Raw genomic sequence first — 130,467 nt, forward strand, 5'->3', positions numbered from 1 at the left:
ACCTTTCAGTCGCAGTGTACGGTGGAAAATATGTTTGGGGAAAATGGGTGTTGACCAGTAGTGACGAGAAAGCATCTTTGTACAGTGAGTAAAGCTTCCTAAGAAAAAGGTCATAACATTCCCACTATACAACTTATACAAATGTATAAACTACAAGAATACCGTAGAATAAAAAAACAAATACTGTATTGAGCAGGTCAAATTAAGTTGTAGTGGATCCAAACCCATTTTAAACAATATTCACCAATATGCCATACAACACTGTGTACAGAGCTATAAATATTCTGCTGTGCTTAATCCTTCAGGTGGCTGCAATCGGTGATGTTCCATATTGCTTCACTAAAGTCGCTGAGAGATTGACTGGTCATATAATTACATAACACTTGTGGAAAGATTTGTATAGCATGGTCCCACGGATGTTTAATATGTTATTTTGATCAAAATATGTTCCTCCTGCTTGTCGGCCAGCTAAAAACAAAAGCGCAATAAACTATCGCAAATAAAAATGGGCACAATATTACTAATAAAAGTTGATTTCAAACATGGAAAGTGAAAGTTTAACATTATCGACAACTGCTCAAGCAACAACTCCTGTAACCTCAAGAGGAAAAAAAGAGCACAAACATAAGCACGCCACTGGTCAGGGAGAGACAAACAAACCAAAAGCAAACATGGTTGGTGGAATGAGGGGAAACAAAATGGTTATTCATACATGCAGTCACTACTAGAATATAGACCAGGGGTCGGCAACCTTTAACACTCAAAGAGCCATTTCGACCTGGTTTCCACGGAAAAGAAAACGTTGGGAGCCGCAAACACTTTTTGACACCTGAAATGAAGATGTTATTTTCACGACTATAAGGCGCACTTAAAAGTCTAAAATTACAATGCGGCGCGCCTTAAGTGTGCACCAAGTTCCAATATTTGTGAATGTTATGTGACTTTGTTGAGCGTTGCGTTTGACTGACTGGGAGCATTTGCTGCCAACACGTTGGTTATATGGAGAAAAGGCGGACGTGAGTGAGGACACCATGCGGATGTTAGAGGGAGAAGGGTGCGCGTGACCGGGGACGCTAAAGGCACGCCCCCTGTTCGATAGCTTCTTATTGACTGTAATAGGTGGTGTCGGCCAGAACACAAGGAGCGAAGATGTGATTTCGGCAGTTTATTCCTTTTCAATCTAAAATACACCAACACTGCGACAACAACACGTCCTCAAACAATGTGTGGTACAGACATAACCGGAGCGCAACAAGGAAGTATGCGTCCCTCTGCAAGTATTGCACTTGTCGCGAGAGTTAGGCACAATGATGCAACTCTACTAATAACACAAATACAAAGAACATAATATGAAAAAAACCTCCGGAACCTTTCTAACACCCCCAGTAGGTATATAGTGCCCGTATATGCATTCATTGTGCATAACAACATTGAAAATGGCACCCACGAAGAGACACGCCTACGAAGCACAGTTCAAACTGCAAGCTATCAGCTACGCGCAGGAACATGGAAATTGAGCAGCCGCGAGGGAATTTAGGAACAACGAATCCATGGTTCGCAAGTTGAGGAAGCAGGAAAAGATGGCCATCTTCCGCTCCTACTGTAGTACAAAGATTGCCAACAAACACGTCCAGGCCAACCACGTCACCAACATGGACGTGGTGCCGCTCACTTTCGACATACCGGTGAACCATACTGTGGAGAAGAAGGAGACCAGCACGGTAGTGACACGCACAACGGGGCACTAGAAGTCGGCTTTTATTGTTGTGCTTGGTTGCCATGGTAATGGACAGAAACTGCCACCTATGGTGATTTTTAAGCGAAATACGTTGCCCAAAGAAAAGTTTCCAGCCGGAGTCATCATCAAGGCCAATCAAAGGGGCTGGATGGACGAGGAGAAAATGAGAGAGTGGCTGACTGAGGTGTACTCAAAGAGACCGGATGTTTTTTTCCACACGTCACCGTCCCTGTTAATCTGTGACTCCATGCGCACCCATCTCACAGCCGCTGTGAACAACCAAGTGAAGCAAATGAACTCCGAGCTTGCCATTATTACCGGAGGCTCAACAAAAGAAATCCAACCACTGGACATTGTTGTAAATAGGGCGCTCAAAGTTAAGTTGCGAGCGGCGTGGAAGCGATGGATGACGGACGTCGAACACAGCTTCACAAAGACTGGGAGGCAGCGCCGAGGCAAGTTGCGCCACAATTTGTGAATGGAAAGTGTCTGCTTGCACTGTTGTGCGAGCGTCCGGAAAAGCCGGCATCGTTTCTGAGGAGCCACACGGCAACGAGACTGACTCAGACAATGACGAAAGCGAACCTGGCGTGTTTAATGGAAAGCTTACCCAGCTGTTCATTTCGGATATCGAAGATGAGGACTACCTACCAAATACATTCGGTCGATAATTTGACACTTGAATTGATTAAAAGAGTACAAAAACCAAGCAGGAGTGGTGATCAACGAATTTAACGAAGCATCTCATCGATTCATATTAAACAAACAAACCAACGTAATCCAGCAAAGTTTACTATTTTCACTCACTAATGTCTGAACAAAAAGAAAGGAAAAGAAAAACACTACACGGTAAATAGGGTCGGTCATTACGCCACACGTCTTCCGTGGACAGAGGATACATCAATTGTGCCGCACACACCTCTGTGCCTGTGTGGGTTTTCACCGAGTACTCCGGTTTCCTCCCATATTCCAAAAACATGCATGGTAAATTGATTGGACACTCTAAATTGCCCCTCGGTGCAATTGTGAGTGCGGATGTTTGTCTCTGTGTGCCCTGCGATTGGCTGGCAACCAATTCAGGGTGTCCCCCGCCTACTGCCCGACGACTGCTGGGATAGGCTTCAGCACTCCCTGCGACCCTTGTGAGGAGAAGAGCTATAGATAATGGATGGGTGTATGTATTGTATTGTATTGTATTTTTGCGAACAGTGTGAATCAGTAGATTACACCAACAAGTGTAGGCCTTCGCACCATGAGAGAGGGAGGTCTGCATCAATGTGGGAGTTAACTCATTAAGGCCTAAAGCGCATGGCTCAACAGCTCCCCAAAACCTAAGGTCGTGTTTGGAATTACTCTTGAAAACCTGAAGTTTTCCCAGAAATTCAACACCTACAAAATAGTTAACATCTCAGCCCCTGTAGCAGACAGAAACATAATTCCAAAGGAATTTGAGATCTTAGACATGTGGCTTTCACACAGGCCAGAGTTTATTCATCTTTACTGTTTCAATCGAAGACGTACTACTTTTAATTTTAAAAAATCGAGTGGTAATAACCATCCTCCTTTCTGTTACAAAGACGACAATATTGTCATTGTCTACAAACATATATCTTAACCATATATCACGTTCGACTGGTTCAAAGTCCACAATCGCGTCATCTATATCACTGTCTTTAATCATTTCAGAGCTCCCGCGAACACAGAGTCCGCCATTATGACTCGAAACCATCCCGGAACATCCTCCACGGGCTTATGACGACGTCAAGTGTATATTCTGATACGTTTCATCGGTTCAGAGACAGAGAATTAAATAATAAATGACTGACAGACTTACCAACTGACGATTATAATTTGGTTCGGTTTGAAAAATGACGAACTGACGAATGACGGACGGTTACCCAGGCCGCTGACAGGTGACGAAAGATGGACCGGCAAAATGTAATAAAATGCCCACCTCTGGAAATAAATCTGACATCCACCAAATATGTCTGTCGAGCTCAATATGTGACTGTCTGTGCCCTTATCAAATTCACCAAAATTGCGGCAGACCAGAGGTCTACCCAGCGGCGGCACTTAGACCTAGTTGAGCAGGCACTCTGCCAAACTGGCAAACATGTGCAGCAAGCCTTGCCCTGTCATGAAAATCATGATCTGCCGGCATTTCCACAGTCTACAAAAATTGACCCATCATCTTTTGTTATCTGTGCAACATTATTGAGGAAAAATGCATGTATTTGATGAGAAAACCAGATACGACTACATTGAGAATCTGCCTCTGTACACGTTGCACATTTTGGAATGAAACATTTGCTTTTGTGCAGATCTAAAATGTCTGTCTTTCGATTATATTTTTTTTCGAGCAGCAGTTTGCTTTGGGTTTGGTACTACACAAAGTAACAATGTGAGGGCAAATACATTTTTGGCTTTTTAGTATACAGTGTATCAGATATAAGTTTGATTGCTGTTGGGACTTGATTCCTCATGTGGATCAAGGCAGTCATCACTTGCCGCCGGTGATTTTGACAATGAGAGGACTCAGAGAGGACCTTGAGGAGGAAGAGGAGGTGTTGATACACGCTACTTCAGTGTTAAGTAGCAGCCCACCTTGACGAGAAATGCTCTCACACTCGTCACACACGGCCGACATCATCTTCTGCATGGGGGGGATCTCGCAGTTTATCTGTATAAAGGCACTTTGCACACGCCAATCTTATGCACGGACTCCAGTGAGTCAATTTCAGCTTCCGCAGTGTCAAGCCCTGTGTGTGTCTCGACCGCCCTGATTTTAAAGTGAATTAGGGGAGCTGCTTCAATTGGCCGGGAGTCAGTTGCGTCCCATTCTGCAATGGCACACAACAACGCAAACGCCCTCTTCCACCTGTGAGAGTCTAGGAAAATATCCAAAGAACAAAAACTCAACCCATGCGCACAGTTAGCGCATGAAAATAGGGCCCTAAATGTTTGCTCGTGAGGGACTCTGTTTGATCTGTTCAACTTTTAAGTTGTTTTTTGAAAGCAAATATTCTTTGGACCAGTGTTTTCCAACCTTGAGAGAACCAAGGCGCCTATTTCACATGAGCTAATTCTCACTGAATACCGCCAAACAAAAAGTTGATATCAAAATGACCGTGTTGCAATTTATTAACGAAATGACTTAGTGTAAAATGGGAGCGTGTTTGGTTGAATACAAAGCTATTATTCCGTTTTATGACTGGCAACATGTGGATACACAGGTGAATTGTACTTTCTGCCAACTAGTGGAAGAGGCTTTCATTTTTCTCCTGTCACTATTTATCTGGCATTGATAGATAAAAAGATTCCTTTTATACAATTTTCAGACTACTTAAGTTAAATAGGATAATCAATCATCTCTCATGAATCATGGAAACACAATAATGTGCCATTGAGTTAATGATCTTAGACTGGACAAATCAAAATGTTGCCCAAGTGTTATCCCCTATCCCCTGAACATCTATCTCACTAAAATGATCTTTTTTTTTCTGTGATCTTGTTATGAAAATGAGTCAAAATAGATCCAAATAGGCAAGTAAAATACGCCACTAATCTTGTTAACATCCTTTCGTGAGTCAAACCCGATCAAACATGGTAATTGTAGGATAGTCCCTTGCTTAAACGTGTACTTGCCTCATATCAAATATGCAGTACAGCAGATAATAACCACAGTATGCATCATTTTTTATGACACTATCCACATTTACTGTGCTGATGCTTTACAACCTGCACAAAGGTGCAGAAACCAGACCCCACACTATCAGGTGTCATGGGTCTCCATACAACCTGTGTGTGCTATGTCGTCACTTTGCTGGACACGAAAGGATCACTTTGGCGACCGTGCACATCATAACACCTCATCTAAATATACAGTATATGCATGTTGAGGGTTTGTAATCTTATTATCTTTATTTTAGATTTTTTTCTACCCTTATCTTTCCTTAAAATAGTTGTTCTTATTGTTATTGTTTAAAACAACATACTGTATCTGATGTGTTACGCTCACTGAAGTCATGGCAGTGTACTCTGTGTAATTTAAGTGATGCAGTTGCCAGCACTCAGTTCCTCTGATGCCAGTTTACCAGTGTAGAATGTTGAACTTGCTGAGGGTCTGTAATTGCAATGTTAATGGAGTTCAATCAAAGAAATTTGTTCATGTGCCTAAGGGTTAACAACAGGCGAATAACGCTTCGATGACTAACAGTTTTAATGAGCCTGTAAAGGTTAGTCTCAAGATTATGTTGAAAGATGTCGACATATTACACAGTCTTTTGCTTCTCCCCAAGAAGAGTGTCCTAAAGCCATTATCAACACAAGCAAAAATGTTTTAACTAAAGCCAGAGCCTTATTATAACTCGATACAAACATTGAAGAACAGGCCTTCAGGCCCAAGTCAGATCCATAGGAACAAGTCCATCAGAAAGAAAAAAAAATGCATGGCCTGCGTTTGCACTGAGGCTACTGTCATTATAGTCATCTTCCACATCTGCCCATGTAGTGAAATGCTCACTTTTAATTTCACTCTAGAGTACACAGAAAACTGCCCAAAGATATAAATCGTATTGCTCCCATTCCAAAACAGACACGTTCAGACCTAAGCGTATACAAACAATTAATGCAAAAACAGTCTGGGGTCGTGCCTCATCGTTACACCTTTACTGTGACCTACATGATTAAAGCTTTCAAAAGGGAGAAGGACATACATAGTTTTGTATACATTTAATAGCTACCACTTTAGAGCCTTACTTTAATTTATAAAGACATCTGAATTTGGGGTTTTCCAGACCATATTGTCTGAATGGAAGAAACTCAAACTATTTAATGCTTTGTTTATTTCATTGTGATATACTGTTGGTATGTTTGAATTAGAAAGGAGATGCAATAGTAATCAGCCATGGCCATGTATTGCAAAAAGAACAGGGGGAGGAGCCAATGCATTTTTTCAATAGAGGTGTGTGGATTTTTTTCCCCTTTCAACAGATTGAAATATATGCCCATGGAATCCAAAATAACACGAGTGGGCACTGTAATATTTATCTTACTTTGATTACCTTGTCTGTGCACCCACGCACAAGAAAAGGGAGATTTGGAGAGAGAGCGAGAGACAGGGGGGGGGGGAGCGCGCGCGCGAGAGAGACGGATACAGAGAGCGAGACAGAAAAAAAGAAAGAGAGAGAGAGGGAGAGAGAGAGAGAGAGAGAGAGAGAGACAGAGACAGAGACAGAGAGAGAGAGGGAGAGAGAGACAGAGATAGACAGAGAGAGACAGAGAGAGAGATGGGTCATGCAAATATGAGTCAAATGTTGAAACCCCAGCGGTTAGGCTGAGCTTTAGGCGCGGCTGGAGGACCGCTGACAATAGGCACGTCGCAAAAATGCCTTTTAACAGTCAGCTAAAAGCGGTCTTACCTGACTGCAAAGGAATTGTCCGTGCATCACCAGCAACAGTCAATCAGTATGCTCAATTAAAAAGAGCACTAGGCAGAGAAAATGACTTACCGTACGTATCGGGAATCTCTCCTGCATTTGCCGAGGCAAGGCGTGTGTTTGACGGCGGTCCTCGTGCGCGCGCGTGTCCTGTCTCCCCAATGAAGAGGTCAATGAGCGTGCGGGAGCCCGCCCAACCTTCCCGAACCAGCAGCTGGGCAAGGACCGAGTGAGCAGTAAGACTGAGCGAAGGAGAAAGAAGACGAGCGTTATCTGTTCAGCACCGCGCGGCTTCGAACAGCTCCCCAAATGACGTCACTGCCTAGCCACGACGCCACGCCTACTACCACACTGAGAGCCCAGAAAGAGATCTTGAACCATGACCAAAACTGACGCTGAGAAGAAATTATATGGCTATCATGCAATAATAACACATAAAAAATAATAGAATGTATAACGATTACATCTAACATTTGTCATATGAAATGTAAATCTAAATCATCCACATTGCTAATAATCCAAGTTGTCAAGCAAATGTAATAGTCTGGGACCAAACCAAACAAAAGAAGCATTTTGAGTCTGTGTAGTTCTTTCACAGAAACAGAAAGTCAATAGCACAAATAAATTGCTCGCACTGTATTTATGACCCTGTTTGTGTGCCAAAGCATTAACTATTGATATTGCTGGTGTAGTTTGACAAATAGGCTAGGCTCACACCGCAGGCAAATGTAACCCAGATCGGATTTTTTTTGCCCATATGCGACCTGTATCTGATTTTTTTCAGTCCGAACGGCTCAATTCCGATTTTTTCAAATGCGACAAGGGTCGCTTTCATATGTGGTCCTAGATCAGATACGTATCCGATCTTTTCCAATGCGTTCGAGGTCTGAATGGCCAGGTCGCATATATCCAACATTGACGTCATCCGGGGCACAAAATGTGCTCCGCGCAGGCAGAGGGAAACTGCTAGCAGAAAGAGATCGAATCTGCAAAGTTATTTTGAGTAACGCTATTGACTTTATATTTTACTTTAATTTAATTCCACTTGAAACACGAAGCATAAAGTGGACATTTATGGCGATCGTAGTAATTCAGCCACAGCACAGATCGATTCATTTTTTACGCACGGGTATGACGTGATGTCATCAATAGTGAAGTCTCCATGAAATGAGATATTAAAGCGTCGCCTCGTGATTTTCCCCCAAATACTGTATTTCTACCTCCTACCTAATCGCCTCACTGTATAAATGCCCTGACACGCTGGACCACATTTACTTCCGCAAACACAATGTCGGGAGTGACGTCGTCTCTCCTTCTGTGCATGCGGGTCACTTTGACGACGCATGTGTTCATACAGCAGACAAGGCCATGGTCGCATTTATAATGTAATATGAACGTTTACACAAAAAAATCGGATTTTTTCCAAACTTCCGAATTGAGCATTAAGACCTGCGGTGTGACCCTAGCCAATAGTTACACAACCTTGTAGTTATGCTCATAATATTAGAACTTCATTATCATCAAATGTTTTGGGGTTATCTTATTTTGTAAAATTCACAATTTATTCCCGAAGTAGTCTACAGTATGTTTTTTATGACCACAATACTGACAGAGGTTGCTACCGTTGGCTCAAAAATATGTACTAGTGAGAAAAAGATAAATATACTTGTATTTGATGACTGTTATGACTGACTGGTTGTTTACGTGATGTGATGTTGCTCTGCAGTTGCTATGGTCCTTTTATGCTTTGTCCTTTATGATGTCAAATAGGCCTGAAGTCTTACAGTTTAAAAGTTTTGAGTTAGACAGTGACACACTGTCAGTACGTCAAACCTTCTCCGATTGAGGATGCAAACTCCCTTCCAGGCATGATCTCTGTTGTTACTTTGTATTTTTGTTGATAAAGACTCTTTACTCTTCAACCTCCCTGTTATATCTGCGTATGGGACCAAATCCCGATCCACATGTGACAGATGACATTAAAATGTGCAAGAATGTTTGTGTTTTGCTCATTTCAATGTGTATCAATATGTAATTCACTTTCAAATACAGTGGAGAGAAAAGAACGTTTGATGCCTTCCACATGGCAGATTGTTGGCTGCATGGCTCAAAGGTGACGCCAATTGGCTGGAAGAAATAATATGGTTGACTTCCTTTTAGTGAGGCATGCCGTGTCAATTTGGTCTTAAAAGTTAAAGTTCATAATATGGTTCATTGCCCTGTGGTTCAGTGTGTCACAATAATTTTTTGTTTTAACTTAGTCTGGTATATAAGGTATATATTGTATGGAACTTTGAGTTGTATTGTGTGATTAGTACTGTGGCTGAATAATGAATACTCATAATATTGAAGGGCTCACACTACAACACAGTGAACTATGTGACCTGCGCATACGCACGCACACACACACACACACACACACACACACTTCTTATAGCACTGTGCTTACCCACTGCTCCTTGTCCTGCTGGGGAACATTTTTGTCCCAGTTTTGGTCAACCACAAAGGCGTGTATAGAAGGAAAACATGCTCTGCCTCTTATTTTCTCTCATCTGGCACTGAAGAAAAAGGTCGACTAGCCATTTTTGATGTAGCGACTTAACCACTGCATCTTCTTTGCCAGCAATGCTCTCTCTCCTGTTGGTTTTTGCTTAGGAGGGGCGCAGGGATAGAAATATGATAACTTTATGTAAAAGCAATTCAAGGACAATGCATCTTCAAGTGAAAAAGAGTGCAAAATAAACACAAACACAAAAACACAAAAATGAGTAAGAAACTTGAGACAAAAAAGGTTCATATAAATGGCTGAACGCAGAAATTTTCTAGTCCCTTGTATAAATTCCTTCATGCAGATGCATGTATTGCTCTCCTTTTTGAAACGTTTCACATACAAACAGCAACAATGTCAACAACAGAACACTTTATAGTGAAACCAAGTTTCATGAATAACCTTGTTCATTAGTAAATCAGATTGAGTAAAATTTTCAGATTCCTTTTTTAGCTCATGAACAGTGACAGCATCCGTGTGTCTTGCATTGTATTTCACATACTTGGACTACATATATATATATATATATATATATATATATATATATACATATATATATATATACATATATATATACATATATATATACATATATATATATATGTATATATATATATATATATATATATATATATATATATATATATATATATATATATATTTTTTTTTTTTTAATATATAAAAATATATATATATATTTGCTCTGAATTTATCATGTGAGGATAAAGATTTAGGGCGGCACGGTAGTCGACTGGTTAGCACGTCCGCCTCACAGTTCAGAGGTCGTGGGTTCGATCCCGGCTCCGGCCTCCCTGTGTGGAGTTTGCATGTTCTCCCCGTGCCTGCGTGGGTTTTCTCCGGGTACTCCGGTTTCCTCCCACATTCCAAAAACATGCATGGTAAGTTGATTGGATACTCTAAATTGCCCCTAGGTGTGATTGTGAGTGCGGATGTTTGTCTCTGTGTGCCCTGCGATTGGCTGGCAACCAATTCAGGGTGTCCCCCGCCTACTGCCCAAAGACAGCTGGGATAGGCTCCAGCACGCCCCGCGACACTTGTGAGGATAAGCGGTACAGATAATGGATGGATGGATGGATAAGGATTTGGACCCATTCGCAGATGGAAGTTGAAGAGTAAAATGTATTTAAGAAAAATGTAAGGGAACAACAGAGATCAGGACTGGAAGAGAGTTTGCATCCTCACTCCAAGAACGTTTGACCTACTGACAATGTGTCACTGTCTAACTCAAAGTTTTAAACTAAGACTTTAGGCCTGTATGACATAATAAAGGACAAAGCATAAAAGGACCATAGTAACTGCAGAGCAACTGATACATCATGTAAACAACCAGTCATAACAGTATCCCCCCCCCCTCAAGGGGCACCACCTGGTGCCAAGAATCTAAAACAACAACAGAAATAAGATCACAAAGAAAAAAAAAGAAAAAAAAAGAAGAGAAAATGATTAGAAAACATGAAACTAAAGTCGACCCGGGTCACTGATGGTGTAGTGGTACACACGTCTGAGTTGTGTGCGGGCAGCGTGGGATTGGTTCCCGCTCAGTGACGGTGTCTGTGTGTGTGCCCTGCGACTGGCTGGCGACCAGTTGGGGGTGTAGTCTGAGTTTCGCCCATTGTCAGCTGGGATAGGCTCCAGCACCTCCCTGCGACCCTGTACATGATAAGCGGTTTGGAAGATGACACATGACACATGAAACTAAAGTCTAAATCAAAACCAAAATCAAGAACAGATCGGAAAGGCCAGACAAGTTCCCTGGCGGAACCAGTCCGGTGGGCGTCCAGAAGGCCAGACGAGAGGGTCTTGGCAGGACCAGTCCGGTGGGCGACCCAGAGGCCAGACAAGAGGGTCGTGGCTGGGACAATCTAGTGGCCCTCTCGAAGGCCAGACACGAGGTTCTTGGCGGGGCCAGTCCGGTGGGCGTCCAGGAGGCCAGATGAGAGGGTCGTGGCAGGAACAATCCGGTGGGCGATCCGCAGGCCAGACGAGAGGGTCATAGCAGGGACAATCTAGTGGCCCTCCTGAAGGCCAGACAAGAGGTTCTTGGTGGGGCCAGTCCGGTGGGCGTCCAGGAGGCCAGACGAGAAGGTCTTGGCTGGACAAGTCTGGTGGGCGACCCGGAGGCCAGACGAGAGGGTCTTGGCGCTGCGTACAGGGGGCCACACAGGGGATGAAGGCAGCCTCAGGCCTTGCGCCGGTGTAGCAGAATCCAAGAGCAGCCGCAGAGGTTGGGCCACCAGAGCCGAGTCAGAGGGCAGCCGAAAGTCTTGTGCCGTCGTAGCAGAATTCAAGGGCAGTCTAAGGCCTTGCGCCATCGCTGCAGAATCCAAGGGCAGCCGCAGAAGTTGCGCCACCGGAACAGAGTCAAAGGGCAGCTGAATGCCTTGCGCCGCTGCAGCAGAAATCAGAGAGCAGCCAAAGGCCTTGCGCCGTCGTACCAGAATTCAAGGGCAGCCGCAGAAGTTGCGCCGCCGGAACAGCGTCAGAGTCTGGTGGTGCTGAGGAGCTAGGTTGGGGCCTGCATTTGCCGAGATGCCGGGAAGAGGGCCTGGCACTGCACAGGAACCGACATGGGAGCCTGTAGTTACCAAGGTGCCGGAAAAAGGGCTTGGCAGTGCAGAGGAGCCGGCATGAGAGCCTGTAGTTGCCGAGGTGCCGGAAAGAGGGCATGGCACTGCTGAGGCACCGGGTGCAGAGGAGCCGGCATGGGAGCCTGTAGTTGCCAGGGTGCCAGGAAGGGGGCCTGTCACTGCTGAGGCATCGGGACGGGGGCCCGCATTTGCTGAGGTGCCGAAGGGGCCCTGCCTCATCAGCCTGCCACCATATAGGTTGGGACGTACACGAGACACGAGGGATTGGGAGTACTGATAGTGAGGAATGTAAACTAGAAGAAACGGGATGAACGGGACTAGGTGAAGAGGTACGCAGTGAACGAGGTGTTGATATAGGTGGGGAGTGTAGTGGGATGGGTAAAGGTTCGTAATGATGTGACTTGGAAAAAGCTGAGGAGGAACCAGAAACTCTACTCGAACGTCTACGTTGGCCACCCCGCGGGGGTCCTGTGTAAATGACTAACCGGGCACCCAAACTAGGGTCTGAAGGGAAGGGTTCAGTGGTGGACACTAAGGAATCATCATCAGAAAAACGTGACAAAAATTGAGGGCTTGAATAGTGACTTGGGAAGGGACTCTGTAAACCAAAATCAGTGTCAAAATCTGAATCGGAAACTAAGGGATCATCATCGTACTAAAACTGAGGAGGGCTTGAAAAAGCAGGAAGCCCAAAATCAATGTCAGAATCAGGATCAAAAAGGAGAGTAACCAAATCATGGCCATCTTCACAGTCAGAAAAATCTGAGTCTAAAAACAAAACATCGGCTGTTAAACTAGAAGGGGACTGTAGAGAATTGGGACAAGTAGGTGGCAAAGATAAGAGAGACATGGAAGAAAAGACAGAGCTTAAACGAAGGGTTTGGGGGTGGTCAGCAGGCTGAGGGTGGTTGGAGGCAGACCGGGACTTGCGACGGCTTGAGCGACCCATCGTGACAGAGCGACACGAGAGGTTCCCAGTGAAAAGGCAAAGCAGCACCCGGTGAGACAATCACTACTTGATTGGAGGTGGAGGGATGTTTCGGAGAAGGTGGTGACGTCTTCGGCTTGAGGGATTGTGTCTGGGTCTGCTGGGTCCATGACTGGTCAGTAACGTTCTGTCATGTGAGGATCGGGATTTGGACCCATTCGCAGATATGACACGGAAGTTGAAGAGTAAAAAGTATTTATCAAGAAAAATACAAAGTAACAACAGAGATCAGGACTGGAAGAGAGTTCGCATCCTCACTCCAAGAAGGTTTGACGTACAGACGATGTGTCACTGTCTAACTCAAAGTTTTAAACTGTAAGACTTTAGGCCTATATAACATAATAAAGGACCAAGCATAAAAGGACCATAGCAACTGCAGAGCAACTGATACATCACGTAAACAACCAGTCATAACAGAATTAGCCCTCAGTATCACTCCCAAGAAAGTGAAAAAGTGAGTGATAGCGACTTTTATGTCTGAACATATATTGTTCAGAAATAATTATGAAAAGAGACGCTAAACATGAGACTGGCATTGAATTTATTAATCTTCCCACTGTAAATATAGAAATGCACACGGAATTAATTAATATGTGTTGTTTTGTAAAACTGCACTTTAGTTGCTTTTAGATTTAACTTCTACACAAGTAATCAGAGTCAGTGTCTAACATGCGGCACGCATGACACATTTGCGCACAACACCCACATTCACACGCACGCAAACACACACACAAACTAAATTAAAGTTAGGTTTGTGAAATGCAATAGTACCTAGTTAACAGTGATGAATGAATGCACTTTTAAAATGTACCGTGCTGAACGTGGTCACAGCTGCACAGCCGTGCACTATACAAGTTAACAGTAAAACGATCCCATACACTCTCTGAACCACAAAAACACACACACTTGCACGCATGCATGTACGCACATTCGTAAGTACACACACACACACCCACACACACGGTTTTCCCACCCACATCCACCCAGTCATTTTCAGCAGAGAAGGGTGGACTGTTTCCAGGTTTCCCTCAGAATAACCTTTCTGAAGTAATTATACCTTGTGACTCCAAGACGCCTTGTCATTACAAGGCCTCATTTAGCAGTGAAGATGACTCCACCCTTTGCATTCGCTCTCCCACTTGTCTTCTGTCCATTTCTGCTTTGCTTTGTTTCATTTATTTTCATCATTTCCAAAACCTTGGCACTTTCTTAAACATGAGGATGGTGTTTGTGCTGGTGTTGAACTACACGTGAGAATAGGCAGCACAGGATGATGATGTGTAAGATTACTCTGTTGGGAGTGAAAAAGATGAAGGAGATAGCACCACCCTCTAATTTACCAAACATTTTCATGATTATATATAATATTGTTTTTTAATTAATTAAAAATGCAAAAACAAGATCTGTTCGAAAACTTTCAATTCAAATTGACTTTCTCTTGGCAAGCTTCATCTCGTTTGTACCGATCTGTTCAGTGGGCATGTCCTTTGCATACTTTATGAAGTGGTGTGTTTTCCACTTTGCACTCCAGTAGTGGTCATCTAAGGGAACAATAGCGGCCTTAGAGTCTACACCGCTGTGGGAATCTAATGCTCAGTGAGGTAGTGGCCTAATACAAATAGAACAGTCGATGGTGAGCAATCTATAGCATTATAGCTGGCTTAAAAAGCCATTACTTTCTCTTCCTCATCCAAACGATACATGCAGTGCAGCCAAGGTAATGCATAACATAGCAATGAAATGGGGTGCATTTGTGTACAGGTAAATGTTCAGTCAGCCCTTCTCAAATTAAAGGTGTGGGACCCAAAACGGTTTGGAGTATCAGTTGTTTCTATTGAGTAGTTTTATTGATTCAGAGAAAACAGTCTTGTTTGAAGTTAATGTTTGTTCCTAACTGCTACAAACTACATTTGAAGCTATAATGGCTGCACAAATATTTTCACACTATATTTGAAGTGTTTTGTGGGTTGAAGCCAGGCCAGTTCTTCCTCCACACTAAAGTACCATCATACATGCATCACGTGTAACCATAGTGCCCTGCTTACGCGGTCTAACGATGAACCTAAAGACCTATAGTGATCATTTGTCTATGTGATGCAGGCATACGGACAGTTTACATCTCGAGGCATGTTGTTAATGCTGCTGGGGGAGGGGTGATGGGAAGGTTTTCTTGAGTGGATTAACATTACTCAGTTAACATTGTAATGTGCTGCCAGAAATCCAAAGGTGGCCTACTATCTACAGGGACTCTGTGCAGTGAGTCTCTCTTTGCTAAATCACATACCAACTGTGTCCTACCTACTGTCTTCTCTCACAAAAATGAAACTTTCTGTCCCTGCATGATATATGGGATGATATATTATATAAAGTGGTGGAATGGACAGAACCCAGGTCAAGACTTCTTTATGAAGGCATTATTATTGTTATTATATATTATTATTAATATTATTATCCATCCATTATCTATACCGCTTATCCTCACAAGGGTGGCGGGGAGTGCCGGAGCCTATCCCAGCTGTCTTCAGGGGACACCCTGAATTGGTTGCCAGCCAATCGCAGGGCACACAGAGACAAACAGACATCCGCACTCACAATCACACTTAGGGGCAATTTAGAGTGTCTAATCAACCTACCAAGCATGTTTTTGGAATGTGGGAGGAAACCGGAGTACCCGGAGAAAACCCACGCAGGCACGAGGAGAACATGCAAACTCCACACAGGGAGGCCGGAGCCGGGATCGAACCCACGACCTCTGAACTGTGAGACGGACGTGCTAACCACTCAACCACCGTGCCGCCTATTATTATTATTATTATTATTATTATTATTATTATTATTATTATTGTTGTTGTTGTTGTTGTTGTTGTTGTTGTTGTTGTTGTTGTTGTTGTTGTTGTTGTTGTTGTCAAATGCAGCCCTGCAGTGGCAAAAACACGTACAAAGTGTTGGCCGGTCTCAAGCTCAGGTAAATACAGAGGGTTGCGGTTAGGAAGGGCATTGGGTTTAAAACTTTGTCAAACAAGTACAAGCGTTGTATTTATCAATGTTCAACAAGGGTGATTTACATGTGCATTGCTACTAAGTTTGTTATGCAGCCAAGTTTACCACCGCAAGGTGGAGGCATTACCTTTAACAGCTGCAATGTACATAGATTAGGACATGTGCTCAAAAGAGTTCAAGTGTTTTCTCACTTAAAATCTCTGGCTGCTGACATTATACAGCTACAAAAAACTCATATTTGACACATTAGACAAACAAAGAGGAAGTCAACCCTGAAATGCTCTTTACAAGAATAAGATCTATGCTGCCCCACTATAAACTGGATATTCTGATTAATATTGTGTTCGTGGAATACAAATGAAGCAGCAAAATCCACCTGTTTTTATCCATCTCAGGGGATGACCATTTTGTCACTAGCAGTCAACCGGAATTGACATCACAGTTACTCAGAATTGGACGGAAATATGCCGTATCAAACCAGCTGTGTATATTGGTTTGCTGGTATGCTTATATTTTGAAGGCCGTGAAGAAGGGGAAATGTGCAAAATAAATATGGCCGGCCGGAAGGGTACGGCAAAAAAGGGTCAAGTTCCCAGCTCTGAAAAATAAGAATATTGAAAATGTGTTTTTCACATAACACCGACGATATGCTGCTAACAATATACATTTTTAATTCAGAGCCACATTTATCGATGTTATCATTTACTTGAATAATTTATTTTGATTACATATTATCAAAGCTACCATCATCTCAAACAGTTTACTTTGCTTGATAAATATTCTTATGTAATTATATTTTCAGAAATGTAGACAGTCATGTCCAGGATGGTCTCTTTGGTGACGGTCGCAACTCTGACTTGGTGGACGATGTGGAGATTGAAACAGAGCCACGAGAAAATGACAACATAGAAATTAAAATACTTGACAAAATCATGAGTACTAAACTGCATAAGTATACAACACATCCTAGTATAATAGACATCAATTATTTCACCGAGTATATTATTTGTAGGCATAACATTCATTATTCAATATCATTGGATGCTATGAACAGCCAATATTTTTTGTGTGTGGAATTGTATTTGTGTACATCAGTTTCAATCAGTTGAAATCTGATTTCTGACACCACACATGAATAATTTACACATTGTTTGCTACATTTTCTAGGGATGTAACGATTCATCTAAAATCAATGTAAACTGCATAAAATATGCGTCGATGTAAAAAAACCCCAAAAGAAATTAGAATCAATTCGCAACACCATGTTAACAATAGCCGCTCTCAGAATATTTGGCACAAATGTTTCTCTCAAAAATGCCTCATCACCCGCTGGAGAAAAAAATGAATGGTGACGAAGAAGGGTGAAATATGTTTACGAATCCGGTATTTCCTTTAGTATTTATAGGTAGTTTCATAGTACTAGTGCAACTCAGCATAGTGTATTGTTTTTTGGTTCCATTTCAAAATGCACTAAACATTCAGCAATAAAATATTTACGGCCACAATTCAATTTCAATTACTGGCCCTCCACTGAAAACAAGTCAGGAATGCTGGTACAATCTGCACAGTTTAGTACAAGTTGAATGTACTATCATCTTGTCTTTATTATTTTGTACAATACCTTAAAGAGTTCTTGCTGTAAGCTACTGATAGTCATATAAGAGCAGCTGCTTGCTGGTGCGATTATGCCGCAATTTACATTGATCCGATTAGTCAACTAATCGCAACTCCTGTTGCTGAATAGTCGACTAGCAAAATAACACTTGACACTTGATACTGGGTTGGAGTAAATCATTACATCCATAACATTTACAGTAGCTCTATTAAAATAATTTCAGGAGAAAATTTGAAGGGATATGCTGGTAGGTAGGTAGCATACAGGTAGGTATGCTGATGATACTGCAGTGAACTTCGGGGGTGGTTTACAAAGTGCTGCAGCTGGGCTGATTTGCTCAGAATGAAGAAACTACAAAAGAAAAAGAGATACTAGTTAATAGGATTCAGATGGTTTTATATCATGCAACCACAAAATAAAATTGAGTAAATTCAACTCAATTTTTTCAGTGTACTGACAAACTATAATCTGATGCATATAAAACACGCAGTGACATTTCATATATTTTTCTAGGAATACACAATCACAAGTTTGCTCCATGGGGCGGATTCATAATTTGCTCTTATTATGCATACTAGATGTTATATAGAGACTCAACTGTTCTACAACTAGGTACCAATAATGGCTGCTCGTGGTTTGGATATGTCAGAGTTACCGAGGAGACGTAGAGTGAACTCCCAGTCAGCCGTTTTAATGTTAAGTCACCGGCATTAAAGCCAACTTTGATGAACCTGACATCTGTGCAAATAATTATTAATATCTCAAGATATTACACTACCAACTCATAAAAATATACACAGCACACACTATCTCAGTGTCTACAAACATGGTATACTGTACTTATGAATATGTAATATTTGTACCAAAAAACATGTAAGATAAACCTCACTTGTGTCACATTTCAGTTTAAACTAGTTCGCAGTATAACAAAATAGCCCTCTGTGATGTGTCTTCACTATACAAGAAATTATGCGCAACATTTTTTCTTTTGCATTAAACATTACTTGTTTTTTTTAGTTCTGTGAGAATACTTAAATTAATTAATCAATACAAATGGAGCGACCAATTTAGCAAGAGCTATTAACAGGAGCCATACAATAAATTTTTGTCGACGTGCTAAATTGTGGGTACATAGACAGATACGTTGAAAACAGAGCTGCACTAGCTAAGTACTAATGCTAATAGTGAAATGCATCATTAGATTGCAATCTAAAGCCTGAGTCCAAAGCTATTATTTGGGACAGAACGACTTTATAAAATACATATTAATAAATTGAATATACACCTTGCTGACCTTACCTGCTGTGAAGATGTGTCTCCTGAGCCGCAGGAAGCGCCGTCCGATCTGCTCTCGTTCGCCATCTTTGTTTTCTTATCCACGCATGCGCGGGGAGAGGAATCGCGGATCGATTAGCTCCCTTTGGGACCAGTTTGTAGCCTGTGTGATGTCATCCTAATTTGCAGGTTGTGCAGATTCGTCCTCTCACAAAGCACAAAGTGATTCGTATACTCAGCTGGTAATTTGTGCGTAGTGAAGATTCATAATCGTAGAAGCGAGAGTTGTATTCACAAAACAATGGCACTTCAGAGTTTTTGTTCGTACTCACAAGAAAAGAAGTCAAACCCTCACAATTTTGATTCGTACCTACAAGAAAAAAATTCAAACCCTCACAATTTTGATTCGTACTCTCAAGAAAAGACGTCAAACCCTCACAATTTTCATTTGTACACACAAATTATTACTATTACGGATACGAATCGTTAATCACGCATATGCCTTTTTGACTGCGATCTTACTCCATACATGTAGTGCTTCTTTCAGGCTTTTTGGTACAACAATGTGCCATACATAGTAGCAATTTCCATTAAATATGTGAAAAAGCCACACAGAAATCAGTGTATTCAAGTTAGGTGCGCCAAGTGAGTGGTTAACGTAAAATGGTCGCCAGTAGCTTCACTTCTCACGACGGCGAATAAGGGCAATCTCTGGGAGTTTGTGTGAATGCTCAGTCATATGGAAAATTAGAGGGAACATTGGTGGTACGCAGCGTGACAAGAAGCCCAATAAGCGTAAATCAAGGTAGTGGAACCCAATTTGTTCATGAATCAGGTTGTTCGGGAACACTTTGCATTGTGAAATCATTTTTCCCCAACTCTTTTCATACTTACAATTCATCCTGGAACAACTGGCTGAAAGATGAGATTAGAGGATTTCCAAATGCTACAAATTCACAGTATGTCCTTAGAGAACACCCTCGCCGATTTTCCATTCAAAGAAACATCAAATCAGCATAACCACACACAGAGTAAAGGGTAACTCATTACATTCTGATCTAAGCCAGACGATTGCTGCTTGGATTTCTTTAACTCTGCAGGCAGTTGCTCTGTCATTACATTATGAGAGCAGAGCTTTCCATCTGAGTGACAACCAGCCAGAAAAAAAAAAAAAAGACAGAAAATTAAAGGTGGCTCACATTGCCTCCAAGTATACTTTTCCGGTTATGGGGGGCTTGTTATTAGAGGACAAGTGCTGCGTTGAAATCTAACGCGTCCCGTTTATTTAACCAGCCTTGCAGCGCACTCTGGTGGCAAAACAGTTACAGCCTACTTCTTCCCCAAAGAACCTCGAAGTGGCCCATGCTTCTCTGGTACAGTTTGCAGGATGATGTCACCCTAACTGCCTACACCAACTTCACAGCACAACACTGATTCTATGGGTGGCATGAACAATGTACGCCGGCCAGTCATCAAGGAGTTGGGCAAAGCGCCTATGTCTTGGCACATAGGAAGAGGTGCATGGAGAGCATGCCCAAAGTTCAAAACAAAAGCACATTATATTGAGGCAATGGGAAGAAAAAAAACCCCACAAAAGCCACACAAGAGGACATCAGATAGTAGGGCCAAAGAAAGAGGAAGAGATGCCCAGTTTCCAAAGACAGAAAAGTCAGCAGCTGGTGTTCCCAGTACGCCGGGCTTGTGTGCAAGGTGCACAAACACTTAGTGATCATTTGTGAGACATGAAAAATGTCGTTGTCAATTCGTGTTCTAAAAAATGTCGTTGTCAATTCGTGTTCTAAGATAAGATAAGATATGATAAGAATGCCTTTATTGATCCCACAGTGGGGAAATTTTCATTGTTACAGCAGCAAAGATATAGGTCACACAGGGAAGGCGGCATAATGTAGCCATTAATGTATAACATTCACGGCAAACATTCGGGATCAAACCTATGTAAATATAAGCAGTAACATGTGTATATACACATGTATATACACACCAACATACATCTACATAAAAAGTATGAGGAACACTCATTTTGGCCTGTACATAGTACAGAGGAAAAATACTCTAAGTAAGTGACAGTGCTGCAGTGCTGTAGTGAAATGTAAGGAACAGCATTGGATAAAAATAAAACTAGACTACCAGTAGTGGGGAATGTTGAGTATTTCACGGTATTACAGTAGTGGGGAATATTGGGTATTGCACGATATGAGCTCAGGTGCAGGACTGCACAATTGCACTAATGTCCGCCAGTTTGTAGAGACTACACAATGTTCTTGTTAAAGAGTCTGACAGCAGCAGGCAAGAAGGAACGGCGGAATCTCTCCTTTGCACAGCGAGGGTGTAACAGTCTGTCACTGAAGGTGCTGAAGGTGTAGCGATGTGTTCTGTCGTATTTTATTTTGTTTGGTCACATTTGACCAGTTTACAGTTGTTAAACTACAGATACAGTTCCATCCAGTAGCCATGATATCTGTTGTATGTGTGACAAAATAACAAATAATCATGTTGCAAATATCAAATACGTAAATGTTTGGGCCCGCTCATTGCTAAAGCAATTATTTGAAACAAATTACTGTTGTACTATTAAGTCATTTAATTTGAAATCACACTTGGAAGAATCGGTCATTCAACTCATATTCATCAAACGCAATATACATCAGAATGCCGAATACCGAAATGCAAAGAGTATTTGTCTGTAGGCAGGGCTTGGTTTTAGCCACATCCCCAGAAATGTCACCAGTAAGAGACATTACCTTCATGTTCATCACTGGCCACATGGCGAGTAATTAGTTGACAGCATTATTAAGTTATGTGCCCTCCAAAGTCTGAAAATCAGCATGTGGTTTTTCGGACCGTCACTACCGAACACCTCATTTCGGCAATAAAATGAGCACTTTTGATTTTAATGCTAAATGTACTGTTTTCTTTCTCCGCACACATGCTCAAAACTGTCTGTGGTAGCCACGTTGTGCCTAGCATTGTTGGGTATTGTCAACAACTATCATAAAACGTCACTACCGAAACGGTCACTACCGAAACCGAAACGTTTCATTAGTGACATAATGGTTTCGGTAGTGACAATATGATGTTTATTTTTGAATAAAGTACATTTTAAATAATATAATACATAGATACATATGTTATACATGGATCCTTCTGATTTTAACAATATTATATTCCATATTTTATCAAAATTTGAAGGGAATAATAAACCCGACCCGGTCACTACCGAAATATACAGAAAGGTTTCCGTTGTGACATAATGGTTTCGGTAGTGACAATATGATGTTTATTTTTGAATAAAGTAAGTTTTAAATTATATAGTACATAGATACATATGTCATACATAGATCTCTCTGATTTTAACAATATTCTATTTCATATTTTATCTTAATTTGAAGGGAAAAACACCAAAATGCCAAAAAGCCTAGCAGAGACGGAGTACAGGCGAAGGGTTAGAATGACCCAGTGAAATCCAAAGAATATTTAATAAAGGAAAGAGAAAGAACTAAAAGATGGAAGGAAGAAGGAAAGCTGAAGTCTACCAATGAATTGTCCAGCAGAGAGCAAAGGAAAGTCAGAAGAGCATGGAGGAAAAGACAAGACCACCGGATGTCTCTCAAGAAACAGAGGGAGAGGGAACATACATACAGGGAAATGTATGTTACAAAAATGTTTGTCATTCCAATTAAATTTTCATTTGGAAGGTGAAACCACAGTTTTTCAATGATGAAGAGCCCTGTGATGGACAGGTGACCGGTCCAGCGTGTACCCTGCTTCTGCTATAAGTCAGCTGCGATCAACTCCAACCCACTCCGACCCTGAGTACAGCACAAAGCACGAGAAAATGGAAAAAATAATGTTTCATTAGTTATAATACAGGCGGCACGGTGGCTGACTGGTTAGCACGTCCGCCTCACAGTTCAGAGGTCCTGGGTTTGATCCTGGCTCCGGCCTCCCTGTGTGGAGTTTGCATGTTCTCCCCGTGCCTGCGTGGGTTTTCTCCGGGTACTCCGGTTTCCTCCCACATTCCAAAAACATGCATGGCAGTTTAATTGAACACTCTATATTGCCCCTAGGTGTGATTGTGAGTGCGAATGGTTGTTTGTATCTGTGTGCCCTGCGATTGGCTGGCAACCAATTCAGGTTGTCTTCGGCCTACTGCCCGAAGACAGCTGGGATAGGCTCCAGCACTCCCCGCGACCCTTGTGAGGATAAGCGGTATAGATAATGGATGGATGGATAGTTATAATACACGTTAAAAGTTAAAATATAGCAAAAGTAGTTACGTGATTACAATGCTACCCTCACACAAAGTATTACTGCAACAGCAGCAACAATATGGTCGCTACCGAAATGTTGCAGTCACTACCGAAAAAAACTGATGTTTTAACAAAAATAAAAACTATTGAATAATCAACCAACAACTTTTGATAATAATTGTTTAAGAGTATGTTTGTTTTAATTAATGATGACTTTTGAAGTCAATATGATCAACTTTCTACATTTTACAATGAAAAATAGGATATACATTTTGATTTATTTAGGAAAAAAGTCATATTAAATTCTGTTAAAAATTCATTTTTATTTGTTTTGATGTCAAAAGCATATATATTAATTTATAAAAATACTCTGTAGAGGGGGAATGGAAAAAAAATATGAATCGGCTAGTAGAATTATTTTTATTCTTCTGTAATTGTGTGTTTCGGTAGTGACACATTTTAGGGACAGGCAAGATATTAGGGAAAAGCTAGAAAATGCTATTTGAAAATTGACTGTACTTTTACTATATTTGTGCCCCTTAGATATGGTGCAACATGAATACAATAGAAAAAAAAAAATATATATATATATATATATGTATAGGCTAATACAAAATCATCACTTATTTTTTTGCTATGGTGCCGGTGTTAACAACACAAAGACAATCGGTTTTCTTGTTTTGTACTCTCAACTAAATCATTATATGGTAACAAACATAGACTATAATTCAACCATTTTATATTACCTACAACTGACCATTGAACATTGAACATTCTCTTACTTTCTCACCACGCCGTTGACTCCCGAAGGAAAATCCTGTTCCTTCGGGAGTCCATAAGTCAAAACAGCAATCTTCCAACTACAAGATGGCATTGTATTTCATTTGAGTAACACCAAATCTTTTATCTGCTTGTGGGCATCACATATGTTTAAAGCAGTCCAAAAAACAGTTTGTCATATTGTCGTTGGGTGAAGTTCAATCAAATCAAGTCCACACGTTGAAAGCAAAAAAACGGAGAGAAGTTTGCTAAAATAGGCACACAAAAAAACCAACAACAACAGAAGGTTAAAAAACAACTCAGATTGGAAACTTTTTGGAAGCTTTATTGTTTTTAATGTAATTTTGGAACAAGTGTTCTCTGACATGAGTGCCTACTATACATATATTCAAGCCTCTTTAAACATTGAAAAATCACTTTCAAAATTAGTAACAAAGCACATCACTTTATAGTTGAATATCACCTTGCCAGGAATTTTACAGGCTTCTTTCAAAACATGTTATTCATTAAAATGGAAGTCAGCCCCCCAAAATTATTTGTAATAATATGTTTTGCCTTCACTAGTCTAAACATGGCATTCTGATTAATGCTGCGTTTGTGAAATATAAGTTAAGCAGTAAAATCCACCTGTTTTTAGCCACCTCAGGGAGCGGCCATTCTGTCACTTCTGTCGACTGAAAATGACATCACAACTGCTCAGGGAACAGGTAGCGACTAAACACAGCTCACCTGTTTTTATTGAAGCTGAGCCATGATTGGTTGTTATCCAAGCCCTGAGCAACTGTGATGCCATTTTCAGTCAACAGCAAGTGACAAAAATGGCCGCCCCAGAGATGGACAAAAATGGTTGGATTTCACTGCTCAACTCATATTCCACAAATACAATATCAATCAGAATGCCATATGTAGACTAGTGGGGCTGCATAGAACATATTCTTGTCAAGAAAATTTTAGGGTTGACTTCTCCTTAAGATGCAGCGGCAATTCATCAACGATATATTCTGGAGAAGATACTTTAACAATACAGTAGGTCTATGACGATCCTAATACATGATATTTCGAGGTTCTGAACCAATGGTGCACGATGTCAAAATAATTCATCACACGGTACATCAAAGAAAAGGCAGTTCACCAAGGTACTTATTATTTTTCATTTAAATGTTTAGAGATATGGTCTAGAACAGAAGTGGTGTGTATACAAATATTAACTGTAATTATGAGTTTCTTACTACATTAGCTACGGTATGGTCTGAGATTCGAGATACGACAGAGTACTCTGTAAGACTGCATATAGTTTAGAGCCAGCCCTCTGATGGCAACCATCACGCCAAATATGTGTTGGATGTGTGTTGCATATTGTTGTAGTACTGTTTTAGCTTTGCATTCAATTTAAAAGTGGGCTTGGTAGGCAAGAAGATACCCATCGTTAAACATGTAGAGCTGCCTGTTGACTGGGTTGTAACTCAGACTGGCAACTCCCTTTCCGATCTTCTCTATCCGTAGTGCGAGTGTGTTGTCCTCTTTACCTGTTGCTGTATCAAAGGCGTAGAACACCTCTTCCTGGTGATCATCCAGAAAGCGAGTAGCATACAACACACCGCAGCTCATGAAAGCATTGCTTACCGCCTTCTTGAACTGCCTGGTTTCCCATGTCTGTGTGATGTTGAGTGTTTCAGCTTCACTATCCCAAGAAAGTTTGCTCACCATGATATTACCATGACTAGCTGCGGTGGCATAGATGGCCCACAGCCCTGTCTCATCTACCTCCACGTCCACATCACTATTGGCCCGGCAGTCAAAGTAACAATAAGGGAATCTTCTATAATCTTTCCCAATTCCCGGAAGTTCCACCCTTGTGACAGCCTTCTTATTCAGATCATAGCGACAGATATGTTCAGAGTTATAGCAGTGATAGTACAGAGCCTCTCCATACAGGACAGCACTGGGGCCTTCGACAGTATTAGGATGGGTGTTGGATGGAGCTACGGTCAAATCTTTGTGGTTAGCAGAGGCCATGAAGTCTTCGTAAGATTGGTAGGTCCTCAAGATATTGCCTGAGAAGTGGCCGTGGAGCAAAGGCTGAATCCAGAAGATGTTTTTCTGGTCTTCGCTGCCTTCAAGAGATTGTGTCCCCCATGAGCCAGAGATTATGTTTTTACCATATGGACTAACTTTAGTTATGACCGGTTCACTGATGTTGGTCATCAGGCCCTTAAGGCAGTACCTTTGCTGACCTGGAAACAATCAAGGAGAAAAAAAAATCCTTTTGGAAACTGTTTCAAGTTAGACAGCAAGGATCATTTGTATCCATAACATCACTATGAACATGAACTTCAAACGTGACAAATACCTTTGAAATCTTTGGGAATTGACAAGCATGACTCAACGCTGTTTTTCAGGTAGCGGAGTCTCTCTTTTACAGTCTTCATGTTGAATGAGTTTGCCATATGCATCGTGTCAACATCTTTTCGCAGTTTGTGGACCTATAGTGACACAAAGCTTCAGTCATGTTGTGTACAGTACTACACACAAAAGGTTCGATTTATTCGGCGTTCGCTCTATGGTTACATTACGGGATGAACCTAAAAGGCACAATAACCCTTTCAGGTCAATTTAATTAGACTTTCTCCAAACTTTGGAATTCCACATGTCCAACTGGTCGATGTTCAAGTTTTTTTTTGCTCCGCACAACTTACTGTTCTCTAATAAAGATTCACAACTGGTGTTTGCCCATTTCTGTGCCTTTCTGTGAGTCTTCCAGTCTCTCTGTATCAACCTGCTGATGAGACGCTGACACGCTAAGCGCAGTGGCCACCTCCCTCTGAACACATTCTATTTGAACGCTCACAATGGTGGTATGCTCCTACGCAATTGTGAAATGTCAGCTTGGACTCATGATGTCAAAATGTGAACAGTACGATGAAGCAGACTGTTTAAATACCAATTCTAATCGAACCAGGCAATGTATTGGTTGATTCATGTGTCAAACACCAGCTTTGAATTTAGTCATTGACTTCCTTGTTGCAGAACTGCAAGCTGTGCAAAATGATTGAACTGTTGAACAATTGGACATGTGCATGCAGGAGATTAGAGACAGTCAAACTAAGTTCTCCTGTAAAGGTTATGGAGCATAGTAGCCTCATCCGGAAATTTCACCCCAACGCCAATTATAGTTTACTCTTTGTGTGTCTGTATGCTCTTGAGCTTCCGACTTTTCGATTCCATTTTCTAACATTAGGTTTACTTTCTTTTTAAATGATTAAATTAGTATTTGTGATTGCTTGCTAAAAGGTCTGACATACCTCCTTTGAGAGTTTTACTGATTCAGCACTGTTCAGGGACATTGCATTAATGTCAGTCTCCAGCTTACTGAGTTCTTCACCCAACTGACGCAGGGATAAGGCAGAATAGACGCCCCTATAACTTAGGTACTGGTAAGGCTCCAGCCGCCCTGTTATGTTTTCGACCACTGCATAGAAGTCAGGAAGACGCTTTTTTGACAGATGCACCTAATGGAAATGAAAACAGATTGCAGGCTGCAGATCAAGTGACTTGTTGAAAACCAAATCAAGTATTGTAAACATTCCCAAAACTACCAGTCAACATGAACAATGCAAATGTGCTTCAAATAAAGGTAGAGCATCTGACAGATTAGAACTGGTTTAGCGTTACCTGTTGTTCTAGCCCATTAAGGGAATCCTCACAAGATTGTACTTGTTGCAGTGTGGCCTCATAAGTCTTTGCAGGGAATAACCACATGTTGGTGTTCACCTCACATGCACATGAGCCATTTTTCATCTGGCCCGACACGTACTGGACCTGGCAGTTACCCTCCTATCAAACACAAAGTCAGCAATGTCAGACAAAAGGCTGGCTCTATACATACTGGTAAATAAAATAGTAGAAATTGCAAGAAATGAGCACTATAACACTGGTTAAGTCACGATTGAATATCAAAACAGTCCCGGTCTCATTGGTTGAAATGCCCCCAGGCACTGGGAGACGTTCTCAGGTAACATTTTTGCATCTGTGTTTCTTGTGATTGTTTAACAGTCACTGGTTAGGGCCTGCATTCATGCAGCACCTTTTTCATTCAAGGTCCATACTATGAACTCATTTTAATGTACAATAGTATTATCATGGGTGTTGTATATCCAATTCCTGTATCATTTCAGAACCTGAAATGCTATAATTATGTTCCCATAAAATTACATTTATTGACTCATGCCTTTGTGAAGTTTACATGTTCTACCAGTGATCTTTAGCAAAACCCAGTACTAAAGTCATTAAATAACACAACTTTATGTTTGGTAAATTGAAGCCCATTTACACTAATGAAAAATAAATGTATTTGATTAACAATATAATACATGTCAACTCTTGTGTCAAAGAGTTCCCAGAATAATATTGAAAAATAGATTTTAAAAATTGTACAATAAACATGAGTGCAGATCCTTTAGCTACGCAGCATGAAACAGACGTTACTCACTGTGGATGCCAGTAGGAGTAGCAAGAACAGCATGTTGAGAACTCAAGTAATGAAGAGTATACTGACACTGAGAAGAGCTTGTACAAGGACTGTAGTACAGTACACTTCCGCCCACATCTCTTGTGTGCGCTTAATAACAAATGTGATCACTGGTATAGTTTGCGCAACTCACTTCTTGTTCCCACTAAGTCAGCACTCAAGGAGATGGATGTGAAACCTCAAAAAGGGAAACGTACCTAATTTCACGATAGTTGTGCAACAAATAGGCCTAAACTTCCTAATTTTTAATTTTGGGGAATAACAAAATTCCCATGGTGGGAGAGAGTAGATAGCCTTTTCTCGCAAAGAGTGGTAAATGAAGGCGACAGATCAAAGTCAGATCAAATTCATGCTGAAGCTTGTCTCTGGGCAAGATTCACCTTGAACTGGTCACCAGACAATCACGGGGTACAACCAGATTAACAACCATTCGCACACACTTTCACACCTACAGACAATTTAGAGGAGAGTCATCATAAAAGTAAATATCCATACATACATTCTCTATGCTGCTTATTATGTTGAGGGCTGCAGGGAGCTGGACCCATTCCAGCTGACTTTGAGTGAAAGGCAGAATATAACCTGCACTGGTGGCCATGCAGACAATCAAAGAGCAGGAAAAAAGACTGTTTGGCTGAGGGAATAATTACATCATTACGATCTGTAATAACTAATATTCCTTTGACTGATGAGGTTAAGAAGTGCATGGAATGAATGGATGGATGGATGGATGGATGGACGGACGGACGGACGGACGGATGGATGAATGGATAGATGGATGCATGGATGGATGGATGGATAAATATTTCTTTGGGTCAAGTCAGATCCGATCCATTCCAATCCATCATATTTAGAGCATCCTTGTTACTATCATTATTTACTTGAATATATTTATTGGTGGCTGAAGACAAAAGCAGCAGAATGAATTCTGAAGTGAGGGTCACTGGTAGTGTAATGGTACACACATGCCCGCAGTTGTGTGCGGGCAGCATGATCGATTCCCGCTCAGTGGCGGTGTCTGTGTGTGCCCTGCGACTGGCTGGCGACCAGTTCGGGGTGTAGTCTGCCTTCGCCCGTTGACGGCTGGGATAGGCTCCAGCACCTCCCCACGACCCTGTATAGGATAAGCGGTTTGGAAGATGACACATGACACATGAATTCTGAAGTGTTTCAGGTAATATCATCCTCTCATATTCAGCCAAATGCTTCAAACCTCATTGGACAGCGCTTCACAATGCAGATGGACAATGACGCAAAGCATACTGCGAAAGCAACCAAAATGTTTTCAAAGTGGAAGTCAACCCAAACATATTTTTTTCAATATGTTCCCAGCAGGCCCACTAGTTGAAACACGGCATTCTGATTAATTTTGCGTTTGTGAAATATAAGTTGAGCAGCAAAATTCACTCATTTTTAGCCATCTATGGGGGCCGTGATTGGTCATTGTGAGCAGTTGTGATGTCATTTTCAGTCGACAGAAGACAAAATGGCCGCACCCGGAGACGACTAAAAACGAGTGCATTTTGCTACTTAACTTTTATTCCATCCATCCATCCATTATCTATACCGCTTATCCTCACAAGGGTCGCGGGGCATGCTGGAGCCTATCCCAGCTGTCTTCGGGCAGTAGGCGGGGGACACCCCGAATTGGTTGCCAGCCAATCGGAGGGCACACAGAGACAAACATCCGCACTCACAATCATACCTAGGGGCAATTTAGAGTGTCCAATCAATTTACCATGCATGTTTTTGGAATGTGGGAGGAAACCGGAGTTCCCTGAGAAAACCCACACAGGCACGGGGAGAACATGCAAACTCCACACAGGGAGGCCGGAGCCGGGATCGAACCCACGACCTCTGAACTGTGAGGCGGACGTGCTACCCAGTCGACCACCGTGCCGTTGCTGGGAACATATTCTTGGGAAAAATATGTTTGGGTTGACTTCCGCTTTAAAGTAAAAGAAGTGGGATGTTGTGCAAAGAACAAACAGGAACTTAAGACAGCTGTAGCAGAGGCCTAGCAGAGCACCACTAGAGACAAAAATCGGCATCTGGTGATGTCCATGGGTTTGACACTCCAGACTGTCCTTCATTATGAAGGATTTGAAACAATTGTTAAGTATTAAAAGGTGACAATATGATTTATGATTATGTTAATTTGCCCAATTACTTTTGGTCCATTAAAACGGTGGAGGCACCTATAAAATGTGTTGGAATTTCTACACCGTTCACCTGATTTGGATGTAGATCCCCTCAAATTAAAGCTCAGTCTGCACTTAAGTCCAACCTTGATTGTTTCATTTCAAATCCATTGCTGTGTTGTAGGGCGGCATGGTGGTCGACGGGTTAGCACGTCCGCCGCACAATGCAGAGGTTGTGGGTTTGAATCCAGTCCTGGCCTTCCTGTGTGAAGTTTGCATGTTCTCCCCGTGCCAGTGTGGGTTTTCTCCGGGCACTCTGGTTTCCTCCTACATTCCAAAAACATGCATGGTAGGCAGTGTTGGGCAAGTTACTTCCAAAATGTAATATATTACATATTACTAGTTACTTGCATGTGAAAGTAATACGTTTCTTTACAATATTACTCTATTTATAGAGTAATGCGTTACTCAAGTTTAAGTTACTTTTAAGTTACTTTTAAAAAAATCGGGGATTCATTTATTCAATAATGATTTCAAGAGCATAAAAGGAAAATGCAAAAATTTGCTGCCATACTCTAGCTGGTAAAGTTAACTTATGAGCATATTTAACTATATAGTGTGGTCTATAATATTAAACGTTTCGACTCTATGGTGTGGTGGGACATCACTACCTTTGATCAATATTTGTATCAATAAGATTTATTTTTTAAATATAAATATTGGAACTGATATATTGTCCTGTAAATAAATAATCACAGACTGTAAACCACAGTGGCAGCATGGCTCAGTGGTAGTGGTTCTTTCCCAACCGTCAGGTTGTGGGTTCAATCCCCGGCCATTGTGACCATGTTGAAGTATCCTTGAGGAAGATACTGAACCCCCAGTTGCTCCCGATGCTGCGTCATCAGGAGGTAGATGAGGTTCAGTGTGAAGCGCTTTGAGTACCAAACGTAGAAAAGCGCTATACAAGTGACAGTCCATTTGACATTTACACACAAATAACAGTGATGCATAACATATAATCCATAATTGGTCTAACAAGATAGATAGATAGATAGATAGATAGATAGATAGATAGATAGATAGATAGATAGATAGATAGATAGATAGATAGATAGATAGATAGATAGATAGATAGATAGATAGAAACACAGACAGGGCATGTGTAATAAAAGCAAAAATATGTATTGAAGTCAAAACTGACCTGACTAAATGTTTTTTCCTTTTTCATTATTATTTTTTCTATTTATAATAATCGAAAGTTCAGTTAGTTCTAATTTTCTTTTACTACATGGAGACAAAGTTTCGACGTGATTTGAAAAAAAAAAGGTGAATAAGAAACGAGCGCATCAGGCTCTAATAATGTAGTTTTAGTTTGTCCAATTGATGGTGCCGTAGCGTGACGTCATTTGTCACTGGCAGATGATTTGCATTTTGATTGTTTAACAGCCATTCAGAATCACTACGTTTTACATATGGCAATTGATGGCACTAAGTACATTAAGTCATATCCAAAAAGGACAGTGACTTATTTTTTTTGCTGTTTATTCGCTTCGTTTTACTTAGGTTTGTTCTTGCTTGTATTCTGTGTCTATGATTTGCATTTTATTTTATGAAACCGTGACAGTGATTATTGTCACAAACAATAACTTCTCAGCCCTCTTGGGTATTGTCAATGGTATAAAGACAATCGAATTGCATGGCAGAGAATTGACTCGCGCACTCACGTTGTCACAGCTCCAAGTGCGACAGGAACTTTTTATTTAAGTATTGCTGGAAGTAATAGCTTATGATCTAGTGATGTTAAAAACAGACCTGCTTGTAAAATGTAAAATACAGATGTCAACATATGTATTATAGTCACGAAATTTCTAACGCGTTACCCGACTCAGTAACTGTAATGATATTACAAAAAAAAAAATCGGAGTAACAAGTTACATTGCGTCGTTACTGCCTAAATGTAATATATTACTGTACTGCGTTACTTTTGTAACGCGTTACCCCCAACACTGATGGTAGGTTAATTGAACACTCTAAATTGCCCCTAGGTGTGATTGTGAGTGTGGATGTTTGTTTGTCTCTGTGTGCCCTGCGATTGGCGATTGTGAGGATAAGCGGATTGGATCATGGATGGATGGATGGATGGATTTTGTGTTGAACAGAGCTGGAATGCTGAAAATTGTGTCAACATCCAAACATTTATGGATTGACTGGATGATCATAAATCAAAGGTCTTTCTTCAGTTCGTAGTGTAAGGTTAGGGCCCTTGTCATGTGTCGTTATCCAATCTGCTCCACTTGATCGATACAGAACCTCCTTATTACTGGTAATCCTCTCCATGATTTCCCTGCTATCAAGGCCGCCTTTACCTACTCATAGGCCCGGTGCTAACCATCAAATATAGGCCCCCTCCCCAGCCCTAACTGAAATGCTCAACTCATTTTTTAACATTGACAAACAGATCAGCATGCATATTTATGAATGTCATCAATTTTAACAAATAGAACAGTTGACAAATCAAAGCTTTTACACACACTATATATTTTGTATGAACCAATAGTGCATTTTTCCAATCTCTTCTATGAATACAAATATATTTTAATTGTATTTCACTGGGCGGCACGGTGGTCGACTGGTTAGCACGTCCGCCTCACAGTTCAGAGGTCGTGGGTTCGATCCCGGCTCTGGGCTCTCTGTGTGGACTTTGCATGTTCTCCCTGTGCCTCCGTGGGTTTTCTCCGGGTGCTCCGGTTTCCTCCCACATTCCAAAAACATGCATAGAAAGTTGATTGGACACTCTAAATTGCCCCTAGGTGTGAGTGTGGATGTTTGTTTGTCTCTCTGTGCCATGCGATTGGCTGGCGACCAATTCAGGGTGTCCCCCGCCTACTGCCCGAAGACAGCTGGGATAGGCTCCAGCACGCCCGCGACCCTTGTGAGGAGAAGCGGTATAGATAATGGATGGAAGGATGGATAGTATTGCACTGATATAACATACAACTCTACTCAACCAAATTATCACACATAGTGCATGCACTCTTCCGCCTACAATACTTGCTAAGATCAAAATAGTATGTCTAAAGTACAACAATATACAGAGCGCCGGACATTGCCGTCACGTGTCCCACAATGCCCTGCACCAAATGCAAACAATGCCATCTTGGCAGGGTTGAAAACTTGAACATCATTTGAGGAAATGCCACATTTTGACAATGGTAGACAATACAGGGAGCAAAATAAATGGCGAGTGTTCCAGGCTTCCAAAAGAAGAACCAATTAAGTAATTGCGCAGGTGTTCAGGTGGACAACACACCAGGGTTGACGTGAGTGAGAGCGCCATCCGGTGCGCCCGCATGAACTCCTCGTCCGCCCATGGCGATGGAAACAGGATACCACACGAGCCTGTGGCAGGTATTCTGCACTGCGTTTCTCACGCTCTTTGTGGTGGAGCGTGTGTTCGCACGCGGTTGTGCATGGCTTGTCGGCTGGCCGCTCGCCGCCACAACCCGCCAGCCAGCCCAGCCCTGGCCTTCTAACATTCTGAGCCTTTGTATGATCGCAAGGACTCACTAGTGTCATGCTCTCGTGAGACTGCTGCATGCTCGTGATAATTGAAAAGGCACTCCTGGTCCATCTGTGATATCCACCCTTGCCAGCTTGAATATTATATCTCATTTGTCCTTTACATCAAAGTGAGATGTGAATTCACTTGGACAGAATTCTGACTGATGAACAGCCTTTGCTGCGTAAACAAATGCACGCGGGGATCAGTCACGTGATGTCCAGAGTCTATCGTATGAGTGTGTGACTGGTCCGTGCATGCCGCAATGAAATAATTGACTAATTAATAAACAAAAAGCAGAATAAGGTGGAATTTCATGTCCTCCGATAAGAACTTTAGCATTAAGCTATTGGCCCCGTAGCGCTGGCTTTTTCTGGAACTTTTGCAGCGGAGAAGTGAGTGACAGAAAGTTCAACAAGTGGTAGAATAATGTGAACCTGTTAACACTTTTAAGATATGGCACTGCACAACCCTGTGGGTTGACGAATTGGGATTTTTTTTTCCAATTATGATTATTTTTTTAAATTATGATAGACCCTTGAGTACCGTAGGAAAGTAATTATTAAGTGAGTCAAGAGTCAAGAGATAAATATAAACCTAAAAAGCCTGTCCCAGATATTTTCAATACTATCCATCCATCCATCCATTATCTATACCGCTTCTCCTCACAAGGGTTGTGTGCTGGAGCCTATCCCAGCTGTCTTCGGGCAGTAGGCGGCGGACACCCTGAATTGGTTGCCAGCCAATCGCAGGGCACACAGAGACAAACATCCACACTCCCAATCACACCTAGGGGCAATTTAGAGAGTCCAATCAACTTACCATGCATGTTTTTTGAATGTGGGAGGAAACCGGAGTACCTGGAGAAAACCCACGCAGGCACGGGGAGAAAATTCAAACTCCACACAGGGAGGCCAGAGCCGGGATCGAACCCACGACCTCTGAACTGTGAGGCGGACGTGCTAACCAGTCGAACACCGTGCCGGGGAGGGGGCCTATATTTGATGGTTAGCACCGGGCCTATGAGTAGGTAAAGACGGCCTTGATAGCAGGGAAATCATGGAGTGGATTACCAGTAATAAGGAGGTTCTGTATCGATCAAGTGGAGCAGATTGGATAACGACACATGACAAGGGCCCTAACCTTACACTACGAACTGAAGAAAGACCTTTGATTTATGATCAGCCAGTCAATCCATAAATGTTTGGATGTTGACACAATTTTCAGCATTCCATTTCTGTTCAACACAAAATCCATCCATCCATCCATCCATTATACATGAGTTGTAATAGTATTTTAGCAATATTCTTTACTTTCCAAGTGAATGACACTGATGGTTGATGCCTTATGTGAAACATTTTCTTTTTTTGTTGATAATGCATACTTTGATTTCATCTGTTATCTAGACATCCAAAACAATCCCACAATTTCTTGAACTGAAACCAGAGGAGGAAGTGAACATTTACAGAAAGTGTTCCAATATGATGCAATGAAACATCAACATGCAAAAATGCACACATGCAGAATCCGCATGCAATGATAAGAAGTCGGTGGTGGTTTTCATTCTCCTGTCAGCCATCATGAAGCGTCACACGCTCATTCTCCTGTGTTCTCTGTTCAACTTCACACAACAGGTGAGATGTATTCTTCTAAAGTACAATGCCTAGTGAAAATTCTAAAATCATATTTCACATTTTTAAAAACATATTTTTGTAAATTGTCTGTTTTGTCAGCTGTCTCCAAAAGATGATTGTGTGTGTGAGCTGACTAACAAAGAGAAGACGTTCCCTCATGAGACTCTCAACTCAGTGAACGACAATGCATCGAAATGCTCTCACACTGTCACCCCACAGAAGGTAACAAGCCACAAGTTATCTATACTGAAGACTGTAATGTGATATCAGTATTTATTTGTTCTTTGCAGGCTCGGGAACTTGAAAGTCTGCTGCTTGGTTTGAAGCTCCGTGTGCCCCAACTACTAAAAGATGTGTCAATACTGGAGAAGGAGGATGACGGCGAGCTATATGGAGCCGTTAGCCTCCAAGTGATAGAGAATGAACTCACTGAGATCAAGAATATGGTGGACAGGCTCAACAGAACCACCCAGGGATACCAGCACTTAACAACTGACTCTGGCAGACAGGTAAGTTTAAGTTTATGCCAAATTTAAGTAAAATCAGTTAAGGTATCGAAAAAAAGACAAATTCTTACTGTGCCCATAGACTTTTTGAAGCTCATTTGACACAACATACAGTAGGCGACAATTAACAGTAGTTAATGTGATGTCCACGATGAGCTTGGAATGTCTGACTTGCAATATCTGCCCGACCTTGACCGTTCCTAATAAAATAAACAGCGCATGGAATTCCTAATATCTACCTTCCCACTTTGTTGCTGTATGTTAGTGATCCATTCCTACAACCTGAAAAAAAGGGGAGGTTGATCATTGCATGTTTTCTACTGTCCTATCATTCCTTTCACATTTCAATTGAACGTTTCTTCATTCTGGATTAATCATTCAAACCATTGTTGTTGTTGTTTCAATTGTTGTTGCTTTGTCTTAGCTGATGCACTTGAGAACAGAGTTGCAGAATTTGGAGCAATATGACACCCTTCAGGTAGAAAAAAAACGTAAAGACAACCAGCGCCTGAAAAGAGCCCTGGACGAGTGCAAGAATGATAATGAAAACAATGCACAGCCCACACATGATCCAGACAGTATGCAGACCTCAGGCAAGATTGATCTTCAACTGTCTCTAGAAGGCATAGCCACAAGAAAACAGCAATCATTTTACTCCTCTTGATTCCTATTCAGTTGATAATGTTCTATTGCATATGGTTGGTTATTGTTAATAAATTTAATCCCTGCATCAACTTCCCTTTTTTCTGTAGATGTCTGTCCCCAGGGCAAGTTTGTGAACATTTCTGGGCCTAGTTTCTACTCAGCAGGAGAATCTACTCTTAACCACAAGTATGGAGGCTGGGGCCGTGACCCGAAACCTGAGTTGGGGAAAGAGAAGTGGTATTGGCGGTTGATACTAAACGTCAACAACATATATGCCAACCATATCACTTTCTACTCCAGTCTGAGCTCTTTGGCCGTAGGGATGAAGATACCAGGTACACAGCACCACTCCATCATCTAGAATTCTAAGGCATGTCTTTTGAAAATGCATCCAATCATATATACTTATCGTTTTTCTGTACCACTTCTGTTTCAATGTCATAAGGAAGCGGAACCGCAAACCAACTGACTTGTGAAAGGCAGGGTACACCGTCGGTCAACTGGACCAATATGAATAATGATGATGATGATGATAATAATAACAATAATAATAATAATAATAATAATAATAATAATAATAATAATAATAATAATATTCTTTCTTTGAGGAGCAATTTTACAAATCAATGACTTCATTTCACGACCACATTAAAAAATTTGATGAGCATTTTTTCTTTGGTAATCCCAGGGACCTAAAGCAAGGGTTTCCTTAAACAATAAACCTACGACAATATAATGGAATGGGGCAGTGCAATGTAGGACTGCACCTATCAAATATTTACGTATATGATTATACTGCTGAAAATTCAATAAAATAATCATGTAGTCGGGTAAAAGATATTTTTACTTAATGCATCTCACTTTATAACAAATAACCCAATGGTTCCCTTTTTTTGAAATCCTTTTTTATACAATCAACAGATTTTATTTATAAATCCACACCGCGCATAGCAGCAAACTGTCTGAGATATAATATTCAAGCTGGCAAACTGCCTTAGTGAGGATTAAGATGGAAGTTTATATGAGCCAGTGATCATATACTGTAGAATTAAGGCATCCTTGTCTCATTACAGACAATTTCTTCATCCATCCTGCCAATCCAACCACCAACACCATTCAGGGACCAAATGTTGTTGTATATGGCCAGGCCTTGTACTACAATTGCTACAACACTGCCCGACTTTGTCGGTTCAACATAGCATCCAAAACCGTTTCCGCCCTAGAGTTACCCAAAGACACCAGGTTACATTTTCTTTTTTCTTGTTATATTATACAACAGGGGTCACCAAACTTTTTGAAACTGAGAGATACATCTTGGGTGCTGATGAATGTGAAGGGCTACCAGTTTGATATCCACATCTGTAAATTATTACCGATTAACAATATTCATGTATGTGAAGACACTGATAATATGCGTATCTTACGCATGTAACGTGTGATTCTTATCTTCAATATCCTCAAACCATGCGTACGCACAAATAATGAAGGATGCACATCTGAAACAATGTCTAAAAACCACATCTTTTACCCAAGATACCTAACGTATTGAAACTACAGTCATTGTATAAACACTAATAATAGTTTTAACAGTAATAACTTACTGCTTACTGTACAAATGTCTGTACATTGAACAGTTTGTACAATGTCTGTGTGTCCGGGGACAGTCTAAAATTGTAGAAAAGCTTGGACTATTTTTAGAACAAGCCCACAGGCTACTCATGTGTGAGATTGGAGGCTATCTGGTGCCTACGGGCACCACGTTGGTGACCCCTGTTATACACTATATATTTAACAGTATGTTTAAGACAACAAACCTGTTAACAAAAAAATATAACCTTTTTTCTACAGGGTTAACTCAAAGGGGAATTTTTGCCATGTAAGTGAATGCTACATATACACTGACTTTGACCTTGCAACAGATGAGTTGGGTGTGTGGCTCATTTACAGCACAGTCGAACACTTTGGTAACCTGGTGTTGTCCAAAGTGGAAGAAGGAATTATGCCTACGCTCAACCAAACGTGGCACACCTCTGTCTATAAGCAGGCGGTCACCAATACCTTCATGGCCTGTGGTATCCTCTATGCTACACGTTATGTAAATAAGGACATAGAAGAGATCTTCTACGCATTTGATACCGCAACCGGAGTGGAGAAGTTCAACCTTGGCATCTTCATCAACAAGATGTGTCCTAACATTTACTTCCTAAATTACAGCCCAGTGGACCGCATGCTGCATGCATACTGTGATGCCTACATGGTCTCCTATAATGTTTTGTTTGAATAAATACTGTAAGTACTACAAGCATAAACCAAATAACCTGATAATAAAGTTTCTTATTCTTTTCATTGCTTGTTCCATTGTGGGGGATAGTTTTTGGCAGAGGTTATCCCACTCCTACACACACACACGAACCCCCCCCACCCCCAAAACACACACACACACACATCAGCTGTTCTGATAAAACTGACGACACTGAATCATAATGCAATCACATAACGACACATAGGTTTTCAAATAGGCAGCTCTTCCTGGAAAGGAGGGGCTGACACTGCCGGAGTTAGGCCCAGCGCTGCTGTTTCTACTCAACCAAGATTTTTGTATTTCATATTTGTTATATTAAATACTCAAAGACACATTTACACATTTCATTTGAACACAATATCATATGTAAACATAACAAGAACAGGGGTGTAGAAATTCTACTGTAAGATTTTTTCCCCGACGGAACAAAGGGCCTCTCCCTTGGTAGCCTCGTCTCGGAATTCCTTATAATAGTCCACATAACTGGCCATCAATTCATTTTCAATAGCTCTTATTCTGTTCAGTGTTGCAGGGAAGTGGAGCCAACCTCAGCTGACTTCAAGTGAATGCTGGACTAGACCCTGGTGGCCATGCAGTCAATTGCAGGGCACAATTACAGACAAGCAACCATGCAAACTCACATTCATGCACAAAAAGCAGGCTACTAATCACAAAAACATTTGCTGTCACATATCCTTTCACTTTTTGTGCATCCAACACTTCCTTGAACAATAAGAATTGTTTTGTTTTGCTCCAGGAAGTTTGATGCTGCTTAATGCTTGCTTCGTTTCCCCAATACACTCTACACATTCATTTATTCCTCACCGTGCTTGAGAGCATAGACTAGATTGCTTTGCCTGGTTTTTGGGGTGTTCCAGCCTTTGCCCCAGGGTGTTGCGAGGTTTGAAGTGTATTGGAAATTTGAGCAAGTTGGAAATCCTTTGTTGTTTTTAAGATAGAACTGAAATACTGTTTATGGAAAGACAATATCATTGTTTCTTTCACTGTGTTCTTTCTCATCCACCAGTCTGGTACTGATACATACGGAAAGACATTATTGTTTCTGTCACTCTTTTCTTTCTCATCCTCTATGCTTTTGTCCCTCCTGGAACTAGAAGCACTTTCCACAATGGACCAGTTGGGGTCATCTCGGGTTTAGAGGTCTTCCCTTAGGTGCCTATGCTCTTCTTTGCATTGTGGGCTAATTGGAGGTCTTCAGGACTGTGTTTTAGTGTCGTAGTTATGCTCATTCTGTCTTCCACTGTGTGGTGTGGGAATACAGTACATTATTGGTCATTGAGTGTAGGTTTTGCCTAAACTTCAACAAACATGGCTCTGTCCTAATAAAGTGTCTTTCTGTGTCCTTTTTGTAAAGGTTGGCAACAATGGGAGAGACAAATGATCGCACAGCTCAGGAATTTTCCGACACTCTCAGTTTTTTCCAAAAAACGTCCTGCCTCGATCAAGTATGTTGAGGTCGTGTGGCCGAGCTGCCTAGGGCGCAGGCTCTAGGCTTCAGTCTCTCTTGAGGCGTGGGTTCAAATCCCCCTAACATTTTTATGCCAGTTGAGGTAATACACTCACTTTTGTTGTCTTGATACTCCAATTCATTCTGTCCTGTCAATGTTCCTCCTTTCATGTCGACATCTTTGTCCTTCACCCACTGAACTTGAGAAACAAATTCCAAGTTACTTGAATCTGCATCTCCCAGGCCATCTACTACCACATTGGTGTGACTATTCCCCCCTGGCCAGAGCCCAAACCCTCCAAGGTCCAAGGCCTTCCTTTCTTCTTTTGAGAACACACACCCTACTGTGATGTCGGACTTTCACAAGAGCCAAGGCTGTCACACCCTTCCCCATTTGTCCGTATTTACATTTCACTCAGTGAGTCTTACCTACATTCTGTATGTTAATCTTCTGTCTCCCACGTTACTGCTCCACCCTTTTGATCACACTGTATAAAAGACAGATCTTTTACATTGCTCAGGCTCAACTCACCTACGTGAACACATTCCCTGAGGGTGGGTCCACCAGTTGTCGTTCTTGCTTTATTAAACTTATATCCCCACAGCAGACGCATTATTGGATTATTATTGCTGCAAAATTTCTTGCCATCATGGTGGATACATACACAGTCTATCAGATCTGGGCATTCTGTCTATGTGATGGACCGGTCTGTCTATCCGTCAATGACGGACGCCCGTTTTGCTGACAGTTGACGAATGACGGGAACATTTTTTAAATAGACGGACTAAGCATAGTCGGAATCCCATGTATTTAATTCGTCTTTCGTCTGTAGTCCGTCTATAGTCTATGTTTCGCGGCAAGCCTTAACACCAGTGAGTTGTTGTTGCATGGGGGACAGATTTGAGTGATGGACCAGGCTGTTAACAGGCTTCCATGGTGCAGTGAGTCTCTCTTTCTGTTCAAATTCAATGAGCGCTCCGCTTGTCTGACTGGAATCTGGAAATGTTGTTGTGGACCTTCGATGAGCCGCTTGTCTGACTGGGAGCACTTCACGCCTCAATTACTCAATGACATGTGTCCCATATTCGTTTTATTTCATCGATGACAACGCTGTGCGTGTGTGACAGTTGTTTTTGTTTTATTTAATTTTTTTGTCACGTCTGCTCGTGCGGGACCTGCGTGTGACGTAAAGATTACGTAATCGACGCCGATTGGCTGTCGCCAGCAAAGGATGGGTCAGGACCACATGCCTCGATTGAATATGCAGGACGGAAACCGGGGATGAAGGGACGATGCCCAGCTCTGGTATTTTGCAGCGCTGGGCACTTGATACATTTTTGCCAGCCTGTCCTCTGTCCTCTGTCCTCCGTCCGTGACCTGGGTTTCCTTCCGGCCTCGTCCCCTCATCCTTATTCATAAAAATGATCGGCTCTCGACCCCATCTTTTCAAAGCTGTTCCGTCCTTACGTAAGCCCCCCCGAAAAAAAAAGCATCCTTGCATGACGCGCTGCAGGAGATATGCTAACCGCGGAGGTTTAGTTAAAGCTCATTCCCTGGCTAATTTACTATTCAAATCCGCTGTGGACACGGTTCAAACGCACTACTGGTAGTTACCCAACTGCGCGTACTTACTTCCATTGCAAGCCCTGGCAGGAACGAACGCTGTGCACCACACATGTTCAGTCTGCACGGAGGAGAGTGTCGGCCACTTGATTGCGATTTTGAAACCTTTTTTTGTTAGCTTTGCCACCTGCCGTCTTCTACCAAGCAAAAGCTCTCCCTCTCTGATGTGCGCGAATGAAGCGGCTGCGGCATTCAGGTTTCAAATTTCCCGCGGTCAAACGCCAGCTCTCCTTCTTCTTTGCCTCATTCTTCTTCTCCTTCCTTTTCGTCTCCCCTCCATGCAGACCGAACGTGCCCAGCGTTCCTGCAGGGGCTCCCAATGCAAGTGTAACATATGATTTAGTTGCAAATTTTTATTTTCATTTATGTATATTAATTTTGGTATTCCATATATTGTTTTTTGATTTATATTTTTTCTGACGTGGTGCAATATTGTGTTGTGAGTATATATTTATTTTTATCCTGCTTAAGTATTTGTTCCTGTCCTCCTGTCGGTTGTTTTAGTAGGGAAGACGCCAGAAGAAGTGCATGAACTTAACCTTGAATTGTAACTCGCCAGACCACGGCCTCCGGAAAAGGTAGAACAACTTTTGAGGGTTACAAACAAGGAAGTGCGCGCAGTTGGGTAACCAGTGGCACGTTTGAAGCGTTCGGAGGCAATTATTGTCGTTTGCCCATTTCAGGCTTCTTTATACTCCCACGGCTGACATCCCAAGCACGTCACTGCAGCATTACTGCGCGCAGTTTGCCTTTATACTTGTACACAAGCCACACATGTTGTTTTGAAAATGTGTTAAAGTTTGATTCCAAGTCAGGGGGCATGGCTACGGCTACTGGCGAGACACTGCAGGGCGGAATTTACCCAGCCTTTTATGGCCAATTCCGGTCTGCGTTTTTACTGTCGAGCAACGATCAAAAAGACAGCGACAACAATGGATCTCCTGCCTGTACCAACAAAGAGACCTAGGTGACTAGACGATGTATTTAATTGTATTGCGAAAACGATCTGGAAGGTGGCGGCAAAGGTGGTACATGCTTGTGTAACTTCTTTCTACACACATACACCCACGCCACTGCCAAACTAGTTTGCCTCGCAGAAGCAACAAGCTACGTGGTGGATCCCTTCCTGCGCGGCAACAAATAAATTGCCGGGCCGAGTCTGGGGAAATTGTAAGTCATCGCAGCATGTGACATAACAGACCGAACACGAGAAAGAATGCGCGCAGCGTCGTATATGCAGCAAGAATTTTGACATGTGTGCGGCATGTGTTACAAACCTGTCACCAACATGTCTCACGGCAAAATGCATCAGTCACGTGATGCAATGTGGCAGTTGTCGCCGCCGCCCTTGCTTAGTCCGCCCCTTATTTTCACACGTGTCACTCCGCCCCAAAAATGGGCGTCCGTCCAGGATGGAAGGAGGGACAGTTCCCCCCCCCGGGATGAACTGCCCATCTCTGGTATTTTCCCTGTTTTCATCAAAACGATCAGCTAGTAACACGCCAGTAATACCGGTGTGTCTATGGTGTCAATGTGTAGATGACTTGAAGCAACTTTCGAAGCGCACCCCACATAGGGAGAGGATTAGTTTTGCATGACTGTGCGACCATAGTCGAAACGAGCTGTTTGGACAGTTTTCACAAACCATTGTCGAAATGTTTTGTAGGTTTCGAGTCCATAAGCCCAATTAGCAATTTACAAAACAACTACTTACTCAATGTGTGTTCGTTTTATCTTTCAAGAAGGTATCCAATGTAAATAAAGACTCACACAAGTCGATTGAATTTTCTCATCAGTTTATCTTTACCATCTCTGAAGTTCAGGAATGAATACAATAATCAGATCTGGGCAGCTTTTCCATCCTCGCGAATGCTCTCACCCGAGACGGGCGAGGAAAGAAAAGGGGCACGGTCTAACATGCAGCCCTCACATTTATACACTCTTCGAAACCTAAACATAATGTGGGCTGGTCTCCTCCCTGGCTGGCCCTGCCTATGGGGCTGATCTTCAGCAGCTATTCCTGTGCTCAGATCAGGGCACGCTGGATTCTGGGACTTTGAAAGGATTATGCGATATGTAATTCCCATTTTGATTTTTGGTTAACCTGTTGGCTAATATAAAGCCATTCATATAGATTTAGATCCTTCACCATCCCACACCTAGTTACGTTACGTTACCTAACTGATCCCAAACCAGTGTTTGAATCGCTAGCTAAACTGAAAATCTGGCTTACCTCTCTGTGGCTTTTGTAATAATGATGAATGAAGTAGGACGCTGTCGTCGTTGTGTCTTCATTCCGTGCAAAAAATATAATTATATCCATCGTGAGGCCAACACTAGGAAAAAAGCTGATCTAAGACGTCGGAGATCACCACCTTACACTAAATGATCGAGATGACCGAAGCATGCATAGACTCCCATAAACCTCTAAAACTTCCTTAAGGCTTCATAATAATAATATTATTATTATTGTAATAATAATAATTATTATTATTATTGCTGGATGATACATCTCCAAGGAGCAAGTGAACGAGGCATCTTCTCACCATGTGTTAGCATCATGCATGATTCACCCTCCCTACAACCACAGACGTCTTTGCTGTCAGTGGTTTCGAGAATGGCATTAATGTTCAGATTGGGGGCCCTCTAGTGGCCACGGGGCCATAAGCAGCTACTTAGTCTTATAGGCTGGGCGGGCCCTGAATATACTCACCATGTCTTCTCTGGATGTGTCCAAACCGTTCAACTCTGCAAAGAGCGTACGTGACGTCTGAGTACAGTATGTGGCAAGACTTGAAAATTGCAGTACACAGATGTTCTCCATCCAATCTGACTGATATTGAGCTTTTTTTTTTTTTTTTTGCAAAGAAGAATGTGAAAAAAATTTCAGTGTCGAGATGTGCAAAGCTTTCAGAGCACGGGTCACCAAGTCCGGTATCGTTTAGATACAGTACAGATAATTTGAAACGGGTGTGTTGCAGCGGGGAGAGATGGAAAACATGCAGGATAGGTGCCCTTGAGGACCAGACTTGGTGACCACTGTTTTAGAAAAATACCCCCAAAGTGAGCTGAATACAAATGCACACCACAATGTTCATATTTTTATTTTCCCCAAATTTGGAAAACTATGAATACAGTATAATTTCTCTTTCACTTCCACTTTGTATTGATCAATCTTATAAAATCTCACTAAAAAGCATTGAAATTCGTCAATAAATGTAAAAATGTGGGAAAAAAATCTAAGCGTGTGGATACCTTTTCAGGAACGGTATACATTTTATGGTTGATGATGATGATTTAATGATGGTGATAATAATTGAGCTGCTGCTGGGAAAAAGCAGAAAATGACTCGCTGTCTTGGAGGGGCCCATAGTACCTTGGAGGATATTACCCCTCCAACTCCCAAGGCACAAGGCTGCAAAGCGTTGGGCGTCAGACTGAAAATGTTGCGGCTTTTACGCATCTTCATACAATTGATGTGATTGCGAGAACAATGAGAGAACACCTACTGACCCTCCCAGCTGCTCATGAAGGGCTCACAAGTGACAGTTGTTATTATGCTCGACACACGCTTGCACAAACAGAGATATCTAGGGCTTAAAGCAGAGTCTTGGTTATTTATCACAAATAATGTCTATCCATGCCAGTGTCGTATGGGGACAGACAGAACAAATAAATGCTTTTCGACTAAATGGCAGACATTAGCACTATGTTCAACTAACAGGCCAAACAAGTACATTTGTGAGTAAATTGAGACAAAATTATCATTATGAGCTATTGTTATATTTCTACATATCGTCGCTGTCCTCTGAAAAACACATGTTCATTTTTAGAAATATTCTTGTTTTCGCGTTACAGACATCGCATTAACATGAACATTTTTTAAAATTCCAAAGTTGGATATACGTGTTTTTCACAGGCCAGGGACAATATATTTTTGGTGATGATTTTGTTTGGTGGTGCTGTGAGATTTTGCTAATGTGAAACTTGGGCCTTAACTTAATAAAGGTTAGGAAACAATGTTTGAGTGTGCCCTACAAACAGCAGCTGTTACCACTATTCTATAACACGGGTCCCAACATTGATTACATTCAGAGGTCACTGCTTATTTAGGCCATCCGAAATGGTAAAACAATTGCATAAAGCCAGTGAATTCCAACTTTACGGCGCTACCGGGTTGTTTGGAGAAGACAAAGAAAAGAAAAAAAAGACATGATCCAAGAGTTGTAGCACATCTCTGCTAAACTTCACACCAGACTAGTAGGAGTTTGATTTAGTACTGTATTTTCTTATCAATGCATCGAAACTAAAGTATTAACATTGATTTCAGTATGAGTGTAGTTAAAAGTTCTGCACATTAAACAGAACCAACAGATGTGAAATCAGTCCAGTTCAAGAGATCAGAAGATGTCAATTAATAATTTGGTAACTATTGAAAATTTTATTTTGGCAATGCAAATCATTATTATCATTAACTTCATATTAGCACGGAATGTGCATACTGACCAATGAAATATGTGGCTCAGAAAAACCTCATTGAATACAGGTTGTAAAAAGAAATTACAATTGGATTGCATTCGACACTGCAAATGCTGACATTAGGTCTTTATTTAGAACGTGTTACTTATTTAGTACATGGGACAGTGACAGCTTATGTTGAATATATATTTGTATCTAACATATTTCAACTTAACATCACACATGACAGCCAAGCAGGTAAGAATCTGTCTACTGTTGTGATTGCTCATAGGGAAGACAATATGAAACAATGCAAACAAGAAAAAAAAATACTTATTGCTCAAGTGAAATTAATCTTAATGACAGCAAGAAGAATAACTATTAATACACATGAACAAATCACTTTACTAAAATAAGGTTTCAACTTGTTAATGGCGTTTAATAACACGAAGGCAAGAAGAACAGAAATTTCACCATAACCTAACATCACTGTTTGGTGCTAGTAACCTGTTCTACAAATTAAAATATATATATTTATAAATATATATATATCTACAAGTGCAAGGAGGGCCAAGATCTAAACTCATTCAGTGCCAAAGCACAAGTCACCTACACTACTTTTGTAGAGGGGAAATCATAAAGTCATTAATGTTGGCTCAAGTGGAGGTACAAAGTATAGTGCAGAAATTCTGGGTGGATAAGGTTTAGGGTGACAGACAATACTGTACAGCACTTCAAAAAAGGGACAAAATACATTCAGGAGAACACCATACCCCTGTAACCCTCCGCCCCCTGGACAGTTTGTGTTGAAAGTTGTCTTTTATACACTCCACATACGCACCACTCCATGCAAATGATTGAGGCGCTTGTTTTCCATGATATTTCCTAAACTCCTATATTTCATGTTAATGAGTATTTTGAACTTTACATGAATTGTACGGTTTAAAATGTAACCTTCCGTGACAATTTACTCTCCAGTATCAACAAAATCACATTCTCTTTTCTGTCTGTGTCAGTCCCTTGGAGCTCAGAAAAAAAACACATCTAGTGGCAGACATTTTTATAAAAGTGACTTCAGCTGATAGCCCTTTAGGGTGCAACCAGGTTCACCTGTGAGAATCGGGGCACCTTTTTTAGGGAATGGGAGGTTGTTGATGTTTTTTTCTTTTAAGGTGGCTGGGGGTTGCCCTACATTCTGAGCTTGGTGCCCAAATGGCTCCAAAACAGCCCCGCTTCTCACAGGCCATCTCAGAGATGTGCACACCTCAGCAATTGAATGCTATGCCTGACCTGAACAAAGGATTTTTGTAACAGGAGACATTGGTGACTATGGTGCATTGACGCTGTACATGAATAATCCAATACGCATGGGACCCATTGCGGTCCAGTATAAGAGCAAGCAACAGCACACGACTTCCCTACTCTAAAGCTCTAAGTACATACGTACATACTATACTGATGAGTTTATGGTTACATAGCACATCAAAACAAATACTGACTTTCCACTCAAGTGATGAACTAATCCAATGTGTGTGACTATTTATGCATCTGGTCATACAGTAGTTCCCTTTCAACACCGAGCTCATTTTGTTTATGTTTTCATGTACTGTACATACTGTACTTCTCTATTTACATTTCAGTGAGTTTATGTGTATATTTGTGGAGGTGTGTGTGTGTGTGTGTGTGTGTGTGTAACTTTGGTACATATAAGAAGAGGGGCTAGTTGTGGTAAGGAAAGTAAGTTTATATTATTTTATGGTGGGTTTTTTTGGTGATGACCCAGCAAAACGAGGGAGACAAGCCCGGTGCTGCCTCAGTCCAACTGGTCATGCTTGGTATTGATCAGAATGGCGATTGTCATAGTGGAGACCACAAAAAGTGCACTACAATCAGAACTACAACCATGCAGTGGAGTGACAGACTGATGATAATAGTTACAACCATGGCGCGTAACCACTCTAATACTAGACTACCCATATAATGAAGCACTCTAGGTTTACACATCACATGCATATACATGTTACAAAACACATTTCTACACCATATTACTGTTGTGGATTGTCTTAGACTTATAAATGGCACACATCTTAAAGCTGCTCTCAGTAACAGCGTAAATAAATTGAATTTGGAATCAATATTTGTTGAAGGTGTGATCACAATGCATACATTTCAGTAGTTCACAAATCATACAATGTCATTCATTTCACTTGAAATCAAGCAATATGTGTTTGTGTTGAATGTTGTGTATGAGTATACTTGGGCCACTTCCTTGTAAAATTGATCATTATAAAGACTTCAGTAAAAATGATTAGTTGGGTTCAGCCTGTGATGTTATTACACATGCTAGGGGTTTCACAAATTCGATTTGTCAAAACTAATGTAACGAAAGTCAGGTCGACATCAACTTGTAATTGGTGAAATCACTGATACAGTATCTAGTCAGTATAGCACTATAATTTAAAAAATAATCACAGGAGGATGGAATGATTTGCAATAATCTATATTCACTGACATTGTACAGCTCATATACCGAATTTACACAAAACATACACGTTAGAACACAAGCGCATTGACACAGACTGGGTGAAGGCTCGCCGCTGTGACATGATGGCTTTTCCAGCCAGAGAAAAAAAAAATCTCTTGCTTGAGGTGTTTGCCGCTGGGATAGCCAGGCAACAATGATCCAGGTCCATGATCTGGGTCTACCACAGCAGCGCATTTTGCTTGGTGGGAATTTATAGTGCTTCTCCAACACAGCCAAGACCTCAATGAGGATAATTATGGACATCTTTGTGGATGGTGGAATAATTCCCCATTCTCCATCTACTTTGATAATATGGGCCAAAAAGTTGTTCAAAATCTTGCTGGAGCCTGGATTTTCCCCCTTTTTTCCCCTCACTTACCAATGCTGCACATTCAGTAACAGCAGACATATATCCATCCATTATCGATACCGCTTATCCTCACAAGGGTCGCGGGGCGTGCTGGAGCCTATCCCAGCTGTCTTCGGGCAGTAGGCGGGGGACACCCTGAATTGGTTGCCAGCCAATCGCAGGGCACACAGAGACAAACATCCGCACTCACAATTACACCTAGACCTAGGGGCAATTTAGAGAGTCCAATCAACTTACCATGCATGTTTTTGGAATGTGGGAGAAAACCGGAGTCCCGGAGAAAAGCCACGCAGGCACGGGGAGAACATGCAAACTCCACACAGGGAGGCCGGAGCCGGTATCGAACCCACGACATCTGAACTGTGAGGCGGACGTGCTAACCAGTCGACCACCGTGCCTAACAGCAGACAATTTAAACCAATTACGGTGACCCTTATCTTTTCATTCAGCACACTCATCTGATGCTGTAAGAGGCTCTGCTTCCTCCTCAAGCCATGAACGTGATTATCAACTAGTCAACATCATGGTCCAAAGGTCATTGTGGAATAAAATTGACAAGTCAACTAGTCGACTAGTCTATACTAACCCTAAGACACACGACTTAAGTGGATCTTCAAAGCAGTGCCGTGTGTATGTCATTTAGCTATCATGCTAACAAGCTAACAATTAAGCACAGTCTAAGCATTACTTGGACAATAAAGTTAGCCGTGTTCTGCTTTCTGTCAAATTCTGGACATCCTGTGGCTCCCATGTAAAGTGCTGATACAAAACACATTTCAGCACCCCTTACATGTTCCTTGACTTCATCACATTGTCCTTTTCATATCATTACTTAAGCAGCTCTTTATTGAATATTGCTACAGAAATGGTTTATGTGTTTTTGTGTACTTTGTATGTGCTGGAGGGAGGGGGGTTAACGGGGCTCAAGCCAATAAGAGGAGACTTAGCAAACACAACTATGAGATAGTAAAGAGTACAAGTTCAAGTGCTGGGCAACAAGAGCGAGTTTGTGGGGAGTATTACAAAGGTGATGTTGGGAATCGTAATAGGTTATAAAGTTGCCTTCAGAAGTTTCAAAACACTCGGTCATGGGCGTAAATATCAGATTTATTTGGGGCTTTTAATGACTGATTGGATCTATCCTGTCAAGGAAATTTAAAAACAAGACTGAGCGCACATATTGTAATTTATTTATGACTTTTTCTGAGCCACACAGATCAAAATTATAAATATAGACTGAAATAATGTACTAAAAGTACATAAACTCACTAATCTTGGTGAAATATCCCTTTCCGATTTGTACCTTGAATAGACGCTTTTTATAGCTAACCACAATCTTCTGTGATATCTGTCACTACGTATACGTGGACAAAATGTCGTTAATCTGATCAGAGTTTGGATTCAAATAATGATCAGATGCACAGTTTTCATGGACACAAAAAAATAATGATCCGATTAGGACTTGCGTGTTCATGCGTTACACTTTCGATTGGTACAACATATTTTGACATGTGTATATTGACCAAATATACCGGAAATAGTAATACAAGAAGACATGGCGGCTTCCCTATATAAAAAACATCGCGCCATCGATTTCTACTTTAAACTTTAGTGTTATTTCACATATTTTTCCCGTTTGCACTGTTAGGTCGAGTTAAAACTTCCCAATGGAGCTGCAATATATCCAGTTCAGTTTTGCGCCCACCACTTCTTTTGCACGCTCTGCTTCTACTAGCTTCCGGGAAGAACAGAAACGTGTTTAGTGATGTCACAGACATGCGCGGTAAAAACATTTGTTTCCAAATTTCGGAATAAGTGTTGTCATGTGCGCCGATCGGATTATCAGTCAATATAAACCATCCCTCTAGTTTGGAATAAAATTTTGATTAGGATGGTCTTAAATATTCCGAATGGGGACTATGTTCTTAAAACTCGTTGAAGAATTCCTCCACCGTGGATAAAGGAAAGTTCAGATCAGTCAAGAAAGGTATAAAATGAATGTGACATTCATGCCCATGATGAATGTATGTATACTTCTGACTGTAACTGCACATTAACTGTTAGGAGGATAGAAGATAGCAGATCTCCAGGATGAAGACAGAGAGAGCGATCATGGCTATTTACTTCATTTACTTCAAAGTAATACCCTAATACAGTCTCCTTTACTGTGACCCCCTATGGCTTCTCTCTCTGTCCCTCCACCCCTTCCTCCCCTCTTTTTCTGACACCTCAACAGGAAACTTCCATACTGTGGGTGACTGTACCGACTCCCTCGGTGCTGTCGGAGTGGGTGCAGGCGCGAGAGCGAGACCCGTCCATGGAGCTGGCGCTGGTCAGGGAGGCCGTCCTGGAGCGAGCCAGGCGAGTCATACTGGCTGAGGGCACTGGGAGGAGAAGCAGATGGGGGAAAGAAAAGAACATAAACTTGCGCTCATGTACGGCACATTACTGAAATGAGGGGAGGTCATGCTTTTAGGGGAATTTTAAGATGTCCCCTTTTTGCTGCGGATGAACAAACAAGAGCCTGGATTTGGTCAATGTAGCTGTTGGTGTTGTTGGTCTACTCACAAATGCATTATGAGCAGCATGCAATTGAGGAGCTTGGGGGTTACTTTCGGATCATGTGGAACTTATTGCTGAAAAGTGTGAGCACTGCCCTTTTCGGAATGTTTAATGTTGATGAAGGGATACTTCAGTTTACTATCTCATTACCATGCAGACCGTTGGTGTCATTTTTGTCACATGCCACATTGCCGTTGTACTGTAGTTTCCCTCAAAGGGTTACTATGACTGTGAAAACCACAGAAATTTACAACTGCCTTATCATATTCTTACATATGCAAGACAGATTGATTGAGGAAAATCACCTGTTTAACCCTAGAACACTAAGGTTAAAATTAACAACACCATCACTAGCGTCGGGTACATTTAAGCCGATATAATATCCTGGATAAAATACATTTCATCAATTTATGTAAAAGTAGAACACAGTATGCCAAATCGGAAGTTGTCTTCTTTAATTTCTCAATACAAAATGTCACACAAAAAAAATTGTGTGGGTGAAAATCACCCAACGTTAGTGTTCTTGGGTTAAATATTGTTCAATTACCAACAGGGGCTTGGTAACAAAAACATGTTTGCAATATGTCAATGTTATCAAAAGTGAAGACAATTAGAAATTTTGGTGCAAATTTTAGAAAGAACCATGATGGTTCTATGTGGGTGGGTGCATTATGGAATATCAATTGCAGAGTGTAAACTGAATTTCCCCTTGAGGGAGTAAATTTTGTATAATAAATTTAGTTAAATTAAAAATTAGGCGCACAAAATTTGCTTTAGCGGGCCACATAACTTGATGCGGCAGGCTAAATCTCGCACTTGGGCCTTGACTTTGCCATTTTTGAGAAGACTTGTGAACTATATGAATAGAAATATATAAGAAGATGAATAATAATATTGAAATTGCAGTTCTTTGTGTTGGTCTTTTAAAATATTAGCATTTGTCATGAATGCAATCAGCACGGCCTTGCCGAAGCTAGATAAAGGCCATGCAAGGAGCAGTTTTGGAAATGGCATGATGAGGGGAGGGAAACAAAGGAATGTATATTTTTCCATCGAAGGAAAAAATATTCAGAGATGGGGAGCCTTGAGGTCTTGCAAATGCCGGAAATGACGCAAAAAAAGAGAGAACATGTTCGGAATATCTCAAAACACTGTATTTAAAACAAAATTAAAGAAATGTTTTGAAAAGAGCATCATTCAGGGCAGCAGTAAGAGGTCAGAGGTGAATGTGGAGGAGGAAGTACCTGGCCCTCCACTCAACCTCCGATCCTTCACATAAGCGACTGAGAGAACAGGGCAAGGGAGACAGAGGCCAACATTAATACAACTTGTGTCTGTCTAAACAAAACCTGGCCTCAAATACTGATTACTGCTGCTAAAGTGCATTTTTACAAACATATAAAAGACAGGTATAAAGATAAAATCCCTCCCACAATAGTTACTTGAGTTCAGGATACTTACTGTAGCCCATTCCTTGAAGGAAATACTTGAACGCTTCAGTGAGCTTCCCAGGCTTTAAAAACAAGACAGCCACATGAAACTTTAGTATTTTTTAAATGGGTCATTTTCTGTGATAAGAGTTAACATGTTACCTGCGTAAGCTGTGGTAGTCCACCAGAGTCAGCCATCTGTCACAAGAAAAAGAAAAAGCCTTGAACCAAGTTCTTTGTAACTGAAAACCCCATCTTTGGACTTTTTAATGGCTTCATACTTGAAGTTAATTTCGCTTGACAGATAGATACTGTTGAAAAGATGGACTTTTATGTACCGGTGGTTTTTCTTTAAAAAGTTGCTCGACGGCTCAATGGAGAAATCCAAAATAATTTGCGCACGTTGCAAAACCTAATTCAAATATCATATGAGTTGTAGGTTTTTGATGCATCGTTCAACAGTTGTATTCTACAGGAAAAGAATCATATTCAAAGATGCTATTAGAATAGCCTTTGAATCGAAATTTACTACTTTAAATTTTGTTCCACATTAGTTACAAGATTTTACTCAATTAAATATCTGTTCCAAGCTTCGTAAAAAAAAATTTAGTTAATCGCGACCAATGCAACATTTAGTTAGTTTTTTTTTTTCAAAATTGCTTAACAACACTAATATATATAAATATAGATCTTTTTTTTATTTTAAGATCTCTGTGCTTCTCGGTACCAAGATGCCAGGTCACAGATCGGCAACATATTTATTATTAAAACCTTCTGATCCTATAGTGCTAAAGCACCATGAAAGATTTTTAAGATGATCCAGTATTTGAAGTTGATAAATTAGGTATTGTGAGGTCATAACTGACAATGTTGCGTCAACAAACAAGAAGCAGTGACAACTAAAGGATTCTGAAGCTGTGTGTGATTACTACAACTGGGTCATATAAAATGCTTGGATGATAAATCTAAACCTGTTTTTTATTCTTCTGTTATTTGACTTTCCTTATAGATAGAGTGAAATCCTAATTTCTTGAAAAAGTATATTAATATTTTTGTAACAGTAAACAAAAACTGATGCCTATCGTGATCATTACAGTTTAATATACACATTTCATTACATTACATTACAGTACAGTACATTACTATTCAGATTACCATTCTGCATGCAAACACTGTGGTTACCTTTAGGAAGGTGGTGTTGGTTGGGTCAAGCTTGGAGTTGCACTCAACCTTGAGAGCAAGTTCAACAGAATAAGCAAGCTCATTAACAAGAAAAGTTTGACGCCATTGCGATTGAACTGTAACTTTGAAAAAAAAAGACTTTATTAACAGTAAAGGGTCCATTTTAAAAGGGTTTATGAGTGACCCAGATACTGCAGTGTGCTGCAGTGATGACTCATTCCAGTGGGCTGACAACACACACACAAACACACACACACACACACACGCACGCACGCACGCACGCCCACACACACGCAAACACTTAGAAAGGCAGCAGACACCTACTCACAGAAATGGACAAACAGACATGAAAATAAGAGGGTGGTGTATGCTTGTGGTTTACTTGGGTTGTCTGACTGATCTGCTTTGTGTGGGAAATTAAGTCATAAAATACATTTATATACAATGTACACACATAAATTGCACAGGACAAAAATAGTGCCCCATATTAGACCAACCATTTGAAAGCGGAAGTCACTCAAAAATGTTCTTTATAATACTATGTTCTATGTCTAAACACAGCATTCTGATTAATATTGTGTTTGTGAAATCTGAATTAAGCAACAGAATCCACCCGTTTCTATCCATCTCTAGGAGAAGCCATTTTTTTGCTCATGGCTCATGTAACGACCAATCACGGCTCACCTGTTTTCTGAGTTTGGTCATGTGACATTCGCAAGCTGATCCTTGATTGTTGTTACACTGAAAAAAGATTGGAGTTATATTTGCCTAGTTACCTTAGCTATCTGGTAATTTTTTTTTCACTCAGAAATTCTAAGTTCATTTTTACAGAGAGTGTTTTTGAGTAAATTTTACTTTCATAGTATTAGCTTATTTAAAAAAAAGTCACTCAAGGGTTGAGGAACTAAGATTCTGGGTGAGTTATTAGTTATTTCTGAGTGAAAAAATCTTTTTTTTTCTGTGGACCTGAGCCCTATCAACTGTGATGTCCTTTTCAGTCGACAGCAAGAGGTAAAATGGCCGCCCCTACAGATGGATATAAACAGGTGGACTTTGCTGCTGAATTCATATTCCAAAAACCCAATATTAATCACAATGCTTTGTTTCATCTAATGGGTCTTTATTGCAAGTCTTCCCCTTTGATCTGATTACTGAAACTTTTTTAAAATCACAATTTATTTCACAATTTAGTGATAAAAAATATCTTAATACAGTATATTGATGACATCAATAATCCTAATCAATCTACAGTAAATATGATGACAGCACATTATGCCATCATATTTATCTTTATTTTTAATTCCAATTATTGTCAAAAACAATCACTTCTCAGCCCTCTTGGGTATTGTCAATGGTATAAAGGCAATCGAATTGCATGGCAGAGATTTGACTCGCACACACATGTTGTCGCGAAGCACCAAGTGCGACAGGAACTTTTTATTCAAGTATTGCTGGAAGTAATAGCTTATGATCAAGTAATGTTAAAAACAGACCTACTTGTTAAATGTAAAATACAAATGTCAACATATGTATTATAGTCCCGAAATTTGTAACGCGTTACCCGACTCAGTAACTGCAATAATATTACCAAAAAAAATCGCAGTAACAAGTAACATTACGTCGTTACTGCCTAAATGTAATATATTACTGTACTGCGTTACTTTTGTAACGCGTTACCCCCAACACTGGAAATCACAATGTTCCATCGCTGGTGAGCAATGGTTCGAACAGGCCTGGGGGCTACTCATGTGGTTCAATATTCATCACAACTCTAAATATTCACGATAACCTTTTGTGGTTTCACAATAATGCATAAGGATAGCATGAGACAATACAAACATATTAATACTTGATGATGTGCTGTGGTATTGTTATTTTTGTTTTGTCAGACTTTTGGTTGATTAACAAAATCATTTGTATTTTCTGCAACCAGAGAATAAACAATGATCATTTTCAATTCAATAATGTAAAAAGGTGACATAGATGGACTCACCACTCCTTCCTCAGCAGGGGCATTGTCTCCTACAACCAACATAACCGGACACCTAAAACAAACCCGAAAGCATTTTACAGAGTGAATGTGTATACTGATTATTTCTAGTATAATAATGTTATAAACGTCAAAACTGATAAATGGGACTGTCTCCCCAATGTTTCTACTCCCTAAAGAGGAAGTCAACCCAAACGTTTTTTTTTTCAAGACTATGTTCCCAGCAGGCCCACTAGTTGAAACAAGTCATTCTGATAAATATTGCGTTTGTGGAATAAGAGTTAATCCACCCGTTTTTTAGCCATCCCTGGGGGTGGCCATTTTGTCACTTCTGTCAACTGAAAATTACATCACAAATGCTCAGGGCTCAGGTAACGATCAATCATGGCTGACCTATTTTCTGAAGCTGAGCCGTGATTGGTTGTTACTTGAGCCCGGAGCAGTTGTCATGTCATTGTCAGTCAACAGCAGTGACAAAATGGCCGCCCCCTGAGATGGCTAAAAAGGGGTGTTTTTTTTCTGCTTAACTCATATTCCACAAACACAATATTAATCAGAATGGCGTGTTTCAACTAGTGGGCCTGCTTGGAAGATATTCTTGTAAAAAATATAAATGTGTTTTGGTTGATTTTTCCTTTAATGACTGAATTAAGAACTTCTCGGGCTGAAATTTCCATCCACTGATTCCATACCAAATTCAGCCGTCACTTCATTGTGTATTGTGCATGACAGACGGGTGTGTCGGACTTACTTCAGGGTTTTGGCATTCAGCACAGTCCCGCTGCGGTTCATCTCCAAGTCCCTCCGACTAGAAAGGACAATATTAGTCGACTATTATGCTGCTTGACAGCTGTCCGTGGATATGCTCAGTTTTCCAGGAAAATGTATCAATACATCTTGAGATGCAATGATTCTACCTGTTGTACATGTTCCAGAAAAGCTGCAGGTTGAACTGGTTAATAGTGTTGTTGATCTGTTGCCGATAGCTCTGCACCAGCTCTGTGTTGTTCATCAGCTCCTCCTGTACACAAATAAAAGCTTCATGTCTTTCTGGCTATTACGTAACGGCTGGTGCTACAAGGACTGGTCAACATACCTGACTGAAAAGATGTGGCAGTACAGTATCTGGCAGGGTACTTGTCAGTCCTGACAGCTGGAGGAAGGACAGAGATTGCATATTGCATAGTACATACAGTACAGTATGCTGTGAAATATTCCAAAGCCATGTGGGCACAAATCTAAATGAGTGACAGAAAACACTCAGTCAGGTACCTTTGTGGCAGCCCAGTCAATCCATCCTTTGCCATTGGGGTCAATGTTGAGCAGAACCAAACCCTCCACAAGGTCAGGGAAGATCAGCTAAATACAGAAACAGTTTTTGGTTTCACAGGTCGGCCCCTTTCAGGAAATTCCGTGAATATATAGAATAGGTGAATTGGACTCACAGCAAACTTGGCCAGGATGTACGATCCAGCTCCAACTCCAATCCCAACGATACTCTTGAATCTAAAACAGTTCAATGAGTGTGATGTTTTTTCAAGACACAATAAATGGAATACTTTGATGATAGTGCCATTGCTGAATTTCTTCTTTGTCAATATATTGTTAACTAAATTAATAGCAGCACATCCCGAATTTGAAGGTTTTGCCTCTCCAAGTTCTAGTGCATCCAAGATTAAAATTGAAGCAAAACTGTTCACAGTCTTGTAATGTAAAGGAATAAGAATGCTTCATGATTGTAGTGTGGTAGATTGTGTTGTTGTATTGTAGAATTTTCACATTTTCACTTCATTGTTTATATTACTGGCAACTTTCACTTTTACTCCCATATACTTCCCACACGAAATGCATACTTTACATACATACTTAATTTCACTCTGATACATTTTCCCCAATCATCTCCGTTACTCGTAGCAAAATAAAAGTCTAATATATTTCTCATTGATGTACTGAAGGTTCTGAATCTATATGAATGGCTTTATATTAGCCAACAGGTTAACCAAAAACCAAATTGGGAATTACACATCGCATAATTAATTCAAAGTCTCAGAGTCAGATCTGATCTGATGCCCTGATCTGAGCACAGGACCAGCTGATGAAGATCAGCCCCATAGGCAGGGCCAGCCAGGGAGGAGACCAGCCCACATTATGTTTAGATTTTGAAGAGTGTATAAATGTGAGGGCTGCATGTTAGACCGCGCCCCTTTTCTGCCCTCGCCCGTCTCGGGTGAGAGAATTCGCGAGGATGGAAAAACTGCCCAGATCTGATCATTGTATGATTCCTGAACTTCAGAGATGGTAAAGAAAACTGACAAGAAAATTTAATTAATTTGTGTGAGTCTTTATTTATATTGGACACCTTCTTGAAAGATAAAACAAACACGCATTGAGTAAGTAGTTGTTTTGTAAATTGGTAATTGGGCTTATGGACTCCAGACCTACAAAACATTCCAACAGTACTGTCAGGACCACAGAGAACAATGAGGAAGAATATCCTAGCCTGTACTAATGTGGTAGGGGGAGGTCATGAAAATGTAATGCATAATGCATATACAATTGTGCTCATAGATTTACATTGTTAGAATTTGTGAAATAGTGACACTTTTGGGAACCAGCTCATTACACTGGTCAACAGCAATTTTTAATCAGAGAAGGCCTTATATGTCCCTAAAAGTATGTTTAGCGCTGATTTCAAAAAATGGCTTTACTTGCCCGCGCCAATACTGGATACTTGATATGTACAAAACTGAGTCTGTTTGCTTCCCCAAAATCTACATGAATGGATTTCAATATTACACATTTAAATAAGTCATAAGAAAAAAAATAACAATATCTGTTTTATAACAATATCTGTTTTCTGTCATTTGTGTCAATTAAAACATTGAAAGAATACTACTTTATGCTTTGAATTAAATTTGGAGACTAGAGTGAATTTCAAATAAGTACTCCTGACTCGTGTTCATGTGTGTGGGTGCGTATAACTCAAAGGCATTTTAATTAACAGATTTCCTGCTGTGCAGCACAGAAATAGAATATATCATCTTTGCCAGCAAAACAAGGACACAATGTCCCAGTAAATGGCAAGACTGGCTCAATAAAAGCATGGTGTGTATCAGTGAAATGTAAAATGCACCAACCCAAAATGCTGCACCACAGTGGACAGCATGCTCGCCAACTGGTCCATTGTGGGATACTGGTACCTGCGGAAGGAAAGAATGCATGTACAGTACTACATCCTGACGTCAGCGACGGCGCTTGAAAAGTGTTGCATTCGTGACTCATCTATCAAACCAACAGCCTAAATCCAAATGGATTGTTTTGTCTTTATTAAATAAAGTAGGTCAAGTCCATTGACTGCATTTGTACAAATCTGCTTTTGTGTACCCTTGTGGCAACTGTGACGCTCCAATCTGCTGCCCCGGAGCGTCGACGTGGCAAACCACAAAGTGCTTGGTGATCTCCTGCATGTCCTCATTATTGAAGAAAGAATTGAAGCATAGTTTGTCTGCGGGAGCGAGGAAAGGGAAAAAGAAGACGGGCGTGTCATCCCATTTAATATGTACCACACGTTTCAATTCTGATTCTGAGACCTGGTTAACTACTTGTTTTGGGTTTGGAAATATAAGTGAGCGTCATGCTTATTAGTAGTAGGCTGGTTTCACAACAATCAGTTTCAGATTTTATTTATTTATTTATTTATTTACAGATTGTGGCAAAAAAACAACTCTTTCATTGTTTATCAGTGATTCTGAAAGTGTGGTACCAGTATCACTTGTGGTTCGCAGGCTCCCACTAGTGGTACGTGAAAGAATCCTGGCTAAGTACATCCTTAAAAACTCCTTTGCATTTAATCTCTCAGCACTTTTTACTTTTAAACATTCATTTGGCACAATTGTTATTTGACTTTTATGTGCAATACATTTTAAAAGTGAAGTCAGGTCAAAAATGTTCGCGAAAAGAATGTGTTCTATGCAGGCCCTCTAGTCGAAACACGGCATTCTGATAAATATTGCGTTCGTGGAATTTGAGTTAACAAGCAAAATCCACCCGTTTTTACCCATTTCTGGGGGCGGCCATTTTGTCAATTCCGTCAATTGAAAATAACATCACAGTTGCTCAGGGCTCAGGTAACGACCAATCATGGCTCACCTGTTTTCTGAAGCTGAGCCATGATTGGTGGTTACCTGAGCACCGAGCTACTGTGACAAAATGGCCCCCCCCTGAGATGGCTAAAAACGGGCGGATTTTCCTGCCTAACTCATATTCCACAAACGCAATCTTAATCAGAATTCCGTGTTTAGACTAGCGAAGATGCAAAGAACATATAACTATGAAGAATTTTGGAGGGTTGACTTCCACTTTAATGTTATCATTATTATGTTTTTGATTTTGTTTTTTTTACTATGCTTAGGTGCCGCACTAATACAAATGCGTAAATGATACAGTGGCTGACAATAATATTAAATACACGTCTTAGAAATAAAACCTCTGTTTTTCTTTTTTTTTGATGAACACTTTAGGCTACTATGCTACTTAACTTTCATGTCAGTAAATAAGGTGGTACTTGGAGATGTGAGTATTTGGTTACAAACCACTGGTTTGTGAGAAAATAAGCTCCCATTCAAATGTAAATATCTCTTGAATATTTTCAGCCAGATCAAAAACAAAATTGTGAACTATTTCCATGTATAATAAATGTCAGCCCTCCATGTGCCCTCCTCTCTACTGACTTTGATTGGCCTACTTTGAGCCTGTATGCATGTCAGACTCGGTGAAACCATGCAGCAACATTGTGCCTTCCTTAGGCTTGAAGTGAGCAGTGTTAATTAACTGGTTTAATGAGCCTGACATCTGGGTTCCGGACAGAAAATAGAGGAGGAACACTGTGGCTCTCTTTTGACTCCAAGTATATGTCACTTTGTCCAATTCCATGATGTAGCCAACAACATCGATTGCTGCATAAGGACATACTGTAGGTGAGAAAATGTTCTCGTTGAATTATCCATCTGCAGTTTACAGTCTGCACTCTCACTGATTCCATGACCTACTTTCTCCTTCTCTCAGTTTGATTCTCTCTCTTTTACTCATCTTCCTCTCTTCTCTGCAGTCCTACAACCACACACAAATGCATCTATGGATTAATTTTGCAGTTGTGCTCTGTGACCTCATTTCTGTTCCCTGAGTCAAATGAAATGTTCTCTTTTTTCCGTTCACATCCTGTTTTGTTTTTCTTTTTCCTCCTTTTTACTGGTTGTGAACAATAATCATCTTAACTGTTCTGCTGCATATATTGATTAGCTATATATATATTTTATGTATTATAAACTCCCCTGATTCAAAGGACTAGATTGATATTTTTTTTATATTTTGGGTTATTTTTCATGCCAAATTTAGCATTACCTTTAGAAACAAGAGCACAAAGGCAGATTTTAGAGTGATGCGCACCGCTTCCACTACAGCACGCTATTCTCAACCCCCCAACCTCTCTCGATAAAGCATCTGCATTGCCGCTGGCTCCGCCCTGCCTCCCTCCACAGGACATAGATGTTTTTCTGACCTACTTTTCATCACTGTTTTTCCCACTGACCTGTTCATTTGCCTCCTCGACATTTTTCTTGTCAATCCCATCCCTGCTCCGGTTTTCTTATTTTGTCATATCTCAGCACCTGTCTTTACTGACTTTTGTCACATTATATGTCGCTGTCTCTGAAATTACTCACATTGCTGCGACCTTGAACATTTACATTAACAGTGTGGAAGCCAATTCTCAACTCACTGTCAAATTCTGCTTTTAGTGCTGAAGAACATTATCAGATGCAAATCATTTGTTGACATGACAAATATATGATAATATTTAGGTCCTCACCACTAGTATGGATATTACCCCATGGCTACAATCTATGACTACAATTTACACTGACCCTAATTCAAATATGAAGAATATGTATATGTAATTCGGAAAATGTAATCCATGGGTAATATTGACTTTCTACAGAAAACAAAACAAAACGGGTTTTTTCACCTTTAAAAATAAATGTGTTGTTTGTCCTGTTTACAATTGTGTTCCTAATTGTCTTCATAGCTGTCACACCGGTGATCCGCATTTCTCACTTTGTACGTGTTTGTGCATGTGCATGCATGTGTGTGTGTGTGTGTGTGTGTGTGTGTGTGTCCACAGCCGTCGATGTAGCCAATTATCATGAGAAGTAACACCTTGATAAAAGAAATAAAATAAGAAATAAAAAAATGTCATATCTGTCAAGGAAGAAATACACGCTACTCACGGTTCAGTCCCACATCATGATAGGTGAGGATAGCAGGCTTGTTCCCTTTGGGTGCCCCGCGGATAACCACATGCAGCATACCATAAGGGGTCTCAACATCATGTTCCTGTGAAGAAAAACACTTTTGTTCACCTGGTTGCTCACCTGACTCCTCTGCAAACAAACAATTCCGCTCATGCAGAATATGAAGGCATTAATTTCATTTCAGGTGGTTTTTTTCTTTCTTTTTTTTTTAATTTTTTAAAACATTTTTTATATATATTAATGGAAGCCAGTAAGCATATTATTCATCGTATATGAGTCTGTTCTGTGCGTATTAATGATTTTTTTCTCGCATTTAATAAATAACAAATGTTCTGCAATAGTTCATGGGTGCATAGACCTGACCCACATTTTGTCAGTCAGTCACAGCCAGCAACATTTAAATGGAGGTGAAGATACATGTTTACATAATCACACAAAGAAAGAACACGTATGCAGAACATGTTGACCAGTTGAGGTATTTAACGGTGGAGAAAGCTCGACTGATGGTCTGATGGCACATAGGGCTTCAATCTCAATGGGTGGTCACAATTTCTCCTCTCTTCCCATCACTATGTCACACTCCACCAAGAAAACATCTCTGCACCCACCTCTTGTAGATCGACACCTCAATGTAGCATCTCAAATGCTGCGTGCCCACAATTTCAATTCAACATGATAAACACGGAGTTATTGACATGATGTCCAAATGACTCACTATGATGCAGCTGAATGATGAAAAACACTGCATAATCACCCACTACTTCGTCGTCAAATAGTGTTGCAGTCATACAGCCATGCGATAGGACCTAATTCAGTAAGATTAACTTGTAATTATTTCAGGATTAACACACGGTCGAATCAGTGTTTATTTGAGGCACTTACTGCATCAGACTTGTTAGAAGGATTGGATTGCAAATGGTAAAAACAGTATTAAGTGCTGCTAACATGATGACCTTCAGATGTCGAGAAGCCAGAATCATCGGACATGGCTCCTATGTCGCAGTAGAAAATCATTTTCTGCATGGATTTCTTGGAATTATCTATTTTTCCACATACTCAATGTGTAATTCCCCCCAAAAGCTAAAATATGATCATATTCATACTTTCATTTTATTTAGCAGACAGCAAGCCAATTTTTGCACATTTAATGTCAAGGTTAACAAAGAGGATTACCGGTAATGCTTTCTTTCAACAGTCACGTACACCCACGCGCAAGTACATGTACACATAGACATATGTACACACGTTTATCCGCAGTGGAAAAGAGCATCCGTGGTGGCATACTTAAGTGTGTCAGTAGGCTAAATCAACAGAATGACCCATCATTTCCTCTGACACTGCAGTTTCAGCTTTGCGTGTAAACAAAGTGTAAAGCAAGATTATACTGTACATAGCAGCCAGAATATGCCACTTCTTTTGTTATTAGTTTTGCAACTACTCCCATGTGCACATTTTAGCCCCCCAAAATCCGCATTATATTATTTTTATTTTCATCAAATACAAATTTACAAAGATAAATTCCAATGGCATGCAACTGACAAATGCAGCATATCACAAGCTACTTCACTCATACTGTATCATACGCATCACTCGCCGCAGCATACAGGCTGCCCGCAGTCTAGTCCACTCACCCCGTCCCAGCATTCAGGCATGATTCCACAGTAAATGTTCTCTCAGTGGCTAAAGAAAAGGAGCAAGATGCAGGCAGGCAGATGAGCAGCCAAGCCTCTCGTGTTTTAAGGGACTAGGTTCTGCTCAGCACCCGCTGAAGAACGAAAAGGCTGGATGATAGATGATGCACACTGCTGCAGTGTCTTTGTCTGCTTGGGAGCTACCCGCACCCAGACTTTTAAGCGGATGCCCTCCCCCTCGCCTCGCATTCGTCTCACGCGCTATAGGCAACAATAACGTGGGGGTGGTGTATGCAGGCGAGGATTGGCTCAGAACTATGCCTCTCCATCATACAATTAGATACAATGTTTTGGCAGTCTTTTACGCATCCTCTCTCATCAGCACCACAGCTACATATCAGCTTCAAGGCTATGTGCCAGTGTTTGGTTCAGCATTGTGGAGCAACGCTGTGAGTCTATGTGGGAGTCACAATGACACAATGCAGTCATCTAGACAAATGAACTGCAGGAAATAGAAAGTTGTTACTGGAATAATCGGTGCATTCACTAGATAATTCAGATAGCAAAAAGCTATGCAAATGCACCAAAATAGCTGCATTGTATGTTGATTTCACATGAAAAAAAACAACTGTATCAAAAATTGGTAGTACTAAACAACCACCCAGGTTGAGAGATGTGGTGAGGGGAGACATGAGGGCAGTTTGAAGGGATGGGAAAAGAAGAAATACTAGCTATTTGCCAGATTGAACTCAACAGCTAAATAGCATGAAATAAGTTTACCATTGGGTAATGACATTAAAAATACAAAAGTACAACCTTTGGTTATACTGTAATGTATGATGTACAGTAGGTGAAGGAAATGACAATAGGACAGCTAAAAGGTTTACTTAGCTTTTCACAATTATTAAGTGTCATAAAGATGTGAAGAAAAAACAGATGTTGAAATTACAGATGTCAAAAGTAATTCATTAATTAAATAATTGATTACACTGGGGAACACAATTTTTGCTGAGTTAGGTCTGAAAGCTATTTTAGTTTTTTAATTTTTTTTTTTACAAATTTTAGCCAAAGCTGATCTCAGATTTCCTCTATCTTGTCAAGTTTTTGAGCTATAGGATTTCAGTTTTCTTAAACAATACTAAACAATTGTGTATGTACATCATTAAAACACTAAGATGGAATAGTTACAAGCTTTGAAAACAATGGTTTTCACATGGTTACATGGGAAAGAGAAAAGTCAGCGCTAATCCTCTTAATTCGTACTATGCTAGCTTTCTTTTTACAGATGTTGATACTACTGACTTATTGGGGTAAAGGGTGGGGGGGCTTTCATTGACAACAATAAATGCGAATCCTTTTTTTTTTTTTTAACAATACTGAATGACTATTTATCCTTCGCAATGTGGTTAGCAGCCAAGTATGACATTCTCAAGGCATTTACATTTGGTGACAAATTAGTTGAAGGCTTCAATGACTCATTGGAGAAAAACTCGACACATATTGTTCAGAACAGGCCTGGTACGTGGTAATCATCCGTCACGATAAATTCACATTTATCATTCACATTTCAAGTAAGTCTCCTGCTATTGTCCGTGAAATGCACCTTTCTTTTTCTTCTTGGGCATAGGCTTTTGTGTTGAATCCTCACTGGGTCACCGGATCACTTTTTACAATAAAATATTGTTCATCTTTGGATAATAAATAAACCGGAACTGTGTTTTTGTTTTGTTTTATCTTTCATTTGTGCGGCCCGCAGCGGCCCAGTCTAAAGTGGCCCATGACCCTGTGGTTGGGGAGTGGGGACAACCGCTTTAGGGGTGCATTACTGCTTCTTATGGTGATGGTTTTACATAGCCCCCATGCTTCTACCGAGCACCATGGACCTCTTTGGATACAGCTAATCCTCACACCTCAATTTCAAGAACATTTTGGGAGTTTTAGGCCTAGTTTAACTTGTCAGCTGCCTCAGTAATGTTGGCATGAACATATTTTATTGTTTGATTCACCTGCTTCATGTGCTGTGCTCGGCTGAGGGTTGGAGCTGGAGTAACTGTAGCACATCAAAGACAGGGCACTTCTTAACTTCTATGCCAGGTATCCGCAGGTGCGTAATCAATTTAGTCGCACAACCTGGTTTGCACAATGCAATCTTATTGCAAGGGTTACGCTGTGCCAACGTGTCATTTAGTTCTAACAAAATTAAGCCACTTTTTCAATTGCTGCAGTCCACGCTGCACTTTGTGCGGGTTATCCGTTGGTAAATGGTGTCTTTTTTTTTTTGGGTTGGCAGACTAGGCATCAAAACTAGGAACCCAAGTTTTTCAATTTCTTCAATAGGAAGAATTTTTGTCCCATTTCCAATTGATTCTCGAGGCTCGATGGTCAACCCCTAGCCTTCATGCACGCCTGGAAAGATTATTCCAGGATCATCCTCAGCTCCATCATCACAGAACATTTTGATGTCCTCCATGTCTTCAAAATAGATCCCCTTGATTACTCCCTTTGAGCTTGGGAAAGAGGAAATGTACTGGCGGAGGCTCATTACATTGTGAGCGGGCACGTTGTCATGGTGAGGCAGCCTCACCACTCAAGGAACCTTTCTGGCATGCCTCATATATACAAATATATATTGTGTATTACATTAAAGATTAATAAATATGTTCAGAATTTCATATGTAGAGTACCTGTAGCTAACACATATGGCGAGTCTTGTCTTGTGAATGTAAGAGTGCAGTCAGTCAACAGCCTGAGTAATTATAACGTTTTCTTCGATCTCTAAGTTGAAAAAAAAAAAAACAAAAGGGTATGAAAACATTGTTTCAAAGAGAGAATGTAACAAAGTGCTTTAAAATGCATGTGCATGTTTAAAGCAGTCATTCTTAGCTTTACCATTCTCTCTATTTTTCATCCCTACGACCCACACTGTAGTCCCCAAGGAAACCAGAAGGATTGAAATGGCAAAATATATTTCATATGACGTTCAACAGATGGCAGGACCACAAAAGATTAAGAGATCAAGACAACAATAGCAGCATACCTTCCAATCGCCTACTGGCATCAGCTGTTCACAGTTCTCCTGCAGAGAGAAAGACAGAGAAAGAGGAAGGGAAGACACTAATTAATGGTGGAACATGGTTTTCTTTAAAACGTATATTAAATACGTATTCACAATCATGGCTCTTGGGTCATAACAAGCGGTGCACGCTTATGTCGAACCACTTGATCACTTTCATGTTTGAAGTATTAATGGATAGTTATAGTTTTGTTTTCAAACTATGAAAAGCAAACATCCATTCTGGCTTCAATAATGCTGGTCAGTTTTCACCTCTCAAATGTTTTTAAGGTATGACATTGAAGATTCATCTGAAAAGTGAGGGTGTGCTGGATTTTAACACGGGTAGTAAAAATAACATATAGTCATTTGGTAACAGTGCAGGGGGCGTCCTTCACAGCCCAAAAAACAATTAAATATTAAAAAGGAACAACAACAACAAAGTTGGCTTCAAAATTCAAGTAAAAAAATCCCAAATTTGGAAAATGCCAAAAGTATGCATCTTGATGACAAATGAACTTAATAAGTAATATAGTTATAGTTAGTTATGGAGAAATTAGTTTCTGTTCTGATTCTAATGTACTGACAAGAACATTTTATTAGCAATAAGTAATTTTTATTTATTTTTTTGTTTGGCCCAAATAGTTACAGTACATATTGTAACATGTTTTTGAGCACAGGTATTTTATTTTCCCTGCAACCTCATGAAGCTTACTGGAGTAAAGAAATGACTCTCCTTCAGTTAAGATAAGGTCCAGCTCCACAAACTTGAAAAATCCATATAGATATTCGGTGGCTGGAGAGATTGTAATACTATTAGAATTAGAATAACAACAAAGCAGCGTTTAGACCAGCAGGTGGCACTCTTCTCTATATTATCCACCCTCCAACGATAGCGAGAGTACTGTATGCTTGCTTCAGAGAATGAAATTATTTTATTCATGCACCTTACCTACTCTTAGGCCAACTATTTTACCACAGCCAAATGTGGCTGCACTTGACAAAATTGCGGACAAAAAGGTGTTTGATGGGAGAAGAATGAGCCTCATTCAGCAACAGTTACAGATATTTACTAGAATCCTGTAAATATACAAACACTTACTGGCATAGTTGCACACATTTGAGTGTGACAATATGAATTGTTGTTTATTTTTTTAATTTATAACCATATTTTTCCCAGCTAATAATGAAAAGATCAATGGTTGTTAAGCCCATTTTAAAGAGGGCTCCTCTATATTCTGAAGAGCCTCTATTGATTTATTGAAAAATAAACCCTACACGGACAAGCCCTGGATTCGACCACACGACCACTATCACAACAGGTTTGGAATTGAGTACACTAAGTTTGTAGGAAGTGTAGGCAGTATAGCGAGTTAAGGGTGGCTGTAGTGGCGCTATTTTCAATATTGAAACACCCTATACCAATACTGGCCATGTCAAAAGTCCAGCCGGGAACCAATTACAGCACATGTTCAAATTTCTACCAGTCCGTAGCCTCTGACATCAACTTAATAATGGTTAAGTTTAAGTTGTTAAGTTGTTGACCACAGTAGAAAATACATACATACAGAAATACTATTTTTTATCACCAGAAGATGGCAGCAAACCTGTGGCCGCGCTGGTTCGGAAATACAGTACTCTCCAATCGTGCTAATGCTACATGCTAATTGAATTAAAACCATTATCTCCTAGTAATGACCCCACCCCAAATTAAAAAAAGAACAACAACACACACACTGTCCAATGAATGGACGCAATCAGCCTACATGTGTTTTGTAGATTGAGAGAAGGCATCCAACTGTGTCCCTTGGGGAGTTCTGTGGAGCGTGCTTCGGGAGTATGGGGATACGGGCTATTCAGTCCCTGTACAACAGGTGTCAGTCTGGTAATGAGTCGTTTCCAGAGAAGGTTGGACTCCGCCAAGGCTGCCTTGTGTCCCCGATTCTGTTCAAAACCTATATGGACAAAATTTCTAGGTCCAGCCAAGGAATTGAGGAGGTCTGGTTTAGTGGCCTCAGTATTGCATCTCTATTTTTTTGCAGAAGTTGTGGTACTTGACATCTTCCAGTCGTGCTCGCCAACTCTCACTCTGGAGCGGATCACAGCCGAGTGTCAAGCAGTTGGGATGAAAATCAGCACCTCAAGATCTGAGACCATGTCCTTCAGTTGGAAGAGGGTGGGGTGCCCTCTCCAGGTCGGGATGAGATCCTTTCCCAAGTGAAAGTATCTTGGGGTCTTGTTCATGACTGAGTAAAGAATGGTACGGGAGATCGACAGGCGTATCGGTGCAGTGTCAGTGGTGCACACTCTGTAGCAGTCTGTCATGGTGAAGAAGGAGCTGAGTCGATATAGATAAAGCTATCAATTAACCAATTGATCTACATTCCCACCATCACCTGTGGTCAAAAGCTGTGGCCGAAAGAATAAGACTGAGGATATAAGTGGCCAAAATAAGTTTCCGCTGCAGTGCCCAAGCGCTTTCTTTGAGACCCCTGAACAAGTTAAATGAATGAAAGTTCATGAATTTGTTCATATTTTGGGCAATATAATGTAGTGTATTTCTGCCTAATAAAGGTTTTTGTGAATGCACTCGTTTTGGAGTCTGTGAATAGCTCTTGAACCACAGTCCATTATTGTTCAAGAATTCCAGGTTTTGGTAGACTTCTAGGAGAAAACCTGGTTAAACACGTGGTAAATGAGCCTTCATATGCAGGGGATGAACACATTTTGGTGGATTTGGCAAGCCACTGACCCTCGCATGGCAGCATGCATCATCAAAATGATGACAGCTTGGAGGGGGAGGGTTGGTGGCAGGAACAGCATGAGGCGGTTAACTCACTCTGAAAATCTGTGTTGGTTGACAACAAATAGTAAGGTAAGTTACTGTTTATAGTCAATGGTAGGCATTCGAGTGTTTTCTCTTTGGATTTTGCTCGAGTTGACTGGCATGTGGGGGCTGGGGGGGGACACTGAAAATGTAGTGGAGATAGCTGATCAAGCAGGTGGCTTGGGGGTACTCTGTAGTCGTGGGTCACCAATTTGCCATTACCTGAAGGATTTAGGGAGGAGTTTAGAGAGTGTGACAGCTATGAACTACCTTTTTGAAAATGTGAATTATAAACTATGAACTGAACTACTTCATTTTCAAATTTGTGAATTGAACTTTGATTAGTGTGAGTAGAAAATGAACTGTCCCAACACTGCTTGGAGATAGAGTGAGATGTCCGGTCTTCCGGGAGGGGCTCAGAGTAGGGGCCTCCATATCATGAGGAGCCAGATGAAGTGGCTCAGACATCTGGTTCGAATGCCTTCTTGACACCTTCCTGCTGAGGTGTTCCAGGCATGTCCCGCGGGTGGGAGGCCCCGGGGAAGACTCACTATAGCGACTGTCTCCCAGTTGGCCTGGGAACACTTCGGGCTTCCCCTGGAAGTGCTAAAAGTGGAGAGAGAAGTCTGGGCTTCTCTGCTAGCTGCTGGCCCCATGACCCGACCCCGGATAAGCAGAAGATGATGGATGAATGGATGAATGGATGGATGGATGGATGGATGGATGGATGGATGGATGGATGGATGGATGGGTGGATGGATGGATGGATGGATGGAAGGATGGATGGATGGATGGATGGATGGATGGATGGATGGATGGATGGATGGATGGATGGATGGATGGATGGATGGATGGAATTTAAACATGTTTGTCCGACCACGAATTACAATGTACTTATTTACATTCAGTGTTCCCAGCAAGTTGATAAAAGCTAAGTTTGGGTCACGTACTGTATCATTTATAATCAATGCGTACGTTAGCATTTACAGTTTGCCATAACTTTTCCAGTTCATTTTTTAAATAATTTTAACTTGGAACACAAAAAAGCATGGCCTAATTCTCTTATTTAATTCACAGTCAATATGTATATTATATGACTTTTCTCACTTTAAAGTAATTTTAGTGACAACTATTATTGTTTTTTTCTGCTCTTAACAGAAGTGTATGGTAAACTGCATTCTATTATTCAAGTGTTTGATTGTTATTGGACATAGCCATATAACCCTTATCTGTGCATCTATCACATACACATATACCCTTTGTCTATGACTGTTTTCTTCAATCCTACCTTCAATCCTAGTCAAATTGCACTTCATTCGAAACTGCATGTCGACATGAACAGTCATTGGTAGTTACTGTATTTTACCCTTCACATTTCTAGTGCACTTATTTTTCACTTACATCTTTATTTATTGAACAACAAACAAGACAAGGCGTGTCTGATGAAACATTTGAATACAGAAAAAAACATTGTCATGTCCACATGCAGATAGAATTATTCTTACGGCAACATCCATTTGTATTTAGGAAAATGGTCTTTAAATGAAAAAGAGGTCTACTAAAGAGCCTAAACATAAACAAATAAATAAATAAATAAATAAATAAAAAATCACAACATCAAAAATTAAGTAATCAACGGTGATATATGAGCCCCATATATTTAATTTGCAGTCATGATCTACTTTCACACCTCCAAATTTGTGATGTCATTCATTTTTCTTTCATATTCAACCCATTTCATCCATCTTGCTTCAAATGTCCCTTCCTGGACCCCCAGTATGTATGTGAATCTTTCCGTATCAAATATCTCTGGTGAACATTTTTACTTAAAGTAATTGGTCAAATATTCAGCAAACAGTCAAACCCTAACCTTCATTTGATTCAGAACAAGAAAAGAGATGATCTTTCAGATTATCTACTTTGTAAATCATATGCACCATATATTTAGATTCAAGAGAAGTGAACACAACTCTCTGTTATGTATTTTTTCTGATGTCAATGTTTTGTATTTTAGTTTGTGTTTTTTCTTGCTTTGGTTTTTACCGGAAGTGTTCCGCTGGTCCGACTGCGGGTCTGACGGAGCCAATGTCGTGCGATGACATGCCAACGATGAGTAGGACGACTGTGGGGAGGGGGGTTGTTGAAGGGCTTGGGGCTCGAAGGGCATGGCTGACCTCCTGATGCCTCTTCCCCCTTTTCCTGCTGTGTTGTGAAACACAAACATCCCCATGTATTATATACAATTGCATTTTATAAAACTCCAATTTGATGAGTTACATGAAAGATGAGTTAGTGTGCCGGTTTCCCTTCGTTGATGTTTTATTGATTGGTGTGACACAATATCACATATAAGCGTTATTTCAGTGCTATTTTGTGCAGGAAGGATTTGGGTCAATTTGTAGCATTGTCTGCTTTCTAGAAAATGAAGACACCATTGTTGTGTTGTGTCTGTGATGTCTTTTATGTTCAATTATAATAAACTAGTGAAGGAAAAAATGAGACTCACTTTCAGAAAAAAAAACTACTATCTGACCAGGTTAAAGGTATTTAAATGGACTATAGTGATTGACCTTCCTATAAGTACAAATAGGCTACTCTCTTTTTATTTGTGCTCATTTCTGTCCTCAACCTCTTCTCACTTTTAAGAAGCTTTAATCATAATATTGTTAATCAGAATATTGTTAAAGGTAAGTAAACCCAAACATGTTTGTTTCCAGAATATGTTCTATGCTTGCCCACTAGTCTAAAGACGGCATTCTGTTTAATATTGCGTTTGTGGAATATGGCAAATCCACCCGTTTTAGCTAGCTCAGGGAGCAGCCATTTTGTCACTTCTGTCGACTGAAGATGACATCAAAGTTGCTCAAGGCTCAGATAACGACCAATCATGGTTCAGCTTCAGAAAACAGTGAGCTGTGATTGGTCGTTATTTGAGCCATGAGCAATTGTGATGTCATTTTCAGTCGACAAAAGTGACAAAATGGCCACCCACTGAGATGGCTAAAAACGGGTGGATTTCGCTCCTTAACTCACATTTCACAAACGCAATATCAATCAGAATGCCTTGTTTCAATTAGTGGGCCTGCATAGAATATTTTCTGGAAAAAATATGTCTGGGTTGACTTCCACTTTAAGTTATGGTTAAAAGTAATCTACCCAGCACTCAAATTAGTATGTTATTATGTTGGAATATAGTACTGTACTATTGAAAAATAAATGATAAATATCCTAAAGCTTAGGGTTTAGGGCCTAAATGTATAGTTATAGAAATAAACACAGCTGGGCAGCGACCCTCCGTCCCCGGTTTCCGTCCTGCACGTTCAATCGACACACGTGGTCCCAGTCGGACAGAGTCAGCCAACCGGCGTCGAGAACGGACTTTACCGATACCGCGTCACATGGAGGTGCCGGACTCCTGACACGTGGTCGAGTAAGGAAACAATGAAAAATAAAAGGGTGTGGTGTACCTTGCGGTTCCACAGATGCAATGACATGTGTCCCATATTGTTTTCATTTCACCGATGACAATGCTACGCGTGTGTGTGTCAGTTGTTTTTCTTTGATCATGTTACTTTGTTTGGCGGCGTGTCTGCTCGTGCGGCACCTGCGTGTGCTGTAAAGATTATGTAATTGACGCCGATTGGCTGTTGCCAGTGAAGGACGGGACCACGTGGGTCCATTGAATATGCAGGACGGAAACCGGGGACGGCGGGTCGCAGCCCAGCTCTGGAAATAAAACAGTAATAATGGTGTTTTTAAGCAAGCTAACTGACCATGTCTGAATCAGTTCCTCTCTGCTCCGGGAGCAAGGGCTTTTCCTCAGGGAACTGCTGTTCCTTCATCCCCGCCATCCTGCGCACTAACCTGAAATCATCACACACAAACACAAACATGCACACCCCCACACACACACACACACACACGCACACCCTCACACACACACACGCACACACACACACTGAGACAGCACTCTATTTTGCCCAAAAATATAATTTCAAGGCAGTTTAGATCATGTGGTTAGGGCAGATGATTTTCTTCAGTCCTGTTAATAATAAACATCGATTAATGTTATACTGTACACAGTTATGTCTTAATCTAATTTCACGTTTAGTGAAAAAAGATATAGTACAACTTATAGGTTTGAAGGAAAGGTATTTAAATAGGTAGTTTCAGTCTAGTACAGTGATTTCAAACCACATTAGTGTGCCATCAGAGCTCTAAAGGATATGATCAGATTTCACTTAATTGGTCAGAAAATTACTTTTTTTTATAACAAATAATGTATCTTTGTCCATCTATCTACGCCAGCGATATAGAATATTGACAGACAGAACAAAGAAATGAAATTCTATTAGATAGCAGAAAGTACAGTACAGTATATAATTGACTTAATATATATCCACGTTTTGTAATAATTTTGTTTGGTGGTGTGCCGTGGGATTTTTCGAACTCAACATTTGTGCCTTGGCTCAATAAAGGTTGGGAATCACTGGACTTGCACATGAAAAAGATATTCTTGTATTTGTTTAACTATTTGACTGTAATCAATAAATTTACACGTTATAAATGAACTAAAAAAAATGGAGTATTTTCAGTGTCATTAAATAAATGTTTTATAAAAAGAGAAAATTATATACAATTTTAAGGTTGGCTCGTGGCCACGTCTTTTCTACTTTATAATGGAAAAGATCACATTTTAGAGTATTGTTGAGTTTGTTGCTTCGTGACCCGAGGTCTGAGGCCTGTGGAAGTGCAGTCAACTGTTCTAACAATAGCAAGGCCTCGGAGGCTATTTAAATTGTCTTGTGTTTGAGGGCACAGACACAACACACACACACTGTCATAGGCAAAGACACTAACACACACTTCCATATAAACTCGCAAATTGAGTTCAGATTCTGTCAATACAACGACAGTGCTAAAGGGATGGGCAACCAACTCACTAACAAAGAACACAATTCCAACAAGACTGGCCCAAGGGTTAGTTTGTTCTTTTACAGTAGGCTTGGTAGGTTGTCTCAATTTAACATGGTATGTGCAGAGGTACTTTACCTTAACTTTAATTTGAAGATTACCCTGATCCTTACCATGGGTCGGACTGCAAGGTAGATTTCAGGAAGAAAATGTAGTAAAACTTTACGTAAATTGGTGTAACAATAAATTTGTGTCATTTTGTGTATACTCTTGTATTTACATTTTGCACTTGATTTGCTCAACTGTTACAGTGATGAAGCAGAAAAAGTAGACAGGGCTACTAATTAAGACTTTCGCGGTAGTAAAGTAAAAATAAAATAAAAATAAAAATGATATTGTTCCCTTTGCATGTTCTCCCCGTGCCTGTGTGGGTTTTCTCCGGGTACTCCGGTTTCCTCCCATATTCCAAAAACATGAATGGTAAGTTGATTGGACTCTCTAAATTGCCCCTAGGTGAGATTCTGAGTGCGGATGTTTGTCTCTGTGTGCCCTGCTATTGGCTGGCAACCAATTCAGGGTGTCCCCCGCCTACTGCCCGAAGACAGCTGGGATAGGCTTCAGCACACCACCCTTGTGAGGATAAGCGGTATCGATAATGGATGGATAGATCTTGGTTCCCTTGAAATAAACCCCCAAACAGATTTCAAGAAAAAAACGATATATTCATTTACATCAATTTTATTAATTTATCACAATGTGTCCATTTCAAAGATACAGCATTGTTTATTTTATCAAATATTGGACATTTACCCTTTTTTAAGACGTACTCAAATATCCACATTTTGATTATCTACATTTGTTATCCGTTGTGGCTCAGATAAGTGTTTATAAAAGAAATCATAAATAGAAGTGGATGTCAGTTAAAGCGACCCCATGTTGGCTCTTCTAGCTGTTGTTCTTTACATTGCAGCTATCCCACTTTCCATTGTGATTTTGTTGTCAAATTTAGAGCACTGGAGTGCTGCAGATTTGGTCATCTAGAAAAGAGTATATCTGGATCAGGATGATCCAATCTAATGTTCCTTTGAAAAACCGGCATAATCGTAAAATGGATGACCTGATCCCAGATAGCAAAAAAATGGGATTTCCACATCCGGATCATTTTGACCCAGATTATATTTTTTAAACAACTGGCCCCTGATGATCAACATTGAGCTGTGAGAAAACTGTACGCCCATTGATTAACCCTGGGGAAACCTCCTCATAACTGCCTGCTTTCCATTATTAACTACTTGGCAACACCTTCTGAACCAAACTATTGTTCCATAACTGTTGCTCGGTATAAGGACAGTGCTCTGACATATTTGTAACAAATCTGCAAACTGACAAATCAACTGAAACTGAAAAAGAAAATTCATTCATTGTAGTCATGTGTTTACACACTCCAACAATTAGGGGAATGACACAAATGTAAAAGGTATTATATACATGTGTGAAGAAGAACAGCTACACTGCAGTGAGCAACGAACATTACAAGGAAACACTGGCTGACACCATCTTCTCCACACATTGATGTTTTGAAATTCCTTTTACTTCCCAATGCATAGTTTGAAACTTCAAAGTCCAGCATATTGACTCACTGTGTAAAATCGGAAATTGGTATGTGACAATATTGCGGTTTGGGGTCTGTCTTCAAAGCACCAGAGAGGTTCATTTAGGGAACTTATGGGATGGCTCTGAAACAAGTTATCTTGAATATCATCCTTAGGCAGACGTTTATTAACTAACTGTATTGTGACTGAGAATTGTATCATTGTAAGCAGGAGGGGCAGCACGGTGGTGAACTGGTTAGCACGTCCGCCTCACAGTTCAGAGGTCAAGGGTTCGATCCCGGCTCCGGCCTCCCTGTGTGGAGTTTGCATGTTCTCCCCGTGCCTCCGTGGGTTTTTTCCGGGTACTCCCGTTTCCTCCCACATTCCACAAACATGCATGGTAGGTTGATTGGACGTTCTAAATTGCCCCTAGGTGTGATTGTGAGTGTAGATGTTTGTTTGTCTCTGTGTGCCCTGCGATTGGCTGGCAACCAATTCAAGGTGTCCCCCGCCTACTGCCCGAAGACAGCTGGAATAGACTCCAGCACGCCCACGACCCTTGTGAGGATAAGCGGTATGGATAATGGATGGATGGATGTAAGCAGGAGAGCAATCTCTAGCAGAGGGAGAACAAACAGTGGTTGTCAGGAATAAGACAGATCACACGTTTCAACAGAAGAGACCAGCAGCAGCCGGGTGCACAGTGGTCCCCATTCAGCACACGCCATTCGTCTCTCGACTCTTCGCCTTAACAGCTTCTCAGCCACCAGCATTACCACTCTTCCATGAGCTCCCTTATTGATGACAAATCCAATTTTTATCCATCTTCAGATTACTAAGCAGCCCTCCCAATGACAGTGGGGAGGCGAGGAGACAGCTGATGAGATTTTACCAAGGCAAGGCTGCAAGACCTGACCACCATCAGTTCAAACAAGACGTCTGGTATCATGCAACACATTCTCATCTGGACTTTGTTGCAGAAAATTCTTGTCCCGGACTGGTACCAAAACAAAAAGCCGACCCATGAGCTCAACAATTCTAGACATGTAACTCTGATATCATCATGAAGGGTTGGTTATAAGGCATAAGTTGTGGTCCACGTGGTGCGGGTGGGTTACTGCAGCTTGCTCCCACATCATAGTAGGTTTATTGAAGACTCTTTAATTGCCAACAGGCATGAATGTATGAGCCAAAGATTTTTTAATTTTTTTCAGTAATATGTGCCGGCCGAGTGACTGGCAACCCGTGTAGGGTGTACCTCTCGTCCAGGAGGTTTGTATCGATTTTAGACATGTGTCCCTGGTCCCTCAGTGTAGTGCCATTCATAACCAGTCACTTGAACTAGTGAACCTCTACAAATATCTCAGCACAATAATTGATGATAAACTCAAATTTGAGGTGAACTGTGATATGCTTTTTAAAAAAGGTGAGCAACGGCTTACTGTGTGAGGAAGCTCACTTAATTTCAGGTAGATAAAAGCCTACTGAAAATGTTCCATAGCGCTTTTATTGAGTCGGGCATTTCCTTTTGCATACTCTGTTGGTACGGAAGCCTTGCTATCAAGGACAAGAACTCCCAAAGGAGAATTGTGCACACAGCTTCCAAAGTACTTGCAAGTACGTTTGAACTTACTTGGAGGCTAAATGCGAACAATGTTGCATTTTGCCCATAATGCCATGAGGCATTGACTTGGACATGAGTGAGTCAAATGAATAAATATTGTTGTGCATGTGGCCTACATTATACAAGCATGTTCGAAAATTAAGTAATTCAACATTGTTTAATCATAATTTAATGGTTTTATCATGCCTGCAGTGCATGATTTATGTTATATCATGTTGCAGAAGTCAATACCCATTGGCATTATAATAATAATAATAATAATAATAATAATAATGATAATAATAATAAATTTGATTTGTATAGCGCTTTTCATATCACTCAAAGACGCTTCACAGCAAAAATAAGTGAGTAAAATAAAACCTGCTATTAAAACAAAAACAGTTAAAACCAACAGAAGAAGAAAAAGATAGCAAAGATTAAGTGATGTTAAAAAGCAAGGCGGAATAGGTGAGTCTTGATGAGTGTTTTGAAGGATATGAGGTCTGTGCAGTTACGAATGTGTTGTGGAAGGGAGTTCCAGAGGGTGGGGGCGGTAACAGAGAAAGCTCGGTCCCCCCAGGTTTTGTACTTGGTCGGGGGGATGGCAAGGAGGTTCGCATTTGAGGAGCGGAGAGTGCGGGAAGGAGTGTATGAGTGGAGAAGATCGGAGAGGTAGAAAGGGGCCTGGTTGTGAAGGGCTTTGTAGGTGAGTAGGAGGAGTTTAAATTGGATGCGGTGGGGAACGGGGAGCCAGTGGAGGTTTTTAAGGATGCGAGTGATATGATATATCACGAGAACGGGTGTGAGTGAGGAGGCGGGCGGCAGCATTCTGGATGTATTGTAATTTATTGAGGAGTTTGGGGCTTGTGCCGTAGAGGATGCTATTACAGTGGTCAAGACGGGAGGTGATGAAGGCATCGATGAGGGTCTGAGCAGCAGTGAAGGAAAGTGAGGGTCGGAGGCGAGAAATGTTCCTGAGGTGAAAGAAAGCGGTTTTGGTGATTTCGGTAATGTGTTAATCAAAAGAAAGATTATTGTCAAAGAGGACACCAAGGTTCCGGCAGTGAGAGGAGGCGGACAGGGTGGAGTTGTCAAGAGTAAGGTTGAAGTTGGAGGCAGTCTGTGTGAGGGCGTTAGGGCCAATTATCAGCAGATGGGATTTGGAGCAGTTGAGGAAAAGAAAGTTTGTTTGCATCCAGGATTTAATATCAGAAAGACAGTTGGACAGAGTGGAGTGGGTAGTAGAGGTGATGGATTTAGTGGAGATGTACAATTGGACGTCATCGGCGTAGCAGTGAAAGCGGAGACCGTAGTGACGGATAATTTGACCGAGGGGGAGAGGGTAGAGGATGAAGAGGAGAGGACCAAGCACAGAACCCTGGGGGACACCATGGGACAAGGGGGCAGTGGATGAGAAGCAGTTGTTGATGTGGATGAGTTGTTTCCTGTGTGTGAGGTAGGAGTGAAGCCAGGTGAGGACTTTGTCGGTGATATTGACAGATTGCAGGCGAGAGAGTAGTTTCCTTATGAGAAACAATGCCCAACTGAAAAAATGCATTGCAGACGTAAAGGAAAACAAAAAACAACAAAATCATAAAAATTACAAATAAAAAATGTTTGCTGACTTAAATTTCAGTTTCTTCCTCCCTTTGCTGTAATGTAGGCCAAATGCTAAAAAATATACATATATATTTTTTTTAAATACATATTTGCGAGTGTATTCGAATGTACTCACAAGTACGTTTGTAAGTTCTCCCAAGTAAGTACGTTCAAACGTATTTGCCAGTCAAATAATTTTACTCCACATTGGCAAGTTCACACACTTCGCTAATTATGAGGCTCCTTCCTTGGAAAAATTTCTCCCCTGTAACTGGTTCCCAAAAATCCGAGAGCCCTACTACAAGACGGCAGGTTGAACATTGTCACTAAAATAAAATAAGCCAAAATGACACGTGTGGTCTGTGGAGCATTGGCAGTCTCTTGGCATGTGACATACTGGCTCCAATACTATATCGCCTCTTTGTTTTATGGCGACTACCAGAGGTGGGCATTTTACTAAAATTTGACGGTCCGTTTATCGCCATCCGTCTACTCCCTGCGTACCCTTTCGAAATCCGTCTATCCATCTTTTTGTTAAACGCGCTTCCATTAGCGTGTTGTGTTGGGTTCTTTTAAAAAGAAATACTGCCTGCTAAGCCTGCACAACACGAGTGATCATTTTCATGTCTGCAGTATTGTTCTCACAGGCATAGTCTGCCTTCTAGTGGACGCCCATTTCACTGATGAGAAAAAAACCCACTGAAAGGCAGGGGAAGACATTCGTTCTCCTTTTAAAATAACATTTCATTATTGCGCAATAATTATGTGTATTGAAAAATAACGCAATAACAAGTGAAAACGTGCAACAAAACTCAATTGTATTGTGTTATTACACAATCTTAAATATCCTTGTGATGTCCCCTGGCTTGCTCCGGTCCGCATCGTCATCATCATCATCATCATTATCATCATCTTAATCATCACATCACAACGGTAGTTGCTGGCAGCTACTAACTGTCTTAGTTAAACAGTTGTAAACAACTCAATCCACTCATGATAAGCGAATGTACATATGAAATTAGCCAGCTCATGAGCTTGAAATAATGTCATGCATGGGCGCTTTTGTATGGGCTTGTTTGTATGGGACGAGGACGGACGGGGTCGGAGGATGATAATTTTTATGAATAAGGACGGAGGGACGATCAAGGCAAAAAAGGGTCAAGTGCCCAGCTCTGCAAATACATAAAGTGATACATCCGTAATGCTGAACAATAATATGCTGGTGAACAAGTTAAATTCACATCATAATCATATTGTAAGTATCAGAGCTGGGCATTCCGCCTATGTGACGGACTGGTCCATCTATCTGCCTATGATGGACACCCATTTTTCAGGTGATAAATAGAAGATGGGAAACTTATAAAATAGTCCGACTAAGCATAGTGGGAAGCCCATTTTCTTTCGTCTATGTAATTGTCTATCGTCTATTTTCGTGGTGAGGCTTCAATGGTCGTGGCAAGATTTCAGCTTAATGTTGGCCGCGGCTGAGGCTTTTTTTGACAGCTTCTGGTCCTAAAGGAGAGGCAATCAGTCCGGCCACGGTGAGGCTTCCATCCCACAGTGGGTCTTTCGTTTCAAATATCGCTGTAGTTGTTCAAAATTTGTAGACGGAAACGCAAACACAAGACTGTTTAAAATGATAGGCGGACCGGCCCATAGGCGATTACTATTTGTTCCGGCCGGACAAAAAGGCAGATAGACGGACAGCGGAAGGGTACCCTGGCTGCAGGCGGAAGGCGATAAACAGACCGGGAAATTTTGGTAAAATGCCCAGCTCTTGTAATTATTGTATTTCTGCTGTTGTTAGGGTTACGGTTAGTGTCCTCACAAACAGACCCGTTAGATTATTAGTTCAGAATGTCTGAAAATATGTTCAGAAATGTAGTCACAAAATCATGCAACTGAAAATGTTCACATTTTTTTTGTTTCTTATTCCCCCACCGCCATTTTAAATGGTTATTTATAAAACACAAACTTACATTAAAGATAAATTAGCTTCTGGGTTTAAGTTTAGTTTTCTTAATTAAGTAAAATTATATTTAATTTATGAATTAATGTTTTGTATTTGTAAAATATGTATTTACAGTTAAGGAACACACACAACGGTGCTGGAATGTTGTGTACTTTCCATTGTAAGTATTGGCACTGACACCCCGGGGTCACACACTTCATCAGCTGCTGGGAGTAACTGGAAGTGACATCTGGGCTTTGTTTGCTTTAGTGCTTGTGATAAAAACACAGATTGTACTGGATGAATTCCAAAGAAAGAATAGAGGACAAATGATGCTGTGTAGTTAGAAGAAGACCAATATACAGTATAAACAAAGTGCATGTAAAGTCACCAAGAAACAACAATGGCTCAACTAAATAATTGGATTGTTCAAGTACACACTTATGTATGTCACCGCCAACATGAGTGACGCTGTCCCTTGTTCCCCTTTTAGTATTGAGCTATTTTCAGTTGACCTATTACATCACCAAATATGTAAACAATGTAGCTGACAAACTACCATGGCAAACAGTGATATTCCTTGCTATGTGCTTTACTTTGATATGAAATGAGATGCATGCAACGCTTTTCAGTAGCAGGAGTTAAAGGGTGAGTTTGCAATTGTCCAAAGGTAAAAAAAAAAAAAGCTAAAACATTTTTTCTTATATTTGGTAGAACTGTCACTCTGACCTAATAGTATTCAACAGCAAAATGATCTGTGGAAAAAATCTCTAGCCCCATCTTGTACATTTTGTACGATTTTTAAGAAACACTGTCTGAGGAAAAACAACCACGACACTCATAGTTGCTGCCTGCAGCCTCAGCTTTGTTTAAACTTTAAGTACATAAAAACATCCATGCCCATCCTTTATTTGCTAACGCACAGAGTGTAACGTCAGATTGGGTCACTGCATTGTGTTGGGGTATAATGATCAAACATCAACCAGGAATTTCAAAAGGCGAATGAACTTCTCAAACACAGGTTGTTCACTTAAAGGTCGAGCAGAAAAGTAGACATCGTTACCCAAATTTATGAAGCACTCGTATCAACTTGCTTAGAACATTTCACGGGCTACAAAGGTATACAATGAATGCGAATTTGTGAGGGGACCCGACATAGCAGTTTATGTATTTGGCTGTTTGTAGTAACACACTCAAAATTCTGTCTCTTTGCCTTTGAGTGGTTGACCACCCCTGGAATAGAGTATCGAGAATTATGGAAATTTCCTAGTATTAGTATTGACTACTGAAATTCTGGTCATGTGACAATCCAAATCCCATTTTTGCATATAGTGTTTGTGTTTTGTGGTGTGTTCAAGGCACAGACAGAACATTAAAGTTTACATGATTACAAAGTCGTGCCTGCGTGGGTTTTCTCCGGGCACTCCGGTTTCCTCCCACATTCCAAAAACATGCATGGTAAGTTGATTGGATACTCTAAATTGCCCCTAGGTGTGATTGTGAGTGCGGATGTTTGTCTCTGTGTGCCCTGCGATTGGCTGGCAACCAGTTCAGGGTGTCCCCCGCCTACTGCCCAAAGACAGCTGGGATAGGCTCCAGCACGCCCCGCGACCCTTGTGAGGAGAAGCGGTACAGATAATGGATGGATGATTACAAAGTTCCATGCAATACAATTCATACTTGGTCAATTAAAAAGAAAATACATAGGATATATTATTATTATCATTATTGTTATTATTATTATTATTATTATGATCATCATCATTGCGTGTGCAATGTCGGGCCCCTTTGATTTCAAAACCCATGTTTAATACAGCCCAGCTACGCCAGTGACAACCCCCGTTAGTAATTTTACTTTAATTAGGCTATCTCAGGATCAAACCAGTCTGAATAGTGCAGAGTAATGATTTAGTTATAAAAAATGTGTATACTTCTCTCATGTTCATCATAGTGCTTTTTTTTAATTAATTGCCTTTGTCCAACTTCCTAAACAAAAGCCACTAGTCCCTTGTTTGCCTTTTAAGCAGTCCACTGACAATGACTGGCACGTGACATTTTGAGTTGACCTATGGGACTGCCTGGCAACAAGTCGCTTGGAAAATGTGTGACGTGACCAGGGAAATCCAATCCAAGCAATTCAGTAAATCTATGTCATTGTGCCTCCTAGCATAAAAAAATCACTTCCACTCTCAAAAGATGCCGTACCTCAAATAAACCCTCCCCCTAAAGAGATGCTTCCATGATTCCGTACAAAACAGTGTCATGTAATTACTTGTTTAAGAGCCATATTTTTCCCAAGTGAAGCAGTTCACGTTTGCATGGTTCGGTGCACTTACACCCGACCTTGACTAGTGGTTCCATGACGAGTGTGTACATGATGAGAAACGAGCATAGCACACAGCATAATGAACTGACATAAATAGTGTAAAATCATAGCAGAAGAACAGAGGTCAGCACAAACATGAACAAAGCCAACATGAAATGTTAATTTTACCACCTACACCAGTTTTCAAGTAAAAAAGACACTGCTTATATGAGTTACGTATCCCGTCCCCATCAAAAAATGGAAGTATGAATTCACTGTCGCTTAGCAGTGAGTCTTGTCTTACAGAATCCAACTAAAGGTGCATTTTTGGGGGAAGGGACAAGATGAGACTGGGCCTTAAGTCAAGGTGGATTTTGTCCTTGGGGAGGCCATGGGGGATATCTCAAGGGTCCATACAACCCCCAAATATTATTTTACAAACCCAAGATTCTTCACAAAACGCTGATAAAAATTCCTTATATGTTCCCTATAGTGGATGGAGGGGAAAAAAATTCCTGGAAAAAAAACTATCCAAAAGTTGATTATCCGGTCTGGTACCTAGGGTTTCCAAGCATATATCTCAGTCTTTTTTTTTTTATATCACCAAAACCTGGAATTATCCACTGCGTTTGGGTGTGCACACTTTGATATCCACTGTACAGTATTGATTTTCTTATGCAAATACTATTCAAGCGAAGTCAACCCAAACAAATTATTTTTTAAGAATATGCTCCATGCAAGCCCACTAGTGGAATCGCCCGTCTTTTTACCAGCCGGATGGTGTTCATCCGAACTCTCTTGGTAGCAAGATTTTAGCCGCTAACATCCACCATGTCGTAACCAATTCCACTCCCAGCTGACTCTTGTTTACCAATCATATTTCTTCTTCTACTCATAAACGCTGCAATGACAATGTCACTACCATCACTTACAGGCCAATACCAGCCGCTCACAGTACCACCACCCTCACTAGCTCCCCCTGCAGGCCCTCATTATCATTACCACTATCGGACAATTTTCCCATTGAAACCATCACCGGCAGACGCTTCCCTTGCACACACAAACAACGTGGTTTTAACAGTGGTAATCTAGTATATGTTAATACTGCTCATTCGTACCACCATGAGCGCACGTCCAGCACAATAATTAATCTGGCCGTGCTGAACGTGCGCTCCCTTTTAAACAAAACTTTTATCATAAACGACCTGATTTTAGACAATAATTTACATGGTATACTTTTGTCTGAGACATGGCTTGGTACAGATGCTCCAGTTGCTCTCAACGAGGCTTGCCCACCGAATTTTAACTTTTTATTTTCTACAAGGGATGGCAAAAGAGGAGGCGGGACTGCATCAATTTTTATTAATACTCTTTTATCAAAGGAGATCATTTTTAGCAGCTATTTATCGTTTGAACACCATGCCTTTGTTTTTAGCAGTCCCCCTATTCTCTGCATTACCGTCTATAGACCTCCCCATCATTCCACTTCTTTTATTACAGAATTTTCTGAATTCTTATCCATTTTATATTCCAGTTATAACAGGATATTAATAACTGGCGATTTTAATATACACATGGACAACATCTCGGACCCACTATCCAGAGATTTTTCAAACCTTTTAAACTGCTTGGATTTTAAACAGCACGTCTTGCAGCCAACTCACAACAGAGGACACACCCTGGATTTGGTTATAACCTATGGCTTGTCTGCTGTTGTGTCCTCTGTTGTTGACTTGGCAGTGTCAGACCACTACTGTGTCGATTTTAACATCGCCAGTTTTAACCATCTAGCAGTCCCGGTCAGAACAGTGAAGAAACGCTACCTATCTTCTAAGGTGGCAGCAAATTTTATCGAGATCTTAAAAAACACTCCTGCTGACATTTTACCTGCACCCTGTGATCTTATTGTTGACAATTTTAACCTACATCTTAAATCATCATTAGATTCAGTAGCTCCACTTTTAATTAAAACAACAAAAACAAAGACTGTACCCCCGTGGAGAAACAATGCTATCAAAATATCAAAGAGAAAATGCAGGAGTGCAGAGAGGAGGTGGAGAAAAAGTAAACTTACAGTACACTATGAAATTTTATGCGAACAACTGAAATCTTACAATAAAACAGTAAAACTGGCAAGATCTTCCTATTTCTCAAACCTCATTACAGTCAATAAAAACAACCCCAGGGTTCTCTTCTCCACCTTTGAACTTTTAACTAGTTCTGATTTTAATAAGTCCCCACAGAGACCAACAGATGCTCTCTGTGAGGACTTTGCAGACCACTTCAGAAGTAAAATCGATGACATAAGATCCAGTCTTTTAGCCCGTCAAAACACAAGTTTTAATAAACCCGGACAATCATATTTACATGAGGAAACACTGGAAAGTTTTGCCCTGGTTGATGCAAGGACACTTGTTCGAGTTTTCTCCCAGGTAAACCCAACAACCTGCCTTTTGGATCCAATTCCCACAATTCTTTTTAAGACATTTTATGGATTTTTTGAAGAACAAATTTTAAATATAGTCAATTGCTCTCTTCAGACAGGCGTCTTCCCCGCTGCCTTTAAAACGGCGGTGGTGAAGCCCCTTCTGAAGAAGAGCGGTTCTGACCCGAGCGTTTTTAATAACTACAGACCCGTATCCAACTTACCGTTTTTAAGTAAGATTTTAGAAAAACTGGTTTTCATCCAGTTGAATCATTTTTTAAATACAAATAATATTTTGGAGAAATATCAATCTGGTTTTAGGATGAACCACAGTACGGAGACTGCTCTTTTAAGGATCTTAAATGATATTAGGTGCACTGCAGACGTGAGAAAACTCACAGTCTTGGTGCTACTGGATCTAAGCGCTGCTTTTGATACAGTAGATCACCAAATTTTATTAAATAGACTTAAAAATCTAGTGGGCATCTCTGGTACTGTTTTTGACTGGTTTTATTCCTATCTCACAGACCGATATTTCTTTGTAAGTATGGATACTTGTTCCTCTAAAACTCATGAAATTAAATGTGGGGTTCCTCAAGGTTCGATTTTAGGCCCCTTACTTTTTAATCTTTATATGCTTCCCCTCGGGGATGTCATCAGGGGACACGGCATCAGCTTTCACAGCTATGCTGATGACACGCAGCTGTATATTGCCGTGTCTCCTGATGACACAGGACCCATTGATACCCTTTTAAATTGCATTTCAGATATCAAGTCATGGATGGCAGATAATTTCCTACAGCTCAATGAGGACAAGACTGAGGTTTTAGTTATCGGTCCCGAAGGTCAGAGAGAGAAGCTTTTACCAAAACTACACATTTTTAATCCCTCACACTGTGTGAAGAACCTTGGCGTCATTTTTGACTCTGAGCTCAGTTTTATTCCTCATATTAAAAATGTAACCAAGATTGGTTTTTATCACCTTAAGAATATCGCCAGAGTCCGCCCGTTTCTCTCTCAGGCTAACACAGAAGTGCTGACGCATGCCTTTATTTCCTGTCGTTTAGATTACTGTAATGCCCTGCTCTCTGGCCTCCCGAAAAAGAGCATTTCACCACTGCAACTACTGCAGAATTCAGCCGCTCGGGTGCTGACGAGAACCAGAGGGCGGGAGCACATTACGCCAGTTTTGAAATTGCTGCATTGGCTCCCTGTGTGTTTCAGGATCGATTTTAAAGTACTTTTATTAGTTTATAAATGTGTTAATGGTCTTGGGCCATCTTATTTATCTGATTTGCTTTTATCATACCAGCCCTCGCGGATCCTGAGGTCCTCTGGCGCCGGCCTTTTATTTATTCCAAGGGTGAGGACCAAAATGCATGGCGAGGCTGCATTCAGCCATTTTGGTCCTCACCTTTGGAATAGCCTGCCAGAGGATGTCAGGTCTGCAGAGACTGTTGATATTTTTAAGAGGAAGCTCAAGACACACCTTTTTAGTTTGGCTTTCAACAACTTTTAAATAATTTATCTTTTCTTTTGATTGAAGATAATTCTATGTTTTGCTTTGAATGTTTTAAAGCACTTTGAGTTGCATTTTTATGTATGAAAAGTGCTATATAAATAAAATGTGATTGATTGATTGATTGATTGATAGTTGAAACAAGGCATTCTGATAAATATTGCGTTTGTGGAATAAGAGTTAATCCACCTGTTCATAGTCATCACTGGGGGCGGCCATTTTGTCACGTCTTTCAACTGAAAATGATATCACAGTTGCTCAGGGCTCACGTAATGACCAACCACAGCACACCTGTTTTCTGAAACTGAGCCACGATTGGTTGTTATTTGAGCCCTCAGCGCATCTGTGATGTCATTTTCAGTCGACAGAAGTAATAAGATGGCCGACCCCTGAGATGGTAACAAATGGATGGATTTTACAACTTAACTCATATTACACAAACACAATATTAACCAGAATGCCTTGTTTGAACTAGGGGACCTGCATAGAACACATTCTTGAAAAAAAAATGTTTGGGTTGACTTTTTCTTCAATTAAAAAAACAAGCACTGGATTCAACTCACGCAAACAGCCCCTCAGCCCTTTTCAAACACACACACATACACCGACACACCCACACACACACACTCTTTCATTTGTGACTAAAAGCATGCTACTGAACACCAATTGATCTTGTCTTGCTTTAGAAAGAAAATATATATGACAAACACAACGCTGCATTTTAAGGGCAAACAAGGAAAGTCTATCTAATCCAAGCAGTCTATGTAACCCGGGAGCCCGAGGCTGCATGCCATGAGCGCACACTTTTTTTTTTAATCGGTTGTACTTCGTTCGTAGCTCTTCCGCGCGTCTAACTAGGAATCGAAACTTAGCACCGACATTCTAAAATCTGAACGGTTCCGGGACAACCGGAATGATGGAGCCGATTCCACTCGATTCGTTTTCGGTGTCCAACCCTAAGGGGGACACAGCCGTACATGTGTCAGCCGAGCAATTCATCCTCATTGTCAATATTTTGAAGCAGATGTATAACGCCTACTCTGCTCTAAAGCTTTGTTTTTTTCAAGATACATGTATAGATCATGGTGACCAGCAGCCATTATCAATGCAGCCGCTGGTTGTTATGGAAACCTTAATCACGCGCTAAAATATATATATATATATATATATATATATATATATATATATATATATATATATATATATATATATATATATATATATATATATATATATATATATATATATATATATATGAGCCATTCTACCGAATTGGTTGAAATTGCTGTCCCACAATAAAAATCAACTTTTAAAAAAATAAATATGAAGTGCTCAAGGCATTAATTGAGATTAATTAAACTGAATGTGGCGGCACGGTGGTCGACTGGTTAGCACGTCCGCCTCACAGTTCAGAGGTCGTGGGTTCGATCCCGGCTCCGGCCTCCCTGTGTGGAGTTTGCATGTTTTCCCCGTGCCTGCGTGGGTTTTCTCCGGGCACTCCGGTTTCCTCCCGCATTCCAAAAACATGCATGGTAAGTTGATTGGATACTCTAAATTGCCCCTAGGTGTGATTGTGAGTGCGGATGTTTGTCTCTGTGTGCCCTGCGATTGGCTGGCAACCAGTTCAGGGTGTCCCCCGCCTACTGCCCAAAGACAGCTGGGATAGGCTCCAGCACGCCCCGCGACCCTTGTGAGGAGAAGCGGTACAGATAATGGATGGATGGATAAACTGAATGTATAAAAAGTCATCTTTTCTATGTCACTTCCTCTTGGGAGGTGGCTGTCCCAATCTCTAACTCCTAAATTTCAGTTCATGAAAAAAAATGTCGAAGATTTTTGCCAATTTACAAAATACTTTACTTTAATAAAACATTTCGGTTGCTTTTAAATGTATTGTGAAAGATTTACAGTTTTTATGTAAAAAAAACCTGTCCCAACTTTTCATGTCACTACCGAAACGCAAAGAATATTTGTCTATAGGCAGGGCTTGGTTTTAGCCACATCCCCAGAAATTTCACCAGTAAGAGACATTACCTTCATGTTCATCACTGGCCACATGGCGAGTAATTAATTGACAGCATTATTAAGTTATGTGCCCTCCAAAGTCTGAAAATCAGCATGTGGTTTTTAGGACCGTCACTACCGAACACCTCATTTCGGCATTAAAATGAGCACTTTTGATTTTAATGCTAAATGTACTGTTTTCTACCTCCGTACACATGCTCAAAACTGTCTGTGGTAGCCACGTTTTGCCTAGCATTGTTGAGTATTGTCAACAAGTATCATAAAACGTCACTACCGAAACGGTCACTACTGAAACGTTTCGGTAGTGACATAATGGTTTCGGTAGTGACAATATGATGTTTCTTTTTGAATAAAGTAAGTTTTAAATAATATAATACATTGATACATATGTCATACATAAATCTTTCTGATTTTAATAATATTCTATTCCATATCTTATCTTAATTTGAAAGGAAAAATAAAACCGAAACAGTCACTACTGAAACATACAGAAAGGTTTCGGTTGTGACATAATGGTTACTTTAATGACAATATGATGTTTATTTTTTAATAAAGTAAGTTTTACATAATATTCCATGGTCATTCCATAGATACATAGGCCTATGGATCTTTCTGATTTTAACAATATTCTATTTCATATTTTATCTTAATTTGAAGGGAAAAATCAAACTGAAACAGTCACTACCAAAACATACAAATGGGTTTTGGTAGTGACATAATGGTTTCGGCAGTGACAATATTATGTTTGTTTTTGAATAAAGTAAGTTTTAAATAATATAATACATATATACATATGTCACACATAGATCTTTCTGATTTTAACAACATGCTATTTCATATTTTATATATCTTAATTTGAAGGGAAAAACACAAAAATGCCAAAAAGCCTAGCAGAGACAGAGTACAGGCGAAGGGTTAGAATGACCCAGTGAAATCCAAAGAATATTTAATAAAAGAAAGAGAAAGAAATAAGAGATGGAAGGAAGAAGGAAAGCTGAAGTCTACAATGAATTATCCAGCAGAGAGCAAAGTAAAGTCAGAAGACGGAGGATAAGACAACACCATCGGATCGCTCTCAAAAAACAGAGAGAGAGGGAACATACTAACGGGGAAATGTATGTTACAAAAATGTTGGTCATTCCAATTAAATTTTCATTTGGAAGGTGAAACCACAGTTTTTCAATGATTAATAGCCCTGTGATGGACAGGTGACCAGTCCAGCGTGTACCCTGCTTTCACCCTAAGTCAGGTGCAATCAACTCCAACCCCCCGCAACCCTGAGTACAGCACAAAGCACTAGAAAATGGAAAAAATAATGTTTCATTCGTTATAATACACGTTAAAAGTTAAAATATAGCAAAAGTAGTTAAGTGATTACAATGCTACCCCACACAAAGTATTACTACAACAGCAGCAACAATATGGTCACATCTGACATTTTGCATTCACTACCGAAAAAAATGATGTTTTAACAAAAATAAAAAGTATTTTTAATTATCAACCAACAATTTTTGATAATGATTGTTTAAGGGTATGTTTGTTTTAATTGATGACTTTTGAAGTCAATATAATCAACTTTCTAAATTTTACAATGACAAATAGCATATAAATTTTGATTTATTTCGGAAAAACTAATATTACATTCTGTTAAAAATTCATTTAGATTGATTTTGATGCCAAAACCATGTATATTGATTTATAAAACTACTCTGTAGAGGGGGGAATGGAAAAAAATATGAATTGGCTAGTAGAATTATTTTTATTCGTCTCTAATTGTGTGTTTCGGTAGTGACACATTTTAGGGACAGGCAAGATATTTGGGAAAAGCTAGAAAATACTATTTGAAAATTGACTGTACTTTTACTATATTTGTGACCCTTAGATATGGTGCAGGATGAATACAATAGAAGTTTTTCTGAAATAAAATACAAATTTCACACATTTTCCAACTCAGAATTTGAACCAATTCAGTAGAATGGCCCACATATATATATATATATATATATATATATATATATATATATATATATATACATTCTGTTAAAAAAAAAAAAAAATATATATATATATATATATATATATATATATATATATATATATATATATATATATATATACACACACGCACACACACGCACCCACATGCACCCACGTACACACACACACACAGCTGTCATGTAAGAGAGATGGAGGCCCTGATTATTTTTTTCTGAGTCCATCAGCTTTTGACACAAACTGGTCAATTGTTTTTCTGCTCAGTACATTTGCAAATAAATTGTGATTTTGTCTGTAATTGAAACAAAACAATATGCTCTGACTGATTTACCAACGACCGAACAGGTCTTGCCTTTCCTTTCTCTTGCTTCTGGCTTGTAATTCTACGCAGAGAGTGTTGCTATGACAACCCAGCATGATCCCTTTAGGTTGGGCTAAACTCTTCACCTCTTTTTGTTTTAGTTTCTTACTCACACAGGGTTCACACAAAAACAACACTATCTTTTTTCTTCAACATTCACGTGTGCTGTTGATCCGTACAAATTAACATTTGAGGCGCGTCAAAAGATTTCACAAAGGATATTTTCTAAATCCATACTACAAATTACAAATTTCCCCGTAGCAATTAATCCCCCTGGACTCTCCAAGCCTTCTCTGCCAGGCCTTCATGCTCTCCTGGAAGGATTCTTCTGGGATCTTCGGCAGCTCTGTTATGAACATCTTGATTTTGTCCACGTCTTCAATACGGGTCTTTTGTTGATCCCCTTGAACTTGAGAAAGAAGGAACAAAAAATCACACGTAGCTAAGATGGGGGAGTAGCATGGTTGCTCTAGCACGTGATGTTCTTCTTGGCCAGGAACTGTCAGATGCTCGGGGCGTTGTGAGCAGGTGTGTTGACATGGTGAAGCAACAATGAGTTGTTATGCCACTACTCTCACCTCTTTTTGATGAACCAAACGTCGTCTCATCTTTGTGGACATGCTGGTTGATCGTCTGGCCCAGACTGTGGGGGGGAAACTGAATGTTTCTAGTTTTGGTTTGAAAAATTCCTTTGTGACAATAGGCTTAAGGTTTTCTGACACACTTTGTACATTGGTACATGTGTCTGGCACTGGGGTGAAGCACTGAAAGCAGAAATGATACCTTAGAACGGCAATATTGCGCTTACCTCCTCAGTTCTCAGTCGTCTTCCTTTCATTCAGTAAGTCCTTGCCAAATCAAACATACCACTTGTATCACAGTAACCTTTTCATGCTTTCACTTTTTGCTGCCAACTTCAACTGCCAGTAAGAATCTATAACAATACAATTTGTGACATGGAATGTATGAGAGCTACTTTAAGAGTCCAGGCCTTTACGTTTGTCCAGACAGACATGTTCTCTATTCATAATAAAATCACATGCATTGTACACAATGTATATCTTTGAATGCTGCTGATCTACATCACAATAGGAAAATTATAATATTCAAAAATTGATTAAACAGACCAGGTTTTAAACTGGTTCAGTTTATAAATCAATAGATGGAAACTAGTCCACAGCAGAGTTAGTGATAAAAAAATGGTATAACAGAGATTATTTACAGCAGTGGTCCCCAACCACCGGGCCGCGGACCACTACCGGGCCGCAGGACACTTTGGACCGGGCCGTGGCGGGCCGTACAGATGAAAGAAAGAAAAAAAGTACAGTACTTCCGGTTTATTTATTATCACCCATCTATGACTGACTCTTAACGCATACACACATAGCGTTGAAATCGCTGTTTCTTATTTTAACCAATCCGATTTTAGATTCACCTCTCTGCGTCTTCACGAAGGCTCTGAGTGACGAGTGAGTTTTTCTAGCTTCTAATTGGTTCAGCTAAGTATAGCCTTTGATTGGTTAAGCATAAGATGTGGATCTAAGATTGATTTTCGTGGAAGGACAATGTTGGAAAGGATTAAAATTTCACTTTCAAGCGCATTATTCAGAAAAACTGGGTCAAACAACACTGTTGCTGGGTGACTTGTTTCAAGCTGGAAATTTTGGGGTGGGCACTTTCAGAGCAGTATGTATGAGTTGAATAGTTCTCTTACACAGACAGACAAGAGCAAATAAAGGTCTGCTGCCTCTGCATTAGCATCTCTGGTATGATGTGATTTATTTCAAGTTTTTACTTTGTATATTGATAAATATTGACTGTGAACTGCTATAATGTAGTGTAAAGGTTATGTGTTGTTTGGAGGTGACTATTGGAAGATAAACTGTGGGTCTTTTTTTTTTTGCTTTAGTAATAATGGCATTCATCCTCAAATATGGGCAGCTCAGTGGTCGACTGGTTAGCGTGTCTGCCTCGCAGTTCAGAGGTCGTGGGTTCGCTTACGGCCCCGGCATTCTTGTGTGGAGTTTGCATATTCTCCCAGTGCCTCCGTGGGTTTTCTCTGGGTACTCCGGTTTCCTCCCACATTCCCAAAACATGCATGTTAGATTAACTGGCCACTCTAACTTGCCCCTAGGTGTGATTGTGAGTATGCATGTTTGTTTGTGCGTGTATGCCCTGCGATTGTTTGGCAACCAGTTCAAGGTATATCACGCCTACTGCCCGATGACAGCTGGGATAGGCTACAGCACGCCCGTGGCCCTTGTGAGAACAAGCGGTTAGGATGATGGATGGATCCTCAAATTTGAGTAATATCATTGTCTCTTCTTTAATGCCACACATAGTTATTTGGAGGAGGAGGATTTTTTTAATACATTATTATGTGACGTGATGGGGTTTTTAAGAGGTGGATTAGGTCACCCATTGAAGGCTCACGTCTGAAAATCCCTGCCCTAATGTTGCTGATTGACTCAAACCTGAATTTTAGCAGTCATTTCAAATCAATCACTAAAACAGCCTTTTCACCAGCTGTAAAACATATCCAGATTGAAGGGTTGCATGCTCCAAGCAGACCAGGAGAAGCTTATCCATGCTTTTATCCCCTGTATACTAGGGGTGTAGCGGTTCACAAAAGTTTGGTACATACCTCGGTATGGGGGTCACGGTTCGGTACGGGTTAGGTACGGGTTCGGTACAGCAATAAGTTTCAAATGCAGAAGACTAGTTTTTTTTTTTTTTTAAATTTAGTTTTAACAGAGAGCCGGTTGCAATTCCATTTGCTATAAAGCAAAAAACCTTCCCTGTTATGAAAGCACAAAATAGAATGAAAACTTGCACATTAGGGTTGTTCATAAATAATAATAATAATAATAATAATAATAATAATAATAATAATAATAATAATAATAATAATAATAATAATAATAAGTTTGGCGGCACGGTGGTCGACTGGTTAGCACGTCCGCCTCACAGTTCAGAGGTCGTGGGTTCGATCCCGGCTCCGGCCTCCCTGTGTGGAGTTTGCATGTTCTCCCCGTGCCTGCGTGGGTTTTCTCCGGGCACTCCGGTTTCCTCCCACATTCCAAAAACATGCATGGTAAGTTGATTGGATACTCTAAATTGCCCCTAGGTGTGATTGTGAGTGCGGATGTTTGTCTCTGTGTGCCCTGCGATTGGCTGGCAACCAGTTCAGGGTGTCCCCCGCCTACTGCCCAAAGACAGCTGGGATAGGCTCCAGCACGCCCCGCGACCCTTGTGAGGAGAAGCGGTACAGATAATGGATGGATGGATGGATAATAATAAGTTTAGCCCCTTGCCACTTCCCTGGTATTTTTACCTGAACGCCTAAAAAGGTGCACCCAAAGTAAAACTGAAGCTGTACTTGAACCATTAGGAGTATCGGCATAGTTTTGGTCTGTGTTTGAAGATAACACTTTGAATTTTTCTCCTCAATTGTCAGCATCTTTTTAAGTGCTACTGGCACTGAATTATGGAAGTTTGAATACATAAAAGAAGACGGATTTTATGTCGGCCTATTTCTTTTCCTTTTCCAAACATCTGCCTGAAAAATGTTGTATTAGGTGGTGGACCAAAATAACACAACAGGATTACAGCTCAAAGGCTCCTCCAATTCCATTTCAAATTTGACAATAAAATGACAGAAAATGAGCATTTTACACAAGTTTTACTAAGGGGATGTCCAGGCGAACCAAAAGTGTGCCATTTGGGTGATCCCATTGCAACCATGTTCACATACGTAAGGGAAAAAGCTGCGATTGTGGAATGCTTCAACAATCATGAGTTCTAATGAAAAGTAGGACTTGCGCTATCATAACATTGAAGAAGGTGATGTGATATGACGTGCGCTCTGACGCAAAGCCCTGATGTCGCTGGGCTGTGAAAGTGTGTGTTACGCAAGTTACGCACGGTGTTTTTGGTGCAAACAGTTTCCTTTTTTGAAGAAGAAGAAGAAGAATTTCATTGGCCGTTGAATGCGTCAATCACCATTTTAGCAAGTTTGGTTGTGACTGCAAACATAACTGACGAAACATATCTCACATTTCATTTCACATTTCACATTTTATTTATATAGCACTTTTCATACATAAAAATGCAACTCAAAATGCTTTAAAACATTCAAAGCAAAACATAGAATTATGTTCAATCAAAAGAAAAGATAAATTATTTAAAAGTTGTTGAAAGCCAAACTAAAAAGGTGTGTCTTGAGCTTCCTCTTAAAAATATCAACAGTCTCTGCAGACCTGACGTCCTCTGGCAGGCTATTCCAAAGGTGAGGACCAAAACGGCTGAATGCAGCCTCGCCATGCATTTTGGTCCTCACCCTTGGAATAAATAAAAGGCCGGCGCCAGAGGACCTCAGGATCCGCGAGGGCTGGTATGATAAAAGCAAATCAGATAAATAAGATGGCCCAAGACCATTAACACATTTATAAACTAATAAAAGTACTTTAAAATCGATCCTGAAACACACAGGGAGCCAATGCAGCAATTTCAAAACTGGCGTAATGTGCTCCCGCCCTCTGGTTCTCGTCAGCACCCGAGCGGCTGAATTCTGCAGTAGTTGCAGTGGTGAAATGCTCTTTTTCGGGAGGCCAGAGAGCAGGGCATTACAGTAATCTAAACGACAGGAAATAAAGGCATGCATCAGCACTTCCGTGTTAGCCTGAGAGAGAAACGGGCGGACTCTGGAAACATATGCAGGGGTGGTACTATTTACGCATGGAATATGTTCATTGGCTGTTGTTGAAATCTGACATGGGAAACATTAGTTTATTGGATCAAATAAGCAATCAATCAAACTAAGGTCCAGCCTATTTTTTGAAAGCTCGTGTTGCTAAATCCGTCGACGGTAACTTAATCTACGATGGAAAATATGTACATACAGTATGTAGTATGTATATGTATCTGATAGCAACCTGTAACAGTTGCAGCAGCTAATAACGTGGCTTTATGGATGTCAGGCTTGTTGTGGACTAACTATATTATTGGAATACTTTTACTGAACCTTTGTCGACATAATATGATCATTGATGATGGATTATGTAATTGTGTTGGACATTTGAGGATGAAATGGTGAGTTGCACATTTTTTGTGTGTTAGCGATTATTTTGATTTAAATGCTCGCCGAGCCTGCAGATATGATTGTATCTTATAATGTTTGGTATCATTCAAATCTGCGGAAACTCAATTTTCTAACCATATATAACATACCCAGGAATGCTTTGAAGTTGTTCAGTATGTAGTGAATGTCCCCCGTGCACGACCCGCTCACCCACCCGTGGGTGAATGGAATGGCAACGGGTTTTCCACACAGGAAAACACCCTTTTCTGTATGGATAGAATGAGGTCGCAGATAAAGTCAGGTAGCACTTGCCAACTAGTAACGTTTAACTTCATATTAAGAGCAGAGGTGTGTAGAGTAGCCATAAATTGTACTCAAGTAAAAGTACTGTTACTTCAGAATAATATGACTCAAGTAGAAGTAAAAAGTCGTCATCCAAATAATTACTTGAGTAAAACTAAAAAAGTACATGGTGACAAAAGTACTGAGTAACTGTAGCATCTCTTTTATTTTTTATTGTTTTAAAAACAACCATTAAATCAGACGAAAATGTAAAATAATCATCTTTATTTTACATTAAATTAAAGTCAATCCAATCAATAAAATGAATTGCATTTAATGAAAGAATAACTTAAAATAATCTTAAGGTAAATTCAAGTACTTTAATAAACAATAAAATAATAATAGTATAAATATAAGAAATAAATGAAGCACAAGTAGCACAAACTTTCAGCCACTGTACTTTTGTTATTTAACAGGCTCCGCAGCCAGAACAACAAAGTAGCCCATGAACTCGTATAAACTGTGTCCATGTGTGTCTGTTTCAGTCTGTGTGTGTGTGACAAAACATGCAAAAACAAACATTTTTCCCAAAGAACCTCCTCCTCTGTGTCTGCATAGTCGGCATTGCTGCGTGACATTTTCGATCCGTTTCATCCGAAAACAACTTTCCCGCAGCTGAAGTTGAATATGATCACGTGACGAGACTGCAGGGCTATACGGCCATACGGCTACGTTTGATTGGTGAAACGCAGTCACATGGTAGAGCCTGGCGCAGGTCTCTGACAAAGTAAATGCGCCTTTCTCAGAGAGATAGAGAGAGAGACAGAGAGAGAGAGAGGGAGAGAGAGAGAGGGATGTACGCGGAGGGGATTTAAGTAACGGGTTCAATGTAGCCTAATGTAGCAAAGTAAGAGTACAGTTTCTTTTTCACAAATCTACTCAAGTAAAAGTAAAAAGTATAGTGATTTAAAACTACTCCTAGAAGTACAACATTTCCCAAAATGTACTCAAGTAAATGTAACGGAGTAAATGCCCAGCTCCTCGACTAAAGCATATGGGCGCATAGATGTTGCTATTAATTGCTACTAACATTGCTACTAATATCTTTGGCTCTGTGTGCTTTCACATCTCCAGGCTGCTTAAAAGTAGTGGGGATAAGTTGTTGGTGTGGAGCGGCTTTCTTTTTTCGACACTCGGTAACTGTATCGGGGTGATGCCGTCTTGTGTTAGCATGTTTGAAATTTTGCCTGCAACATACCGCACGGAGGTCGAACAACGCCGACACACAGTTCTTGTTCACTCCACCGCTTGCAGCCTGGCACTCCATCGCCGCCATACGGAAGCCAAAATGTTCCCGGCTGATTATACTATATACTCTATGGCTACACAATACACTATACGAACGGGCTGATTTGTATAGTGCAGACGGCTCCTCTAACTCCATGCTTTCTCCTGCACTCGCCATTTTCTTCAACATTTTTTTTCAACATTTGTTTTGATCTATTCTCCAAATGGGGCAGTCGCTTAGTCTCAGGCGTTGACTTTTTCTTTCTCCCATCAGACGTATTCGTCATTTGACTGCGTGCACCGAACCGTGAAGCCCGTACCGAGACGGTACGAGACCAATACAAAAACCGTTACACCCCTACTATATGCATGATTATTGTAATGGTCTTCTTACTGCACTCCCTCAAAATAATATCAAATACCAGTAGATCATTAATAAAGCTGCAGCTTGGGTTCTGACCACAACAAAGACATCAGAACATATTGCTCCAATCCTAAAACCTTTACACTGGCTCCCAGTGTAGAATAGATTTCAGAATTATATTACTGATATCACTAAAATCACTGATTGGTTTGGATCCTGAATACATGAAAGAAATGCTGATTGAATAAAAACCCAGTAGGGCTCCGAGGTCTGCAGACCCGGGCCAATTAGTGGAGCCCAGAGTTCAAAGCAAACAAGGTGACGCAACATTTGGTTGTTGTACTGTATGCAAATGAATTGAACTGCCAACTGAAGTGAAGTCAGTCCCTAGTGTAAATGCTTTTAAATCCTGATTAAAAACTGATTTTTTTTCCCACCCCCAATGCCTATGATTTAGGTCTTTTAAGCATTTTTAAATACATTTTACTGTCAGGTATTTTAGTAGGCGGCACGGTGATCGACTGGTTAGCACGTCTGCCTCACAGTGCAGCGGTCGTGTGTTCGAATCCGGCTCCGGCCTTCCTGTGTGGAGTTTGCATGTTCTCCCCATGCCTGCGTGGGTTTTCTGCGGGTACTGCAGTTTCCTCCCATATTCCAAAAACACGCATGGTAGGATCATTGATCACTCTAAATTGCTTCTAGGTGTGATTGTGACTGCAAATTTACGTTTGTCTCTGTGTGCCCTGCGATTGGCTAGCAACCTGTTCAGGGTGCACCCTGCCTACTGCTCGCAAACAGCTGGGATAGGCTCCAGCACGCCCGTGACCCTTGCGAGGATAAGCGGATTGGATAATGGAAGGATGGTATTTTAGCAATTTTAGAAAGTTACCTATTAACTTTACTTTGAAATTACTTTAAACCTTTTGTTAAGGAGTTTAAATGTTGTCAATCTTCGTTCTTTTAGTCATTTTGGTAAGCTATGAAATGTGGTATGTGAATACAGCTGCCTTGCCTTGCCTATAACTGTTTAATAAAATCACCTTAAGCCACAAAACAACCAATGTCTTATGAACCGAGGGCTTTAGAACCATATTTGGGTGTGGGCACGTCCCCTAAGTGGCCCCAGTTGATGAAAAGCCCAATTTTCAACACTTTTCTCCCAGCCGCCCTCCAGGCCGCTCGCCCCACAAATGTGCACGCGCAAGGTGCACTGTCGGCGGATAGCCTGGCCAAGGAGTCGGCCCCTCCGGGTGGAGCTCCGCACTTTGGAATAGCAGCTGCCAAATCCAAACCAAAGGTTGTAGATGCATATTTCCACATGTGTTTAGCATAAAGAGAGGTCCTGAAGCCGAAAATGACATTCGTTTTATTGTACAATTCACCCCAATCAAGATAACATCACACACAGACAAGGTATACAACTCAGCCCCACAAGGCGTTTTAAAGCTACCTTTTATTTTTCGACTTGAAACTACAAAGTCTATTCGGAGATTATGCTCCTACGCTTTCAAGAGAGTAGCATCACACACATTAAAGGACCATTTTCAGCTGAAAAGCTGTAGTTCTGGCTGCTCCCTTGTACAACTATAGCATTGAGTACAGTGTACATTTCCATATCAGCATTAACAAATGGGGGATGTGCATTCACTGTGAACAACTGCCATACTTACTGCCATAGCTCAAAATCACAAACAAAATAAACAAAGCGTATTAAAGAGACACTTTTTTATGATGACACCTTTTGATTAGATGGTGAGGACAAGAAGTGGATGTGCTTGCGTGTGGCATTGACCAGTAATGCCAGTTGTTGTTTTGCAGCTCTGTCTGAAGTAATCATTTTGACAACTTTGTCGAATGTACTCCCATTTTACTAGCTAAGCACGTGGATGGAAAGAAAAAGGAAATCCGAAAATGATTCCTGGAAAATGATTTTTCCAGTGAATCAGAGCAGAAGCGTTAATCCTGACTGACACACCATCATCATCCCTTTCATCACTGTCACTGCACACAATCTGTTTGTATGCAGATGAACTGTGACGAAGAGTCCACACAGAACACATGTACACAAATCAATAGGTTTAATTGGCATCCAAGCAGGCTGTCAATCCTAGCAAAAATGAATGTCAAATGTACAACAAGTGGTGTATGGATACGAATTGGAACACTAAGACTAAATTGTGAATTTAAAAGATTACATAATTCTGTTCCAGAATTGAAGGAAGAAGTGTCGTGTTACGGCTAACAACTCGGTTGGCCACTATAAATAGGAATAGGACTTGTCACGCTCAGATTTATGATGATCATGATCTGTCCCCCACAATTTCCGCCACGTGAAATGATAAAAATCTCAGTTAAAATAGAGGATATTGAGGCTACAACTACTGGTGCGTTACAAACATGAATATCAGAATTTGTACTTCTGAGACAGAATTTTAATCACCCTTCTTCCTTAAGTCCTCCTACTCAAGGAGGCAAACAAATCTTACAAGACAGAATTCATGCTATCGACTACTCATACAAGCACTATACAGTAGTTACATGTTTTATATTTTTGGTGATGTTTATTACGCTGGGAAGTGCTGTGCCGTGATCTCTAGGTTCACAAATCGCGATTGAATGATATGTTCTATTTTGATATATTGGTGGTTTTAATTTTTTGTAACACACTTACATCATGTAACTTGTTATGATCTCAGGTTGTGGACTAGTGTGACACTGGTTTGGTCCGCAGTGTCTGATGTTGCACTCCGTGTTCCAAGGACTGCTCAGGGTGTTTGTGTTTATGCTCAGACGCATAGAAAATTAGGGAGAACGTTGCTCAGCGCACAGCCCTGGAGGAAGCCAGTGCTGAAGGTGATGGAGGAGGAGACGGTGTTGTGGTCCGTGTTCCAAGGACTGCTCAGGGTGTTTGTGTTTATGCTCAGACGCATGGAAAATTAGGGAGAACATTGCTCAGCGCACAGCCCTGGAGGAAGCCAGTGCTGAAGGTGATGGAGGAGGAGACGGTGTTGTGGAGCCTAACAGTCTGTGGTCTGTTGGTCAGGAAGACCAGGACCCAGTTCCCCAGTGATAGACTCATCCGAAGAATGTTCAGCTTTTACATCAGATTCCGTGGGACACCGGTGTAGAAGGGAGAGAAGCAATCCAGGAAGAATGTTGTTCTTCTTGGGGTCCTCAAGGCAGGTCAAGAACTGGTCGAGGGCATCTAGCAGGGAGGAGTCTTTTGAGCATTGCGATGCTTGGTGTTGCAGTTTTGTAATGCACTTAATGCCTTTGCATGTGCTCCACGCCCGCAATGTACCATGTGCTATGTCCCACACTCAGTGAAAGGTTTATGTGTTTATCGCCTTCCGCCTTTTTGTCTGGCCAGAACAAATAGTAAGCGCATATAGGCCAGTCTGCCTAACATTTTCAACAGGCTTTAGTTAGCGTTTCCGTCTACCAACTTCAACAAACGCCCATAGCAGGCCACCCCGCTGAGCCATATTTAAAGCAGAAGACTCACCGTGGCACGAAAGCCTCACCGCAGCCGGACTAAATGCGTCTCCTTTTAGGACTTTTTTTTACCTGTTAGGACCTTTAAGGACCTCGGGAAATGGCCAACGGGAAATGGGAGCCTCGCCGCGGCCATTGAACCCTCACTGCGAAAGTAGACAATAGATGATTACATAGACGGACAAAATCCGACTATGCTTAGTCTAACAATTTTTTTAAGGTTCCCGTCTTTCGTTTATGGGCTACAAAATCGGCGTCCGTCATAGGCGGATAGACGGATATATATATATATATATATATATATATATATATATATATATATATATATATATATATATATATATATATATATATATATATATATATATATATATGTACACATATAATATACATACATAGATACATACACATATACATACATACATACATACATACATACATACATACATACAAAGTATTCAGACCCATTGAAATCTTTCACTTTGTGTCATTGCAACCATTTGCCAAAATTAAAAAAGTTTATTTTATTTCTCATTTATGTACACTCAGCACCCCACCTTGACAGAAGAAAACTGAAATGTAGACATTTTTGTATATTCATTAAAAAAGAACAAATTAAATATGGTGATAATTATTCAGACCCTGAGGCATTTAATTGAGTAGAAGCACCCTTTTGAGCTACTACAGCCATGAGTCTTCTTGGGAATGATGCAACAAGTTTTTCACACCTGGATTTGGGGATCCTCTGCCATTCTTCCTTGCAGATCCTCTCCAATTTTGTCAGGTTGGGTGGTGAACGGTGGTGGACAGCCATTTTCAGGTCTCTACAGAGATGCTAAATCGGGTTTAGGTCAAGGCTCTGGCCGCTGTACTTGGCCGCTTTCATCTTTCCTTCAATTGCAACCAGTCATCCTGTCCCTGCAGCTGAAAAACACCCCTACAACATGACAACACGTCGCTCTCACCACCATGTTTAACTGTAGGGAATGTATTGCGCACGTGATAATCAGTACCTGGTTTTCTCCACACATACCGCTTCGAATCAACACCTAAAAGTTCAATCTTGGTCTCATTCGATCAGAGAATCTTATTACTCACTGTCTGCTAGTCCTTCACTCATGCATGCGAGGCTTCCGTCGGGCCACTCTGCCATAAAGCCCCGACCGGTGGAGGGCTGCAATGATAGTTGACTTTCTGGAACTTTCTCCCATCTCCCTAAAGTATCTCTGGAGCTCAGCCACAGTGACCTTTTGGTTCTTCTTTACCTCTCTCACCAAGGCTCTTCTCCCTCCCACGATTGCTCAGTTTGGCTGGACGGCCAGGTCTAGGAAGGGCTGTGGTCGTCCCAAACTTCTTCCATTTGAGGATTATGGAGGCCACTGTGCTCTTAGGGACCTTGAGTGCTGCAGAAATTATTTTGTGACCTTGGCCATACCTGTGCCTTTCCACAATTCTGTCTCTGATCACCTTGGACAGTTCCTTCGACCTTATGATTCTCATTTTTCCTGACATGCACTGTGAGCTGTAAGGTCTTGTATAGACCTTTCCTAATCAAGTCCAATCAGTTTGATTAAAGCCAACTGGACTCCAATAAAGTAGCAGAACCATCTCAAGGAGGATCAGAAGAATTTGCCAGCATGTGAGTTAAATATGAAGTTTGCTGCAAATGGTCTGAATACTTATGACCACTTGATATTTCAGTTATTCTTTTTTTTCACTAATTTGTAAACATTTCAACATTCCTTGTTTTTTTTCTGTCAATATGGGGTGCTGAGTGTACATTGAGAAATAGAATAAACTTTTTTGATTTTGGCAAATCAAAACATTTCAAGGAGTCTGAATACTTACCGTACCCACTGTACATACATATACATACATACATACATAGATACACACACATACACACACACACATACCCACACACACACACCCACGTGTGTCTATTATTCATCATCTGTCTGCTGCGTGGGTACCCGTCGTCCGTCATTCGCCTTTTTTTCCCGTGTTAAAAAATAGTACCCGTCTATAGGCCAGTCTGCCTCTAACTTTAAACGGCCGCCCATCGGGGAATCCGAATAAACTTCGCCTAGCGCCAAGTCACAAGTCACTCGTGGTTGTCAAACTATCATCGCTACAAAAGCTGAAAGGAGCATCATTGCCACCTAGTGTAGTGGAGGCAGACATAGTTTGCGCAAAGATTAAATACTGAATGCAATACTGTGCTGTAAATTGACTTTATAGAGAAGTGTGAAAAGTGGAGAGAAGCAACTATTTCAGTAACCTGATTAATTTGTTCTTGGAAACTCTAAAAACAGTTGGGTTAAAAATGACAAAATTTTGAGTCAAAAATGTAATTGTTTTTGCAGAAAACAATCCCCAAAATGGGTAGATTTGAACAAAACAACGCCAAAAATTTGACTGTTTTGTACAAAACAACGCAAGAAAATGGGTCAAATTGACCCAAATAGTGGATTGGTCCATTTTGACCCAAAATTGTGTTGTTATTATTAATCCAACTGTTTTTAGAGTGTTAACATGGTCATTGTGAATGATTTAACTGCATGAAAGCACTAGTGCTTGTGTCTATGGTCCACTGACAGGAATGCAGGCATTTGCCAGCAGGGCAGACGGTCACAGTAGGTAGCTACCAGTAATCAACTGAAGGGGGAAGGCAGTGAATGTATGACTCCTTCCTGAACTGAACAGACAACCAGATGTCAAGTTATCAATGCTCATGGAAGCGCACTGATAAGATGAATGGATTCCTGAGTAAACATTATTTGCTTCTTGGTTTTACTCGTGTCCACAGAGGAGGGAGCAATGGCCCTCAACACCAATACAAGCAAGTGACATGGTTGAATGACTTTTCTCTGGACATGCCCACTGGGTTTCTGTTTAAGTCTCTTCCTCCACAGTCTGACTGTGCTGTCACTGTTGACACATCATATCACATGACATCATTGGATGAAATAGACATCAGTCATTATACAGCACAGCCGATAAGTTAGGATTTCATGACCAGGGAAAATGACATGATGCCATAAAAATGAGAAAAGAAAGGCATACTTGTTCCCAAAATAACCTAATCCCCACTGCTCAACTCAATCTACTACTGTAATATAATTGCGAACACCAAAGTTCTTTACCAAAAACACTTAACTTACGATAATAAGTGTGGTTATGTTGGATAGGTTCTTTTCAGATGGCGAAACAATAAAAACAGACAGATGGAACCCAAGCTGGATAAAGTAAGCAACATACTGTAAATAGATAACATAAAATAAAATTTTCTTTTTTTATACAGTAATATAGCACACTTTTTTAAATGTCACCTTCAGGTCATATAATTTTGTGCTGAGAAATTAGACTCAAACAAGATAAAGTTTGCTCCAATACGTTCGAAAGATAAGAAACATAATGCGATAATGAAGAGAGATGTTTTTATGGATAGGCTATAGCTGTCATCACTTGTTATTAAAGGTGCTTCAATGATTTTATGGTTTACAGTGTTTAACATCTCTTTACACTTGTGTGACAGTGACAAAAAGGAGGGGGTATCTTACACCATACTCATTTGCAGAGCTGGGCATTTTACTATAATTTCCTGGTCCGTTTATCACAGGGGTGGCCAACCACCAGTAGCGGAGCCAGAGCAGGGGCAAAGGAGCGGTCGCCCAAGGGCCCACAAGCTCACAGGGCCCAAGATAGGTCGCCGTTTTGTAGGATGCGTTCATGTATAATCGTAAATGTATATAATATAATGATAAAATGCGGTGTGTGGGACCACTACACCAGTGGCCCCAAACTTTTTTTCTGTCATGGACCGATCCACTAATTGGGTCAATTTGACCCACCTTCTTGCGTTGCTTTGTGCAAAACAGTTTTCTGCAAAAGCAACCCAGAAAGTTAGGTCAAATTGACACAAGTAATGGATCGGTCCATTTTCGACACAAAACTGTGTTATTTTTAACCCAAGTGTTTTTAGAGTGCAACACTGCAGTAAGTCTCACTATATTGCTGTAAGGTTCACAGTACACGGTCGGTCACTAATTTGACAGTATCATATTTCTTTTTCTTAACATTAGAAATGTGATACTGTCTACTGATAGTGATTTCTCTGCTTAGAAAGTTGGGTCAAATTGACCCAAGTAGAGGATCGGCCCTTATTTGACCCAAAATTGTGTTATTTTTAACCCAACTGTTTTTAGAGTGTAAAGAACAAGCCAATTAACAATACATACAATAACCACCTTGTTAGTTTATTTTTATGTGCTTACTGATATGCTTTAATTTGGAGGGCAACTTATCTCTGATGTGTTGGCCAAGGCAAGAGGTGGAAGTTGGGCAAAGTGGAAGTCTCAACCACGGACATTGCTCCCCGCCAGATGACGGCACATTGCGGTGACATATCTATAGTCTTTTTTTTTTTATCTGAACATAATGTACCGTAGCTCCGAGCGCACATGGCTGGCTTTTGTGTACATAGTGTAGTTCTGCAGGAGAGCCAATCATCAGTACATTTCTTCAGATGTGTCAAATTATCACGTGGGTTACGCAGCCAATCGATTGGCCGTGAAACACAAACCCGGAAGTGAGGTGCTGAAAGGCCACACTGGCAAGTAAAATTATATTTTAAGAAGAACGGCTCATTATTTCTGCAGCAAAACAAGATCAGGACAATAGCAAGGAAATTTTATCTTAGCTGCGCCCAGCTAAGGTCATTTTCGAAAAGGGCATCAGGAGTTGCATGAAACCGGCCAAAGAGCTGCATGCGGCTCGCGAGCCGTGCGTTGGCGAGGCCTGGTTTATCGCCTTCCATCTGTAGCCGGGGTTCCCTTCCTTCGTCCGTCTATCCGCCTTTTTGTTCGGGCAGGCCAACTAGTAATCGCCTATTGGTCGGTCCACTCATCATTTTAAACGGGCTTCCGTTCGCATTTCCATCTACCAACTTCCACCAACTTCCACGAGCACCCACCCCCCTGAGCCATATTTGAAACAAAAGACTCACCATGCCATGGAAGCAAACCCATCAACTGATTCTGACCAAAGAAAGCCAAACAAGTATAAGTGTGAAAGCACCCCAGACAATTATTACAAACATAATTAACTGTTAATAATATATTGTTAATATTATTAACAAATATTACAACAACCAAACAAGCAGTTGAGCTCGGGGAACATTCACCGATTATCTATGCCATCTTTTTTTCTGCAAAACCATTCCTTGCTTCTTGTTTTTTCTTTTATTTACTCTATTACTTCTGCATTTGTGGCACAAGTGTGGATTGTGCTAATATACTGTACAAAAGTATTCTTGAGTACCAAACTCCTCATCCTAGAACAATCTTACAAAGAACATCATGCTTTGAAAGAAAAAAAATCAAATGATTGCATTAGTATAATGGCATTAGTTTTAAATTAAAAAACAAACAAATTAAGTTTGTAATTGTTTGTCTTTTTTGTTTTTATGTAATGTACCAGTCAAAACGGCTGTCAAGTGCATGTACCAGTTTCACTGTGGCATTGAATGCACAAGAGAAGAACACGAAACCATGGCTATAGCTACTATCCTGGATTTTAGATAAATGAGGAAAGAACTAAATATTTAAACACATGGTTGCCCTCTTAGGGCCCTGCTGAGGGCCTCTTTGGGCCTCGGGAAAAAAATTGTCCTGGCTACAATCATGCCAAGTATAGGTTGCTACCAAGCAGGAATTTTGTATCTCAGTGGCCCTGGCTTTCCTCCCAGTCTTATTTAAGTGATCTGTTCCAGTGCTTGTTGAAGCTTAAGAACTGTTTTGAAATAGATGGTTGTGTTTTTGGCCTGTTTTTGCCCTCTCCATGATTACTTCGTAACCACGAGGAGTTTTAAAGGGATTTCTTAGCATTATTTCATTATTTACCCCTGCAGCAGTGCACCATGGAAAATTGACAAATCTTCTACTCCCGTACTGTCGTAACATAAAAAGACTCGCTACAGAACCGAAACATGGCACTGTTTGGTTTCACGTCAGTTGCTACTCGGTAGTATCGACCCAATTCAGTCCATACCCCAAAAAGTACTGGCTTCGGTATTCCATCATAACCGTGTGTAATTTAATGCGTAGTAAAATTGTACTAGTGGTCAACCAGAAACAGCAAACAAGGTGCAAACTAAACTGGCATGTTATTCCATAATTTTTACAAAAACTGTACTTACGCAAGTTTATCAAGTCCCAGTGTGCACAAGAACAGGCAGGCAAGTTATATTGGACTCAAGTGTTATCATATAAGAACACTACACCATGCAGTAAAACTAGTTAAAGGAGGCTGGAGGTCATGTTAAGTGGCATCTAGCATAGAGGGACGTTATCAGCATGCTAAACACGTTAATAACAATACTTATCCGAGCAGCTCACACACAGCCAACGTCCATTGTTCAGCTGTTCCAAATGCCATGCAGTGGAGGAGGGGTAGAGTTGGGAGCTAAAAGTGGGCTTCAAGTAGCAACATGATTTTTTTCCAAACAAAACTATGAGCAAGTTTACAATCTTGCAAAGCTTTAAAACCACTGAGTATATGTAAGTAATACAAACACGTATGAATACTTGTGTTACCTGCCCTCCCATCACTGAGGAAGCAAAGTAACTTTCCTTTCCAAACCCCAAAATGTTACTAACTGGAGTGCAAAGGCCTAAGAAACTCCCCAGTATGTTCAGTTAGTAATGAGTTAAAGGGAAGTCAACCCAAAAATGTTCTTTACAATAATTTCTTCAATGTACCTCCACAAATCTAAACACGGCATTCTGATTAATATTGTATTTGTGGAATAAGAGGTAAGCAGCAAAATCCATGATATAAAGATAAAAAAAATTATTCTCACCATGGGACTCGCATGTCATTAAACATAGAAGTTAAGAAAGCTTTTTTTATTGTTCATTTAAAAATAGCCTCTAAGTTTGTTACATTTTTAAACAGTGTTTGAAATGAGTTTGACATACCACCAAAAGCATATTGCTAGCTATGACGTCCACTAGCCAAAGGCTTACATGCACTGATTTTTGTTTACAGAGTAGCTAATGGCTAGAGCACAAGAGAGTAAGATTTCCTGATGCCGACCCAATATTGTGTGTTCTCTGTGGCAATTTAGTACTCCTTAGTACTGTTCAGAAAAAAATAAAAATAAAAATAGATGTAATTTTTTACTAGCTGTCTGCGGCCAAACCAAAACAGGTCTGCGACCCAATTTTGGGGCCTGACCGATCAGTTGAGAATCACTCTTTTAAAGCATCCCTTATTGCCTGTTCTCACTCTCTGGCCATTGAGGAACAAGAAAATATAACATCACTTTCAGGAAATGAAAAGAAGAATCTCTCGCTTGCACAATTCTCCAAATCAGAGGCAGCACATGCTTGCTTCAAGCTGTTTATTTGCTCCCTGTTGAAGTTTACTGTGAAACGGACATAAAACAGAATTCAATATTGTACATTTAAACAGCCACATTTTCAACCAACCAATATTGCTTCATCTTTCACTATCTTATTGCTAACATATGCAAAACGCCATAGATGGGCCAATAGAAATCAACATAGATGTTATGATAGTAATAACTCAAAAAATCAGTTACTTTATAACACACACTGGGCAGCAGCGCATACAAACAGACATATGACAAGAGAATTAAACATTGTGTTTTCAAACACCAAAATGGTCAACCAAACCATGTCATTTTCTGCTCGCTTAATGCTAACATAAAATGCTAAAATTCACAGACAGGCAGAGCTGGGCACTTGACCCTTTTTTGCCCATCCGGCTGCGACACTCCACCCTTGACCTGGGTACCCTTCCGGCTGCAACCCCCCAGCCAAGAAGAACAACCAAAAAAAGGAAAAATAGAAGAAGGCTGCTTGGACCAAAGCTTGGTTGGGTTCTCATGGAGTCTGGCCGCTGCGCGGTGTCGGGCTCCAAAAGGGGGCAACACTGGCGTGTTGCTTCAGCGTTTGCTGCCCCGCCTGAGTTTGGTGCATCTACCACGTGTGTGGCAACGAAGGTTTGGAGGACTCCACTTTTCAGCTTTGTGCCAATCGACCGCGGGTGATTTTCAATGCGTGGGAGTGCAATCAAAAATGCAGCCAAAGAAGTTGAGAAGTTTCTTTCGAAAGGAGGATCTCATGTTTTGGAGACGGCGAGATTTTCGAAGAACCAATTCTTGAAGAGATTCTTTTGAGAGAGCATCAAATTGAGAGATAGAGTGAGACAAAGGACAGGCCTTTTTATCGCCTTAAGTTCAGGTTTCAGGTGAGCCTCAATTCATGACAATAAAGTTAGATTTGAGTCTATTAAATTGTCTTGTTTAAAACCATTTCACAATTCATAACGGGCATCAATTTTCATACTTCAGCTGGAAACATCTCGTTCTGACTGCGTCCAAAGTTTAGGAGTCAAAAATGTGAGTTTAAGCCTATATCTACACTCATAAACCAGACCAGGAAAATGATTATTACCATAGAGAAGCAGATTAATCAGTGCAAAGTTATCAGGATACACAAACATACATTCAAATATGTTTCATTTCAAGGTAATTTTGATTGATCAAAAGCATAGGAAGTTTAATGCTGCAGTTCCCATGTCGACCTCTCTGTGTCGGTCTTCATCCAGCATTGTCAATGTTCGTCGGGCTGGCCCCCCTGCTGAGGAGGCTCCAAAAAGTCTGTTTTAAGGCCGTTCGAATCCACATCCGTTGTCTTGAGAGGTTTTCAGGTGACGACAAGTGGCTCCTTATTAGGATTTTGGGTCTTCCTGAGTCCTAGCATGTCCTTGTTAAGTCAAATGGCAGGGGTCACCTGGTGATTACAATGTTTTGAAGTGAGGCTGTAGTAGACTTGATGGCATCTCCGGGCTGACTTGTCTCCAGCCCTGAAGATGTGGTCCAAATGAAGGCATGCCAAGGGTGTAGAGTTGGTCCACTGTTTCAGGGACAAAAATCACATGGCTTCTCCATTGCTATTCCCGACAGACCCTCCTCTCCGGCACCCCTGAATAGACCTTACCAGGGAGGCTGAGGGGTGTGATTCCTCTGTAATTCGAACACAAACTCCGGTTCCCTTTCTTAAAAAAGGGAACCAACACCCCAGTCTGCCAGTCAGAGGCACTGTGCCCGATGTCCACGCAATGTTGTAGAGACATGTTAACCATGACAGCCCCACAACATCCAGAGCCTTTAGGAACTCTAGGCAGATCTCATCCACCTCCGGGCCTTTTCCACAGAGGAGCTTTTTAACGACTGATTTCTCAGGGTTAGGGTTAGGTCTTTGAATTATTCTCCACATCGACTCACATCATTGTGAATTGAGGTCCAGAGCACCCCATCTCCACTATACACAGTATTAATGGGGTATTGCAGGGGTAGGGAACACCCCCCAGCCCCGTACCCCCCAATGGATTCCAAAATAGAGTGGGTACTATAAACTGCTGTTTCGTGTATAGGTACAAACAACAGTTAGGACCCGTCCCCTCACCCTAAGACAGAAGGAGGCTACCCTCTCTTCCACCGGGGTAAACCGCAATGAACAGGCGCCAAGCCAGCGGGCAATAAGTATGTCCACAACTATTCGGCGCCTCTCATCTTGTGTAACTCCAGAGTGGAAGAGTGTCCAACCTCTCTCAAGTGGACTCGTACCAGAGCCCAACCTGTGTGGCGGTGACCATTACTAGTTGGAACTTCTCTGCCTCACACACCAGCTCGGGCTCCTTCCCTGCCAGAGTGGTGACATTCCATGTCCCAAGAGCTAGTTTCTGTATCTGGGGATTGGACCGCCAAAGTCCTTGCATTTTGCCGCTGCCCACCTTACAGTGCACCTAACCCATTTGGCCCCTCCCACAGGTGGTGAGCCCATGGGAAGGGGGACCCACGTTACCTTTTCGGGCAGAGGCCGGCCGCGCCCCATTGGTGCAGGCCCGCCCACCAGGCGCTTGCCAACGAGCCCCACCTCCAGGCCTGGCTCCAGAAGGGGGTCCTTGTGACCTGTGTCTGGGCAAGGGAAAATGAAGTCCGATTTTGTTGCTCATTATAAGGGGTGCGAGAGCCGTTTGTCTGGTCCCTCACCTAGGACCTGTTTGCCTTGGGTGACCCTGCCAGGGGCATAAAGCCCCAGACAACTTAGCTCCTAGGATCATTGGGACACGCAAACCCCTCCACCGCGGTAAGGTGATGGTTCATGGAGGGGCCATTCAAAACAATCGTTTAAAAATTCCCTCTACTTTAAACTGTCCGTCAGTGTGAATGTACAGTATGGTATGGTTTAATCGGTTCATCATATCATTACTGTACATGTACACAACAAATTGATGGATTACTTGTTTTGAAATCAGAAGTCAAGGATATTAGTTTGTTAATTATTGTTCAAGTTTGTGTAGGTAGGGTAACAAAAAATATTGCAAAATCTCACCATTACTTATAAGGCATAACAAATTGAAATGTCGCTGCAAATTTCAAAAAGGATCATGGAAGTTGACATGATTTGCTTTCATGGGCCACATAAAATGATGTGGTGGACTGTATCTGGGCCTTGGGTTTGATACCAGTGACTTAGAGGGTTCACTGAAACTGAAAGACTATGCATTGCACCATTCTTTTTTTAATGTGAGACAGTCTCTTCTTGTTTTTATGACAAATCATCTAATAAATGTGTTTAGCTGTTCTGAAATAACAGTCAGCCCATCATTGGCTTTGTTCTTTTAATTACCCTTCCAGTAGTAGTCCATTTGACATAAAAATACTAAAACAGCACATAGTAGTGCAGCCACAAGTTATCAACAATTTTAAATATAAAAACAGTTTCCACAAAAGTTTGGGTGGCATATCAGCCAATGAACACTCATACATTTTTGACGAGGATCTGGATAAAGGTGCAGCTCCAGAAATCACATCAAGGAAACTGAGGTGATTCCTGCCTGTGAATCATCCTATAAGCCACGCAAGCAGTCTGATAACTAACATACTGTAGTGTAGGTATGGAAAAACAAAACCGGTCCAAGCTCTACTCTAAGTGACAATCTGATTATATATGGTCAACAACAATCACTGGTGGTCTAAAGATTTTAAGCACAGTACTGTTGTCTATTGTAACATTCCAGCTTTTCCACATTGAGTGCTACGATAAACACGAGAGTCACTGTTCTCTATACATGGTGTATGTAGAACAGTGGTCGGGTGTAATCACTCACTGGCTCCGTGAAGCTTTGTGTTGGAGCAGAAACAGAAGGGTATTACTCTTTATGAATCTATTTATAAACTTCAAGCTCCCAAAAAAACAGATCTGCAATGAGATGACAGGCTCAACTTCAGTGACAATTTCATGTGACAAAAGTGCAGCCAGCACAGAATTGAACATGATTTTGGTTTTTTTTACAGCTACGAAATGAGAAAAAGGTTCTGTGTGTTGGTTAAATCAACTATGAAAACTAAAACTGTTAAAAAAATCAAATCCACAATCATTCTTCGCCCTGCATTAAACTAAAACAATTTTAAATCATGTAAATAATATGCCAATAGAATGAATGTGGCATTTCCTTGGAAAGAGCTTTACATAAGACAGCAATTTTAACAGTGTTCCATGAGATTGTTTCACATTAGCAGCTTTGTTTTATGTTGAACGGCAGCTATATGCTGTTGATGGTGCACTGTTGTGCTCCATAGTTCAATAAATTCTCTGTCAACACCCTATTCATGCCAATGCAGTCTGGCATTGAGAGGTGTTTATGGAGTGCTGTGGCAGGAGTCTGGGCTGCAAAAAATCTGCAGCGATTTTCACACGTCGTGCATCACATCAAAATGACACCCTCCTGTTGTCCTCAACCATATACATGCCAGAGCACCACAGCTTCATGTTCACCTTCCAGGATATGTCATTTCATATATCATCCTCATGATCAGAAATCAATTGAAGCTAATGTCATTGAGTGAAGAAATAAAGCGTCATGATACCTGTGGTGTTGCGAGGAATTTCTCTGATCGGTAGATTCTGCAATGTTGGTCTTGTCGAGTGTATCTCCTTGAGGCTGCTGAGGATTGGAGGAGTGTATGTAACTGAGGGTGTGTGGGTCTGTCTGTGCAATGGGTGCACGAGGAGAGAGAGCGAGAGAGAGCGTCGCTGTCTATTACGCTCCCTCCTCTTTTTGATAATAAACAGAGAACACGTGGATTCACCAGTAATGCAGCACAATGAATACCAAAGCACAACAGGCGAAGGGAGAACAGAACTGAAAGAGATGAAGGCAAGGTGGTGGAGCCAAGGTGGACGAAACGCATTTTGAGTGAGTGCGTTGCCTGGTGACATATTTGTGTGTGCTAATCTCATTTTTCAAAGAAGCTGCGAGTTGGCGGATGAACGGAGGCTCTAAAATTGCGTATACGATCAAAATAATAGAATATTCTTTCTAATAAAGCATAATGTCATGTTCTGCACATCCAAGTCCGACAAGATGTACTGTGTATCAGCTCACAGACATACTCACACCCACACAGACGCACCAACGCGCAACAGCCTGCAGGCACTAGAGCCTTTTTGTCTTGTCGATGCTGCCATTAAAGGAGCTGACCATGTTTGGGTAACTGTGTCATTAAAGGTTGGGAACATATAGATTGGAAAATCATCTATAGAATAATGGCATCAGTAATGTATTGGGCATCCATCTGGCATGCATAATGCCATAATAGGATCCTGTCATTGTCGAGGTGTTTACAAAGCCTACGGACATCATATTTGATTTGTTTGGATTTAATTTTGCAGACATTTTTAGAAGCGCCTATTGAAGGTTAATTATATAAGTAGGTCTATTGGAGTCTTTAGTGGAGCAATGTAGTAGAGCAGTGTAAAAGAGCACAGTGTTTACTCAGCTAAATTTATGACTCATGTACTTATCACTTCTACAGTAATAGTCATTTGTAGGAATTTTGTATTCTATAATGTCAACAGAGCAATTGCATTTGCAGTTATTAACTCCACTGTATTTCAGTTACTGTTATTGTTCGTCGTTATAGGTATCTATCGACTATCGGGTGTCGGACAGCACACGTAATGCGATGAAAGCTAATGTTCCAGGCCGGGGTGCGGGCAGCCGTCACACTACTAAAGTTAGTTGTCAATGAGGAGGGGTGCCCGCCTTCACGCGGTTCTACCGGCACGAAAATGGACTGGAGAATCACAACATTTTTCCATCCATTATCGAATCCGCTTATCCTCACAAGGGTCGCGGGCGTGCTGGAGCCTATCCCAGCTGTCTTCGGGCAGTAGGCAGGGGACACCCTGAATTGGTTGCCAGCCAATTGCAGGGCACACAGAGACAAATAAACATCTGCACTCACAATCACACCTAGGGGCAATTTAGAGTGTCCAATCAACCTACCATGCATGTTTTTGGAATGTGGGAGGAAACTGGAGTACCCGGAGAAAACCCACGCAGGCACGGGGAGAACATGCAAACTCCACACAGGAAGGCCGCAGCCGGGTTCGAAACCACGACTTCTGAACTGTGAGGCGGACGTGCTAACCACTCGTACACCATGCCGCCAACATTTTACCAAAATTCGAAAATAAGAAGTACAAACCCCACTTCCAATGAAGTTTGGATGTTGTGGAAAAACATAAATAAAAACAATATAAAATGATTTGCAAGTCATTTTCAACTTATATTCAATAGCATAAACTACAATTACGAGATATTTAATGTTCAAACTCATAAACCTGCTACCCTGTCGAAAAATGCTGGGACACTGGCATGTTTACAATGTTACCTTTCACCTTTCCTTATAACAACACTCAATAAGTGTTTGGGAACTGAGGACAGTAATTGTTGAAACTTTATACATTTAATTCTATTTTTAATTGATGTACAACTTCAGTTGCTCAACCGTCCTGGGTCTAGCACCACCCATTTCCAGTGGGAGATAGGTCGGGACTGCTGGCTGTCTATGAATCCACGCTGTTGTAACACGTGCAGAATGTGGCTTGGCATTGCCTTGCTCAAATAAGCAGGGATGTCTCTGAAAAAGACATTGCTTGGATGGCAGCACATGTTGCTCTAAAACCTGTATTTACTTTTCAGCATTAATGGTGTCTTTACAAAGGTGCATGTTACCTATGGATTGGGTACTAATACACACCATCACGTATGCTGGCTTTTGAACTTTGTGCTACTAACACTCTGGACGGCCCTTTCCTTCTTTGGCTCGATGACCATGATTTCCAAAAACAATTTGAAATGTGGACTTGTCAGACCGCAACACACTTTTCCACTTTAGTCCTGGGGTCTTCAATCCCGTTCCTCGAGGTCCGACATCCTGCCTGTTTTCCATCTCTTCCTACTCCAACACACACCACCTGATTCAAATGATCAGGATCGTTATCCAGCATCTGCATACCTTGCTGATTATCTGATCATTTGAATCAGGTCTGTTTCAGCAGGGAGAGATGTAAAACAGGCAGGACACCGGCTCTCAACGAACAGGATTGAAGACCCCTACATTAATTCGTCTCAAATGAACTGAGACCCAGAGAAGCCAGCGGTATTCCTGAGTGTTGTTAACATATGGCATTGGTGTCAAACTCGGGTCCTCAAGGGCCGCTTTCCTACATGTTTTCCATCACTCCTTGCTGCAACATACCTGATTCCAATGATCAGCTCATCAGCAAGCTCTGAAGGAGCCTGATACTATCCTGATCATTAGAAACAAGTGTGTTGCAGCAGGGAGAATTAGAAATCATGCAGCCCTCCAGGACCGGCGCTTGATACCTGTGATATATAGCTTTTGCTTTGCATGGTCGAGTTTTACCTTACAATTGTAGATGTACATAACGATGTACACAAAAACAGTGTACTATTTTTTTTTTAAATAGGTTTAAAACAAAATCAATAATTATCAATATCGACTGATATGAAACACTGAAAATGTGACAGTTTTTCAGACATATTGCCCAGCCCTACTAAGCACATTGTTCAAAACAGAGTTTATTTATTCTTTATATTCACCAGTTTATTTCACGCTTTCATAGTTACGTTGACCCCTTATTAAAGGTTAAGTACTATGTTAAAATAAAAGTAAAGGAACATTTGCAAAAAACGACGACAACAACAATAAGGTATCAGTTTGAACATTAAATACATTGTCTTTGTAGTGTATTCAATTGATATTCATTGAAAATGGTTTGCAAATCATTGTACCCTTTTTTGTTTTTGTTTTACATTTTACACAATGCCCCAACTTCATTAGGACTGGGGTTTGTACAACTGACTTAAGTCACTCAGTATTTTCACTCTAAGTAGAGTCTTTTGGTGAAAGCTAACAGTCAATCAGGGAACCACTAGGTTTGGACCACCCTACAGCGATGCAGATTTGGCAGCCACAAACTCAATCTCTGCAATCTCTCAGTGTGTCCATCAAAATTCACGTTGTGCTCCAAAAGTGATCTATGGCAAAGAAGCAAAACAGTTAGGGAACAAATAATGACCAGTTATCGCTTCAGTCACATTCATGAGATGAGATCCATCCTACATAAATTGACAAAAGCTTTTTCAGCTTTTCAGACTGTTTTCTTTCTGTACCTGCATATCTGATGACGCATGTCACACTATGTCACAACTAAATCTCAGAAATATCAAAACAAATATTATTTCGTTTTTAATTTGATGCCTGTAAAATGTTTACAAAAAAGCTGGGACAAGTGTAACAAAAGACTGCAATAGTTAATGAATGCAAAAAATACTGATGATATCTGTGTCATTATCGGTAATGGTGTCGGTCCGCAGCATTGGTTTTGAACTACTAAAGGATCAAATACCAGTACTGTAAAACAGTAAAATGTCCTGCCAGTAATAAACTTCTTTGTTGTTGTGACCAAAAAAATTATTTTATTCATGATATACTTAAATAAATAAATTCATCATCCGTTTAATTTCTAACCAGAATTTTTTTCTACCAAATATTAAAATTGGCATCAGCCTTTTCATGATGTGTATTCGGAGTTGCACACTGTTCATTCTCAGTACCCAATGAAGTCAACATTGAAAAAATCCTCTCGTCAAAATGCGGCCATACAGTGTGCTCCTTGCCCATGGAGAACAGCAACAGCAAAAAGGGCGTTGTTTTGTAACAATACATTATACATAGTCTTACAGGAAATACATTAGGCTAGCACTGAAATGGCATACATCAATACATGACAAAGTCAACATAGAGCAAATCCATAAATCCATCCATTTTCTGTTCCGCTTATTCTTACTGGAGTCAATTTGGGTGAGAGGTAGGGTGCACCTTGGACTAGTCGCCAACCAATCAGGTCAAAATCTGGCCACACAATATATCCCAACACAGATTAAAGTGACACCGGAATAAATTAGGTGTTAGGATTGCAGGTTGTGAGGAGGACCCAAATGCAGTATGATAATGAGTTATTTATTGTTGAATGCAGGAATGTTGCTGGCTGGATAGGATGGGTCTTGATCAGAAGCAGAAGGGAACGGGCAAGGCTGAGTCCAGTTCAAGGGGCAGACAGGTGGCAAGCAAAGGAAGGCAGTGGGCTGGAGGTGGTGAAGAGAGACGAGATTACTGTTAGCTTCCCAAAGACTACTAAAAGACTTACTACAAATGGCCAGACAGAACTAACCCAATGAGGAACACAGACGATCCAGCGGTGCAGGGGAGTTCACGGTCATCTTAATCCATTAAGGACGGGAGCACAAAACCGCATTTCTACCACTAGAGCCGGGAGCGCTGTTGCGTCTTTCTACCCTTAAAGCCGGGAGAGCGTACATGTCATTTTCTTTTTATTATTTAACTATCGGTCTCTTAAACAATAAAATGCATCAGAATATAAACGTGACGGTGTCGTAAGCCCACACAGGATGTTCGGGAATTCTTACGAGTCATAATGGCGGATGCCGCCGATCGCTATGAAATGAGTAACGGCAGTGATATAGACGCACTTGTGAACCAGTGGAACCAGTAGAACCAGTCAAACGTGGTATATAGTTAAGATATATGTTTGTAGACAATGACATTATTGACGTCTTTGTTGCAAGAATAGTGGATGGTAATTACAACTCGATTTTATTACATTAAAAATAGTGCTTCTCTTGCACTGACACTTTATTTTTACATCTTCGATCGAAACAGCAAAGATGAATAAACTCGGGCCTGTGTGCAAGCCACATGTCTTAGGTCTCAAATTCTTATGAAATTATGTTTCTGTCTGCTACAGGGGCTGAGATATTAATTATTTTGTAGGTGTTAAATTTGTGGGAAAACTTCAGGTTTTTTAGGGTAATTCCAAAGACGACCTTAGGTCTTGGGGAGCTGTTGAGCCAGGTGCATTAGGCTTTAATGGGTTAAAAGGAGAGCAGCTGATTAGGTGCAGCTGCTGCCCATCAGCACACTTGCACAAGCACACACACGCACACGCGCCAACACGCCCCCCCCCCCCACACACACACACCGTCACACACAAACATCACACATACACAGGGCGGGGCCAGCGACAGCAGGCCTGACATTACGAGACTTAAATAAACTTGTTAAGAGTTAACAGTGGAAGTTTCTCTGGCCGTAATGATGCTTAACTCTCCCATGAAGATCATCAACAGAAATGTGAGAATAAACACGCACAATTCGTGCAAACCAGGGTTATTATAGTTTTGGATTTTTCATTTTTATTTCGTTTTGACTTTTTATTTCTAATTCAGTTAGTTTTAATTAGTTTTTCGAAAAACTTTGTTATTTTTTATTAGGTTTAGTTTTGGGGAAAATGCTTTGAATGCATTTGAAAAATGTATTAACTTACTAACAATGTATGAATAACCATCAACAAATAAAACATAACAGTCCACTTAAACTTAAGTGCAATAAGGCCAATAAAAGTGCAGTGCATTAATGCTGCTTCTAAAGTGAAAATGCAGGTGAAACAAGCAACATAAAAACCTGGCAATTGAACAGGAGAGTGCAGACTTGACTCAGAAGAATATATGTCAACAAATTTAAGTCCTTCCATATTAAAAGTGAGATCAAAATAATCCCAAATGGGGCCCTGTCATTTTCTCCCAACCTTCGCCATTATAACTTTGTTTTATACCCATCAGACCAAATTGTATACGCGTTACGTCACTTCAGACGTCGAGGTGCCATACGGCTGTACAACTGTCGTAAAAACGTCAGCACCGTGTTTTACATTTTAAATTATCACAAAAGCTTACAAAGACTTTGGTGCAAACTGAACGTCCCACATTTGACACATTTGACACTTAACATGAGAAAATAATCAGGTAATATTATTTGAACATACATATTTTGTGTGAGGGCAGCATGTTGGTTCACTTAGCACGTCTGCCTCACAGCGCAGAGGTCGTGGGTAGGGATGTGCGCGACTAGTCGTTTAACCGTTTAACTGTCTACAATTTATTAAACGTTTAGTATTTTACTAGGCGGTTAAACGCTGCATTAGTATCACGCAAATTGTTCCTCACACCTCTGCCTCTGTAAACAAGCTGAGCACCAAGAGAGAGAATTGCTCCCCTCCCCCTGGCCCACACGCACACATAGTAGGGCACGGGAACACTAAGTTTGGGGAAGAAAAGTACATTCTGAAAATGTCGAAGCTACCACGAAAAACAACGGCACCGTTTGGCAGTATTTTGATGTAGCAGATGACAACAAGGTCGTCTGTAGGCTTTGTAAGCATAAACTCGCTTACAACCACTCTCCCGGAGCGATGAGAAACCACATCCAAAGTAAATCTCTATGTGAACCAGCAGGTCGATGGCGGCGGGACCAGGCAGACGAGCATGAGAGTGTTTGTTCCAGCCAGGCGCTGCGGTGCTCACCGCACAGCAAAGATTACCCAACTCATTTGTAAAATGACACTATATGCTGCCGCTTTCTTTTGTTCAGGGCAAACGGTTCGAAAAATTAATGCTGTATATCGAGCCTAAGTATGTGGTGCCAAGTCGCAAAACAATAATGCCCCAACTCGAGAGTAGCCATAACCAAATGAAAGAGTCAATACTGCGAGCGTTTGAGCGCGTCAGCTATGTGGCCTATACTATAACTACAGACGGATGGACGTCCATAGCCACCGAATCTTACATGACTATGACGTGTATAACATATGTGGATGAAGGACATCTCCGCAGCTGTGTGCTTCATGCACATTGGAGGAAAGACACACAGCTGAAAACTTGGCTGCTCACCTGCGAAGTGTGATGGGTGCGTGACACTAGAAAATGAGCCGCCACCTTTGTGCATGATAATGCACCTAACATACGGCGAATGAGACCCTGCTGGACTGGGAGTCAGTACCATTACTCATTACATTATTCATAATAAATGCCATGCATTCCATTGGCAAATGTATCAGAAATGTATTTCTCTTTCAATTGTTCACTTTTATTCAGTCAGTTGTTGTTACATCAATAGAATTTAAATTAACAAACTGTCCTGAATGTTTGGCCTAAAATAGCCCCTAGTGTAAATACACAAAACATTTGCATTTTAAACAATGTATTAAATTTCAAGTTTTCTTGCTTATAGACTAGTCGACTAGTCGCAAAAAAAATTTGAGACTAGTCGGCAGGCAAATTAGTCGAAATTCCCATCCCTAGTCGTGGGTTTGAATCGGACCGTGACCTTCCTGTGTGGAGTTTGCATGTTCTCCCTGTGCCTGCGTGAGTTTTCTCCAGGTACTCCAGTTTCCTCCCATTCCAAAAACATGTGCGGTAGGTTAATTGAGCTCTCTAAATTGTCTTTAGGTGTGATATGAGTGTGAGTGGTTGTTTGTCTACATGTGCGAAGCGATTGGCTGGCAACCAGCTAAGGGTATACCCCACCTACTGCCCGAAGACCGCTGGGATAGGCTCCAGCACCCCCACAACCCTCGTGAGGATAAGCGGTTTGGATAATTAATGGATGTGTGACTATGATACCAAAAAAAAAAAAATCAAATTAAATTAATTAAAATTAAAAATTACACAATGTAAGATATTGAGTAGGAGAGCTTGACTTACCTTGTTACGTAGGGACTTGAAATGTCCTCTCATGTGTGAGTGCAAAAGTGAAACATGCCATCACTGAGCCAGAAAGCCAAAGAAGCTAATCAAGGATGAATGCATTCCAGTCTGTTGTAGCATTTCCACAGTAACCATGCAAATATGCCCTTTGTGACTGAGCAGTATAGCAATTGGACACTTAGGCTGGGTTCACACCGCAGGGAAATGCGACCCAGATCAGATTTCTTTGCCCGTATGCAATCTGTATCTGATTTTTTTTAATGATAGTCTGAACGGCTCAATTCTGATTGTTTCAAATCCGACTTGGGTCACTTTCATATGTGGTCCTAGATCAGATACGATTAAGATTTTTTGCAACATGACCGCAGTCTGAACGGTCACGTCGCATATATCGGTCCTTGACGTCATCATACGCACAAGCGATCATTAGTAGTCAAGAAGGCCGATAACCAATATTTGAAGTCAATATTCATTTTGAGTAAAAGGGAAAAACGAGCATCAAATTAAAAAACAAATACAAACTCCAACTCTTAATTTTGTTGAAAAGTCTTTAGGCATACAATAAATTTAATGAATAACTTTTTAGATTTGCAAAATTTTTTTTTTTTTTTTTTTTTTTAAATCTTTTTTTTTTTAAATCAATAGAAATCTTTGGTTTGAATTCCCAATAAAAAGTTCAGCGAGCTACAAGGTACAAAAACGTAAACGAGTAAATAGCTCTCTATAGTTTTCAACAGTATACAGTTTTCACAAAATGTCAACATAATGAAAATATTCAACTTTTACTTATCTTTGTTTCAATTTCAAACAAAATAAAAAGGTACATTGAGTTCCCAGGGTCAGCAGCATATTTTATGAAGTGAAAAATTAAATGAATAGTTCCTTGAAGTTAACACAATTGATCTTTTATTGGCCATCATAATTTTAAAACAAGGCCAATGATGATGTTTGCTAAAATGACGAATATGGGCACCAACAATCGGTCTGGACGATAATCGGTTATCCCTCTACATGACATAAAAGAAATAACAACAATCGATCTGGACGATAATCGGTTATCTCTCTACACGACATAAAAGAAATAACCACAACTTATTTATAATCCATTGATATAAGAAGGTTGCTCCAGCAGCCCTCTTTGGACTCAAACCACTCGACCAAAATCAATTTAAACCTACCCACATCGCCCAACCTCTCATTGATACATATTTCTGATTTTTTTTTAAATCTGTACACCTGCAACAATGCAGCATGAAAGAGACACAATTAAAAGATGCTCAAATACGCAGAGATTAAAAACTGGGCCAAACACAACACTAGCACCCTGTGGCATGACTGGCCTCCAAATCCATTTCTATTGACTCGGTCTTAAAAGCACACTGCGTGCAGTACTGTCACAGGAACTCACAGTGAGCCAGAACACAGACAGATAGACTGACCTCTGGGTGTTAACAGCTGTTCTTGTTATTATTATCACTCATCACTATGTTACACTGTAAACTACAATAGTCTTAGTATGTGGAGTAGAAGGACAACACTGTACAGTGTGTTTCAAATGTAAAAGGTATTTCAATTTCTCATTGGCAACCAGAGAATAAGTATGTGCAGATGACATTTTAAAAAGATTGTGTCAACTTTGTTGAACGCTTTCAAAGAAAATGTGGGCTTGGGTATTTTGTTTACGTGACTAGGCATTGGTTTATGCAACCCATGATTAACAGGGCGAACAATAACAATTGACATTCTTTCAATAAATGTGTGAGTGGTGGTGAAAGAATCAACCATTCACATTGTCACATGTTTTTTTCATTAACTTTTCAAAATACAGTAGTCAATTTCATGTACAATGAACTCTACACAGCAATTATACAAACATTATATTAGCTTCTATAATAAAATGGAGTTTATTCAATTAAAACACTATGATGACAGCAGTAGTTTTAATGATTGAAAATACAATGTTCCAAATTATCATGCATGGTAGTTTTTTTTTTTTTTTTGCATGACAGAGAAACAAAATCAAAATATACCTATTAAATAAATATAAATAAATAAATATTTATCAGTTAATTTACATGTTAACATGGGAACCCCTCTTTGATATCACCTCAACGAACGACTCTCATTCATTGAACCTGTCAGTTAATTTATAGTTTCTGCCTCTATCTCATTTGGGAATGGAAGAATTACATCCCAGATTTGCAGTTTGAATAGATGGTCCTTTTAACTCATTCAGTACCAGACATTTTTAGACCCTCTTTTACCCTAACATTTGAAAAAAAAATATGAATTAGTTCCTGGGATTGAATGGCTGGACGATGAAAAGACATATAAATATGTCTTTCGGATTTAATGAAGTCAGGGGATGATGAGGGGCACTGCATTCATTTTTCTCCCTTTAGACCACCTATGTCAAAGCCAAGGCCCGTGGGCCACATCTGGCCCGCGAGAAGGTTTTCTACGGCCCCTGGGATGATAGTGATTTATTATTAGAACCGGCCCAGCAAGCTGGTGTGAGTAGCAGATGTGATCGGGTCCTTTGCGCCTGCCGATGACACGGTTTATAATCACGGTTTATAATATATTGTAGCGCCTTCAAAGAACACGCCGTTAGACTTAGTTTAATTATCATGTTTTCATTAGTCCAACCGGCTAATGTGGGCCGCAGCCGACGCCAATACAGTACGACAACCGTTCAGTCAAAAAAGTCCTCTTCGTCCTCCGCTCGCTCGCATCCCCTCCCATCCAGCGAGCCGCGGGATGCATTCATTAACCTCGGAAACAACGCAACTCGGCAAAACTTAAATTCGATCACAACACAGATAACCCAATTTGTTACACTATTTTTGTAACGTATTCCTTTGCATCTATGTTTGCCACCCCCTGGCTGTTGCGTTTGCTAAATAAAAAATAAAATAAAATAACGAACATTACCGCTACTTTTTTAAGGATAGTCCTTCGGTCGTCTACGTGCCGACTTTTGTGGCTTTCGGATTCGGATTGTGGTGAAAAGTTATTCGGAGTAAAACACGTTTTGTTAAGAAATACTTCACATGATGTACATTTCATACAATCTTGGAGCCAGAGTGAACCACAAAATTGTTGCCAGTTCGGCAGGAGAAACGCAAACGTCCCGCTGATCTTGTTTCATAAGACAGGCAGCGGCTTTTTCTCGGGTGGAAGTGACAACAGCCAGGAGGGTGACAAACACATATATATATATATATATATATATATATATATATATATATATATATATATATATATATATATATACAATATAGTGTATACCCACAGAGACAAACAAACATCCGCACTCTCAATCACACCTAGGGGAAATTTAGAGTGTCCAATAAACCTACCAAACATGTTTTTGGAATGTAGGAGGAAACCGGAGTACCCGGAGAAAACCCATCACTAAAATTCTATCTGCTAGTGACGCAAAAATCATAATCCATGCGTTTGTCACTTATCGCCTTGATTATTGTAACATTTTGCTCTCTGGTCTTCCCATGTCTCGTAATAAACAGTTTGCAGTTAGTACTTTGAACAAAAAGCTTTGCTCACAAAACGCTGGTCTTTTAGTGAACCAGAGAGCCAAGACGAAGCCCGCAGGTTTGGGCTCCAATGCTCTGGGATGCCCTACCCATGGACGTTGGAGCTGCTACCTCAGGAGAAATGTTTAAAACACGACTAATATTTATATACTCTTGCATTTAGTTGAACTACTTGTTGACCTATTTGACTGCCACTTCTTTTCTCTCTCCTGTCCACTCTTCCCCAGCTTGGGAGGGGGCTAGGTGACTATTACCGAATTGGAAGTTGTTTTCTAGAGTCTGCAGCAAACCAAACACACCCCATCACTGCTGAATTTACATACGTGAAATCCCATGTTTGCAACATCATGCATCAAATCACACACTGTTTGAGTACTTGACTCAGTATTGCAAAGTCAGACACATATATCACCAGCTACCAAATAGCATGCCTATTTTGTCCTCATGGCTGTATGCCACCTGCTATAGATAATGAAGTGAGGCCAACAGTGTGAAGAACTCCCTCCTTCTCCCAGCCCTGACAACATGGCACATGAGCTGCTCCTCCAATGCCAAACGGATGGGGATGGGGGTTGTTAGGGGAGATAATACACGTTTGGAGAGCATTGCGGGGGTGTTGCTTCAGATACAGCTAATCCTCACACCTCATTGTTGAGATGTAGCCGGCTGGCGCAGTGCTTGCCTGTAACTCTTTTCTTCCCTTCTTCTGTTCCTGCTTTATTCCTGCCTTGCACGACTTCTCCTGATGTCTTTGCCTTCAGCTCTGAATTCCTTTCTTACCCTCACGCTTCTGGGGCTTCAACTCAGGAGACTGGAGGAGAGAGGCCTGAATCACGGTGATGTGAATACTGTAACAGGAAATGCTTTTAGTTCAAAACAGTTGGAGATCTCAACCAACATGAATATTTAGGTCATACTAACGATAGAAGAAGGACCTGTAAAATTCAACATACAGTTGCAGTCAGAGGTAGGGCTGGGCAATGAATCAATATCAGTATGTATCGTGATAGACGCGTGATCATTAATAGAAAATCCATTCGACAGCAAGCAAAATTTCATCACAAATGACCTCTAGTATTTCCTCAAGTTCCTGAAGTAAGCACACTGCATTTGTGACATGCTCTAGTCATGATGTTGAGTAACTACGTTTGCTAAGATTGTCTCCTACGGGCACCTGTAGTAGACAGATGGCAGCGAAACATGGCAGCCTCCTGGAAGGGACTTACTTCACCTATAATTGTATTTTATTTTCTAAATACATATTACATATACAACAAACATATTTGTTTGCATATTAATGAAATTAATAGTGGGTTTTGAAATAATGAACAATTAAAAATGAACAGAATTTTCCACACTGTCCCTTGAAAATGGTGGGGAGTAAACTCACTGTACATTGTACCATAAAATCCGTATTTTCTTTTTGCTCATTTGTGTTCAACAAATGTACATTGAAGTCTCCACAAATGAAGACCCCTTTCATATAATTAATTTGTTTGTATATTCTGACCATCATTTCATCATACATGTCAAAACGGGAGACTGGTTTTCTATAAATACAGCCTGCCATCATGTTTCTAGAATTATCCATTACAACAACAACATGTAACACATTCCATAGCATTCCCTACTGCTTTAGATATTTCCTTAACTATTGTACAGTTTAATTCACTATTAACAAAATGGTTACTATTTTCTCTTCATGAACAAAACATATCCATCCAATTCAATCTCTTCTTCCCTTTTTTTAATCAGGCCAAGTCTGGCAATAATATTAAATTTGGGGAGTTTAGTCAAAATAATCATAAACAGCTGAAACATTCTTGTAAAGACTTCTACTATTGAATTGTTGATTGATAAGGAGTTGTCACATGTAATTTTTTTTAAACTGATCACCAGTACAATATTCTACTCTACTAATAACTACTTTATTGTAAAAATTTAAATCAAAGTCTATGTTATTTTCTAGACTATACATGTATATATATATATATATATATATATATATATATATATATATATATATATTACAGTGCACAGGTGGACACAATAACCGAACGAGACTGACATAAAAGAATCACGAGGAAAACTTTAAACTAAATTAAAAAACAACATTCTAAAAAACAAAATCAACAACAGATCGGAGAGCGCCAGACAAAACAGAGTCAGACGGCAGCCGAAGGCCTTGCACTGCCAGAGCAGAATCCGAGGGAAGCCGCAGAGCTTGCGCCACCGTATCAGAGTCAGAAGGCAGCCGCAGGCCTTGCACTGCTGTAGCAGAATCGGAGGGCAGCCGCAGAGCTTGCGCTGCCGGGGCAGAGTCAAAGGGCAGCCCAAGGCCTTGTGCCGCCGGTGCGGGGTTGGAGCCTGGTGGTACTGAGGAGCCGGGACGGGAGCCTGCATTTGCTGAGGCACCGGGAAGGGGGCTCTGCCACTGCAGAGGCACCGGGACGGGGACCTGGCACTGCCGAGGCACTGGGACGGGGGCCTGCATTTGTTGAGGCTTTCCTGTGTCTCCCAGGACAGTAACATCAAAAGCTTGTTGGAGACATCAAGCAACAGGCCAGTACACCAGGAGATGTAGAGGGGCCGTAGGAGGACAACAAGCCAGCAGCATGACAGCTACTGAATCTGCCGCTTCGTTTAGCTCCCTAGGAAGTTACCCTAATTTGTTCAATGGGTTTTGCTTGACAATCCCATCGAGGCTGCGGTTATTCGTGTTTCTTGTGCATCTTTTTCCTTCCACTCAACTTTGTATTAATGTGTTTGAATACTGAACAGAGCAAAGAAGATTGTTTATGTTCAGAATACTGTCAGAGATAAAGAGACCACCACGTTGTTCTCGGTCTGTATGGGAACGCAGGCATGGGCGTTAATGTTGGCTTGTTTTATTAATTACAGAAATAGTTCAATTCCTTCATTACACCTCAGACAAGTGCCCCCCCCCCCCCACCCCCACAAACAAACCTTACTTTATCATAATGCCACTATTTTTTTGTGACTATATGTACGTATGACCTAATATTTGGTCAAAATGTGCTACATGGCACCTGGTCTTGTCATCGATTATTCG

General features: G+C 40.7%; 4 protein-coding genes across 12 annotated transcripts in view; 1 reads left to right on the top strand and 3 right to left on the bottom strand.

Moving 5' to 3' along the window:
• smpd3 (sphingomyelin phosphodiesterase 3) overlaps positions 1 to 9,683 on the bottom strand; it is a 66,024-nt gene extending 56,341 nt beyond the window's left edge. For 2 of the 4 annotated variants that reach the window (XR_015086505.1, XM_086028631.1), the window contains exon 1: positions 7,249 to 7,496. The gene's annotated coding sequence lies outside the window, so the exon portion shown is untranslated. Of the gene's footprint in view, positions 1 to 7,158; positions 7,215 to 7,248; positions 7,497 to 9,625 lie in introns of those variants that run through there. The other 2 variants (XR_015086506.1, XR_015086510.1) reach the window with 2 other exon arrangements.
• Positions 9,684 to 24,571: 14,888 nt separating this feature from the next.
• LOC147148180 (olfactomedin-like) lies at positions 24,572 to 28,881 on the bottom strand. The gene is made up of 5 exons (XM_086029640.1): positions 28,752 to 28,881; positions 27,935 to 28,096; positions 27,565 to 27,771; positions 26,613 to 26,745; positions 24,572 to 26,496 (listed from the first exon to the last, which is right to left on the bottom strand). The coding sequence occupies exons 1-5, from the start codon at positions 28,782 to 28,784 to the stop codon at positions 25,652 to 25,654; spliced, it is 1,380 nt and encodes a 459-aa protein (XP_085885766.1). The 5' UTR covers positions 28,785 to 28,881; the 3' UTR covers positions 24,572 to 25,651.
• Positions 28,882 to 35,999: 7,118 nt separating this feature from the next.
• On the top strand, positions 36,000 to 39,624 carry LOC147148181 (olfactomedin-4). The gene is made up of 7 exons (XM_086028549.1): positions 36,000 to 36,127; positions 36,227 to 36,349; positions 36,418 to 36,636; positions 37,058 to 37,226; positions 37,386 to 37,613; positions 38,352 to 38,520; positions 39,127 to 39,624. Exons 1-7 carry the CDS (start codon positions 36,074 to 36,076, stop codon positions 39,560 to 39,562), a joined length of 1,398 nt encoding a protein of 465 aa, XP_085884675.1. The 5' UTR covers positions 36,000 to 36,073; the 3' UTR covers positions 39,563 to 39,624.
• A 7,638-nt stretch (positions 39,625 to 47,262) lies between these two features.
• On the bottom strand, positions 47,263 to 115,916 carry ndrg4 (NDRG family member 4). Of its 6 annotated transcripts, XM_086028039.1 has the most exons (19): positions 115,769 to 115,916; positions 113,700 to 113,812; positions 74,780 to 74,870; positions 73,050 to 73,208; positions 68,165 to 68,203; positions 63,473 to 63,578; positions 60,573 to 60,693; positions 60,326 to 60,388; positions 58,634 to 58,694; positions 58,461 to 58,547; positions 58,285 to 58,341; positions 58,106 to 58,209; positions 57,940 to 57,996; positions 57,192 to 57,243; positions 55,199 to 55,246; positions 54,179 to 54,214; positions 54,048 to 54,099; positions 53,831 to 53,869; positions 47,263 to 52,408 (listed from the first exon to the last, which is right to left on the bottom strand). In XM_086028039.1, the coding sequence occupies exons 3-19, from the start codon at positions 74,855 to 74,857 to the stop codon at positions 52,254 to 52,256; spliced, it is 1,314 nt and encodes a 437-aa protein (XP_085884165.1). In that variant the 5' UTR covers positions 74,858 to 74,870; positions 113,700 to 113,812; positions 115,769 to 115,916; the 3' UTR covers positions 47,263 to 52,253. The 6 variants fall into 6 exon arrangements, with proteins under 6 accessions (XP_085884165.1, XP_085884163.1, XP_085884160.1 ...); XM_086028037.1 differs by lacking the exon at positions 113,700 to 113,812 and having other exon boundaries at positions 115,769 to 115,902; XM_086028034.1 differs by lacking the exon at positions 113,700 to 113,812 and having other exon boundaries at positions 74,780 to 74,936; positions 115,769 to 115,857.
• Between the last annotated feature and the right edge of the window lie 14,551 nt (positions 115,917 to 130,467).

This window comes from Filicampus tigris, chromosome 4 (assembly GCF_054856515.1).
Source record: "Filicampus tigris isolate MCC_2025a chromosome 4, RoL_Ftig_1.0, whole genome shotgun sequence".
In the NCBI taxonomy this organism is placed as follows: Eukaryota; Metazoa; Chordata; class Actinopteri; order Syngnathiformes; family Syngnathidae; genus Filicampus; species Filicampus tigris.

What these genes read in the sequence shown, in the direction of transcription:
- LOC147148180 (XM_086029640.1), bottom strand. Translation starts at nt 28,784, where the DNA reads ATGCTGTTCTTGCTACTCCTACTGGCATCCACA. An exon ending in TACTCCTACTGGCATCCACA is followed by an intron (nt 28,097 to 28,751) that starts GTGAGTAACGTC and finishes TGTGTTTGATAG; the next exon opens with GAGGGTAACTGCCAGGTCCA. An exon ending in CAGTAAAACTCTCAAAGGAG is followed by an intron (nt 26,746 to 27,564) that starts GTATGTCAGACC and finishes GTGTCACTATAG; the next exon opens with GTCCACAAACTGCGAAAAGA.
- LOC147148181 (XM_086028549.1), top strand. Translation starts at nt 36,074, where the DNA reads ATGAAGCGTCACACGCTCATTCTCCTGTGTTCTCTGTTCAACTTCACA. An exon ending in AGACAGTATGCAGACCTCAG is followed by an intron (nt 37,227 to 37,385) that starts GCAAGATTGATC and finishes TTTTTTCTGTAG; the next exon opens with ATGTCTGTCCCCAGGGCAAG. An exon ending in GAGTTACCCAAAGACACCAG is followed by an intron (nt 38,521 to 39,126) that starts GTTACATTTTCT and finishes TTTTTTCTACAG; the next exon opens with GGTTAACTCAAAGGGGAATT.
- ndrg4 (XM_086028034.1), bottom strand. Translation starts at nt 74,899, where the DNA reads ATGTTTGTGTTTGTGTGTGATGATTTCAGGTTAGTGCGCAGGATGGCG. An exon ending in GGACCAGCGGAACACTTCCG is followed by an intron (nt 68,204 to 73,049) that starts GTAAAAACCAAA and finishes TTCTCTCTGCAG; the next exon opens with GAGAACTGTGAACAGCTGAT. An exon ending in ACATCCTGGCCAAGTTTGCT is followed by an intron (nt 58,548 to 58,633) that starts GTGAGTCCAATT and finishes TTCTGTATTTAG; the next exon opens with CTGATCTTCCCTGACCTTGT.